Source organism: Ixodes scapularis, unplaced genomic scaffold (assembly GCF_016920785.2).
Source record: "Ixodes scapularis isolate PalLabHiFi unplaced genomic scaffold, ASM1692078v2 PGA_scaffold12__126_contigs__length_90152505, whole genome shotgun sequence".
Classification (NCBI taxonomy): domain Eukaryota; kingdom Metazoa; phylum Arthropoda; class Arachnida; order Ixodida; family Ixodidae; genus Ixodes; species Ixodes scapularis.
Genome location: NW_024609838.1, coordinates 5,051,997 through 5,196,175, shown reverse-complemented (window position 1 = coordinate 5,196,175; position 144,179 = coordinate 5,051,997). Strand labels below are relative to the sequence as shown.

Sequence of the window (144,179 nt, the reverse complement as noted above, 5' to 3'; positions counted from 1 at the left end):
CGGTTAAAGAGAGACCCTGAAAAGAAACGATACGCCAGATTCGAAACCAGCGCGGGCCTTAGAAAGACTGGAAAGGTTGCGCCATCTACCAGACAACCGGCTTGCCGGTGGTCTGGTTGCCGCCGTCGCTCATAGATGGCGGTAGCTGTTCAGAGTGTCGTGTCATCATTTGTTTGCTGACAGACACGATACTGGAAAAAATAGCCCTTAACAGCTCCGCTGTAAAAAAATTAAAAAAAGCGTTCACTGGTAATAATGGAGAGTTCTTAGAATAGAACAGTGATTATATTTCGAGCGCCGCTATAAGCGACTTGTACTAGTGCAAAAGGAAACTGGCGTGCCGTTGTTTTCGAGCCATCGGTACAAGGCGGGCCCGGGTGCTGACTACGAGCTGATATCCCCGAAGGATGTGCAACGACATTTGAACACTTCCGGCTTCAAACGCACTTGCATGGGATTGCTGGGACCGCTTCGCGGTGCGTACCTTCTGAGCGCAGTTTCACTAACAATTAGTTTCATTAGCTTCTAACCGTGATGTCGTACGGTGGCCGAGTCTTTTAATGGGTACCTCCGGTACATTTGTTTTCAATTTTAGGGTTACGATGATTTTTAGTGAAGGAAGTGTCCTTACACTACTAGGTGACAGTTTTTTTTCAATGTCTTGTGTAGTTTTGTAGATCTCCTATCCTCAAATTTTGTTTCGCGGATCTGCGGCGCAACCAAAACTACCGGCTCGAGCATGATGGCAGCCCTTGTGATCAGCTTCATGGCCATCGTGTGACGCACAGTTAGTGTCGCAATAAAAAAAAAAAAAAAAAAAAAAAAAGTATGATTGGCTTAGTCATAAGAGCAGTTCGGATCAGTCAGGTAAGATGCTACTGCTGTTTTACTGCTTTGCTTCGTCGATATCAAGCATCTAGAGTAAATATTGATACACATCCATAAAGTTGCCGGCCGAAAAGCAAGCTTGCCACGATGAATGCAGGCTCAGAACGAGCCACCACTTAACTTCTAATGACTATTACAATCTTGGTGGTGTGCAATTGCACGCTGCAGAAGCGTTATGGAAGCTACTCGTAAGCTCGTGCAGAGCAGGAACAGACTAAACTATGACCGCCAGTCAATGCCACCTTCGGAACCAGGGCGCACTTGCGTGAGCAGGGAGTCAATAATTTTCGCGCACGATCGCCGAAGAATACTTACACACTACGACCGCTAAAACATAACAGAACAAACAGAAATCGTCCACTGGGGCGGCTGAAAACGCATTAGAAAAACACGTAAACAAAAGTGACAACACGAACAAGAATCCTGCTTGAATACGAAAATGATACCAGGACGCAAGATTGCTCGACAAACCGCCAACCCGCTGAGAATCTGGTGGTATAGTATTTTGACTATCGGTTTTAGGGTGGATCGCGGTTTCTCGTTGGTGTAATATTTTGGGCAGTGCTCGTACCCCGTCTCCGTAAATCGATATCAGTAAATCACTTGGTTCGTCTTTTGACCGAAGTTACCCTTTAACACGCTGCACCTTAACACGCGGAAAGAATATGCACTGGCGCGCGGTAAGTCACAAAGGTGCAATGGTTGCTAGCTCTCTGATGTGCTTTTATTGTCGCAACAATTAATGCACCAACACGACCGGTAGCCTAATGTGACTGGCGTGGCATGAGCGACTTCATATTGAAAGCAAGTACTCAAAAAAAAAAAAAAAAATGTGTCGGTGTTTTTGGATTTGACTAACCATTTTCAAAGACATTCTGACAAAAAAAATTATCACGTACGCTTTTTTTATAATGATAATATTGACATCTAAAATCGCGTTACCGTTCTATGGTTCCTTTTTCTTCTTTTGCGTACAGATGTTCCAACGTAACTCGGTACAAACATGTAGCTCTGGGCAGGGTTTGGATCTCACTTTACTGCCCACAGTTTATTACTATATGTTGTCTTCAGCACGCGTTGGTGCTCGATTATATAAAATATAGATCTCTTGAGACCAAACACAGATCTAGGCAGAAAACAGACTGTTACAAATCTGTAGAGCGAGCTCTCTACCTTCAATAACACTTGGGCGCACATGCGGTTAAACAAATCGGAAGTCAACAAACACGTGCCAAAGTCGGTATGGGGACCTCACGCCGCCGGTACGCGTATACTCAAACCGCAGGCGCTCCAGGGAGGCGGAGCCAAAGAGAAAGCAAAAACAAACGAGTCAAACGATGCCAATTGGTTCACATTACTATGACATCATTGGATGTTTCATTTAACGGCTGCAAGCCTCTCTTATTAATTGCAAAATAGCTGTAATTTTCACTGGCGCGGGTGCAATAACGATTGAAATGGTTCGTAATGCTTTTAAGTAAGAATAGAAGTGGTTGCACTTCCATAATTTTTTATATGTTTACAGCACAGACGAAACGGGCGCTCTCGGGCGCGCGCAATAAAAACATAGGTCGGCATATTGAGCCGACCTCACTCGCAATCACGATCACCGTCAGTTTCCCTCACCAAAACTCACAAACACTCACAATTACGATTTGCTCAATACATGGTCGCCCCAGACACTCACCATCACGATTCAACGCGAAGCTAAAACTCACTCCCACTCACAATCACAATTTATCCGTGACATTATATTTTGTTGTGTATATACTGTTCAGTTTCCGTAAAGTGAGCGTTCATGAGGTTTGTTATTTGTGTGTTCCTTAAATGACTTGTTTTTTTTCTTTTTATGTTAATTATAATCTGTATTCTTGTTTTTTTTTTTTTTGCATTCAGTACGCATTTTTTTATCCTTATATACTTGACTTTTATTGTTGCATTTGTGTTACCTGTAACGGGCTCAGCGTACTCCGGTATCTACGGTCAAATAGGCTTCCCAGCCACTTGCGCTTGGACCCACCATTCGCTTTTGCTGTCGCAGTTCCGCACTTCCAAGACGTCGAAGTCATGGTCCTCGGGCACGTCGTGCACGCTATGAACGGGAACTTTTGTCTTGCAGCGTGTCGCGAAGTGATTTTTTGTTTTGCATTTGTAGCACTCTTTGCCGTGTGCGGGACACTTCTTCGGGTCGTGCTTAGTGTTACACCGCCCACATTTTCCCAGCATACTCGCACAGAAAGCAGTACAACTTTGTAAGGCGGCAGAAATAGCAGCCAAGCACGTCGCAACCGGCGACACCTCATCGCAACGCCCGAAGTCTTCGTCCCTGACCCTCAGCCCGACGACAACGACACACCCATGTTGACCTCGCCCCAGCCATCTAGGAACCTCCCGGGCACATCTGGCTCACAAAGCCCACCCACAGCAATTGGTGCAGCCCCCAGTCGCTCCACAGGTCATTGGCGTCCCGGCACCAACGTGAGCCTCGACACGGATGCGACGTCTTCCTTAGCGACTTCGCTACGATGCCAATTTCAATCAACTCTCCTATACTCATATTCACCTTATGATGTACCGCAGGAAAGCCTACAAGCGCGAGCTCCTTGCTCTGGGGCACATCTCAGCGGCACAATCTATAAAAAAAAAAAAGAGCAGCCGCCAACGCTCTGAGCTCGCGCTTCTAGCCCTCGCTGCGGTACAACACAAGGTGAAACGAAGTATAGTGGGTGCTGTTTGTTAATTTTGTTTGTTTGTTTTTCGACTTCGCTCATGTGTATTAAAGAAAAAAAGAAAAAAGAAGGTGTAAAGGGAGCGTGCTCCACCAGTGAAGCAAGCTCGTGCCGGGCAAGCTCGTGCCCGGGCAGATCGCAGAGGCGTCGTAATAAAAGGCTAGCCCTAGTTGACCTCCCGCTGTGCGAACCTTATTCTCTCGCTGATACATGGTGTTCTGCAAAAGTTTTTATTATGTTGTATTATTTTGTTAGATGGAGAGCATTTCAATGTTAGTTTTCATGTGTGGCCTGTAAGAAATCGGTGCCACGTCAGGCTTTTTTAGCCTTTTGCACTGAAGAATAAAAATAAAAGGTAATCACTAACACTCACTATCACGATTAAACACGAAACCAAAACTCACTCACCTTCATGATTACGGTTATCACGCTCACAGTTCATCAAAGTCATTACGGTTATCATGCTCATAGTTCATCAATCACGCTCACATATCATCATACTCACAAGTCATCACACTCACAGCCAGGGGCGGATGCAGGTATTTCAAGAGAAGAAGGGGGGCAGCGTGTCATATGTCTGATACCCCCCCCCCCCCCCCCCCCTCACCCCCTCGTTTCACCGCCCTGAATTTTTAAACAAGCAGAATTCAAAAAGGGGACCCGCCACTGCTCACATGTCATCACTGTCATCACGCTCACAGCTCATCAAGGATAATAATAACGCACGCTCGTGAGTTCTTGGAGCTCACACTCACACTCATGAATTCTCAGAACTCATGCTCGCATTTACTCTCATGACTTCTCAAGACTCACACGTACACTCGTGGGTTCTCAGTACTTACACTTACACTCATGAGCTTTCAGAACTCACGCTCACACTTCCCCTCACACTCATGAGTCCTCCAAAATCACGTCCAAACTCAGAATTTTTCGAGACTCGTGGGCTCATCCTCATATCTGGGGATAAGTGCGAGTGTGCGTGAGTGATCGCACTCATGGCTGAGGAATGCCGAGGCAAATACCATTGACTAACAATACTGGAAACTCGAGCCAAAATACATGGGGTTGTCGGGAGACACAGAAGTGCTGCCATCTCTCGGTGTGGGATGGTAAACTATGAGCTCGAAATTAAAAAGATAACTGTCGTTCACTTCACTATTCTTTCTCTTCACACTATCAGGAATTGTGAATATATGGCGAGTCGGTGTTCCGATTTCAATTGAGCAAGAGCTGATACACTGTATTTCTAATAATGAGGTGAGCTTCATATTAGCAGTAAGTATTTAGATTGTATGGACCTATGTATTACACCTGGTACAAATGAGCTACTGGCAATTAGTCACTTTCTAGTAAATTGACTATTTATGGACCACTTTAAAAGCAAAGGTTGTTACGAGCTGTGGTGACTGGCTCTTTGCAGTTAGAAATAAAGCACAGTAATACAAATATGTAATTGCTCCATAGGTCATTATTTTAAATTTTATGAGATTCACTTCCAATGAGGCTGGAAATGCTACACGACGTAGTAATTACAGCCAGTAAATGCTACACTGGCTGTTTAATGGAGAGCCAGTATTTACAAGGAAGTAGAAATAGTGTCCGATTCAGTATGACCTGCCGTTTTGGGGGCCTGCTTTGTTTCTAATGACAGCAATGACTGTTGGATTGTACTTTCGAGTTATTTGGACGAGTATAAACTAGATTGCCTTCCAATGGCTATTAATGGCTCTGGGCCAATATCCTGAGCTATTTTGGGGCATATTAGCGGCGAGATGTTTTGGTGGCGCCCTCCTACGGTTCCCCCTTGTGACGTCATTACCTTGCGAACAACAAGTTCGATGGTGTTTGTAAATAGCATGCTGGAAGCCTGAAATCATTGCGCTCTCAAAGCAACACTGCCAACACCGTCGAAATTAAAGTTCTTTCATTCCTCTTATGTCCGTCGATGGTATACCCTTTCCGACGTCATAGGCAGCTTTTGGGCCAATCGTGGACGGCCGACCACAGCGACGCTTTCGGTCGCGCACGTCGCCAATAGACCAAGCAGCTGTTTACTAGGTAGTTCCACTTGTGATAGACTTTAATGACCATTACTGACCATTTCGTGATATTCGTGAGGTTAGGTCTCTGATTGTATTTGGATGACTATTATTTGCTATTTGGTTTGATTTCCTAATTATATGGCGGATTTCGGTTCCAAACGATTTTAATGACTGTCAATGACTTTGTCACTATTCTGGGTTATTTGATTGCGTGCGGACTCAGTTAGCTTTCAATGGCCAATTTTGGCTCTTTGATCTAAATTTGATTTGGCAGATATGGTAGTTCAAATGACTTCTAGTTACTTTTAAGCACTATTGGTCACTATTTTGAGTTCTTTGATGGTGTGAAGACTAAGTTGGCTTCCAATGGCTAATATTGGCTTTTTGATATTTCTGAATTATATGGCAGGGTTGGGGGTCCAAATAACATCGTGTCTATGCATGACTATTAGTTACTATTTGGAGCTATTTGATTGTGGGGGACTGTTGGCTTCCAATGGCTATACAGTCATATTTGTTAAATATATGGCAGATTGAGGGCTTCAAATGTCTTCTAGTGACGATTAATGACTATTAGTCAGTATTTCACATTATTTGATTATGTGTGGACTAGTTAGCTTCCAGTGGCTATTATTGGCTGGATGATAATATTTTTTGATTATATGACATGTTTGGGTCAAATGACTTCTCGTGACTATTCATGACAATTAGTCATTTTTAGTGTGTGTAAACTGAGTTGGCTTCTAATGGCTATAATTGGCTATTTGATCGTATTTCAGTATCATATGGCAGATTCAGGGTCCAAATGACTTCTTGGGGCTATCAATGGCTATTAGTCACTATTTCAACTTATTTGATTATGTTGAGTTGGCTTCATATGGCTATTATTGGCTATATGATCATTTTTATAAATTATATGGCAGATTTGGGGTCCAAATGATTTCTAGTGACTGTCCATGATTATCAGTTCTTATTTTGTGTTATTTGATTGTGGGAAGACTGAGTTGGCTTCATATGGCTATCATTGGCTATATGATTATATTGATAAATTATATGGCAGATTCGGAGTTCAAATGACTTCCACTGACTATTAACCACAATTGGTCACAATTTTGAGTTGATTGATTGTGTGCGGGCTGTGTTGGCTTCTAATGGCTATTATTGGCTATCTGATCCTATTTCAGAATTATATGGCAGATTCAGGATCCGAATGACTTCTTGTGGCTATCAATGGCTATTAGTCACTATTACAATTTATTTGATTATGAGCAGACTGAGTTGGCTTCCAATGGCTACTATTGGCTATACATTTATATTTATAATCATATGGCAGATTTGGGGTCCAAATGACTTCTAGTGATTGTCAATGACTCTCAGTTCCTATTTCGAGTTATTTGATTGTGAGAAGACTGAGTTGGCTTCATATGGCTATTATTGGCTATATGATCATATTTATATATTATATGGCAGATTTTGAGTTGAAATGACCTCTACTGACTATTAATGACACTTGGTCACACTTTTGAGTTATTTATTTGTGTGCGGGCTGAGTTGGCTTTCAATGGCTACTATTGACTATACAATCACATTTTTAATTTATATGGCAGATTCGGGGTCCAAATGACTTCTAGTGAATATCAATGGCTATTAGTCACTATTTCCACTTACCTGATTGTATGCAGACTGAATTGGCTTCATATGGCTATTATTGGCTATATGATCATGTTTATAAATTATATGGCACATTTGGGGTCCAAATGACTTTCAGGACTATCAATCAGTCACTATTTCGACATTTGATTTTATGCAGGCTAAGTTGGCTTCCAATGGCTACTATTGGCTATACTTTCATATTTATAATTATATGGCAGATTCGGGGTCCAAATGACTTCTAGTGACTGTCCATAATTATCAGTCACCATTTCGAGTTATTTGATTGTGTGAAGACTGAGTTGGCTTCATATGGCTATTATTGGATATATGATCATATCGATCAATTATATGGCAGATTTGGAGTTCAAATGACTTCTACTGACTATTCATGACAATTGGTCACACTTTTGAGTTATTTGATTGTGTGCGGGCTGAGTTGGCTTCCAATGGCTACTATTGGCTATTTGATCCTATTTCAGTATTATATGGCAGATTCAGGGTCCAAATGACTTCTTGGGCTATCAATGGCTATTAGTCACTATTTCAACTTATTTGATTATGTGCAGACAGTTGGCTTCATATGGCTATTATTGGCTATATGATCATTTTTATAAATTATATGGCAGATTTGGGGTCCAAATGATTTCTAGTGACTGTCCATGATTATCAGTTCTTATTTCGAGTTATTTGATTGTATCAAGACTGAGTTGGCTTCATATGGCTATTATTGACTATATGATTATATTTATAAATTATATGGCAGATTCGGAGTTCAAATGACTTATACTGACTATTAATGACTATTGGTCACAATTTTGAGTTATTTAATTGTGTGTGGGCTGAGTTGGCTTCCAATGGCTATTATTGGCTATACAATAAATTTTTTTATTTATATGGCAGATTCGTGGTTCAAATAACTTCTAGTGACTATCATTGGCTATTAGTCACTATTTCGACTTAACTGATTGTGTGCAGACTGAGTTGGCCTAATATGGCTATTATTGGCTATATGATTATGTTTATAAATTATAAGGTGGGCTTGGGGTCCAATGACTTGTAGTGACTATCCATCACTAGGAGTCACTAATTCGACTTATTTGCTTTTATGCAGGCTCAGTTGGCTTCCAGTGGCTACTATTGGCTATACAATCATATTTTCTTATTTATATGGCAGATTCGGGGTCCAAATGACTTCTAGATACTTTCAATGGCTATTAGTCACTATTTCGACTTACCTGATTGTGTGCAGACTGGTTTGGCTTTACATGGCTATATTGGCCATATTGTCATATTTATAAATTATATGGCGGATTTGGGGTCCAAATGACTTCTAGTGGCTATCAATGATGATCAGTCACTATTTCGACTTATTTGATTTTTTGCAGGCTGAGTTGGCTTCCAATGACTATTATTGGCTATATGCATCTGCTATTGACCTGGTTGGCTCGAATTGCCAAAAAATCGCTATTAGTGCTTATTGGTTGCAATATTCTGCTACGCTATACTTATGAATGAAAATGGCTTCAAGTGGCTATTGTTAGCAATTGCATATCATCTTAACAATATCACCTTAAATCGCTTCAGAATGAACATTAGTGACATTTAGTGACATGGTATTCATGATGTTTTGAATATGAATGGATTCGCCTACTATTATTGGCTATGGGCAGTTCTTGGCCAAATCGGCTTAAAATGGCTATATATGTCTATCAGTGACTTTTATTGGCAATTTATGCAATTGGAGTGTGTATAGATTTGAATGACTTCAACTGGATAGTATTGGCTATAGGCATCTGTTCTTGACTTGGTTGGCTTGGATTGGCTACTATATGCTATAATCATCTGTTCCTGACTTGGGTGGCCTGAATTGGCTACAAATGGCTTAAAGTGACTAGTAGTTATAATTAGCAGCTATTTCTTTGTCTACAAACTGAAATGGCTTCATGTGGCTAGTTTTGGCTATTACTATCTATTTTTTACCAGAATGACTTCAAATGGCTATGAATGGCTATTCGTGAATATCTATTGAATGGCTATGAATGGCTATTCATGAATATCCACAATTATACTTGCTATAGCCATTGCTCGCCCATTGAAGCCAATCTGGTTAAAAAGGAATGATAATAGACAACGACAGCTACTAAAAGCAAGTCCGGTTAGTAAACACTAAAATTGCTCATAACTATCAAGACTAGCCACTAATAGCCATTTGTAGGTATTTTAAGCCAGTTCGATAAAGAATAAATGCTTATAGTCAATAATAGCCACTTGAAGCCAGTTTCGTCCATAAACAGTGAAATACCAAAGAATTGTCAATTATACTTACTAATAGACATGCAAGCCATTTGAGGCAAATCTGGCCAGAAACAGATGCTAATAGCCAACAATAGCCAATAAAAGCCAGTCCAGTTAGTAAACATGAAACCTGCTTATAAATATCAACACTAGTCACTACTAGCCATTTGTAGCAATTTTAAGCCAATCTAAATGCTTATAGCCAGTAATAGCCGCTTGTAGCCAGTTTCATTCAAAAACACTGAAATAGCACATAATTGTCAATTGTACTCACTAATAGCCATTGCAAGCCATCTGAGGCAAATCTGGCCAGAAATGGATGCTAATAGCCAACAATAGCCACTAAAAGCCATTCCAGTTAGTAAACCTAAAACCTGCTTATAAATATCAACACGTCACTACTAGCCATTTGTAGCAATTTTAAGCCAATCTAAATGCTAGTAGCCAGTAATAGCCACTTGTAGCCAATTTCATCCAAAACCACTGAAATAGCACATAATTGTCAATTATACTCACTAATAGCCATTGCAAGCCATCTGAGGCAAATCTGGCCAGAAATGGATGCTAATAGCCAACAATAGCCACTAAAAGCCATTCCAGTTAGTAAACCTAAAACCTGCTTATATATATGAACAATAGTCACTACTAGCCATTTGTAGCAATTTTAAGCCAATCTAAATGCTTATAGCCAGTAATAGCCACTTGTAGCCAGTTTCATTCAAAAACACTGAAATAGCACATAATTGTCAATTATACTCACTAATAGCCATTGCAAGCCATCTGAGGCAAATCTGGCCAGAAATGGATGCTAATAGCCAACACCAGCCACTAAAAGCCATTCCAGTTAGTAAACATAAAACGTGCTTATAAATATGAACAATAGTCACTACTAGCCATTTGTGGCAATTTTAAGCCAATCTAAATGCTTATAGCCAGTAATAGCCACTTGTAGCCAGTTTCACCCAAAACCACTGAAATAGCACATAATTGTCAATTATACTCACTAATAGCCATTGCAAGCCATCTGAGGCAAATCTGGCCAGAAATGGATGCTAATAGCCAACAATAGCCACTAAAAGCCATTCCAGTTAGTAAACATAAAACCCGCTGATAAATATCAACACCAGTCACTACTGGCCATTTGTAGCAATTTTAAGCCAATTTAAATGCATATAGCCAGTAATAGCCACTTGTAGCCAGTTTCATTCAAAAATACTGAAATAGCACATAATTGTCAATTATACTCACTAATAGCCATTGCTAGCCATTTCAAGCCAATCTGGTCAGAAATATATGCTGATAGCCAACAATAGCCCCTTAGAGTCATTCCAGTTAGTAAACACTAAAACACCCATAAATATCAACATTAGTCACTAATAGCCACTTGTAGCCATTTCAATCAAATTTATCTAAAATTTGATGCATAAGCCAATAATAGCCGCTTGAAGCCATACTCATTTTTAAGTACTGAAATAGCACGTAATTGTTTAATGATCTCATCAATATCCATCAGCAGCCATTTCAATTCAATCTGGTCAAAAATAATCACAAATAGCCCAGATTATCCACTTCAAGCCCATTCCATCTCGTAAATATAAAAAAATAGCTCAAGCAATAGTTATCTACTAATAGCAGTTTGTAGCCATTTGCAGCCAATCTATTCAAAAATAGGTGCTTATAGCCAATAATAGCATAGCCACTTGAAGCCATTCTCATTCGTAAACACTCAGACAGCAGATAATTGCTATTATACTGACTAACAGCCATTAGTAGCCATTTAGCCAATCTGGTCAGAAATGTATTCTAATCGCCAACAATAGCTACCTGAAGTCATTCCAGTTTATAAACAGAAATAGCTCAGTTTTCATTACTCATTAATATTTGTAGCCCATATCTATCAAATATATATAAAAGTGGAGGCTGATAGCCAATAATAGCCAGTTGAAACCATGTGCATCCACCAACGCCAAAATGGGTAATTGTCAATTATCTCATCAATAGCTATTGGCAGCCATTTAAGGTCAATCTGGTCAAAGAAGATGCTAATAGCTAACAAAAGTTACTTAAAGCCGTTCATAACAGTAAGCACACAAAAAAATCACATAATTATCAATTCTAGTCACTTGGAGTCATTTCAAGTCGGTCTCATAAAAAATGTATGCCTATTGCCAATTATGGTCACTTGGAGCCAAGGGCATCTAATAAGACATGTTTCGGTAGGAATAAAACAAATAAATCAACAAGCTCAGAAAAGGTTAATAATTATTTAGATTGTACAAAATCGCTATACAAATCCTGACTGGTCTATACAACACACTGCATTTTGACATCAAAATACCAAGAGGTCCAATATCAAGAGCTTATGCTGCCTATGCTCCGTCGAAAAATGGGAATATTTCATAGACTATCAATTTCTCTAGTGAGTCAGACCCACTTGATTCATTTCCGGGGAAAGTGGCGAGTTGTCCACTCCACACCGCCAGGATCGCTTTCTACTTCCGTCTCCCATTTTAGCCCGGAGTTTCCTGTATTATTCTCAACGGTATTTGGCCGAGGTATGACCCAGGTCAAATTTCATGCCCTCCGTGCGCAGTCGCGCAGTCGCCGTTTCCCAGAACCGTTTCGATACACCACGAGTACTTAGAACACGCACCCACATCGGGGCTTCTCGTCGCGTAAGCGAGCATTTTATTCCTCGTCCTCTTCCTTTTATTATCACGTGTCTGTTTGCGCAACGTGCCCTTTGAGCGTGTGTAGTAACTGCATCGCGAAGTCGGTACCTGCCTCGCACGGCTGGCGCCATCAAGTCGCGCCGCACGGGAAGCCGGGCAGGCTTCCCGAGCATCGAATTCCCGGCAAGCAACGTTAATAACCGAGACAAATGAAGATACAGTATAACACGCTGTGAATACAAACAAGCCTGCGTCTGCGCATGCCCGGTGCCGACAAACAGCGCCACAGTAGTAGCGTGGTGTCTGAGAATTGAGTTAGTCCTATAACTGCGGTATGTAAAGACTCCGCACTGAGCGCATCTTTGGAGCGCTTTGGAGCCAGCGCATCATCGGAGTTGGGTGTTTACAGTCTTTGTCAAACGTTTACAGCCCACCGCACATGCGACGGCGCTGCTATTGTCGGCGCTCGTTATAGCGTCCTTTGATTACAGAGTGGCCCGAACCAGGTCGGTCGGGGCCACTGGGTCTCTGGTCCGCGTTCGCAATGCACCGACGAGCGGCTCTGACGTCACGGTGGCGCAGCATTCGTCACGGCGCATGCGCAATGCACCCACCAGGTGTGTGCTAAAAACGCTGAAACTGTTTGTCACAAGTGAATAGACCGATGTCACCAAGCGAACTGCGCAGGCGCGCGTATTCCGGAAGTGGTGCCGCCGCCATGCTACTTGTAGTCATCCCTTCCCGGCTACATACGGCTGCGCGTACGTACAACATCATAGATTATCATTTGGCACGCCCCGGTATCACCTTGATTCTCTTGCATGTTTTTACTTCATAAGATTGTGTTGTTTGTGATGCCTTACTTTCCTCAGCAAGTGCAGAAAAGCAGTTTCAGTCGTCTTATCGCTTTAGAATCGCTTTGTCGTCTGCTTCGTGGTCGTCTGCTTCTTCGTCTTCGTGAACGCCTGAGCCCACTGCCGTTTACGGGTTAATCCCACTGCGGCCGCAAAAAAAAAACAAAAAAAACAACGGCGTCACTACTCGAGCATTCCGACTCCTCGGACGTCTCAATTACCTTGCAAACAAGTGAACATCTAGTGCAATAGCAAAGAACAAGAAAATTCGAGGGACCATCGGCTCGGTGTTGCACCACGGAACAGCATCAAATGAAATGAAAAACTGAAATTGGTGGTGCTCAGTCTTGTGCATAACGTTTAATCAGCCATCAAGTAAGAGGAGCTAAATAGACTTTCTCGGTCAGCAATAGTTTTCTAAAAGTTGTTTAATTCTGGTTGACAGCCTGTGCGACAGAGTACAGATGAGCAGCGGGAGAAGCCTGCACACAAAGAACTGATCTACAGAAAGGACATGGCTGACGCGCCGTAATAATTGGCATCTATCAAAAAGAAGCAACCATGCCAGATACCTGAAAGCTTGGGGGGGAGATGATTTTTCGTGCACAGTTTCTATTCAGTTTTATTTTGTTTGCGCAAGATTCGAACGCTAACAGTCGCCCGACGGGGGAAGCTTTTTTCTGCGGTCTCGACTGGTGCTCGTGCAGAATGAATCAGTAACACCAGCCTAATAGACCACCACAAAATGGATGAGGTTCGTTTGTTACATTTTTGGCGGTAAGTACAAGTAGCACTTCTAAATTGCATTATGTAATCTTTTCGCGTTAGTATGAAAAAAAAAAAAAAATGAAGGCTGCTTCCTAAAAAAAGTTGTTTTTTTATCAAGTGGTGCATATCGAGAATCGCTGCTCTTTTTTAGTGATTGTCCTAATCTTTTGAAGCACAGTTGTGCTTGAAACATTTCGTCGCAATAACAGTTATAACCACCAAAATACACCGAGTAAGAAGTGTATTAAAAACAGCCTCCGCAAAGCAGTGCGGAGGTCCTATTTAGATAGACCAACGAATAGGCCGCTACGGAGCAAATGGTCAAAGAGATTCCAGCTTACGGAACTCTTCGGCACGCTCTATGTCTCGTGCCCTGTAATCTTACATATTTTAGCTGACGTGGAATAATTGGATATAAATTATGAAGCAAATCGCAAAACAAATAGTAAAACGCTATTTTTCCTGCCGCTCTGTCCGGCTCTGTCGACCTTTCTTTGCCATGCTTCTTTCTTGCGGGAAAACATAATATCCGAGGCCTTTTTGCCTGGTGCTGTTATTATAGCTCCGTGGCATACAACATGTGAAGCCACCGATGGAAAACCATGAGCCAACACCTGGCTAAAAGTCTCGTGCTAACCCGAAAACTTCCAAACGCCGGGCGTACAACGCGCGCCGACGCGGCCGGAAAACTGGGGAGAACTACAGGTACCAGGATGCACCGCGGCAGCGGTGGCGTCGCGCAACTCCTCGTGAGATCGGTCTATTGGTCTATACGCACTTTGAGGAGGAACCGATGAGTTTGGAACACAGTGTCCCTCGTCATCATCATTATCATCATTCAGGAGGAAACGAGAGCGTAGATCGTCTGCGAGCGAAGGAGGTTTCCGCCATTAAATTTCGAACGCCTTTATGGTATTAGTAGTATTAGTTTTGGTTTTTGAATCGTGGGCTCTCAACGCTCGCTGGCGTGCGAGGGTACTCTCAGAGCCCTCGCACCCAGTGAGCACTGACGACGGCAGCGCCGACATATGGGAGCGCAGGGAGCGTGTCTGCTCATTTTAAGCGCGCGGTGTGCTCTAAAGTTATGACGAACGCTGTAGTACACCTGATGTCGCTTCCGAATCATCCACAAACAAAATCTGGAGTGAAATGTGAGGTGGAACGGCCTTCTGGCCGCCTTTGTATCTCCCTCCAGCCGCCAGGGGGACCAGCATCGGCTGCGCGGAAACCGGGCATTCTCTTGCTTCTGTCTGCAGTGTCGGCGAAGGGTGCACGTAAGTGTTACGAATGGGCGCGTTCAGTAGCGCCTCCCTTGCCTCCGAACGGAGTGCCTCGAGTCGGAGTCATCGGAGCGCCTACTGAACGGCAAAAAAACCCGCGGCTCCAAACCTGCTTCTACGCAACTTCCGCTTCCTCCCCTGTGCCAGACGGTCTCCGAATAAACTGGAAGCAGACGATAGCGAGCACGATCGCTTTTATTTGACGCCGGTATTGAAGTCTTGACGAGGTCGTTGAAGAAAAAGCGGGTGATTGTACACATCAGCGCTGCTGTTCGAAGCGATGCAACGCGATCGAGCCCATCGAGCCCTTCGCTTGGCGGTGCAAAGGCAGCTACTGTTATAAAAGCCGACAAAAAACGTCGTCAGCACACGCGAAATACAGAACTCGGCGAATCTACCCCGCCGGTTGCGATACCTTTATACGGCCATACGTTTGTTCTGCCCTTCGTAACGAACTTCCTATAAAATGTATTCGTATACACACGGAAAGGAAATGTATTCGCATACACAAGTATACGCTCGGCGATCAAGGTTTTGTCGGCCGAAGCGAGCGTCAGCCAACGTGCACCCCGATTTAGCTACGCAAACACAACATCAATCGGGAGCATGCTCTGCGTGAGTGTCCGACCAGCTACCGAATTCGCGTTCATACCCTGCTTTGCTCTGTTCAGCGCGGACAGGACTATCGTCGATAATCACCGAGTTTCCGTGCAATGGCGATCAAGACACGGCGTCAAATGAACGTTTACGTTGTTTATTAGCATATTCAAACCAAACAAAATACGGTCCAATGCATTTTCCGAAAGAGCCTTACCTCAAAAAGATATTCGAACGCGTTGTTTGTCTTAACTTGAGCACTTTTCATTAACAAAAGCGAGGAAACCGCGCACCCGCGACAGAACCGAAGCAGCTTATCCCGCCATATTGTTTGTTTTTTCCTCTTTTAGCGCCGGAAATCGTCACCAGTCAGGAAATTACGTCATTTTAGCTCCTTTGACTCTACGTGCACCGTCTCCGGACTCGGTGCTTCGGAGCTTGACACCGAAGCCCCGGAGTTACGTGCACCGGAAGTGACTTTTGGCCGTCCAGTGGAAGGAGTCAGTGACTCCTTGACTCCGGGGCCGCTACTGAACGCGCCCAATTGGTGCTTGACACGTTGCTACATTGTGCCCGAGTACCCTTTCCGTTTCTCCCTCAATTTTTGACGCTCGGCTTGCTGGGTGTGGGCTCAAAAAATGAGACTCGTTCCCACTTAAAGGGGTAGTGAAACGAAATTTTAGCGCCGATCTTGTTGGATAAATATGGGCTAGGGACAGGCACCACCTCGGAAATATAAATATTGCGCTGTAAAACACAGGAGAACTAATTTTAAACATAATTAAACGATTTCAAATTCTCATCTGGTGGATGGGGGGAAGTTCTCGTGACATCACTTGTGCCAAAATAGCAGCGCCGTTCTGCGGCAATACGGCGTGCCGGCAGAATTCGCCTAGGCCTGAACGCGTTTGCAAAGCCTTGGCGGAGAAAGCCAAAGCGCAGTTGGCCACAGTGAGCTCGTTCTCGTTGCGGCTCTTTGCACGACACGGCCCGAGCATGCTTCTGGCACGGCCGGTATTAGTTGCTGCGAGTCGCGAGCTGCAAGCCGACGTTAAAAAGGATATGTTTGAACTACGAGGGTGTCAGCAAGAGCCACGCAAATGCCAAATACCTGTTCACACTCGGAGCGGACACGCGCGTTTGATCGAAGTGCTGGATTCGCTCTGTTAGACCGCGTTTCGGTAAGCGCTTCTGGACCGATCTTTTACGATTGCAACTCGATACTGACATGACACTCGGCAAAGAAAGGTTAGACCGACATCGCGTAGCTCCCACGAACTGCTATAGCTCGACACTGACGTAGCGTCGAGTCAAAATAAAAATGGCATACTAATAACAGAGTGTACATACCGAATTGCCAAGGTAATCCGTATGGCGTTTATTTGAGCTCTATATCACACAAAACAAGGAGATAGAATCAATGAGAGTCCCTTTTCGACGACAGCGTTCGTCACCGCTGTCTCGGAAGACAAGGAGATCGAGATGACAAGGGGAAAATATTGACCTCTGAAATTTAGTTCAGGGATCAAACTACTCATCCGGTAAGGGTCCACAAGGGTCGCGCGGGCATATTCCATTCAGCAGGCCAGCCGGTCATGGACAGACGGTCTTGGCGAGGGACCGCCGGAGCAACGGTGCGCCGAGTCGATGTTGCTGCTAGGCCTACTATATTCTGCCGAGCTCGCTCGGTCGGCAGAATCGTGGCTGTTGTAGCTCTTCTCGTGTGTTTGTGGATCCTGCGTTCTTGGTCGTCGTGGTCTGTTTTAAGTACTCCTTCCTTTTTTCTTGCTGGTTGAAGTCGGGACGCACGAGAAGAGCACGAAGAAAAATAAATGTCCGTTGGTGGCCGATACCAAGTAACTGAGCGACGCTGTCGGCCTTGTTGATTTGATCGTAAAAAGTGCGTAAGACAGCTTCGGAGCTGTCGTAGGATTCTGTCGTAACCTGCGCAAAGGTTACGACAATTTCGTTTCGAGAGCACGGGTTTTCTCTCAAATTTGTCGTACGCACTTTTTTCGTCGTGAATTCGCTTTGAGAATCCGGCCTCAGAGCTGGTTTTGTCAGTGCTGCCGTGGTTGCCGACTTGCCGTGGTCCCGTGGTGCAGCGTGCGTGCAGCCCTTGCACATCTCAAACGGCCACGTTGTCACAGGTCGTAAATCGTCGACGCGCCACCAAGTGGCAACGCTCGTAACCACAACATTCACGCCGTAGCCTTTCCCGACCGGCACAAGTGACGTCACGAATGCGCCCAATATCCCAAGACGCATCGCGCTCTCCGATGGCCGATTTTTGAGCGCGCGCCCAATCGGGCCCATCAGGGTGAAAAATATAGCCATCCGTTCAAAATACAAACGCGCGATTATGATTTATGAATATGATTGATCATATTGAACCTATTTCTGACCATAATAGGTGTATTTCAAGTTTCGCTTCAGTATCCCTTTAAGAGGGGCGAGAACAGAAGTTCATTTCATTTAAAGTTGCTCTGAGGAGGTTTCTGAGATCTCCTAAATATGGCGATACCTCGCTCTGTTGGTTCTAAGCATCCTGGAAATCCCTAAATCATAACAATCCGTGGCCGATTTCCCTATTAAAAAATACATCAAAGATCGCAACACACTGGGGTCATCTACAGCGATGGGAGGAGCATGTTCCGAAACCAGGACCGCTGCCAGCCAATAGCGAGCCAAGGATCCTCGCACTTCCGGTGGAACCGCGGAGTGATATCTCAAATCCCAGCGAGCGCGCGCTCGAGAGCTGACGATCGGACACGTCACTGCCGCAAAAAACACACAAAAACAACAACAACGACATAGTGCGTTGTTTTTTAGACGAATATTGGCAGTATTATGTTCGCTCTCCATGAAAAATCAGCATTTTTCGACTACTCTTATTTGCTTTTATCATTTACAAAAGCATACCCATTTTGTAATAACAGCGTTTGCAATCTCAACCAAATGCCGTGTTTTCATCGGTTTCATGTCGTCCTCGCTACCGGAACAATGCTCCTTACATCGCCGTAGATGACCTTGGCGTGTTTTATCTTCCATTGTTTGTTTTTAATAGGCAAATCAGCCGCATATCGTTATGATTTATGGATTTCTAGGATGCTTAGAGCCCGCAGAGAGCTTTCGGCACATGCAGCACATCTCAAAAACCTCCCGAGGACACTTTTAAATAGAGTTATAGAACGGTGCCTCGAACGCGTCTTCGACAGTTGTGTGTAGCTTCCAATGAGGGAGTTTTCGTGTAATCGTTTCTTTCGTCCCGCAACGCTCTCCGCAAACCTCTACGATATCCGGAACTGTGCAGTCAAGGCCATCCATGCGCATGCACACTAGAGGCGATTTCGTTGCCGAAAGCGTAGCCGAATAGGGAAAAAGCTGTACGAAAATTCCCTATTGTCCCCATGCAACGAAAGTGGTTTCGAAGAAGCAACAAATGACGTCACAGAGGCCGACGGACTTCTTTTTAGGACGCGTTAAACACACCAATCGGACACGCGTTCCAGGCATTAGGGTTACAGTAGTCAGGGAAGGCGGCGCCGGACATGGCCTATTGTGTTCAAGGCTCTTGTTTTCTGATTCCTTCTTCGGCGTTCTTATCGGCTAATGTCCTGCGTAACCATAGTAGCGACTATCAAAAAGGCGTTATACATTATCGTACAATTGAAGCTATACGAATGAATTCACGCATATAACCGAATAGCTGATAATGAAATCAATAAATAATTAGCAAACTGCTAATAAGCAGAACCTCGTATTTTTGCGAACTTGCGCTTCAAGCACAATGCATTGTTATAAAGCTAAAATTTACCATTGAATTGACTTAATTATTTCTACAACAAAGTAGTTCGATTGTTAAAGCTGCAGATTGGGTGAGTTGGTAAGGCATAATTACGAACCAGCGCACAGGTAGACAATTACTCAAAAATCCAAACACAAAAAAAACTTACACAGCGCTCAACTATCACCTCATCTGAATTTAGCCAAACTTCCCTTTCCAACAAACAAACAACAAACAAATGTTGCCATCTGAAGTCGATAGAGGTGCCTCTGAAGGAGAGGACTTACTTGTTAGATACAAACTGTCGTTCTCGACTCAATGTCTATCAAGAAGGTAGTGCTTAAAGAAGAACTCGCGCTCTCTTATACCAACTGATGAAGAAGGTGCGTTTGAGGTCTTGCAAATAGAAACGTATAGTGCTAAGGCAATAGAAGCGATTGAGTCAGTCTCCAACTCCCGCAAAGAGGTCGGCTTAAGCAAGATCAGAGAGAGGGAAGACAATATTGTCAATTTGCCTAATTAAAAAAAAAATTAAAAGGTGTGCTCCTTTATTGATTGCAACAAAAATTTAAACCTTGAATTTGCGGGCTTATAACTCCGATTCCCTCAGACCCTGTTTGCTTCTCCGTCTTCGCATTTGTCTTTATTGTGCTTTCACTATTTTTCAACAATATTTAAGGGGCAGTCTATTCGTTTCCCCTTTCCTGTGAAAAAGAGTAGACTGGACAGACTGGGTGGTGTTCAAGTGACCGCCTGCGTGAGCACAACAACAACATTGCCAATGCCAACTCTGGTCACTTAGGCGTTCACTGTAGGGATTGTGGCTGTTCTTCGCGACTGGACAACAGTGCTCTGTTAGGCCAGAGTAAAAACCAGCTCACCCGAAAAATTATAGAAGCGGAGAACATTTTACGACGGGATACCCAATGCGTTAACACTCCGTCCTTAACCTTATCGGGAAAAAAACAACAAAAAACTGCATTATTCAGACAGAATGTATTCGACAGTAGGCCAGGTTATCCCCTGGGCCCGTTTGCTCGAAGCACTAACCGCGGCTAAAGTTAGCCGCAGTACCTAGGAGAGGGATTTTGAGATCACGTGACTGGCTCGGTAGGGATGCGGGGAAAGATGGCGGTGCCCCAGTGAGTGAGCGCCGCTCGCTTTGGAACTAATATGTCGTTGTGGTTGCAATATCGGGCGCGTTAGTCAGCAACGAATGGTGCAGGAGGCTTTCGCTTTGCCTTACCTCACTTAAGCCGCAAGGCATGGGCAATGACATTGCCACATTTTTTAGATAGTGTTTCGATTCTGGGCACTCCTAAGCCTAAATGAACGCGCTAATTGTCGGCATAGCAACGTCTTTGGAAAGCGGATTGTTGATAGCACACAAAAGCAGACGGCGTCCCAAGAGACGTTTTTTCTAAATTATCCAAGCACTGAGGTGCATGCTACGACTGTAGTTGCACGCGTCGCACGTGCTGGCGTCTGCAGTAGTAACCGTTCTAAAGCAAAAAGTATAAAATAAATTTTGCCTCGCACGCGCGTTCGTTAAAGCCTTATTATGAATTTTTACTTCAAATCTTTTATAAGGGGAAGGCCAGCGCGCGTGAACCGTAGAATTAAACGTCCAGCGTTCGCCTCGCGATGCTTGGATAATTTAGAAAAAAGTCTGTCGGGACGCTGTCTGCTTTTGTGTGCTATCAACAATCCGCTTTCCAAAGACGTTGCCATGCCGACAATTTTCGCGTTCATTTAGGCTTAGGAATGCCCAGGATCGAAACACTATCTAAAAAATGCGGCGATGTCATTGCCCATGCTTTGCGGTTTAAGTGGGGTAAGGAAAAGCGAAAGCCTCCTGCATTATTCGTTGATGACTAACGCGCCCGATATTGCAGCTACAACGACATATTAGTTTCAAAGCGACCGGCGCTCACTCACTGGGGCACCGCCATGTCTCCCCGCATCCCTACCGAGGCAGTCACGTGATCTCAAATTCCCTCTCCTAGGTACTGCGGCTAACTTTAGCCGCGGTTAGCGCTTCGAGCAAACGGGCCCTGGTTTCTTTTTATATTTGTGAGATCATTGTTGTAATTAATTTTTGTAACTCTTGGACTTTTTTCAACTCAACGATTATTTATACCAAGAGTGTATTGACAGTAGGCCAGAATATTGTTAAGCTTTCGTCCGTCGCGTAGGCAGTCTGCGCTCCGCGCTGGGAACGACCACTCTAGTCGGTGTCCAGTGCATAACCAAGTTTATTCCCACGAGCCCCAAAGATACATCCCGCACTTGGGGGCGTCACAACAAAAGGGTGTTATCGCTTGATAACAACAAGTAACATCTGGGCCCGTTTGCTCGAAGCTGGTTAAAGGGATACTGAAGCAAAGATTTTAGTGCCCTCAATAAGTGGCGCACGTTCTTTCCACGAGCCAGCAGCCGCCGGTGTGCGCGAGCACACGCAACGAAAATGACGTCAAAGACCTCCATTCGCGCTTAAGAAGACAGTGAAATGCATGGGCTTGGGGCCAAAGGAGAATAAAGTCAGGCTTTTCAACTCCACAAGTGGAAGCTACGTCCTTGTTACACCAATTAATCGCTTACCTTTTACACCAGACACTACTGTGTAGATGAAAAACTTGTCTTTATTCTCCTTTGGCCCGAAGCCCATACATCTCACTGTCATCTTAAACGCAAATGGAGGTCTCTGACGTCATATTGGTTGTTTGTGCTCGCGCACAAAGGCGGCAGCTGGCTCGTGGAAAGAACGTGCGCCACTTATTGTGGACACTAAATTCCTTGGTTCAGTATCCCTTTAACTAACCGCGGTTAACCGGATCTCCCTACGATGGGGAATTTCGGGTCACGTGACCGGCAGAGTAAGGACGGCGGGGAAACATGGCGGTGCCCCGGTGAGTGAGCGCCGCTCGCTTTGGAACTAATGCGTCGTGGTAGCTGCAGTAGCGGGCGCGTTAGTCAGCAATCAATGGTGCAGGAGGTTTTCGCGTTGCCTTACCTCACTTAAAACGCAAAACATGAGCAATGACCTCGCCGCATTTTTTAGTTACACGCGCTGCACCTGCTGGCGTCTGCAGTAATAACTGTTCTGAAGCAAAAAGCCTAAAACAAATTTTGCCGTGCACGCGCGTTCGTCAAAGATTTATTATGAATATTTACTTCAAATCTTTTATAAGGGGAAGGCTAGCGCACGCGGATCGTCAAATTACACTTCCAGCGTTCTTCTCGATGTTCGGGTAATTTACTAATAGGTGAATTTTCAGTAGAGCCGAATTACAGGCTTTTCAATTTATGACGTTATTACAGTTGTTACATGCTGGCTAACCATGCTGCCGGTGTACCACCCGCCTTTCACTGCTCACCTCTTTCTCATCGTTTCTAGGACTAAACTTTGTCGTCCTCTTTCGAACTGGGAAGGAAATTTCAACGAGGCTTTTTTTCACTTCATACAGCCAAATATTTAGAAAATTTCCAAACAAGGGTTAATTTCGTTTTACCTTGCCGACTATTTGTACCACGAGCAATAAAACTTGTTTCTTAAGCTCAAATGTATGCCGCGCTGCGTCGCGAAAATCAGGCAGCGCGAATTTTTTGGGTTCCCCCATTTTGGGAACCTCTCCACGGAAGCCACTTATATTCGCTACAGCCAGTAGGTGACACCAGCTACCACCTTATAATGAAACGCGGAGCTATCGCTCATCCAGCCCTCGTCAAACTTGGCTAGGTACGCTGATCTCAATGACAATTGCTGGATCGCGCTTGCCGCTCCCGCAAGTGAAGCCACCGGGCGTCACTCGCTTGGGATACGATTTGCCGTTTTTGCTAGCCTTTGCTGCGGTTTTCCAGCGTGCTGACGACACGTTTTCTACTCGTTCGTCGTCATTCGCCGAAGAAGTTTTTTGAAAACTCTGTGTATTGTTGAGACTTTCCGTTGTGAACACGTGGAAAATTTTACGAAAGTGCAGTGTCGCAGGAAAAAGGCACAACGCGTCGAAAGGAAGGGCTGGCGGCGTGTTCAAAGCATCCTTGGCACGCCGAAGTGCCGTGTCTCCGTGCCTTCGCGCGCTTGGATACCGACCAAGAACCGATGCCGTGTGAATGTGTTTAGCGAGTGCAATGTGCGTGAAGCCGTATCAAAAGGTACAACTCGTCGAAAACGTGTCGCCGGTGTCGCGGCGTGATCAAAGCTTCCTTGGCACGCCGAGTGATGCATCTTTGTGCCTTCGGGGTCCATATCACAAGAGCGAATGACATTTTAGCGAACGGCGACGTTTGAGCGAATGGTCGTTTTAGCGAATAACGGGGGCGCGCGTTAACCCATCCGTCGCGCTGCGCTTTACGCCGCTTCGCGGCGACAGTCTTCGGCAACTCATTACAAAAATATGAACTCACTTGGCCCACCCGAAAACGCCGCTTCGCGGCGTCCGACTATTCGCTAAAGTGTCGTTCGATGAAACGTGGGCGTTCGCTAAAACGTCATTCGATCAAGTGAGTGCCTCCCGTGCCTTCGCACGCTTGGATACCGGTCAAGAATTGACGCCGCGCCAAAGTTCTGAACGTGTGTCGCGCGTAGATGCCTTTAGATCATTTATATATATCGGCCACGGAGTTCTGGATCGTCCAGCTGTTCCGGTGAGTTGCTATCAATAAAAGGGGGAGATCTGTACGTATTCTTATGTACTATATTAACCATGGCTATGTCCCAAATCTACTCTAATAGATTCCGTGGGAGCACGAATAGGGCAACGTTGTACGTGGAGCCAGGGGGGTTTTCGAAAGCAAAACTACAAGACGGCGAGAATGAAAATCTTTGAAGCGCGGCCGATATGGTCGTGTGCAATCTGTTGACCAATTACAATTAGGCGAGTCGCGTAGGTTGATAATAAGCCAGCACTGATCAGTGATGAGGAGCTGTTGTGCACGGTATTGTGTAAATCGTCTAAGGACGAAAAAAAGACGTACCTTCTCCCCATCTCCCGTCGCTAGTGGACGCTGGATTAAGCTCGTTCCTAAACCGCGAGGGGAAAAGACGCTGATCCAGAGGCACGAACAGCTTCACGCACATTGCACTCGCTGAACACATACACACGGCGTCGGTTCTTGGTCGGTATCCAAGCGTGCGAAGGCACAGAGACACGGCACTTCGGCGTGCCAAGGATGCTTTGAACACGCCGCCAGCCCTTCCTTTCGACGCGTTGTGCCTTTTTCCTGCGACACTGCACTTTCGTAAAATTTTCCACGTGTTCACAACGGAAAGTCTCAACAATACACAGAGTCTTCAAAAAACTTCTTCGGCGAATGACGACGAACGAGTAGAAAACGTGTCGTCAGCACGCTGGAAAACCGCAGCAAAGGCTAGCAAAAACGGCAAATCGTATCCCAAGCGAGTAAAGCCCGGTGGCTTCACTTGCGCTGCAGCGAACAAGCGGGGAAGCGCGATCCAGCAATTGTCATAGAGATCAGTGGCTAGGTACTTGTAGGTAGCTAGCAGGGAAGGGCGGTTAACTTTTAACCGCGGTTGAAGTTAACCGGCTTCGAGCAAACGGGCCCTGGATAAGTAACATTGACGGATTTCACCGGAATAATGACGCTGCAACAAATATCACCTGGTTTATATATTTTCGCGATTGTTTTTTGTAATAATTTTTGTAATTTTGGTAATTCTCGAACCTTGCATTGTTATTATTATTCTCCTTTCTTTTTCTTTTCTTTGTCTTCGATTTTATTTTTTCTAATCTTCTTTCTTTTTCTTTGTATTCTACAATTCCTCCCTTTGCCTTGTCTTTTACTTTTCCTTTCCTTTGGTTTTTGGGCTGGCGTCCTACCGCTTGGGGTCGAAGACGTTTTGACTAAATACAATTGAGGTGATCGTTCAGCGCCGTGTGTGTGTATTTTTTGTGTGTTTAGATTTTAACTGTCCCCGTGTGCGCTGGTTTGTAATTAGTTCGATCGGTTATTTCATGGTTGGACAATTTATTTCGCTACAAGGTTAAGAGATGAAAAAATAAAGTTTAGTGAGGGATTGAAATTGTTCTACTTTGCACGAGCTCTCTAATCGGGATGATGTATACGTTAAAGTGGGAATGGCGTATTCGAAATTGGGATCGGTGTTATTATAACTTCTGAATGCAGGAAAAAAAATGGTTGGGGGGGGGGGGGGGGGGGGGGGGGGGGGCTTATTTAACGCCCTCTTTCCTGGTAAACGTTTATTGGCTAATATTAGTTAGACGTACATACAAATCAAGCTGCGACATCGATTCAAGGCTTGAGGCTAGGCGCAACATTTGTATCGTGGTCACTACTGCCAATACATCGTACAAAATACAGTCTGCTGTCAATTTCTTAGGCGTGTTTCTTCCCTGCATAACAGTCCTGTCCCATTGATCACGCGTAAACTGCCTTCAGACATGTTCGAAGCGTACTCGAAGCAAGCATATGCTTCCGCAAATGCTTGAGGCGTGTGCCCCAGATGATTCTGTCATGGTGCCTTCCGCGAACAGTGCTGCCAACCTTAGGGATTTTCCCCTAGAGATAGGGATTTTCGTTACCGTTTAGGGGCAAAAGGAAATTTGTTCATATCTAGGGATTGATCTTTAATGGGTTTCAGAGGGTTTTAGAGACACGTTCCTTCCCTTTTTTCTCCTTGTGCCGGCCGAGCGCTGTGGGAAAAATGGCTTTTTGTATATTGTCCGTGCCGGCAAAGCAACAAAGTTTACGTATGTAAAACGGTGTTAACGAAGCAAATTTGATCTTTAAATGACCTACCAACTGCAGGAATCTATTCTTAAGTTACCCCATAAGAATAATCTCAATTATGACTCAAATTAACATATCTTCTGATAATCTAGGTAACTCTAGGGAATGATCTTGTAAAGTTTGGGGAAGAAACAACTGCGGAGGTTGACAACACTGGCCGCGAAGGCCGTGTCTTTTTGCAGAATGTACGAACAGTGTGACCTCGGCAAGTAAACGCGGAGAGACAACAAAGACACGCGGCATGGTTTGTGTGTAAAAGCGCACATTTGGAAGAAATGTACGCCAACTGGACCCACGCATCACTTATATTGAGATTAGGCATTATTTGGCGCTGGTGGCTTCGGAAGTTGTTTGGAATTCGGTTGAAAGCAGGAAGCTATGCGTGGTACCTGGTTAACTAAACCGTATCAAAATATCGTATACCAGGTAGAGAAAACACAGTAAACGTTCATACGACTTTCAACAGGGGAGGGGAAAGAAAGAAAGGGATATGCCGTCACCATCTTTAACGTGCTATTTGTTATCTATTCATGCGATATTATTTAAACACTGCGTTCTAAAAAATCCCAAAATATCTGGTCGTAAAATAACTTTTAGGGGCCCTTCGGAGTGTATATATTCTGCACCCTAAAATGTTATTCTAAGTACCTCCTAAAATATTCTTTGTGAAAAAAAAAAAAAAAACAACCTCATAGGTTTTTTTTTTTAATCTCCTTTTTTGTGTGTGTGGCGAAAGAGTTACTAGTTGCCTTTCTAGAGCGCCAGGGGGCGATAGTGCTCAAAGCGAAACCGTTCTTCACGAGCTCCAAGTGTTCTTGGGGGCGTCGAAGACTCCTTTCAAGAACTGATCTTTTTTAGTCTGGTATTTTCTTGCTCCCCGTTGCAGGGTATATTGCAAGAACCCCTGCCTCACGTCAAACGATCCTGTTTACGGCACCGAACGCTATGCCCTGGTACTGTACAAATATTTACATTCTTTTGCGTGTAACAATAGTGTCCTAAGACAAAAAGAAACAACACTGAAATGAATTTCTTTTTATATTTTGCATTAGTCTTGTGGGATTTTTCAAGTAAAAGAAAAATAAGTAACTAAAATCATGATGTCTTAACCTTTCCCTTTTGGAAAGGTTTGTAAACCGAGAAAATATATTCAGGAGTGATTCCGTAGCCGCTGCATGTTTTCGCGCATCAGGAATTGGCATTGGGATTTTGAAATCCCACATCAAGATACCAGAGCACCGACGATTTCAGGAATCCTATACTAACCGAAGAGGCGTCTGCAAATTACGGGGTTACGGCCTGGAGGGATTTTAAGGCCTATTTTTTCCCCAGTCCCACGTCCGTTGCGAGTCAAACGTTGTCCAACATTCGGCGAGAAAGTCGGCGAGATAGCACACTTTTTCGCCGAGCTTCTAACGTAGGGCCTTAAAAGGACTCTTCTCGAGTACGGGGGGTGTATGGGGAGACCAAGTCGTCTGCTTCCTGCGCAGGGATTGCGGTGTCGTCAGAACGATGCCGAGCTCTGATTGGCTTTGACTGAAAGGATGGTGGTTAAACCTTAATGCTAGATGCTTTGCAGTCTACCCACTATTTGTTTCAATCAGCCAATAAGCGCTCAGCGTTCTGACATCATCGCCACCCCTGTGCAAGAAGCAGACGAACTCGCGCTCCGCGTAGGCGGACAGCTACGATCGCGTGTCCTGCCTTTTGGTGGCACAGAGAAGGTGACGCGATCACGTGGACATCTTTCCGCAGTCATCTTCAGTGTGCAGGAGCGCCCTCCACGACTTTCGCATCTCTTCGTGGAACTCTTCGGCACGGACTGTCACCCTCATCTTTGATTCGGGGGAGAGGAACTACTTTGTCGGGTTACTCCGCTATGGCGTCCACTCCCAAAGGTGCAGCAGCTCTACCGTATCTTATTCCCATATACCTTTGCTAGATCTTTCCTGAGCATGTCAGAGCGAGTGAACCTTACCGTCTTGACTTTTAGGGAATCGCTTTGAAACTCGGATTCCTTGAGCACCGTTCCGATATTCTTCGTAGATCGTTTCCGCTGTCCCGCAACTTTCTCCGCAACCCGCTACGCTACCCGGAACTCTACAGCCAAGGCCATAGTGACGCGCAGGCGCAGTAGCGGCTTCTTCGTAGCGGAGGGCTTAGCGGAGGGGGACACGCGGTCTACGAAAACTCCCTATTATTGCGAAATGGCGTGCCGCAAATTCGTTCTCGCTTCGATTACAAAAGAATTGCGATTCTGCTCGAAAAAAAAAAAAAAAATATAGGAAGGGGTTGGAAATATATGTCTGCTGGCGTGTGCTGCGCCATGTAAAGTTTCTGCCATGTTTGCGAAACTAGTTTCCAAATATTCAAGAAGTTCTAAATATCGCTATACGCGTGATGCATCAGACACAACTTGTCGTCGTGCAGCATGAGTTAAGGAGGCAGAAGGGATAATTTATAAGCCTTTTGATGGTGAGTTAGCGTTTGAATTGCGTAATCGTGCACTAAGAGTATAATAAAAACACAAAAAAAGCACTAAAAACATGATCTCGAACAAGATTCGAACCCAGAACTTCAGCAAGTTTGCATCAAAAAGCCACTCGTTCGACCTGAACCTTACTCGCCTCAAAATTAAACAACAAAAGTCGATTCATTTTGTTGAACAGTGAACAAAATGCCCAGACCACGGCCGCTCTATCCCTTAAAGATTCCCTTCCTCTCCCGGTTCCGCAAGGAAGGGAGAGGGGGTTGACAGCCGGCGTCCGCTCTAACTTCATCACAGCATGTTCGTCTGTTTTGTTCGCCTTACATACAGCGCGTGTAGCCGCAGAAGTTTCAGTTATGCGGTCAGATACCTTACTATCAAAATAGATACCACTTCGCTCAGATATTGAGGTGGGCTAGCTGGATATGCATGATATAAAAATTAAATAGCGCAAAGGTTAGACAAAGGACAAGGCACAGAACATGTAGACAGGACAAGCTCTAACTCACAAGTGACGTTTTCTCTTCTTTTCTATTAAAGCGCCAGTTGTGAGTTGGCGCTTGTCCTGTCTACGTGTTCTGTCCCTTGTCCTTTGTCTAACCTTTTCGCTATTTAATTTTTATACTCCGCTTATTTGCATCATAAACAGCGTTCCTACAGCACCAGATCCTCCCCTATCGGCAGCCTCCCCCCCCCCCCCCTTTCCCCTTTCAAAATCGAGGCGCCCCATCGCGGCGAAATACCACGCAGTGCACTCTGGGAACTCGTTGGCCACTCAGTTTCGGTTTCGTTTGAGCAGCTTCATTTCATGCCACCACGTCGTGACCGAATGCGCTGCTTGCTTTTTCGATTGTCTGACTTTTCACGAATGTACAATACACTCATTCTCGAGCGATACAAAACGAACCCTGGGGCACTTTCCTTGGTTCCCGAAACACCGGATATTGTGCGTGCGTATGCAAACGTACTAAGACGTGGCTTAGTCACCTCACCCCACGAGTGCATGTTTGAGCTCAATTTCAATAATCCCGTCTAGCAACAATAAACTACAACTGAAATTTGGTCACCTTGAGCCCTACACGTATTTTGTTTGCCAAACGTCCGCTTCTTGTTACTTCACTGGGCGAAAAGCAAGCCGCATCCTCACAGGAGTCTCAAAGTTGAGCCCAGCGTTGGCGCATGAACTTTTAAGGAAACACAATAAATTCCACCTCACTACTGCACAAAAGTTACTATGATGTTTTCCTCGTGTCATCACATATCTCACACCCAAAGTTTATGCTGATAGAAGATCAAATTTTCGCCAACGCCGAGATCGGCTTGCTACGACAGATGCCCTAACAAGTGTCCCTATACTCCTTGCTAAGCCTTTTTGGACAAGCTTTTACTGACGCCCAAGATCTGTGTCTGAACGGTGTTTCTGAAATTATCTCGGAAGACTCAGTCAGAAAGAAAGCAAACACATAACACATATTATGGCCATTAGCAACCGTCAACTGAGCTTTGAATAATTTCGTTCGTTTGGCGCACCGCTTAGGGGTTCACGCCCGTCCGGCGCACTTGCGGCGAATGGTGCTACATTCTTCACACAAATGCTCGACTTTTTTTTTTCTTAAAACTGTTTGTATGTGCGAATGTGCCTATATGATTGCAGGATAACTTTATGCACATACGCGATGTTGAATATTCGTGGAATGCAAGCGGGTGGGGAATTCACTTCTTGCAGTGCTACGGAGCAGTACAGATAAGGGATAAGAAGTGTGTTCGCTTTGAGCTTTTCAATGGCGCCTCCGAGTTTTACCTCGCATACTCAGGCGTATTAAGAAAAACAGTAATTTCAAAAAGTCATATTTCGTCTATGGACGCACGAAACAAACAAACTTCCTGACCAGCAACACTAATGTAAAGGTGCGAGCTCGATGTATGCGTACTTATTGGTTGCTAAAGCTTGTTGATTCGTACACAAGCAAGATCCCCGAGCTTCGCAGCGTCGAGATTCCCAGCACTGGCTAGTTCACATATCTCGATTGGAACGCTAACAGAAAGGCTCAAGTACAAAAATACAGCAAGCTTGTATCAAGACAAGCTATACGTCTCAGGTTTGTGCTGAAGCTTCGAGGTCTTGTCATTTAGGTTAGTTTAGAAACCACAAATGACGCTCTCGGGACCAGAAAACATGAGATAACGGCCGTTAATAGTTCACGCTCTGTGTATAATCTCTTGTCGACGTGTCGATCGAAACCGAAACCATATCACCCTCCTCCCTGGCCAACTAGTTCCCAGAGTGCAACGCGCGCCGTGTTGCATGCAGGGCTTTATGGTAGTAGAGGGGAAAATCCCGAGGTCGCACGCGTCCAAACATTCTAACTACGCAGAAGCTGTCGGCTCCATGGCCATTGTATTTTGATATGATGTGATCTTTGAAGTGGGACTACCGATAGAGGCGCACCGGTATTCCCAATTTGGCGGCAACCCATAGTACAATTACTCCTAACTCTCTTTGTAATTAAATCAAATTGTCCTCAAATATGTTTTTTTGTGTGTTTGCTTCCAGTTGGTATAGCTCATCGAGCTTTTTCCACTTTAGTTCACCGCGTGTTAAAGGTGAGTAAACAAACTCATATTTTCCTTTATCCTGTATCTACACAGCGCGTGTTTCTCGAAACGGGAACCAGATCGTTCCCTGCAAAAAATACGCATCCCGCAGAAACAGGGTTGCCAGAGGGTCAATTAAGAAAAATTATTAACGCCTAGTAGAATTAGATATAATTTTACCAAAAAACTTACACAGAAGGGCAGAACACGGAGAGCCCGTGTTCTGTCGTTTATCTGTTACTCTTTCGAAAAATTGTATTCAATGCCAACGCGCTCTCTACTAGACAGCCCCCCCCCCCATAATGGCTTATAATAAACAAACTAAAAAACCTCCAAACTTCTTTGAGACACCCCTCCCCCCTTTCCTCCATTTCCCTTTCTCTCCACGAACCCCACCTAAAGCTTTGCAGTCTCGTTTGAGTCTCTCGCAGTCTTGTCGTTCATAATTACTCTGATTCAAGCCTTTTTATTGTTGGTTTCTGACAAGATTCGGTGGACCTAATACACTGGCGTTTACTACAATAACGTATACTCGACTTTTTTTTTTTTTTTTTTTTTTTTTTTTTTTTTAGAAGAACGTGTTTTGCTTTTGGAGGAGGCAAGGCGTAAATATGGAAGCAGAAGTGCGTCATATGAAGACAAAAATTATTTTTGACGGTTCCTCGTGCCAGGTGTTTGCATTCCTATCAAATCTTACTCTAAGTATCTTAATTTTTTTTATTTTTTCTAGTTTCTTTAATTGGATTCGTAAAATGTGCGCCGCCGAACACCCTGTTTCCATCACAAATGTAGCGCTAGCGCTTCGAAAAAGATGTCAAAGTTTCAAAGCTAGCTGTCTCCTTACTCAAGAGTTGTAACTTAGTTATTTCCGTCTCGGTGCCTGCTCCCGATCGCCCAATAATTTTGCGCAGAGAGGGTGCTCGACGTGACGTCTCTCCATCGGAATTACATCTACGACGGGGACACAACGCACACCCTGGAGTGTCACGGACCGCCCGAGCACGCCATCAGCTTCGACTACTCGATCAAGGAGGTCCAATTACGGAACGTCAACACGTCGCCGAGTCCTGTCCAGGGTACGCGCGGTTTCTCACGCATTTAACCGCCTCCCGAAGGCACCACATATAGCCACTGCTATATGTGGTGCCTGTAGGACGTCTTCGTTTGGTGTGTTTAGCGTCCCGTTCTGCACCATACATCAAAAGTGGTCCCGAAAGTGGCAACAAATGACGTCACAGAAGCCGAAGTGTCACGCTGTTGTATATGTCGCGATCCTGGCGGTTGGTCGTAGAAACGCTGACGAGAAGGCTGCGAGTGGCGCCACCGAACGCGAATGTCGCTGTCGTCACGGCGTCCCAACTTCTGGCTGCTGAAGCTTCCATGGACTGCCACACTGGACAGCGACCTGAAGCATAACAGGCGTCTGCCACATAGACCGGGGCAGTTGGGACGCCGCCAGGGTCGCGACTGGCGGCAGCGTGACACTTCTATGACGTCAATCAATCAATCAATCAATCAATCAATCCTTTATTTCACATCAGAAACTGATGTAGGCTGCAGGGGCAAAAAGTCAAAAGTTTGACTTGACAAGGCCTCTGCAGCCTTACAATTGGCACACGGCGACATACTACACATGAAGTAATAACATTAAGTTTTCAGCTTTTAACATTAAGCAAATAAACAAATAAATAAATAAAAAAAGAACCAGAAGAACAGCATAAGTTAAACACGCTGTTAAAGATAACAAAAAAATCATATACATATATATATATATATATACATACACATACACATATACATATGTATATACATACATATATATACACGCATACATACACACATACATACATACGCATCATACACACGCGCATATACACACATATATATAAGGCACATAGCATATTTAGGTACATGACAGGACTAAAAATAATAATCGTACTACCTCAAGGATAACTGAAACATACAGAACACACGACCTCACAATACAAGCGAAATTTTAATACAAGAAAAAATTTCTAATTGTACTAAGATTCAGTCTCTCGATATTTGTTAAATTATGCTTCTGAAGTTTATTTAGAATAAATGGAAGATTATACCTTAGCATTTGGAAACCGTAATTTGTGCGATTTGTTGGTATTTTCCAATGCTCCCCCTCACGAACGTCATATACCCGGATATTTGGTGTTAGGTTTGAAATATGTCTAAGGAAAGACTCGTTAGAACGGAGGGCTGATCTATATCGTGTTAGTAGAGTATACTCATATAAGTTAGGGACAGTTATTAGACGTAGTTCTTTAAATAATGGGGGTGTATGTGTATCGAAAGGAACATTGAGTATTGTGCGAACAGCCTTTTTTTTAAGAAGGTGTAATTTGTTAGCATTTGACAGAGATGTGGTACACCACACTAAATTACAGTAGTTCAGATGGGGTAAAAAAAGGGCCCTGTATATAAGCATTTTTATGTGACGAGGCAATAAATTTCTGAATTGACATAATTTCCCAAGCACTCTTGATAGTTTTTTTAACAACATTATTAACGTGATAATCCCAAGACATCTGTTCATTAAAATACACTCCGAGCGTTTTGACGTTCGGCACCATTTCTATGACAGAGGGGCCCAAGATGATATTAAAAGAAAAAGAAACATGTCTATTCTTGGGTTTGAAAAGGACAGCCTTGCTTTTGGTCGTGTTAATTATTAGTGAGTTAACTTCACTCCAATCATACAGCTTCGCTAGTGAGGCATTCGTTTCTTTAACAAGGTCTTCTATCTCTGTACCTGAAAAAAATAGACTGGTATCATCGGCATAAATGATGAAGGATGGGGCTTTGCTGATATTAACAATATCGTTTATGTATAGATTAAATAACAAAGGTCCTAAAATGCTACCTTGTGGTACTCCAGCTTTAATGGGTAGGACAGAAGAACTCTGTCCATTTATTACGACATATTGCTGGCGAAATTTAAAGTATGATTGTAAAAGGTTTAAAGGTACACCGCGAATTCCATAGCATTCGAGCTTTTTTATTAGGGTAGTATGGTCAATACGGTCGAACGCCTTTGAAAAATCAATAAAGACGCCTAAAGTTAACTTTTTTTCTTCAAACGACTTTAAAATTAACTCCTTCTGCTCTAGCAAAGCGAACTCCGTTGATCGACCTCTGCGAAAGTCGTACTGCGAGTCAGAAATTAATGAAAATTTAGTGCAGAAACTCGTCACTCTATTGTGAATAATCTTTTCAAGACATTTCAAAAACACAGGTAGTATTGATATTGGCCTATAATTCGAAAATTCATTTTTGTTCCCTCCTTTAAACAAAACAATGACTTTTGCAGTTTGCATCTTTTCAGGAAAAATACCACTGGACAACGAGAAGTTCATAATGTGTGTTAATACAGGTAATAGAACGTCCAAAACGTGCTTAATTGGTTTTACCTGCAAATCGTCTATATCACAGGAGTTGCTATTTTTAAGAGATGACATAATTAAAGTTATCTCATTTTGATCAGTTGGAAAGAAAACTGCGCTGTGTTCGTTTCTAGGCTTCATATACGTCATTGATGAAGGTATATGTATGCTACTAACAAGGTTAGTTAAATAACAATTGAAAGCTTCAGCGAGAGCTTTTCCTTGCAATGTTACCCCATCTCGTTGTATTACGTGTATAGCTGGTTTAGAGGGACACCGTTTTAATACTTCATTTAGCCGTTTCCATACCACATCTGTTCTATCCATGCATGACTCGTTGAATAAATTATTAAGGTAGGTTTGTTTTGCCCGACGTAGAGCATTGTTCAATGTATTTCTAAATTGCCAGGCGGAAATCGAGGAACCACACTTTGGGACGCGGTAAACACACCATTCGGAGGCGCGTTCCAGGCAATAATAATTACACCATACCACCGCTGATAGATCATGCAAATAACGGTCTGCAGACTCTTTCTAAGGCGGGTGTCTTTCTTGCATTATGGTGGCCTTGTCACATTGGTCATGAAGAAGCTGCGCGCGGACATGTTCTAAGCATATGCATATACCGGGTGTTCATTTTTAATTCGAACAGATTTATTTTAAAAAATCCGTAAAAGATGCACTGATACGGTTTGTGCAGGTGGGTTATACGGCCAGGGGGACATATTATAGGGGGCTTATCGTAACGATCAGTTGGGTAATTAATTAAAATTGGATAATTAACTTTTTAATTAATGAAAATAGATATTCCAATTAGAAACTTACACAGCGTCACCGAAAACCACTAAATCAGTCATTTTCAGAAAGACTTTGAGCGCGTGAGAAGCGTAGTAGTGCACTAACGTTACCACTCGTGGAGCAGGTACAAGGCTGGGGCTAGATAAGAGACGGAAAAATCTCGCGGGCGCCTTACCGCAACCGCTAGCTTTGTACCTGCTCCACGAGTGGTAACTTTAGTGCACTACTACGCTTCTCACGCGCTCAAAGTCTTTCTGAAAATGACTGACAGAGTGCTTTTCGATGACGCTGAGCAAGTTTCTAGTAGGAACCATATGTCTATTTTCATTAATTAAAAAGTTAATTATCGAATTTTAGTTCATTAGCCAACTGATCGTTACGATTAGCCCCCTGGCCGTATAACTCACCTCCACAAGCAGCATAAATGTAACTTTCACGGCTTTTTTTAAATAAATCTGTTCGAATTAAAAATGAACACCCGCTATATATATATATATATATAATGGGAAAGAGTGAAGATTGACATGTGCAGCCGTGGTAATATTGTGAACGAAGAGGGGAGAATGTGATTATTGAATTTATTGCATCAAAGGAATAGGCGAAGGTTGCGGGTTCAATCCCCGCTCCTGGCCCAATTTTTCGCCAGCTCTCTTTTTCTTTCCCTTTCCTTAACTTTGATGCAATAAATTCAATAATCACCTTCTCCCATGTTCGTTCACTATATATATATATTGCCGCCCGCAGGGTCGATAAAGAAACGCTCGGTCACGGACTTCTAGAGGATTCGCGTTCATTCTCGCACCAGACGTAACTTTCCTCCTGCTTTCTTGTTCTCGAAAGTGCCAGTTCATCCTCGCCCCCGAGCGCGCGACGCTCGAACTTTCTTTGTCGAACTTTCGAGATAGTGACGCACGGTAGATGAGCAGCTGCCCGCGACCTTGTCGAGTCAGTCTCGCTAGCGCTCTGTAGTGCCGCCGAATCGCCGCCCGCTTTTCTGCTGCTTCGACGCTCTTTCGTTACTTATTTTTGTTTGGGACAAGTTCGCCAATTAAACCTTTGTCCTTCAGTTCACTGTTCGACTTCTCGTCACCTTCATTCGTGACAATATATATATATATATATATATATATATATATATATATATATATATATATATATATATATATATATATATATATATATATATATATATATATATATATAATGGGATTGAGTGAAGATTGACAAGTGCAGCCGTAGTAATATAGAGAGCGAAGAGGGGAGAAGGTGATTATTGAATTTATTGCATTAAAGTTAGGGAAAGGGAAAGAGAAAGAGAGCTGGTGAAAAATTGGGCCAGGAGCGGGGATTGAACCCGCAACCTTCGCCTGACCGGGGCGACGCCTTAACCGATTAGACCATCCTGGCCACTGGTTTCGGCGGACTCAATTTCTGACCAGCTCTCTGTGTACTGTTTAGTTCCGAATTCGCTTAACTGGGTAGACGACAACCGTTGCTGATTTAAGGCCCGCGCTATTTCCGACATGCGGCAGTGACGTGGCACGTCATCTCAGCTTGCAAATGTCGGAAAGGGCCCGTCTTCCAGGATATCTAGGGAACCGCTCCTCCCCATAGGGAGGAGCGGTTCCCTTTCCCTTTCCCTAACTTTCCCTTTCCCTAACTTTAATGCAATAAATTCAATAATCACCTTCTCCCCTCTTCGCTCTCTCTCTATATATATATATATATATATTCCCACGTGCTTCAAGCGTGCTTCAAGCGTGTCCGTAGGTGATTCTATAATCATGTCTGCGCAGCCCACATGGCGTTTTTAGCACGGTGTTCGAGACTACAGGTAAAGTATTCCTGGAGGCCATAAAATGCGTTTGCTCCAGGATCAGTGCTATGAGTTGCACGGTTTTCAGCGGCAGTTAGCAAAAGAACAGAAATGTGTTTAATATATTGTGTATCCCCTCAACCGAAAACTTGATTTCGTGGTCTGCCTTTGAGAGTCGAAAAATGAGTATGCTTCTTAACAACGGTAGGTAATGAAAAAAGAAAATAATGTCTTTTGTTGTTGTTGTTGTTGTTTTGTTTTTTATGCAGGTCACTATGCCGTCTCATTTCCGAAGGAGGAGTATCCTCACGCTCGAACCAACGTGTTCTGGTGTCAGGTCCAGAACAGCCCACTCTCGACCGTGGCCTCCTCAGCCATGTTCTTCGACGCCTATAAATGTGAGATTCATTATTCCTCTCTTTTTGAACTTGGAATGTGAAGAAGTAGTGTAGCAATATATATATATATATATATATATATATATATATATATATATATATATATATATATATATATATATATATATATATATATATATATATATATATATATATATATATATATATATATATATATATATATATATATCATGGCGGGGCTAAAGCGAAAAGGCATACTATTTTAACCTCCTTCACTCGGGTTAGTTTACCGCTCCCATCGCAGCTCGGTCACGTCACTGTGACCTGAACGCTTTAACTCCTCCTAAGGAGGCACCCCAACCTCACCGTGTGGGCCTCTTCGCTCCGACGATGAATTGTAGGAACTTCCAGACTATAGTCTGTGACAGGTTAAAGGGACACTGGCAGGGTATTTATGCTCGCCGAGGTTTTTATTTGTACGTGACATATGAGAGCCCCGCAAACCCAAAACGCAACTTGCGGCTCGAAATTCGTTATCTTTCCTCCCGAAAACCGCCGATCGAGATTTGGCCGGTTTGAGCCGCGCTGACTCTCGTCTTCCTGGTCACGTGCCGTTTTCTATGGTTTAGACACAACCACCAAAGATAATCCAAATTTTGGGTCATGGAAAAAGCACACTCAGTATTAAAAATAGATTAATGTTATGATACCTATTTTTTGTGGCTTCCAAAAAGTTGCAACTGCGTTGATTGAAAAAAAAAAAAAAAAAAAAAAAAAAGCTCGTGGTACACCTAAGCACTTCTTATGAGTTGTGAATGCAAAAGCATGCAAGCCGCTCGTCCGCTCCCTTTTTCGTCTGCTGCGTACTTTTCGTCGCCGGTGACCGCGCGTGCTCCCCTGGGCACGCTGACCTTAGACGCTATGTGTTAACGGCGCGCTGATGAACACGCAGCGCCATCGGGTGAGCGGTCGTGGAAACTGACGAGCGCAGCGGCCAATGGGAGCCCCGTCGAAGCGCGCCAGTCAATGGAACCGAAGGCGATCGCAAAAACTAGGTGCCGTTTTCGCGCTTCAAACTGATGACGTCAGCTCGCTCCATGGGATAGTTAATGCCTTTACATTAAAAAAGTTACGGAGACAACCGGAAGCGCACTGTGCACCGTCTACGTAATTCTCAACATGGCGTCGTGTCGCGGGAGTCGCGGGCTGGACGGCTGAACGAAGCGGACTAAGCGATGGCGGCGGACGGCGGGCGTGGGACCTCTACTTCAGAACTGTTGTTCGCGGTACCGGCGAATCTGTCTAGCTTCGAAAGAGAAAGCGTTTACCGATCAAAACAGTTAGGATTTATTCCGTACGACACGCTCGACCACCGAGCTGGTTCGCACGAAGACGTCGCCGAGTCGTCGGTCTTCTGACCGAAGACATCGCTGGACTGTAGACCTTTGCGAAAATCGACTTCTGCGTGCTGCCATCTTTGTTCTACTGGGCTGTGGAAGGCCTCCTGAGCATGCGCTGTTGCTCTGCTCTGCGGTATATCAGACGCTGCGCGTGCGTCTACAGCTGACTGACTCAACATTTTTCGCCCGGGAGACAAGCGATGCAAAGGTCTGTAAGTCAGATTTATAGAGGCTTTGAGGCCTCTTGCCGGCAAGGGCTTACGCTAAAAAACCTCCATTCCTCTTCATCTTATGAAAAGAAGGAAGAAAAATATTGGGGATAAACAATCGTTTGTTTATCGTAATCCAAAAGTATTTTAATCAGTGCACTGAAGTTATTTCTTACGAGTACATTGGCACACAGCTTCAATCACGGTGATTGGAACAAATGTTGAGGATAGAGTGCCTCAATGCCCTTCTGTTTAGGGTAATGCCATTTTTCGTAAGTGCGTGCCCGATGCCGACAGCATGCACTCTCAAAAAAAAAACAAAAAAAAGACAAAAAAAAAAAAAAGACACGAAGAAATAGCCTGTAACAATACGCCGCCGTAGCATCCTCAATGCCAAGAGCTCGTGCAGGGAGACGCAAGTCTACGCGCCCCGGAAAAAGAAAAGTGTCGGGAACAAAATGTTTAGATGTCATTAACCCAAACACGCATGAAGGCAACCTAGGGTAGTTGTGACGTGACCGCGCGCCCACGGGGCTAGAAATATATTAATGCTTTTAAGCAAAAGAAGAAAGACCGTAAAATCACGAACTGACCTTTGTTACGATATGTGCAAGGACATATCAAACATATGTCCTTGGACATATCGTAACAAAAATCACGAACTGACTTTTGTTACGATATGTGCAAGGACAGCCCGGCCGTCCTTGCACATATCGTAACAAAACAGAAAGGCCTCAGCCGAGGTCCCGTCGGTGTTATTGAGCTTGAACTTTATCGTGCGCGTTTCTTTTGACGAGCGTGAAAATCTGAGGCCGGGATACTTATGCGCGATAGACTGTTTTGGATTTATATTGGCGCGTGTGTGGCGGTGTTCACAACGCAGGCGGCTCACACGCGGAGGTTCGGGGGTCGAATTCCGCTCGGTTCGGTTAATTTTGTAAAATATTTTTTTATTCTAATATTTTGGAAAGTTTTAGCTTAGACTCGTCTGTCATCATGCGTCCTGGTTCAGAACCTTGCTTGACATACCCACTGATCTCTTTACTATAGGGGGGGCTCGATGGCGCATAGCTGCTCTCTAAGCCTGGCGCAGGTGAAGCTTTCCAATGAAGGCGCCTCAGGGGAACGGCTACAAGGAAGCCAAGACAGCACAAAGCACTCTGTTGCTGTCTTGTCTTCCTTGTCCCCGTTTTTCTGAGGTGCTTTCATCTGAAGGAACATTAAAGGGACACTCAAGCGGTTTTTGGACAAGCTACTTTTTGCTGCGATGGTGTTAAGGAAGTGTCAGTGAATGAGTATCTTCAGTTTTAGAAGGCAGAAACGCCTATTAATCACGCAGGAATAAAATACGTGCGGACTCTTTTCTGTACTTGCGAGGACCAATGAAATTATCGTATGTTTGAAAATTTTGGCGGTCTTTTTAAAGTTTCGCTAAAAAAACAATTTTCAGTTCATTTAAATATGTTGTGCATGATAATTTCACCAGACGTAAAATATTTCTAGTTTAGAATACGCGATAGCGCAATTATCGTTTCACAAACAAGGGACTACGTTTTCTCCTTGCCTTCCTCCGCGGGGGGTGAATTTCCCGTTCCCCAGGGATGCGCGGAAGCGCACGTATCTCCGCGCGTTGCAGGCCGGTCGTGCCGGTCGCGGGCCGGCCGGCTCCTTCTATCCGCAAACGTGGCGTCGGTGGTGATCGTCGGAATGGACGGCCTGGTGAAAGCTCATCGTTTTGCGTAAAAGCGCTATCCTTGACCGTGAATTTTCGCCGTGTTTCGCTATGATAACCCAGCACGTACTAGAAGGGAAGATCTACCTACTCGTGCGGCGATGTCGTGGCGGCACTCTCAAGACGGCAGAAACGCCCGTGTCGTCGTGTTCGTTTACTTCGACTACAGTGGTGTTTTCTAAGCATTTGTGTCCTCGAACATCGCCCGGATTTCTTATTTGGCGCATTTCATGCGTGTACTCAAGTTCAAGGTATTACTGGCGCGTACCGTATAAAGGATGCGAATTTTCACGCGTTTTCATCACCGGAGAAAAGTGATTAGTGTTAGCAATCCTGAACGCTCGCAACGTCTATCTGATCACGAAATCATATTTCTACGTTGCTATATCGCTGCTAAGATTACATTGTCTTTTATAACCGTAGCAAAGGCGTGTGGCGATATTTGTACTATTGCAATGTCGTGTATTAGAGTCGTGATCGTCCAAGACGGCGCTGCATTTTTTTATTTTATTTTTTTCATTCGCTGTACCCTGCAAGCCTATCAAAAAAAAAAAAAATAATAAAGCTTTAGACTAGAAAACTGTCTGTCTATATTCTGTTACGGCATTCAGTAGCAGTGTGTCTCCTTTTTTAGAGGGGCCGCTGACACTGCTGACGGCGGCGTACAGAAGCGGTCGCCGTGCTGACGACCCGCTGCGCTTGTTGTAGTGGTTACAGGTGTGTGTATGCGCGGCGCAGTGCGGTCGTTCCGGTCGCTCCGGTTGCAACGGACACAGTCGTAGGTACGCGCTCGTTGCACATGTCTGAACCAGCCTTCCCCCCGTTCTCCCGAGGCGAAAGTCAACGTGGCGACATCGTTTCATATCACGTACCAGAGGTAACGCTGCGATGTCAAACGTTGGTTTGGTTACGACTTGCCCCAACCGCAAATCGAAGAACGCCCGAAAAGGTCTGCGTTTCGTCGTCCTCGGAACCCGAACATGACTCCGAAGCGCTGCTATCGTCCACATCGCACGTCGGAGTGGCGTCATAGGAAATCATCAGCAGGTCGGCTGTCCGCCGAAGAACTTCAACCTCTTAGGCCCGCTTCAGACAGAGCAATTTCGCCCAGCAACTTGACGTCGCAACACCAGCAACACGGGCCGCCCGCGTTCACACGCAGCAACCGAATTGCTCCCACTTGCCGTCATCATCATGAAATTTGATTTTTCTTTCACTATTTAGACGCCCAGCTATGCGCTAAAAACGCGTTCTTACATCTTTAAACGGCGTTGAGAATACTAATTCATTTTTCTGAAACTGTTCATTTCTAAAAACACTCCATTTCAAACCAAACTAAGTCTTTAGCTGTCATCATCACCACCACAGGGGTGTCACGTGAAAATATTGCGTCTCTGATTGGCTGCGGCCGCTTGAACCGTCTTCGAATTGCTCCGAGTTGCTCGCTTGTTCGAGCCGGACCCGATCTCAGCAATTCGCGTCGATCTAGAGGAAGCTAGGGAACAACCCGCCAGCAACCTCAAAATTGCTGAAAAAGTTGCCCCGTCTGAAGGTCCTCGAGCGTAGAGAACTCCGCCATGATCGAAGCCATAGATCGAAGCTCGAATGACAAAGAGGTTCGGCCGATGCGGCTACCTCGGGATCACTGCGCGACGGAACGTCGTCCAACGCCATTGGCCCGAGATTCTTTTGATAAGCGTGCGACGACCAATGAGAGTGGTTTCGTTTTCGGATGGATCCGAGGTTTGGCGGCCTTCAATTACATTTTTATTAAAGAAATAATCACCGTATGACTATACTTTTTGTTTTTTAGGGATACTTAGGGTGTCTAAATTCAGCTGTCATCATCAAAACACGAACTCAAAAACCACTTGAGTGCCCCTTTAACTAACTAGCCCATTAGCCATTTTGTTCCAGGTGAAGCCACCGGAAGTTCAATGCTTGACCCGGAAGTCGGGCGTTCGTTGGTCTTTCTTGTGCATTCGGTAGATGTTGTGGTTCATGTTTTCTAGTGTCTTTGACTGGGTTTTAATATGCCCGTCTCGAATTAAAACCCGATAATGATGCATTTGAACGTGAGACATGTGCACACTCGATCATCTAGAATTTCGAAATTTTCACATCCAATGGCTTTCCAGGAGACTTCTCGGGTCTGCATGCGCTGTTATTATGCAACAAGCAGGCTCTTTCCAAATAAGAAGGAAAATTTCAGCGCCCTGGACGCTGCTCAAACCTGCACTCGGAAGAGCGCTTGAACAGCCTGTCTACCGCTCACTTCCGGGACCAAGCCGCTTGCTTCCGGTGGCTTCATGCCTATTTGCTCAAAGCACCATCCAGCCCCCTAGTGGGGATCAGCTGATGTACCTCGCGTATAAAACGGCGGTAACGCACTGCTTCTGGACAGTCACCTTCCGTCGCCCGCACAAGATGCTGGTACCGGATTTCTCTAAGAAGGCACAAGTTCGCCTCATTAAACGTTTATCTTCAGTTGTATATTCATCTGCTTGCTCTTGTTCGTGACACTATATATTATGTAAATATCTTATTGAAATAATCTATTGCACGAATAATAAATGTTTGTCACGTGCTGTCGAAGTCCTCCTTCTGTGGTTCACTGTGGAACCATAGAAGGAGGACTACACGAAACAATTGAAATTCATCAAAGTTCTTTGATGAATTTCAATTGTTTCGTGTAGTTTTGTAGGAGGCACGACTGCGAGCACGTGGAGGGGCTCGTTTCACGTTAAAGTTTCCATGCAAAAGCAGGATCTTGAAGTACTGCGCTCTCGCGCATGTGCCTGGGATGACACGCCCTTTGTGAGTGACCATTGTTGCATCCGCTCAACTTAAACTCCACCCTAAAAGAAAACATACACCCCTCCCCCCCCAAAAAAAAAACACACACACACACACACAGTAATTTGATGATTAAGCCTTCGTCACATCCAGCACCCCATGATGGGCATTGCGTTAGTTTCGGCTATAGTGTCACCCAATGTTTTGAAGGTTTTGACGTTCTTCTAATAGTCGAGTTCCTGGAACGCGTCTCCGACTGGTGTCGTTAGCGTCCCCTTCCGCGCATGCATCGAAAAGTGGCCCTAAACTGGCGACACATGACGTCTCAAAAGCCAGTGTGTCGTACAGTCGGAATTCGTGATCCTGGCGGTTAGGCTTAGAAGTTCTGGCAAAAAGTAGGAGTGAACGGCAGCGTCGTCGACATCGCAACTCCTGTCTGCCCAAGCTTCAGTGTACTCTCAAGTTGTAGAGCTACCTGCAGCAGAACAGACGTCTGGTGCCACCTTCCCTTCCGCTGCTGTGTACCACCGCCAGGATCGCGACCGGCAAGAGCGTGACACTTTTATGACGTCATCGGACAGAAACCGAAGGACCACCTTTTTTAACGACGCGCTAAACACGCCAGTCGCAGACGCGTTCGAGGCACCATACCCTTGTACAGCCTCATTTTTTTTATTATTTTTTTTTTCCAGATTTTAGTAAGCCCGTTATCTTTGAAAAAGTAGTAAAGCACGCCTTTTGTTCTGTCTTCACTTGGTATACATCGCAGCGGTACCGTTCCTGCCTCGAAACTACACTGTCTCCGCGAGTCCCGGAGACAAACTTACGATCGCCGTGACGTCCCTCCGCGAAGGCCGTCTCGCGTCCTGGACCAAGGTCGACTCAGTCGGCAAAGCAACAGTACAGCTTTCGACTCTTGGCCCGGTGATGAAAATCCCAAGTGCTCGCCTGCAGCACGGCGGTATATACGTGGCTAACGGTCCGTACACGAGATCACCCGGAAAGAACAGGGCCATCATCAGGGTCATAGTAAGAGGTGAGACCCGAACAATCTATGAGCCGCAGTCATCAGTGCTCACGCATCATACAAAACACATCGTGATCGCTGCGCACATAATGCCAGAATTACCTGCGCGCACACGTGAAGCATGTTCAAAGCATACTAAAGACAGTTTTTGTATGACCATTGTGACACGACTGTCACACAAGGAACAAACACTCCTCGAGCAGTGTCTGCAGTGTGTAATTTGTACGATGTAATAACATTGTGAACCCGGCTATTAATATTGTTTGCCCTTTTGCCGCATCAAGCATGCTATACTTGTCTGTGAATACATTAGGCAATGTAATTTGAGCTTCGCACATAACCAAACCGCGAAATAACGGAATTTGCGATATAACGAAATTCGCAATATAACAAAGCCTTCGATTCCTCAGTACTATATTGTTATAGATGATATAGGCGTATACAGCAGTTTAGTGGCATGCAGCAGCAATAGTCTCGACTTGCGCCGGTTAATAGAAATTAGCTGAAGGACGTCATCTGATAGAGTTCGACACTAAGCGCATTGGGTTGCGGGCCCTGCGTGGGGCATTGTGCTCATCAGGTAGCAATCGACGGTGACTGTTTTTATATTGTTCCAGGCAACATTTTTTTGAGTTGATTTTGAACAAGCAAGATTTAGTTTTATTGCAATGTGTTTTACTGATCACCATCACGATTTATATTTTTTTTGCCTAAGTTTTGCTTTTTAATTACCAAATACAGATGCCTCTCCTTTGTGCCCGTGGCTGTAAGCCACGGGCACAAAGGCCGTAGCTGTAAGCACAAACCAGAGGCCAGATTCATAAAAAAACCTCTTAGCTACGACAACTTAGCTACGAAGTTCGTAAAGTTACGATCATCGTAAGATGAGACGAGAACGGTATTCACAAACGCGTTCTTAAGTGAGAGGAGGAAAGTTACGACCTCTTACGGAGAAACGATGACTTCCGGTGCTGTTGCTATGGCAACGGCGTCTTCGGCAAAACGAACAACCAATTAGAGAGCTAGGCATAGTTCGGAACACGTGGATTTTTAATAACAAACACAGGCTAACCACTCGTTGACAGACAGCTCCGTGTATGTACTGTCCTGTCTGTGTGTAAATCTGTAGTGTTCAAGCTGATTCTCATAAACACGGGCGACCTTTCCACCACCGCTTGTCTGGGGTTCGTGTCCGTGCAGTGGTATATCGACGCTAACAGGATTTAAACGCTTCGTTGACTGCTACAAACTCGATCGCTACGAAGTCAACACAACTGTCATCGTTGGTAAAAGCCCCGTGCCAGTCGTTTGCAAAGCGACGTAGAAGGAAACAAACCGCCGCGGCGTTTTTCGCAGGCTCGGAAATGCAGGAGTGAGCCGACGTTAAAAAAGATACGTTTGAACTACGAGAGTGTCAGCAAGAGCCACGCAAATACCTGTTCACACTCGGAGCGGACGCGTGCGTTTGATCGAAGTGCTGGATTCAGACTGCGTTTCGGTAAGCGCTTCGGGACCGATCTTCTACGATTGCAACTCGATACTGACGTGACAGTCGGCAAAGAAAGGTTGGACCGGCATCGCGTAGCTCCCACAAACTGATACAGCTCGACAGTTAAAAATGGCATACTAATAACAAAGTGTACATACCGTGTTGCGAAGGTAATCCATACGGCGTTTATTTGAGCTCTATATCACACAAAACAAGGAGATAGAATCGAGGAGTCCCTTTTCGACGACAGCGTTCGTCACCGCTGCCTCGGAAAACAAGGTGATTGAGATGATAAGGGGAATCGGTTGACCTCTGAAATTTAGTTTAGCTATCAAACTATTCATACGGGGAGGGTCCACAAGGGTCGCGCGGGCATATTCCATTCAGCAAGCCAGCCGGTCGTGGGCAGACGGTCTTGGCCAAGGACCGTCTGAGCAATGCTGCGCCGGAACGGGTCGGAGTGCCTGCTAGGCCTATATATTCTGCCGAGCTCGCTTGGTCGGTGGGATCGTCGCGTTTGTTGCCTTTTCCGGGTGTCTGGATCCAGCGTTCATGTTCGTCGTGGTCGGTTTCAAGTACTTCTTCATTTCTTTCTTGCTGCTTGAAGTCGGGACGCGCAAGAAGAGCAGGTAGAAAAATAAATGTCCGTTGGGTCGTCGCGACCGAGCAACCGAGCGACGTTGTCGGCCATGTTAATTTGATCGTAGCTAGAAAGTGCGTAAGACAGCTTCGGAGCTGTCGTAGGATTTTGTCGTAACGGTCGTAACCTGCGCAAAACTTACGACAATTTCGTTTCGAGAATACGGATTTTCTCTCAAATTTGTCGTACGCATTTTTTTCGTCGTAAGTTCGCTTTGAGAATCTGGCCTCACGTTCTGCACATATCTCCTCGTTTCGTATAGCCACTCGTTTGCATCGAACATTCTGAAAAGCCTGTGTGGGGAAAAGTATGTGCACGGACTCAACTACCCCAATATCCCTTAAGATGCCCTACTCCCTGAAGGATAACCCACCTTTATTTTTAACATGATTTGCTAATTGTTTTTATTAAAGATCGAAATATAGCTGTTTTCTAGTAATTGCAGTGCCCTGGCCAATGGTGAGCTCGGCCGAAACTATGTTACCTATAGCGGCAGACGAGCGAACATTGCTCAGTGGGGAAGGAAAGCTGCCTATGCTCCATTGCCCCTCAGTGTGAAAACAAGTTTTTGGCAAATGACAAAACACAACGATTGCATTTTATTTCTTTTTTCTTGATTGCACACCGAAAGTTAGCCCATTCCTCATTTTCACCCAATTTGCTCTCGCTTTTAGGTGGGCTATCTCTCGGTGCATATGTGTAACGTTCGTCTTTGCCCCCGCAGTCTGCCGTGCCGGACTGTATGGTCCAAGCTGCAACTTTCGATGTCCTTCGTGCCAGAACGGCGGTGTGTGCCACGACATTACGGGGGACTGCATCTGTCCTCCGGGATTCAAGGGACAACTTTGCGAGCAGCGTAAGTATTTTGTAGAGTGACTAACAGCCTAAAGCCGGGGTCACACTGCTTATACATCATACAAAAGACAGTCTGCGTACGGATTCGAACGCGAGTCACCGCGAGACCCGTACTTCGAATGCCACATGGCAATGAGTTCAAGAAGAAAGCTTGGCACGCGGCGTTCGAACCACGGATATTGTGGTCCCTTGTGTTTGCATACTGTCTTCTGTATGCTCACAGTATGGGCAGTGTGATCCCGGCTTAAGAAACGCATCTGGGGTGTGACCTATGCTGATCACTCTTATTTCTTCATGATTTGATGCTTGTTTCTTCGTGATTTCACGCTAATTTCTTCATAATTTCACTTTTATTTTTTCATAATTTCACTTTTATTTTTTCATATTTTCACGCTTATTTCTTTGCGATTTCACGCTTATTTCTTCGTGATTTCACGCTTATTTCTTCATGATTTCACGCCTACTTCTTTATAATTTCACGCTTATGTCTTCACGATTTCACGCCTATTTGTTTATGATTTCGCGCTTATTTCTTCATTATTTCACGCTTATTTCCTCGCGATTTCACAGTTGTGTTCTCTATCATTTAACGTTAAGTTCTTCATAATTTCACGCTTATTTCGCCACGATTTCACGCTTAATTTTTACAATTTTACGCATATTTTTTTGTGATTTCACGCTTATTTCTTTGTGATTTCGCACTTATTTGTTTATGATCTCACGCTTATTTCTTCATAATTTCACGCTTATTTCTTCACGATTTCACGCGTATTGCTTTATTATTTCACGTTTATTTCCTCGCGATTTTACAGTTGTTTTTTTGATGATTTCACGTTTATTTCTTCAATATTTTACGCTTATTCTTCACGATTTCACGCTTATTTTTTAATATTTCACGCTTAGTTCTTTATTATTTTACGCGTACTACCTGGCGATCTCACAGCTGTTTTCTTTATGATTTTACCCTTAATTCCTTATGACTTCACTCTTATTTCTTCGTGATTTCACGCTTATTTTTTTATTATTTCACCCTTATTCCTCGCGATTTCAGTTGTTTTCTTCATGATTTTACCCTTATTTTTTATGACTTGAAGCCTATTTCTTCATGATTTTGCGCTTATTTCTTTTTGGCTTAACGCTCATTTGCACACGATTTCACGCCTATTTGTTCAAGGTTCGTTCTTAGGCGTTCTTATCGGCCAATTGCACAGTCTCAGTGCTTCGTGGACCGCGGAACCTACACAGAAGGCAATCGCCAGACACCGTCTGAGGCGTGTGTCTTCCTTGTATGGCGGGACGCTGTCGCATTGGCCGGATAAAAACTGTCTGCGGACATGTTGGAAGCATATACATATGCGTGAAGCTAACCCGCTTAATTCGAACACGCCTGAGGCGTGTCCGCAGATGGTTCTGCAATCGTGTCTGCGGCGGAAACCGCGTCTTCTGTACCACGCATGCGCAGTTGTGGGATTGCGGCTCAGTGACAATAGGAACCTTTAATAGTCAACGGATAGACAGTCGATGACGGGTTATCTCTGCGTCGTGCGTAGAGTGCGGAGACGACTACTTTGGACAAGACTGCAGCAAGAGGTGCTCCGACACTAACCCCGACCGTTCGGTGAAGTCCTGCCGCGGGATCCTCATGTGCCGACCCGATCCCTACGGGTGCTCTTGCGGGACTGGCTTCACCGGATTCTTCTGCAACGAGAGTAAGTGCTTATACTCGCATATTCAATCTCAAAAATACCTCACGGTGTGGGCATTCATATATCGGTGGCCAATTGTACTATGTAAATCGGCTCGCCAGAGACAAAACGATATATCTGTATATATAGAATTATTTGCACTAGCAGACATTTTTTGTCACAACTATTTGTATTATTATTGTTAATTGTTTTTGACACATCCGTAAAGCTTCACGGTTCTAAAGGTGGGAGCGAATTGCGTATTGCGAAGTGCGGCAGTTGGCAGCTAAAGGCTTTTGCAAAAATCGCCTTCTGCGCGCTGCCATTTTTGTCTTCTGGGCTGTGGAACGCCTTTTGAGCATGCGCCATTTGTCTGCTGTGCGGTATATCAGACGCTGCGCATGCGTACACGACTCAGTGACTCAGCATTTTTGGCCCGGGCGATAAGTGCTGAGAAAGGTCTATAATCCGTTTCCTTTTTTTTTAAAAAAGTCCGAGCGTATCTATAATGCTATTATACGGTGAAGCGAATCAAACAGCGCCAAATGTGAATCGCATGGCACTCGTCGTCTTTGTTCGTCTGCTATCACCGGCTAAACCAATCACGCATAGAAAAAACTTCCAACTTTCAAGCGGAGTTGGTAGCTTCTGTTCTCGGCGGTGGCTTTCCAGGCGAGCGATCTGCACTTCTTTCGCAAGAGAATCGGAAGCGCTCGGCGCAGCGGAATTTGAGGCGATAGCGGCTTCGCGGCGGTTGCGGAACCATTCGCGCTGCTGAGCGCATCGCCGCTGGTTCGCTCCCGCTCTTCTTCCTTCGAAGAAAGGTTGCCGCCATTTATGAGCGACGGCAGCGACCAGTTGTCTGGGTACCGAGGCTGGAAAGGTTGCCGCGATCAAGCCGACAATCGGCAAACACAACTCTGGACAGTTACCTCCATCTATGAGGGACGGCTGCAACCTGTTGTCTTGTTGCCGCCGTCCCTCATAGATTGCGGTAGCTGTCCAGAGCTCGGTGTCATCGATTCTAATCCGGCGGACATAATCCTGGGGAAACTAGCCCTTAACAACTCCGCTGTAAAAAAAAAAAAAAAAAAGCGCAGGATCGAGGCGGATTTATTATGCGTGATCCATAGGCCTCGATTATTCTAAGCGACGATGGCGTAGTCCGTACATTGCAGGGTACTCGTTCGTTTAATGGCGACGTCGGCCGGGTGCACAATGAAACACGCGCGTGTTTCACGCAGCGTGCCCGGCTCACCACTACGGAGCAGACTGCAAGCAAAGTCGCCTGTCCTTCTGCAAGACGGAGTCCAGCTGCGACATCCACACCGGCACCTGCGCCAAGGACCGAGGGGTCTGTCTCGAGGGCTGGAAGAACTCACCTTTCTGCGATATCAGTAAGTCGGAATGTATAGATCATTGCTCACGATCAATGACGCAAGACTCTCTCTCGGTGGTGTCGTTTCAGCACGAGACGTGCTTTATGGGGCGAATAGGATCGTCACGAACAACCTCCTGAAGGACTGACGTCAAAAGGCCCGTAGTGCCCACGGGGACGCCATCAAGTGACGTAACATCATGACGTCACGTGATCGCCTGACGTCATAATGTCACATGTCGTGCCCTGTATCTGGCGACATAATCGAGCGTGTTTAATTTTTTTGTTGTTCTTCTTTTACAGTATTTAAGCTAAGATTTACAACCAGCTCTTACGCATTGGGGCTTGAGGTCAGCTTGAGCTCCTCCTTAATATTGTAACCCTAGGAATGGCGATATCTCAAACGTTTTAATATTTAGCGTTATTCGCTTCGAAACCGATTTTTTTTTTTTTTTACCGAGATAATGACTTTAACGGTATCCGCGAATACGTGGAGACGAGAATGCGGGGACTAACAGAGGCCATTTTCTAATGATAAACACTAGATGAAATCGCTCGTAGTACGCAGGGAGCCCGCGGGTTTAGTCGCCACCCCGGCCTTTCGCGATCTGAATGAGCATATCATATCGGTGGACAGCCGTGTATCCCTACAGCGTGGCGCACGTTAACTATAGACACCAGGCCAGCACTATAGAGTGCTACTGCACTGGCTATAGGACGGAGGCACCGGACGCCCACTGCTGCCGCCTAACTTCCCCCTGTGCATAAACAAACGCGCAACGCAGTTACAATTGCTTTCAACGTTTCATTCAAACATTGGAACCTTACTTATCGTAGAACCCGGTAGTTTCTTTGCAACGCATAATTTATGGACGCAAAAGCACGGTTCACTTTCCTTTCTTTTTCGAGCGGCCTATACCCGTTCAGGTAAAAAAATAATTGAAACTTCTATCAAATAATTCTCCACACAACTGCAGAGAGAAGTCATATTTTATTTGTGTTGCATATGACCGTACCAATGCATGTCATGGCTTTTTTTGTCTGTTCCTCGAAGCCACAGGGACACTGCTAAGTTCTAAAGGCTTCTCCGTGGGTTACTCTGTGATCGTGTTTGCTGAAACACCGTGTCCCTTGTATGACGTAGGGGCAGATGAACTGACACTCGAGATTCTCGCCAAAACACTCAAGTCAAGTGCAGGAGCAGGGTACTTATGCGGGATTGTTGAGCGTGCTTCGAGAAATTAATTGGTCAATTCTACGAGACAATTTCGAGCCATATCATTTGGATTGAACCTCTCAAACCATAACGACAATTTAGAGTAATTGTGTGGGCAACTGTTACCGCGACCCAAGAAAATACGATAACTTAATAGAGTGCCGAATACCTAAAGGCATTCGGCATTGTCTTTTGCCGCATATCAAGGGTGAATTGTAAGGGCAACAATTCTGATCGTTTCCGGGTGACGTGCAACCACTGGAGTCACTTATTTTCCCACATTTTGTCTCCCCAAAAAGGTTACCCTCTGCTGCGAACGAAACCCAGCGTGACAGAAGTTAAGGACACATCAGCCATCGTGAGCTTCAATCCCTGGAATGCATCGCAACATTACGGCGAGGGAACAGCGACCGACTACTGGATTCAGTACCGGGTGCGTGCATGTTGAACTGACTCCCACTGTAGATTAGGGGCGGGCTTATGGGTCAGACTTGAGGGGTGGGAATTTCACCCGAAAAGAGGGGGCGGGGGGACGGACCTGCGGCCCTATGTTGCGCTGTTTGGATTCCCACGGCGACTAGGGAGAAGGAAGTGACGTCAACAATGAAGCAAATGCAGATTGGATGTTTCTTCTGCGGAAATTCGTCATCAGCGACTCTCACCCATCAACATCCAATCTGCGTTTGCTGCGTTGTTGACGTCACTTCCTTCTCCCTAGTCGCCGTGAGAGTCGAAAAAAACGCAACATAGGGCCCCTGCGCAAACACACCGAAGCTCACAGCGGGTGGCGCGAAAGCTCGCTCCGCAGAGCCGAGGGATCAGGTCTAATCCCCACCCCTGCCCGTTTCGATCTGAATGAGCATCGTACCACCGACATGCGCTCGTGTATCGTGCGTAGCGCACGTTAAAGACACCAGGCTTGCAGCGTTACTGTATGCGCTAAATTGATTATGTACAGATAAAGCGAGTGTCGCCGTAGCTCAAAGGCCCATCAACACACTCTTTAACCTTTCTCCGCATCTCCAATCGGTTTCCTTCTTATTCATGCAGAAGCTGAACGAGTCCTGGCACAAGATTGTCGTGGCAGCCTTGCCCAAGTCTGCCCCGTACTCCAGGACCCTGAGAAGTCTGCGCAGTGGCGAGACCTACGAAGTCCGGGTGCTGGTCATTGACACGGACAAGAAGTTTCGTCAAAGAGGAGCTCTGACCACGGAGTTTAGAACCCTTTGCGGAAGCAAGTGATATTTTTCTCACTTTCTTTTTTGTTAACTTAACTTGACTACTATAGGTCTGTAGCTCTCAAGTGTTGAGCAGCGCCCCTTGCGATGAAAATCGAATATTTTTAGGTCATGTTGCAATGGGGCGTTCTTGCGACAGATCCCTATTGTAGCAGGCTGGATCGCGGATCGGGAGCCCAACGGTGGCACCACCAGCGGCCATTGCTTGTGACACCAGGTAATGCGAAGGGCAAGTCGTCTGCTTGTTGCGCAGGAGTCGTTGTGACGTCAGAAAGACACCGAGCTCTGATTGGATATCATGAAAAGGATATAAGGTAGACCTCAATGATTATTGCCTTAAGGTCAACCCACTATTTTTTTTTCAATCAGCCAATAAAAGTTTGTCGTTTTGACATATCGCAACCCCTGTGCAAGTAGCAGACGAACTTGCGCTCGCAATAGGAAAGAGCGCGTTCCTCCGCGGTCATGCTCTTCATACATCTGACAAAAGACAGTCTGGAGAGACTGTCCAAGGCGCTTTTCTTCCTTGTACGATGTTTCTGTCAGATTGGTCGGACAAACGCTGTCTGCACACATGTTGTAGCATGGCCATGCATGAATGAAACATGATTCGAACATGTTTGAGACGTGTCGGAACATAATTCCGTCAACATGTCCGCAGCCAACACCGTGTTTGTTTTTTCTTTATCTTTTAATGATGTATGGGGAGTATGCCTGCAGCTGAAAGGGAGCGCGCCTCGCTCGCAAACTCACTACTCCCCGTCAATTTCTCGACATATATTGAGCTGGCTTCCGGACGCCTGCAGGGGCCCTCGAGTGATGTCAATTAGCGCTTCGCACTTTTACGACATGCTGCCGGCACGCTGGTGGTGCGAGCTGTTCGCTCCACTAACAGCTATCAAGGACGCGGGTCATGGCGATCTTTTCTTTTTCTTAATACTCGGGAAGCGTCTGGGAATTGCGACCGCTGGTGCAAGTGGATGCACTCAACCTTGTTTTAAAAACTGCGTCGGCGGAAAGACCTCGCTTCGAGTGTTGTAGATCTTTGGCCGAGAAAAAACTTAAGTAGGTGTACATCATCGTCGCCGGGTGTTAGATGCCAGGATGCTTTTCAATCGGTAAGTGTCTCTCACCCCTCCTCCCCCCCTCCTTCCCTCCCCTCTCTGTCTTTGTTTTCTTTCTCTCTTCCTTGTTACTTAAAGATTTTTTTTTTTTTTTTACAAATTTTGTTAGTGCGGTTGCTTGAACGCGTCTCCAACTGGTATGTTTACCACGTCCGAAAATGCAGTCCCTCCATCTTCGCCCGATGACGCTATTGATGTGTCCCATTAGAGAGCCTAGATTGTAGAGAGCGTCCAACTCAAGCCACGGGGAGCGTTTGCAATTTAATGGCGGACCCCTCCTGCGCCGATCGATCGCAAGTGCGCATGCGCTGCGTTTCCGCGTGGCGAGGAGGAAAGCAGACGGAAAGGCTGAGGCGCTCGCAGACAATCCACGCTTTCGGCACCTTCCTCGCGGGTCGTGTTGCAAACGCGGCCCATAAAGCGCGGGACCACGATCGGGCACTTGGAAACTCTCTGTAATACAGGATCTCTATGTCGCACTCTTTGCTTGCCGCGATCCTGGCGGCGTAACAGCAGCGGTGGTGGACCTGGCAGACGCCTGTTCTGCTACAGGTTCCATTCCAGCTTCACGAACCATGGAAGCTTCGGCACCTGGGAGTTGGGATACCGCGACGACAGAGACGCTCGCGTTCCCCTGTGCTTTTCGCCGGCGTTTTTACGACCAACCGCCAGGATCGCGACGTCCGACAACGTGACGCCTGCTTGTGTGACGTCATTTGATGCCACTTTGGAACCACTTTCGATGTCTGGACGGGACAGGAAAGTTAAAACACACCGTTCCAAGACACGTTCCTGGTACCGTAACGGAGGTATGCGAACTGCAAGTTCGTCTGCTTCTTGCTCAGGGTTGCGATGGTGGCCGAACACCGGGTTCTTATTGGCTGATTGAAAAAAAAAAAAAAAATAGTGGGTAGACCTCGAGGCATTCAGCATTTAGGTCTACCCACCATCTTTCATTCTAAGCCAATCAGAGCTCGGCGTCGTTCTGACGTCACCGCAAATCCTGCACAGGAAGCAGACGACTTGCTCTCCGTATAGGGTGGCTGCAGAGAAGTACCTTTGCTCATAGCAGCTGTGGGCCCTACGTACGCGCAGAAACCCGTTTTTCGAAAAGCAAAGCATCTGTTTCTTGCTGGATGAATGAATACGACTGAAGTCTCCGAATCGGACGGTCGCTTGCGCCCTCTGGACGGTGTCTTTCATTTCCCTGTGGTGTAGCAGCGCCACCGTTTTTGTGGGCCGTCAGAATCTTGAGTGGGTGTATGGCGAAGACGGAGTGACAGACGACAGAGAATGCTCTGCATTGTTTCATCGAAGGCCGTTCCAGCCTTTTGGAAACCTTACTCGAAGACTCGAACTGCAGTTTTGCGTCATCGTCTTAACATATATTGCTTTGTGAAAGAAGTCTGGAATTCGTTGTCTACCCGTTAAATTGGTCAGGCTTATGCATGCTATTTGAAAGTCTTTTTGTACAACTTCCGCAAATACCATATTGACAAGATCTGCAACATGTGGGGTGTGCTTCGACAGACGTAAAGGGCTCGCGTGAACTGAGGACGTAACTATGACTAGACCTATTGAACAACAACTACAAGGACGCGTCCTCCACCTTCTGTCCTTGCGCTCTTTACCCATGTGGTTTTTCGTAACGCGTACCGTGTCTCTTTTTGCATCGTCATTTTTTTTTAGTTTAAGTTTTATGTAAAAAAAGCGAAAGTGGATTCTTGCGTGCGCACCCAGATTCCTTCTAACTGACCTGCTTCGATTCCAGAACCCACGTCTCCGCCAAAGAACGTCAAGGTCGACAACTCCAGCACTCACAGCGTGATAATAACGTGGCAGGTGAGTATTTTAGCCCCGGCGCAACTTTGTCGCTAACATTAAATACATTTAAGTATGAAGTTGAGTGATCAAGTGAGCTCCTCCGTTTTATTCTAATGTTTCGAGTGCATGCCACACAATGGGCTCCCCGTGACCAGAAGTGGCATTCGTATCTTTAACTCTCCAAGCCCTCCGGGTAGCATTTTTGAAGAAAAAAAGTACGAGCTGCAGCGACGGATAGTTTGACGTGTATACGTGAAATATTTTGTTATTGCCTCGATGATTTTGTTTTAGAGGCTCACTATAGCACCCTATTAAATAAATGTAGACTACACGTATGTTTCTTAAGGCCCGCTTCAGACAGAGCAATTTCGCCCAGCAACTTGACGTCGCAACACCAGCAACACCGGCCGCCCGCGTTCACACGCAGCAACCGAATTGCTCCGACTTGCCATTATCATCATTAAATTTGATTCTTTTTTCACTATTTAGACGCCCAGCTACGCGCTAAAAACGCGTTCTTATATCTTTGAACGGTGTTGAGAATACTAACTAATTTTTCTGAAACTGTTTATTTCCAAAAACGATCCATTCCAAACCAGAACTAAGTCTTCAGCTGTCATCATCACCACCACAGGGGTGTCACGTGAAAATATAGCCTCTCTGATTGGCTGCAGCCGCTTCAACCGTCTTCGAATTGCTCCGAGTTGCTCGCCTGTTCGAGCCGGACCCGATCTCAGCAATTCGCGTCGATCTAGGGAAAGCTAGGGAACAACCCGCCAGCAACCTCAAAATTGCTGGAAAAGTTGCCCCGTCCGAAGAACGCGCCCGCAAACAACCTTTACAATGGTTCGTTCGAAATCCGTGAGATGGCGGCCTTGTCGCTGTAAACAGCAGGCAACAACCGTTTCTAAGAAGCTGACGGGGCAGAGGAAGTCATTTTGAAGGATGACATGTGTTTACTTTTGTAGCGTGAGCTACACTGGCCGAGGTTGAGCAGTTTCGCGCGGCTCTCATAATGAGCCGCGCTTATTATTCAAGGCGTGCTCATTATGCGGAGCGCGTGGTAGCGGCGGCGGAGCTCCGGGTAATGAGCACGGCGCACGGCGCCGCGCTCATTTCGTAATCATAATGAGCACGGCTCATTATGAGAGCCACGCGAAGCCGCCGCCGCGCGCTCCGCCGCCGCCGCGCTCGCCTCGCCCGCCTCGCCGGTCTGCTCATTCCAGATGAGTGACGTCATAGCCGCGGCAGACGCGCTGGTGCCGCCGCGTGCCTAGCTGTGTGCCTCCGTTGCGCAGTAGCCAAGTCTGACGCTGCACCAGAGCGGCGTGATAGCGCCTCTCATTTTGTGCGCATAAGCTCACGCTACGTATATCCTCACATAGCCGAGCTAAGCTTCTGCATTTTCGTTTCTGAACAGTCAGCATTACGATCTGTCTGCAGAGGAAGCTTGGCGTACGGGACAAAGTTGCAAGAACGATGCGACCAAAAAACAAGGTCTTTCTTTGGACACTGGGCGCTTAAAGCGTATCTGATACATCGTGCTTAGTGTCGCATTTCAGTGTGTTTATAGAAACACTTTCTCGTTTTTGTATTTTTTTTAATATGCCAACCCTTTTTTATGCATTGCCCTGATAAGATCTGCATGTTCTCTGCAAAAAAAAAAAAAAAAGATGTAGATTCCCGGGCGTTTACTAGAGTGTAACCAGCATCCTCAAAGTGACGTTTTTTTGTTTTTGATTTTTTAGCTTTACATAGGCCATAAACTTGTTCATTCTCAATCATTTTCAAAAATAGGGCGTGAAAGTAGGAATATAAGAAAGGGGCTGCCCAAAAGACACCTTGGATAAACGGATGGGTGGGTGCTGATTGCTGTACTCTTTGTATTGGGTGGTAGCTTGCTCCACCTACCCCGCTTATACCCCTAACCCTAAAATTTTGTCCCAATGACCGTCTCTTATTAAACCATCTACCCTACCAGTTGTGTGTGTAGTTTCACACTTCTCTACATTGTAAAGTTCATAAGGTGTATGCAATATACGGTAGAACATCGTTTTCAAACTCGCTGTGCCCGTCATCACGCGCTCCCAGAACCCTGGCCGGGAGACGTGGCTCTGCTGGAGCGCCAACGTCACCCTGGAAGTGAACGGGACCCTGGTGTCCTTCAACCTGACCGAGTCCGGGGTGAACCCCACCGACCGATTCGTCGTGCACACGCGTCCCTTCACGCGAGTCACCGTGCGTCTACGCCTGGACACTCCGGACGGTGCTTCGAGCCAGTGGACGGGGCCGCGGACGGTCACGTCCGCCGAGGATGGTACGTCTTTTCTGAGAGCGAGGCTACGCTGTCCTTCGGGGAGGTGAAGAGAAACTGAAGACGGGGAGGCGACAAGAACGCGCGGTTGTTCGCTTTGATTGGAGGGAGACAGCGGGTAGGGACAAAGGCAGCTTTGCCTTTACGTCTACCCCCTCTTATCCGTTCAATCAGAGGCTGGGCGCTCTGGCAGTACCGTAGATGCCCTAGTGTCTTCCTCTCCTTCAGTTGCTCTTCGTATATTGAACGTTACTAGAAAAACTCGATTGGGAAACTCGGCCCTGGAGTGGTGGATCTTTCGCGTTCAGAGGAACCGAGTCACTGCGAGCCAGATTCGATGACAGCGCTGCACCTTTGCCCTCAGTCCGTTCTGTTAGTTCGTTCGTAGTCTGTTGGCTAGCTGTCGGCACATAACCTGTTCTGAGACAAGAAGGGAGGGGGGGGGGGGGCCTTCAGCAAAGATTCACTTCAAAAACGCGGGTAAGATTTCTTTTTTTTTTTTTTTTCACAGTTTTAGTGCGCGTTTTGCAATAGCATAGTTCGCGAGGAAGCCGCACCGTAGCGCTACTGTACTTTTTTTTTCCGTTCCGGTAGTTTGGGTGTGTTTATTTCCCGTATTGGCCGCAGCGGCAGAAACGGCTGCAGTATAAAATCTCGTTGAGCTCAGTGCTGAAGTATGGGTTGAAGCCAGTTATTCAAAGCAGGTTCCTGTGGCATTGTAATAAAATATATATAAAAAAAAAACAGGGCAAGAAAGAGGACAATGACGATATACGAGCGCTTTCTCTTTATTTATCCACTGTTTATTTTTATTTGCGCTTTTTATTTTATCATGAAGCATTGCCAACTAGCCCAGCTTTCCAACCTGGCGCTTCTGTGGCAGTTTCCCAACTGAGTTGTTCCAGCAACCTTCGATGTATGCAGTGTTCGGTTTGACGTCGAAAGCCGCCATGACATTAGGGAATTGTAGTAGACCGTTTTTCTCCTCCGCTACGGTATCCGTGAAGAAAACGACGCAGCTGCGCATGCGCGCCGCCAGCCTTCTCTGCATAGTTCAAGGTCTTGTGGCGGATTACGGAGCGCTATCCGGGTGCTTAGCGGGCTGCGGAAACGGTCTACTACAATTCCCCATTGATAATGGAGAGTTTTAGGGAACCGCTTCTGCCCATCCCATACGGTATGCGATGGGGGCCTTCCGGAACGAACTGCGCATGTGCGAGCCTTCCTCGGTAGCGCATGCGCAGTAAATACCGGAGGGACCATCGTATACCGTATAGGAAGTGCAATAACGGTTTCCTAAAACTCTCTCACACCTCATACAAAAGACCGAATGCAGCCAATGACTGAGGCGTCGTCCTCCCTTGAATGGCGGTCCTTTCACAGTGGCCACGCAAAACACTGTCTGTAGACATGCTATACGTATGTCTAAGGCCTGTCCACAGCTTCTTCTGCCATCATGCTGCAGCGAACACAGCGTCTCTCGTACGACGGTTTGAGCGGTGCGACTCTGGCTTTAAAGGCACAGACACATGCGTTGGGTTGCAAACGAGCGCCCCGAATCCGGTTGTTAGGCCTCAGGCTTTTGAGTTGGCTCAAACCGGTCTGCTACTCGGAATTGCTTTCGGATTAGAACTTATTATACGAGACCAAGTACCATATCGCTTATGAGACCGTAAACAGGCTAGTGAAGAAGTGGTGTCACGGCCATAATGGAATACTAACTGCTACTGCAAGTTTCTACCTTTTTACTATGTATTTTTTTTTCTAAGGCTTTACCATAGAATTGGAAGTCTACCCAACCTGACGTCAAACCGCCAGCGCCTATTGGCGAAGCTGGACGCGGAGTCGTTCGTTCCGAAAGTCCTGACGGTGACGTAGGCGGCGCGGTCGACCCGAGTCGACGAGTGAATTCTAGTCATAGCGACTAGGAGTGACGTGAAATAGATATCTTAACACATTTCCTTCCCTCTCACTTTATCGCAAAGTAGGGTCTCCAATGCTGGAACATTGCTTGGAACATTGCTCGTTTCTAGGCAAGCAGATTATAATTATCGAGCGATATTCGTGTAAAGGCTGTATTTCTTATATTAACTGCCAGTTTAAGAAACCCTGAGGCTTAATGTTATATAATAATTCACCTTGCTCGTTGATTCGTACTTCGGTCCTTTCATCGGATGACGCTACAATCTCATCGACAACAGTGCGATAACAAAATACTCGGGACCCTGCATTTGTTAAATTGTCGATGACTATATGTTGGTTCTTGTTGTTGTTTTCTTCTCCGGGCAGCCCCCAGTGAAGTCCGGCAACTTCAAATGACGAAGAGCTTCGCGCGGCAGGCGAGCTTCGCGTGGCTACCACCGGCCAACGCCAACAGTCGCATCCGTTACTACGTGGTCATCTACAAACCGCTACGCCTGTCCCTCCCCTGCAGTCCCATCGAACAAACCGAAACCAGGCTGATCGTGCCCGCGTCGTCGCAGCGCGTCAGCCTCGAAAAGCTTCACCCGTACACCCTGCATCGGATCTTTATTTACGCGATCACCGTCAAACCTGGACCGAACGTGACGGCGACTTTCACCACGGAGCAAGCCGGTAAGTGAGCGTGCCCCCCCCCCCGCCCCGCTGCCCCGCTGCCACCACGACGGCGCTTTTTGGAATTTCAAAGACTGTAGCTCTCGAGTTTGGGCGGCGCACCCTGGCGAGCGAAATCGAACACTTCTCGAGCGTGTTTCTCTTGTGCGTCATAGCACTCTCGCACATTGCTCGCGGGCACCAAGATGACAAAATTTCATCGGTGGATACAAATTTCCCAAAAATAGCGAGAACAAAAAAAAAAAAAAAAGGTTCGAGGTACACTTTAGCACTTCTTATGAGTTGTGAATGCGAAAGCATGTACATCATTTTTGCTCTACGCGTGTTGGCGCGCTGACTGGCGCTGACCTGGCACTGACGAGAGTTCCCTACGCGAGCCAGAGTTGCGCGTCTGTTTTTCACGTGCCGCCGCGCCGCTATTCGCCGAGTTCCGATCATATGAGGAGCCGTATCAAGCGCCGCGCAGGAGAGTACACGCTGCGCGCGCCCCGGCGTACATTCCCCTGCTTTTGAGCGTGCCATGCGCGAGGAGGTTATAAGTACTAGGTGGGGGCACGTTGCAATATTGGTGAAGCCTAGTCATAAAAAGTTTAAACGATTTTGTGCCCAGCGTGACCGCAGATTTCTCTGGCGATTGGTGTGCGTGACATGTCACGTGCGAGATGGATGGTTGTTTGTAAAGGACTCCATGCAGGCTTGCGCGCGCTCCGTCCGGTAGGTTTTATCAGATCGAAGGCTAGACTGTGGTGTGTTCTAGTACCCCATAGCAAGACGATGGCTAGCTACGGTCACGTGTTGTGGTCACGTTGGCATGGTAAGTGAGGAGTGAAAGGAGGAAAATGAGAAAGAGGCGAGGCGTCAAGGGAGCATGGCTTGTGGAGGCTACGCGGCCGACGTCATGCCCTCTCCTACCCTTCTATCCTCCTTGCGCCTTTCGGCTCGAACGCGCGGCGCCGCTATTCGCCTTATTCAGTCACGTGAGGAGTGGGATCAACATGTCGTGCAAGAAAGACGGCGCCACGGGGATGAACGCGCGACTCTAGTTCCCGTAGGGAGCCTGCACAGGAACTCTAGCACTGACTAGAGTAACTGTATATGCTCCGCTTGCGGAGCAGAGTACCGCAATGGTGCCATTCTGGAGCCAAGCACTGCGGGAAGCCAAGGTCGGTTTTTGCAGGGGACACGAACGCGCAGATGCGAGGCGGCGTGCTGTGGCGTGCTGCGGCGCGCTACGTAAGGAAAATAGTGCGGCTGACGAGAACGCCGTCCCCTCGCTTTCGGACGAGAGCTCGCCGACTCGCCGAGATGGCCGGATGTGCCGATCGCGTATCACTCCGCGAGAGCCGCAGACGCGAGCTACGCGATCGTCGGCCGTGCCGTCTGCTTCCCATACCTTGGAAACGGATGTCCTAAAACATCGCTCGCGTTATAAAAAAAACAGGATTGTATTGTACCCAGTTGACGCACATAATGTTCAATGACTCATTGAGCTTTCGGTTCGGTCGAGTTTAGTCTGGGATCTATATCTTGCGAACTCAAAGCGGAAAATATGTTCCCCCGAAACTCGGCGCTCTGGAAGGCCGCTTTCCCTCACGAAGGTCGGATCCAGTTCTGCGCACGTGACCACTCCTCCGCCAATACGGAGATGGCGGCGAAAGGAAAAGGAACGCGATACTCTGGCTCGGCAAGCAGAGCCTATACAGTTACTCTAGCACTGACGGACGCGCAGCGCCATGAGGTGGCCGGTCGTTGAAACTGACGCCCACCGTCAGTTTCAACAACCGGCCACCCCATGGCGCTGAGACTCCAGTGAATGAAGGACTAACAGCACTATTAAGGAACATTTACAAAGATAACAAGGTGATTATAACATGGGAAGGAAAGGCGACAGGGAAAATAGAGATAAGACGAGGCCTTAGGCAGGGGTGCCCGTTATCGCCTTTGCTGTTTATGTTGTATCTGAGAGGATTGGAGGATAGACTAGAGAAGAGTGGGCTTGGGTTCAACCTTTCTTACAGTAAGCTAGGCCAAAAAATTCAGCAATCCTTACCGGGATTGATGTATGCGGATGATATTGTACTAATGGCTAACAACAGGACAGAGTTGCAGGAATTAATGAGCATCTGTGGTAGGGAAGGAGAGGAATTAGGTTTAGAATTCAGTAGCGAAAAATCGGCAGTCATGATTTTTAACGAGGGTGAAGTTGAGAGGCTGAAGATACAGAATATTACAGTTGAGAGAGCTAGTAAATACAAGTATCTAGGAGTATGGATATGTGATGGTGCAGAATATCTCAGAGACCATGAAAAGTATATAATAGGTAAGGGCAACAGAAATGCAGCTGTAATGAAAAATAGAGCACTTTGGAATTACAACAGGTATGAGGTGGTGAGAGAGATTTGGAAAGGGGTCATGGTGCCTAGCTTGACTTTTGGAAACGCAGTGCTATGCATGAAATCCGAAGTGCATGCGAGACTAGAAATAAAACAGCGCGGAGTAGGTAGACTGGCTTTGGGGGCACATTGCAAAACGCCAAACCAGGGAGTACAAGGAGACATGGGATGGGCATCATTTGAGAGCAGGGAAGCGGTGAGCAAGGTAGAATTTGAGGATAGGTTGAGGCAAATGGACGGGGAGCAATGGGCACGAAAGGTTTTCAGCTATTTATACATGAGGAGTGTAGACACAAAGTGGAGACAGCGCACTAGGAAATTAAGAGGAAAGTTTTTGGGCTATAGCGAAGATACGGAAGAGCAAGTCTCAGTTAAGAAGAAAGTTAAGGCCACAGAAAGAGATTGGTGGCTAGAGGGAATGCAGACAAAGACGGCTCTGGAAAGCTATAGATTAAACAAAAGAGTTATTGCCAAAGAAAGCATTTATGAAAATTCTAGGGGAAGCTCATTGCTGTTTGAGGCAAGAACGGGTGTTCTGCGAACCAGAACATACAGAGTGAAGTACCAGGAAATTGATACAGTGTGCACTGCTTGTGGAGAGGAGGACGAGACGGCTGAGCACTTGATACTCTACTGTAAAGGGCTTCACCCTATGCCTACCGAAGACAACATAGATTTAATAAAGTCATTGGGTTTTAGAGACAGCGAAGGGAGAGTGGATTTCAAGACTGTAGAGATTACCAAGCAAAGATTAAGTGAATGGTGGCAGAAATCGAGAGAAAACTAGGTATTTTCTTATCCACTGATGGCAAGGGGGTTTCATAGCCTCACTTTCTTTGCACTGCGGAGTGGATATAGATTTCACATTTAAATATTCTAAGCTTAAATGGTAAAACAAAATGGCTAGGTGGCGTAAGCTACCGCCCGATCCAAAGGGCTCAGCCGTATTCATCCATCCATCCATTCATCGTAGCCTGGACGACGCGCGCTAGCGAATGGGATCGAAGTGGTGTAAAATGTGTCGTGGCTAACCGGCCAATGGGAGCTGGCTGACTTGGAGAAGGGTGTAAGAGCCGTTTGGCGTGGTTTCAATGCTGATGACGTCGGCTCGCTCCATGAGACAGTTAATGCGTTTGCATTAATAGCAGGCAAGGAAAATCCTTTTGATGAGACGCTGAAAGCACGGGCTGCATTTTTTTGTTGTTTATTTACACATTGTATAGTTCTTTTATATTCTTTGTTACCGCGCGTAGACACAGGCTGACACACACTGGAAAACGACCCCGACTTGCGCGTAATGAAACACTGCAGCGCCACTGTGTCCTTAATACAAGCATTACGTGATCGCGGCTTAAGGACGCGCTCGCGCCCCCTGGCCGAGAGCAACGAGCCTATTGGAAAGAAGAACTTTGCCGCCCCCTAGCAGCTAAGTTCCGAATCAAATCGGTGAGGACTACAACAGCAGGAAGCGTTTGTTTGTGTTTCCGGCGCAGCGCTTGGCTCACGTGGCCGAACGCAACGAGCGCGTTCTGGAGGCATGGGTGTTCGAAAGAGACGCCCTGACATTTGAGAGAGAGAAAGAGAAGTAGGCGTTTATTAAAACAGTGCTGTCATCCAGCGCCTGAAGCTGGTTTGCTGCAGTGTGTAATGAATGGAATAACAAAAAATAAAAGGGAGTAGAGAAAGGTAAGAAAAATATTATATAAAGGAAGTATAAGAGAATATAGAAAATGATACAAGGGAAAATTTTAAAATAAATGTAGATGTGAGTGTTTCAATGGCCAAGCGTCATTTACCACTTCAGTTTACTTTAGAACCCTATAGCCTATGCTGTAAGCGAGTATTCTTCAGACACTTCAGGAGAGCTTCTGTGGCCTTATAACCGTCAGAAGATGTCATCCATGAGGGACCAAACACGATGTCGATGTCTATTTGTTCTTCCTCTTTGATGCTGAGGTGTTTCTTCATTAACTTTTTTATGGACGCCGCCGCACGATGCACATTCAGGAGACTGAGCTTTTCCGATTTTGTTAAGGTAGCTGTTGGTGTACGCAACTTTAAGCCGCAAGCGGTGTAGCACAGTCTCCGTTGGTCTTGGTAAGCCTCGTGGAGCCCGGAACTGTAGCTTAGGATCAATATTGTAAAGATATCTGTAGTGGTATTGAAGGTTTTCCCAAAGAGACAATGTTATTTCTTGGCCGATTTTTCTGATCATGCTATTTGCATCTGGCCTCGAGAATGTTTGAACCTCGTGAGTGAGTATATAGCATATCATTTATGATATGCCAACAATGGAGATTCTAATTGGAGGTAATACCGGGTAAACATACATAATAATCGTGTATTCGTCCCATTCAGGATATGCGTCCTCGATGAGAAATCAATGGGTGCTAGTTTCTATCATGCGCTAGGAACAAAGATTAACAATAACGTCAGAAACCTCTTCAGTCACGAAAAACTCATTCTAATGTGAAAGTATTTCGTTGCTAAAGTTGTAACCAGTTACAACATTATTCAAACACTGCTCTCAAACAGTTACATTGCAGCCCTGTTTCATTTATTTATTTATTTATTTTTTGCCGATTGGTTGTCTATGCTATTATCTGTTTTCCCCATTGACTGTCCATGGCTTCCATGATGAGCAAAAGTCCGTGTATATCGGCCGCTGCATACGCGAATAGCGCACCCTCGTTGCCGCAGTTCCCGAGGGCGCCCCGACAAGCCTCCAACACGCAACGGTGACCGGACTGGAGAATGTGGTCTACTGGGGGAAGGTGCCCTGCGACCTCGCCAACGGCGTCGTGAGCCGCTACTACCTGGAACTGGACAGCGCCGACCCGTGGGAGAGCGAGCTGCGGAACCTGACGACGACGGACATGATACTCGGCTTCAGCGACCTGCTGCCCTACACGCGCTACAGGGCCAGGGTGTACGCGGAGAACGCCGCGGGTCGCTCCAGGGTCGCCGCCGAGCTCAACTTCACCACGCTGCCGACCGGTGAGACCCCCTTTTTTCCCTCTAAATGACTAGGAAGTTCCGAGCCACAGCCAAACTACTCACGCTTCGCACAAGAAGACGCGGGGTTTTGTACGATGTATATTAGCGGCGCGACCTCGGGCAGAGTGCTGCAGGCGCCAGTGGTTGGAAACGTGATCCGTCGTTTTTCCTCCCTCAGCTCCCCCGGCTCCGAGCAACCTGACGGCGTACCAGCTGTCCCAGACGAACGTGTCTCTGTCCTGGCAGCCTCCGTACCCGCCCTACGGTGTCCTGGACCGCTACCAGGTCAAGTTCTGGACGAGCGACACCCGCCTCGAGCCTTCCCTGCTCGACATCGACACGTTCCGCTGCTCCCGCGGGAACTCGAACAGGCACTGCTTCACGGTGCCCAACCTGCTGCCCGTCAGACTTTACCATTTCTCGGTGAGCGGAGACGGTCTGCCCAGTTTGCTGCGTTTCACTCGAACGGCGAGGCTCCCACGAGGGGGTGTCTCTTCGGTTATTTATTTATTCTTGGATCGAGAGTCATATAAGATATACGGCGTCACATTAACTTTTGATTTTTGAAAGCGTGAAGCCAAATTGTATCACGTGACCTCGTGACCAGGTCACTCGATGTCACCGTGTCAGGTGACGTCATCTCGACACTTGTGTCGGGAGCATTGACTTTTATCCAGGTGAGTGCTTGTCTGGATGAATAGGCCTAATCATTTTTGTTTATTTGTACGTGTCGATACCCTGAGGTCCTTCTGAATTACTAAGAGGTGGGAAAGAAATTTAAATTGCACGGTGCATGTCTAGACGGCAAAAACTAATATAAATTACGGCACGGAAGAATATAGAATATCTATAGCGGTAGTTTCGAGCAAATTATCTTTCCGGAATGGGGCGACGGAGCCGGGGAGGCGCGGTTCCGATCCAAGGAACGTTCTGCGCATGACCGACACAAGAGGAGGAATCTGTTTAGCGTTACATATTGGTATCAAGACGGAACGAAATTTGGTAGGGTCGTTTGAATTGGCGTTGGCTCAGTAAAGGCTGGACTCTACAAAGAGAATTGGCTGAGAACAAGCGACGAATTTCGCCCCATAACGAAGCTGAGACCAGAAGAAGAAAAAAAAAATGAAGGGCCACACATGGTGTCTCAAAACACAGCTTATATTTGTGTCTGGTTTGACTAATGGTAAATTACGTGTGTGCTGCTACGACCTTTCAAATCAAGTTTGTCAAAGTAGGCATGCGTTCTGTTCCATCATTAAACACGGGGGTGGTTAAGAACAGGATACATTTCAAGGGTAGATGATGTCGATTTATACCCTACTGTGTTGTGGGTTATTGGAAAAAGAACAGCTTTAAAGATCATCAAAGTTTTGAATATATCTTAGTATTGCAAAGTCACATTATCATCTGCCGAGAAAAGATACCCCTTGGGCTCCAATATAAATTAAGATAAGAAAAGAGCAATCCGTTCATCACGCTATCTACTTCGTCCTTAGATCTACACCTCTGGTTTCCGTATATTGAATGCAATTATTGGGAAGTACTTTAAAGGGGTACTCCGGCGTTTTCATCATGCTCCTTGCTGATTTCTTAGAAAATTTGCTAAGCACGCCAACAAGCATCGCTGAAATAGTATCCGTAATAATAGGTAAAAAAATCTTTTTTTTTAATCAAGTTATTGAAATTAAAATTTTGTCCCTGACCGTGTTTTTGAAACTGAAAGCCTCTACTTACAACAATAAAGAAGTGACCCCAGCGGCAGGCAAGGGTTCACTCTTTGGACTGTAGAATTTGTTCCCGACTAATTCCAAGCAGTTTCATGGTGGTAGGTGAATGCTTTGGAAGCTCGCTCCAGTACCTGCGCACCAGCACGAAACAAATGCTTGGCATTATATATTTATGAACTGCCTGCTTGACTGGCAAGCCGGCCTCTTACTGGCGTCACTGCTCTGAAAAGGGCAGGTATCTTTGAATGTTTGTTTTTGCGTTATTTTCATTTGCCGATATCACATCATTTGTTCTGAATTTCGCGATAATAAACAACATACCGGAAAGGGTGAAGGCCGGGGATTCGGAAATTATAGTTAGTTGGGGCAACTAAAAAAATTGCTGGAGTACCCCTTGAAGTACATTGTACTTAAAGTATTACTTCAAGCAGATTTAGAAAACATATTTCTTACTTGAAGTACATTGTCTGAGTAAGTACATGTAATTTGCTTAAAGTATTTTTTTTAGTCCGCTACTTTCCGAGGAAAGTGCAACTCCTAACTTCAAAGTACGTTCCCCAAATTTGAAAACAGAAACAAAACAATAAATATTTGTGAAATTGCGCTATCGCCTTTCGAGGAGTCATCTGGTCATTTATTTGAGTGAAGTAAAGGCGGCTACAAGACCTATACAAATAAATGCCTTATAAGTTTCCTGCGTATAGTTCTTCAGCGAGGGTAAAACAACTACTCTGTGGCCACTTGACAATCCAATCTTCTCTGCCATTTCTAAAAATAGCTAGTGCACCACCGATTACCCCTGGGGAAATGCGTATCAGTTAAAAAAAACAAGACAAAAACTGTATAGGGGAATGAAAGGGCGTCATGAAATATTGTGTTAAAAAGTACTTATACTTTTATTTGAAAGTATGTTGTATTTATAGTGCTTCACTTGAAGTATACATTGTGCTCAGTGTACTTACTACTTTACTTGAAGTACATATTGTCTCATTTACTTTGTACGTTACCTCAAATACTTTTAGATGTATTTTACCCTGCTGAATGCTTGTCGTAAAAGCTTTATGTCCATTTAGGTGAGGGCATTCAACAAGGGCACAACACATGGCCCTTACTCGGTCGAGCTGGAGGAGGAGACCAGGGAGAGGGGTAAGACTCCGTCCTTTCCTCGATTTTTGCGAGAGTATACTTTCCCTTTACACCTTTATCGGCTCGAAAAACGAAAGTGGGATGAGCCACGTACGGCTTTTTCCATTTCCAAGAGGCAATATGTCATCAGCGTATCACGCGTGCCGCAAAATGTTGAAATTAACATAACAGGCGCTAGGTCGGTGACGGGTTAAGAATTCACCGGACAATCCGTCTTCAGCGTGAGCTTTTGTTCTTTCATTAAGTTCCGTCGTGCGCGTAACCAAAACTCGGTGGAAGGCGACGAGCGCGTGGTAAAGGCAGAGCAGCCTTTCATCGTCTATAGCTGTTCATGATCGTGAGCACAAAAAATAAGCAAGTGGTGATAATTGTGATGACAATGAGAATAATAACACCAATAGTACCGATGGCATGAGAAAAGCAGGACGGGGCTTATCATGTTCCTCCTTCTTGCTTTATGATTGGTTATTCGGTGTCCTTTTTGGCTGATGCTGCGATCTGATTGGCTGCGAAGCCATAATGAGGTGCAGGGGATTCGACATGCCCTGCCTTTGTTTAGAGTGACCATACGGCGAGCAACTGTTCCAAAACGCATCTTCGGCCTTTCGGAACGCAAGGAGGAGCAGGCCAATCAAAGAGCAACACAGAGAACGCCCAGGGAACGCTCGATGACGAAGCAGCCAGTGCGCGCCGTCATTGGTTGATGTTGGGGGCAAACAAAAGAACGTGGGCGCCTTCGGGGGGTGGGGAGGGGAGGGAGGGAGGGGGAGGGGGGTAAACGAACGCATGAGGTGCGCGGGGAGCGGACAAACTTGCGCGCCATATAGCCGTTTGCAAGTACTGCCTCTGGGTGCCGCCATCTTTCTGTTGGTTTGGGAAGATCACCTTACAGGCACGCAGGCAGGCATTATTGAGGCGAACCCACGGTTTCCAGACTGACGCCCAAGCAAAGCGTTTTTTTTTTGTTTTTTTTATGCACGGTGGCCAGACTAGCTCTTGGAGCGCGGCTGCAGCTTGCAAACGTCTATGGCGCTCTCTTTCGAACCAGGAGCCGTCATTGCGATATTCTCTTCAAGCATTGATTGGCTTTTCACGCTATCCGTGTAGTGCCGGATGCACCCGCCAGCGTCCACGGAACGGACAGGGCGGAAGACAGTCTCAGGATTCAGTGGGACGAGCCTCTGCGGAAGAACGGATACTTAAAGTCCTACAGGGTAAGTTTTTGTGATTTGGTCTGCCGTGAACTGTGACGTGCTCATTGGCGTGTTGTCTCCACCCCTCGTTTGAACAATTTGACTCATCGGTCACCGAATCCTCGGCCACGCCTCCCGTCTTCACGGTATGCACAATGACACGATTACCTGCGGACGCGCTTCAAGCATGCTCTAAGCACGTTTGTTTTATACATATTGTGGGCAACCTGGCGATTCCAAGCGGTTGGCCCAGGCTGCCCCTCCGACAATCATAAGTGGTCATCTTGACCACGCGGGGGCCAAGGGCAACTGGCCACGCGAGCGGCGCTCCGCCGCTGATAAAAGGCCGTCGCAGTGGATGCGCGGGGGCTGTTGGGATCGCGGCGCAGGCGATAGCGGTCATTAAATGTTTACGTGTTGTTGAACCGGTGTGCTGTGTCATTCTCCGAGACGGGTAGCAGCAAGGGAAATCCCACAATATGGATGCTCGGAACAAGTGCGCGGACCGTTTTCGTGGGACCGATGTGACGGGGCCGCAATACAAGGAAGACACACGCTTCAGGCGATGTCTACAGACTTTCGTTTGTATGATGTATTCGCAGTGTTTGATCGTGGCTTTCAAAGGAAGCTGGAGCGCTTTCCGAGAAATCTGAGTTTAGGAGCGGACTTCTATAGGTTCTTGTCCCGTGAATTCAGTTCTCGCACTTATCTTGGGAAGAAGTAAACGTAAACCGCATTGATTTTGAAAAACACCGCAGCGATTGCCGCCGAACATGTGGCGATCCTCTCTGCTGCCTGTTATTTGTCCGGAGCGTCGTGATGCCATGGTCGGCATCCCCGAGCCAGCTTAGTGGAGAGCGAAAGTCATCTGAACCCGTTAATGACGTCACTTTCACTAGTTTTTCCTCTCCGCTCTCCCGCTTTCCTGCCGTCGGCGCGCCGCAACAGGCGGGTCTACGTCGAAATTTCAATCGACTATTATGACGCTCCTAATAAGATTGAAAGTGAATTTAAGACATATCTTTTATGGTGCCTACATGGCAACGTTTACTGCTTGTTCAAATTCAAGGACCTCTTCAGCTTCCCTTTTGAGACGCTAAAATGAAACGTGGGTTTCTAATGTTTGGATTCATAATGTATAATTACTTTATTCTCCAGGCGAAACGACGGAGCAGAATCATGTTCAAAAATTAAAAACGGATTTCTGATTTCAGTTTTTTTTTTTTGTGACCCTTCAACTTTTTTTTTTGCCACGTCTACGTGTACAGTCGTCTTTAGTAATTGTAAGACCGACGAGTGTCAAGACGATTACTCGCACAACAACAATTATACACCCACAAGTGTTGCGGGTACTCCCCAAGATAGACAGGAATACGGTTTTCTGACGACAAGAGCATCTGCCCATGCGCTGTACCACACACAGCTAACGCCATCAACTTGACATAGTGTCAGTGATGTATGTGCTATTTGATTTGTGTTGATGAAAGAAAAATGAAGGTTGTGGCATCCTTAGTGTATGCCTATTTTACTACAGGTAAGATGTGCTCATGTTTTATGCGTACAAAAGGAAGTACAGTCTCCACCCATACTAAAGACCCACTCGAAGTAAAGTCCCTAGATAGGAGCTTCCTACAAGCGCCGACTGTGTGACGGTGCAGGTTTTAGGAATGGCGGCGCACATCAGAGGTTTAAACTGAATGCCGCCATTTTGTTCCAGCTGAATGTGCTTCGTCGTTTGCATTGGTTGTCGGTACTCATAAAAGAAGTGTTGAGGGACTTTAACTCGGAGCACCCTGCCGAGGCGGTGGCTGAAGGGGAGGGGTGCGCGTTTTGTTGATTGTTCCATATCGGCCCAAGGCAAGCGACTCTCGACAACGCAGCCGAACTGAATCGGCGAGCACTGACGAAGCGCCTTCCCTTCCGTCGGGGTCACGGTAAAAGAAAGGAAAAGGTCCTGAAGAAGGCCAGCCAAGGCGGCAAGCGTTTCCTCGTGCTTCGCTCAACTCCTGGCCTGGGCACTGTTGGTTAAAGGGCCATCGCGCAAAGGCAGTTACGCGCCTCGCGGCCTTGTAAGCGTGTTCGCGAATGAGGACGGTTGATTGAGTTGTTCTTACAGGTCCCCCGATGCCCATTAAAAAACCTCTGAGACGCCAAAAAACATTTTTTTTTTCATGTTAGGCGCTGAAATGGCATGTCAGGACATTACAAAAATATTGTTTCACTATAGAGCTGCATAGTTTTTGTTTATAAAAAAATAGAAATACGAGGCCCAATTCAAAGTTCCCGCCAGTGCACTGTGACGTAACAGTGTACCGCAAGGTGTCGGGGCCCTACACATGTCGCGCCATCTCCCGGCGTGCGCCAAAAATACGAGCGAACCTTCGTCGCAATGATTGCTTCATGGCAAGGCGCTGTCGTCCAGGCATCTCTCTTTTCCACCATGTTGGAAGCGGGTCTTTTACATTGATGGTGACTGCAGCGCCTTGATTCGTGCGATGGCCATCTTATATTGGGTCAAGCATCCTCGTTTTCTTTTGTTCTTTTCGTTCTCCTTTGTCCAGGTGAATGTATCTCTAGCACATTCGTTCAGTAGTTCGGTCAGCGCCGCCGCTCGCCCCAGGACGGTGGATCTCCAGGACGTCACCATGAGAGAGTACTACCTGCGCGACCTCTACCCGGGAAGTACCTACAGGGTCTGCGTGCAAGCCAGCACAAGCGCCGGTTTTGGTGATGCAGTCTGCGACAGCATCACCACTAGGGCCGCAGGTGAGGCTCGCCTCCGAGCTTGTGACGTGCCCTCGACAGAGCGAGCACGTTCGTCTGCATACCCTTGCCAACTCCCGTTCACGCGTACTATACGGTGAGAAACTGAGGGAGAGGAGGAAAATATAGAGCACGTGGACGTCAGAGTGCTGGGTAGATTCGAAAGGTGTCTGCCTTTGCCTCTACTCACCGTGTCAACCAATCGGGGTGAACAAGGCCGTCGTCTGCTCTTCGCGCAGTGCCTCGCGTTCGAACGCCGGAGGCCTGCGTTCGGCATTTGGTGCGTTCATACTGTGAGTAGAGACGAAGACAGCTTACCCACTAACCTTCCAATCAGAGCTCGGCGCGCTGACGTCCCAACAAACTCCCATCTCCCTCTCTCTCCCTCTGTTTTTGTTCAAATACTTCCACATCTGCGAATTATTTTCAAGTAAAGCTCTTAGTAGGAAAAAAGGTTAAATTATTCGTTGGAGATTTGTGTGCTACGAATGGTTAACTATAATATTGTATTTTTTTTCTCTCCTTTAGCAGTCGATGAACTACTCTCTAGCAACGAATTTCCAGAAACATTTACTCCAGGTCCGAGTTCCTTACGGGGGAGCGGTGCTTACTGCACAAAAGGACGACAAAAAAGGAGACTAATGTTGATCCTTTCAATTTTCCTTGTGCCCTTCTTTTTTGTGTTTTCTTTTCCTTATGTTGACGAACGTATATATTCATGCTCAACTCATTTTTGCGGGTGATAAAATTGGTTTTCGAGTATTTCAATGTATGCACGAGTGTATACTTGCATCTATACTCGTGCATGCACTTGCGAGTATATACTTCATTTTTGAACGCATCTATAATCGCGTGTTCTCCTTTTTTATAAATGAAAAGTTAGTTTTCTAAAGCTACTACCATACTTGTTGTTAATTTGCCTGGACATTAAATGGCCTTTTACAGCTGAAAATATTAGGTACCAGTAATGGATCGTTCAGCCACGATTGTTCCACAATTTCTTCGCAGCTCCCGTGGTGCGAACGGAACCAAGGGTGAACGGCATCGTGAACAACACCGTCAACGTAGCCCTCGATCCAGTCGACTTCGCGAAGGGTCCCATCACGTAAGCTGACTGTCAGAAGAGAGAGTTTTAGTGGGTTCCCGTTACTTTGATACCTCCGATAACGACAGGATGAATGTGCAAAGGCGGCGGCGTAGTATCAGGTATCGTTATCGGGGACAACGGAGCGATATACTAAAACGTAACTTGACTCCTAACTGCAGAAGGACGATTTGATCAGTGGATCACGACTGCTAATGTGTGGCCTTTAATGTGCATCACTGAGCAATGGCGAAATAAAAATAAAAAAGAAAGCTCGGGCTTTTGGCTATTTCCTCAGTGCCAAGTGTGTTCGTTGCCTTACCTTTATCTGCTGAATATGAGCACGAGAAAATGATATCACGACTTCTTCTCGCCGCGGTCTGGCTGGCGTCCCTCAAAATCTTGTAATGCCTATAAACTTCGAGCTTTTTCACATTGACAAACAAGCATGATGCGCATTTGAGGACGGAAGTTTCAAGAACATTAAAAGAACAAGTGAGGGTGATATTTGCGAGGCTAATAATTCTCACTGCCGCTTTTGGGGGGGAATGCTTTTCTTTTAAAGGTAGCATGGTAAACACGTGATACTCAAAAGCGAGGCGCGAAATCGATACGCAAAAAGTGTTACGACCGACAGAACAAGTGTCACCGTCGCATCAGGACTCCCTCAAGTGTGGCGCCAAATTCCCATTGGCCGGTGTAAGCGATCACGTGACGCTAGCGAGAACCAATGGCGTTCTCGTGTGAGGTCGCGGTAATAATCTTGTTGCATAAACGACTGCACCTAGATTTACTGACCCGAAAACCTACGGGCCTGCAGCTGGATGGATGGATGGATGAATACGGCTGAGCCCTTTGGATCGGGCGGTAGCTTACGCCACCTAGCCATTTTGTTTTACCATTTAAGCTTAGAATATTTAAATGTGAAATCTATATTCACTCCGCAGTGCAAATAAAGTGAGGCTATGAAGCCATCAGTGAATAAGAAAATACCTAGTTTTCTCTTGATTTCTGCCACCATTCACTTAATCTTTGCTTGGTAATCTCTACAGTCTTGAAATCCACTCTCCCTTCGCTGTCTCTAAAACCCAATGACTTTATTAAATCTATGCTGTCTTCGGTAGGCATAGGGTGAAGCCCTTTACAGTAGAGTATCAAGTGCTCAGCCGTCTCGTCCTCCTCTCCACAAGCAGTGCACACTGTATCAATTTCCTGGTACTTCACTCTGTATGTTCTGGTTCGCAGAACACCCGTCCTCGCCTCAAACAGCAATGAGCTTCCCCTAGAATTGTCATAAATGCTTTCTTTGGCAATAACTCTTTTGTTTAATCTATAGCTTTCCAGCGCCGTCTTTGTCTGCATTCCCTCTAGCCACCGATCTCTTTCTGTGGCTTTAACTTTCTTCTTAACTGAGACTTGCTCTTCCGTATCTTCGCTATAGCCCAAAAACTTTCCTCTTAATTTCCTAGTGCGCTGTCTCCACTTTGTGTCCACACTCCTCGTGTATAAATAGCTGAAAACCTTTCGTGCCCATTGCTCCCCGTCCATTTGCCTCAACCTATCCTCAAATTCTACCTTGCTCACCGCTTCCCTGCTCTCAAATGATGCCCATCCCATGTCTCCTTGTACTCCCTGGTTTGGCGTTTTGCAATGTGCCCCCAAAGCCAGTCTACCTACTCCGCGCTGTTTTATTTCTAGTCTCGCATGCACTTCGGATTTCATGCATAGCACTGCGTTTCCAAAAGTCAAGCCAGGCACCATGACCCCTTTCCAAATCTCTCTCACCACCTCGTACCTGTTGTAATTCCAAAGTGCTCTATTTTTCATTACAGCTGCATTTCTGTTGCCCTTACCTATTATATACTTTTCATGGTCTCTGAGATATTCTGCACCATCACATATCCATACTCCTAGATACTTGTATTTACTAGCTCTCTCAACTGTAATATTCTGTATCTTCAGCCTCTCAACTTCATCCTCGTTAAAAATCATGACTGCCGATTTTTCGCTACTGAATTCTAAACCTAATTCCTCTCCTTTCCTACCACAGATGCTCATTAATTCCTGCAACTCTGTCCTGTTGTTAGCCATTAGTACAATATCATCCGCATACATCAATCCCGGTAAGGATTGCTGAATGTTTTGGCCTAGCTTACTGTAAGAAAGGTTGAATCCAAGCCCACTCTTCTCTAGTCTATCCTCCAATCCTCTCAGATACAACATAAACAGCAAAGGCGATAACGGGCACCCCTGCCTAAGGCCTCGTCTTATCTCTATTTTCCCTGTCGCCTTTCCTTCCCATGTTATAATCACCTTGTTATCTTTGTAAATGTTCCTTAATAGTGCTGTTAGTCCTTCATCTAGGTTTAAGTTCTCCATTATGTCCCACAGGTTTCTTTGGTTCACATTGTCATAGGCACCCTTGATATCCACAAATGCCAGCCAGAGCTGTCTGTTTTCTTTTTGCGCTATTTCTATACACTGTGTTAGAGAAAATAAATTGTCCTCCAACCTTCTTTGTTTTCGAAACCCGTTCTGTAACTCGCCCAGTATGCCCTCGCAATCTACCCATTCCTCCAGTCTGTTCTTTATAATCTGCATTACCAACCTGTAAATAACCGGTGTCACGGTTATAGGACGATAATTCCTAATATCAGACTTATCTCCCTTTCCCTTATATATCATACTCATCCTACTAAGTCTCCATTCATCTGGAATATTTCCTTTTGTTATCATGGTACTCACTACCTCCCTTAGTTTTGCCTTAGATTTAGGACCCAAATTCTTCACCAGCTTGATAGGGATACCATCTGTGCCTGTCGACGTGCCACTAGGGACTCTTCGTTCCGCCTTTTCCCATTCTCTTTGTCCAAAATCCGCGATGTCACAAACTGGACTGCTACTTCCTTCGGTTCTCCTATCTTCCACATGTACCCGTTCCCGAAATTTCTCCTCCATCACTGCTCCTATATATTGTATCGCATCATCTCCCTCTAATTGATGTCCCTGATGCGAGAGTATGAACCTCTGTCTAGCTTGCGTTGTTTCACCGAGTGAGTTCAAGTGCTCCCAAAACTTCTTGGCAGCGTTTCTATCTTTCTTACTTACATTACTCATCCATTCCTCACCCTTTCTCTGAATTTTCGCATTGATCAAACTGGATGCCTCTCGGCGACATGTTATAAAATTGTCCCATTTTCTTTTTACTTCCGTTTCGGACTCCCCACTACGCTTGGAATACCTGTGTTCTCTAGAGGCTTCCTGACGTTTTTGTATCGCTTGCTTCACTTCTTTGTCCCACCAACTTTGTGGTCTATGTCCTTGCTTCCCCTTTCGTTTACTCTTAACTTTGTCTAGTTCTAGAGCAAAAAGCCTAGTTAGGCTCTCATAGGTCCAATCTGTATACCGTTGCCTTGAAACTGCTGCCTCTATTCTTTCAACAACTATTTCCAACTCTTTGTCGCTGCAGAAAGTTTGCTTTGAATTATGTTGTCTAGTTTCAGCATTTACTTCTCTGGCAAAATTCAGCTTAATACGTTTGTGATCACTACCAAGACTTTTGGAACCTTCTTCATCTATTTTCATTACTTGTAACTTACCATATATTTTGTGTGACATGAGTACGTAATCTATAGTTGAATGCAGATTGCCAGTTTCCCAAGTTATGTGCCCGTCACACTTCTGACTGGTATTACATAAACTAAGTCATGCGTTTGGGCAGCGCCCTCTTGCGGGCGAAATTAATATTTCTTGGTCGCGTTTCGGTTGCGCGTCAATAGGCTTTCTCACGTTGCTCGCGGATGCTAAGCTGGCAGAATTTTATTGGTGGATAAAAATTTAAGGGGGGGAAGGGGGGGGGGGGGAAGATAACAAGAACGAGAAAGCTACAAGGAAATCATTCTTATTAATGTGAGAGGATAGCGCGAGCTGCATTTTAGAGCGCAGCTCTTAGACGTCCGTTTCCAAGTTGAGCGGCGTCAGCGTAAACGCGCGCGTTACATTATGGGACGTCACGGTTTCCCCGCTAAATTTAGCAAAGAAATTTAGTTGTTGTTCAGGTCACGTGACGTCAATTTTCCTACTAAATTTAGCGGGAAAATTTTCCCCGCTAACTTTTGCGGAGAAACTTAACCCGCTAAATTTATCGGGAAAAGTTCCGCGCTAAATTTAGCAGTAATATTTCCCAGCTAAATTTAGGGGGAAAATTTCCCCTCCAATTTTAGCAGGGAAATTCACGTGACGTAATATGGTCACGTGACCACGTCACGTGACCGTGAGCAGGGAAGGAGGAGGGTAGGGTACGGAGGAGGAGGAGGGGCATACCCTCCCCTCCTCCTCCTCGAGAGCTGTGCTCTAATTTTGCATTACAGAGATTTTTGGACGTATTTCTTTATTTCTCTTCTTCTTTTTATATAAGCTTGTTTTGTTCTTTCAGTCGCTCCGTTACCGCGCGTGAGCAGATGCTGACACACGCTTGCAGTGATGTGATTGCTGCACCAATTGCGCCCAACTGCGCCAAGGGGCTAACCCTGCTACACCCTGCTACATTTCGCCGAAATATGGGTAATCTGCGCCAAGCCTGCGCCAAAGGTCCAATTTCGGTCGCCTTTCAAAACCGAAACTAAACTGAGTACTGTAATTGAGCATCCGTGAGCTAGGTGGCGCAAGCGGCCGCTCGACATAAAGTATGCTGCATCAATCGTCCATCCGGGCTCGCATGGTTTTTCCCGCCGTTTCTCATTTCGCGCTCTCGTGGGTCTCGTCTCGCATCCTTTTAAACATTTTGTAACGATAGATGCAAGCGTGTGCGGACGCCCCGACGCTAGCTTGCTAGCTTGAGTTACCAGCCATGCCGTCATGTTGTAAAATGAAACCACGTCTTTGCGCGGTGGGAGTTACTTTGTGATCTGAAGCAATAGCTTCTGAAAGAAACGGCCGTGACAAAACTATTTTTGGTCCCTGCTTACCAGTCACCGTGGTTGCATGACGTCGGGCGTTCCCGCATTGCTGCAGATATGGCGCGTCCTAAACTGAAACGTAAGGGCCGCTGCAAGGTAATCAGCAATCCTGTCCTTGTTCAAATGAAACGCTACTACTAAAATTTCTCTTTAACTCAAAGACTGCTCTGTAATCAATGCAAAGACTGCATTGATTACCTAGATTTCTCTCGGTGGGCTTTCTTTTGAGAGGAACACCGGTACGTGAAAAGTCTGTCGCTTATGAAAGTTTAAGACACGCTAGCTAAAGCAAAAAAGGCAATGTCTGCATGCTGAACCCGCACAGCGCGCTTGTTTATCTTGAGTTCAGTTGTTGCACAAAGCGCTCCAAGAACTTTTTGATCCTGACTCGCGATGTCTTGCATCGATGCGCTCAGGTTCCTTTTTTGTGTGTGATTAGCTTGTGCCTCGCCTACTGGCCTGGCAAGCACGCGCCGCTGGACTTTTTTTTTGTCGTATGCTGGGCCGTTACATTTTGCAAACAATTTTGGGGACCAGATGGCGACGGAGCGGAGTGGCAGGGTTTCGTTTTCGATCGAACTGCGGTCTCCGTTCGCACAACGAAGCGCGTGCAACCGCAAGCTGCCGAAGTTGCCCTCACGTGCATGCGAACATGATTGCACGACAGAGGCACCAGCCGGGACGCTTGCAATCCATTGCTTTACATTTGCTTGCTTTTGACGAAAATCTGGCATATCGGGAACCAGTAAAAGGGTGGGAGACGTTTTGGAATTGCTCGGCAACGCCTACAGCACTGCACACTTGTCGGATGTCTCAGCGTCTCTTTGGAGACATTGAAAGTGGACATTCATTACTTGCCGAAAGCTAAGCGAGGCTTGCAGCAGCCTTGCAGAAAGTTTCAAAAAGCGAAAGGAAATCGCCCGCCAGTCGTACTGCACCTTTTTCATGTGTACAGTTTTGTATTGCAGTTACGTGTTTCATCAGTCGGATACTGCTTCAGTTTATTATATTATATAAGTATTGAACTTTATGTTTTCATATATTTACTACTAAGCTGGTCATTTTCAAATAAATTTAATATGTGCAGTTTGGTTCTTATTTATCAATAGCGGGTACATATATATGTATCATTTAACTGAAGCATTGCAAAATATGTCGTGTCATTGGCATTTCAGTTACATGGTGAAAGACTCCCAGGTGGTCTAACTTGACCATAATTTGTTTATTGCGGCGAGCAAAGTGCCCTTCCTTTGTTCAGCCCTTAAACCAAATATTTTTATTTTTCTAAGAATATCTGCCCCCAAAAGCCACTTTTGCTGCTCCAAGACACTATTTTGGCTGCTCCAAAAGGTGCTCCGAAACGGCTTAGGCTAATCACATCACTGCGCTTGCAAACGATCGTGGCTCGTGCATGGTCGCACGCTGCGGTGGCGTTGTGTGCCCGATGCAGGCATTACATGGTCGCGTCTCACGGGCGTGCTCTCGCCCTCTGGCCGAAAGAAACCGGCATATTCTCGTATGACGACTTTGTCAGACATCTTGATTTTAAATATATAAATATTTTTGATTCCAGGGCATATTATCTTCTTGTGGTACGAGGCACGCACGACGTGGACGGACCCGTGGTTCCGGTCAACTTCAGCGACGCCCAAAAGATGCAGCTAGCTTACTACACGGCGGCCATGTTCACTCCGGACGAGGTCAAGCAGCTGTCGTCCGACTTCGTGGTGGGCGCGGGCAACGTCGTCGGCGGCTTCGAGAACCCGCCGCTGAGCGACGCGACGCCGTACCGCATCGGCCTCCTCGTGGCGAGCAGCTTCTCTGATGTAAGACGATAGCCGACAAAGTAGACAATGAGCGAAAACTCTGCCCCCCCCCCCCCCCCCCCCCCTTTCCCGGTCACAAAAGCACACTATTCAAATGCATCACCTCGGCCGTAATCTTTAAAGCCTCAGTCACATTGCTATTACATCATACGAAAGACAGTCTAGGTGGCACAAGCTACCGCCCTTTACAAAGGGTACAGCCATTCACATCCATACATCCGGTCTGAGGTCACTGTCTGAGGCGTTTCTCTTCCTTGTATGACGGTCACACTAGCGATACAAACACTGTCTGTAGGCGTCTTCGAAAAATTTTTCTGCAGTGAACGGCGTGCCTTTTGAATGATGGATGAACAGTGTGACTGGGGCTTAATAATATCGCTGATTGTGCTTATAGATTTTCTTTATTTATACACTTACATTCTCTGTGTCAAAGGCAGATTTGCACCTGTTTTTTTGCTTACTCTCGTACCCAGCCACCTGGTAGACATATCCGGTATGGCCGACGGAGAAAGCATAAAACAAAATCTTCAAATAGAAAAAAAAAAAAAAAAGTAGATGTGAGGCATAACGGGAATGGGTGACGGTTACGCTTACATCCCGAATGTATTGTATTGACGTGGCGACGGAAAAAAGAAATGTTTTCGCCTGTACTACATGTGTGATGACACTCAAGATGGCGGCTCGCTTATGGAAAAAGTTTACGCACGGTGTCGTTCTACAAATCACGACATTGTGTGCATGTCGACGCTTCCAGCTGATGTGACCAACCACACAGCGTCAAAAGTTTACCATCATTGTGTTCGCTCGTGTTTCTTTACATGTTCTATCATCCCTGAACCAATCGTAAACAGAAAAAAAGAGCCCAGTGATTTGCGCTTTAACGCTGCTTGATTGTTCGCCTTAGCTCGTAGCGTCAGGTGCGTCTGGACTCTAGCTGAAACGAAGTATAGCGTGTTAGTAAGATGTTTTATAATCCTGGCGGGAGGTAAGAGTAGAATGAACAGGAAGATATAAGCCGCATTTTCAAAATATTGCACGCCGACCCTGCGATACGCACGGGCGGCGACAGTCTTGATGATAAGATACGCTCTTGTACCTGTTTCCAGGAAGTCCGCTACGGATACCGACTGTCTGAGCCTGTTGTGGGTGAGTTGACGCTCAAATAGGCTAAGCCAACGTACCTCCTACACTTCGTTCGCCCCCCAATCAGTCTTACGGAAAGCGCTACAAGTAACGCAATTTCTGCATGGTGTATTACGACAAAAATCGGGGACGAAAACGGAGGCAGAACTGGACAGGACGCGTCGCGATTTTCCGTTGAATTGTCTATGTGGATGAAATACTTTTAAAAATATGAGAACCGGCACACCTAGCAGAACACAAACATATGGTCTACAAACACACGCCCCTCAAATACTGGCGTTATTGGTTCCTCAAAAAGTAAAATTCTTTATCGGACAATGACAAAAAAGGTGCGCTTACACAAGAAGTGTGGTGGTGGGACTTAATCAAGAAGGCTTCGTGAATTTCTCTGGCCGTTTTCGTTTTCTAATTGCCCGTGACACAGGTCTCAGCAAAGACGGGGCTGCACTTCTCAGAGTTATCCCTAAATGAAATATTGGCTGCTGCTAATAAAAACGACACGTTTGAAGTAACGGGAAAAATAATGCGTAACTTTCAAGCTTGGGTGACGCGTTTCTTCTGGATCCAGACCTGATGCATTTTGAGCCCCTTGTGCATCCTATCGACCGACACACTGTTTACAGACAAGCCCGCGTTTGCCCACACTGGGTGTAGGCAATGCGCGTGCGCCGAAACCGAATTCTCCCGAGGCGAGGCATGTGCGCATGCGCAGTGCCGACAGCAGCGCCACCGCGGCAGCGTCACGTAACAGAGTTGAGTTGGTCTACTCTATAGTCACGTTTGTTTGTATTCCTTTTATTCGAGACACTGACAGGTATTGATTTTGATGACAGTGAGGTGGGTTTAACGCCGAACGGGGAACATCTTGGAAAGAAACAGTGGCAAAAAAGCTTGAACCAGAGTAAAGTCACCTGAAACCAACAAGCCTAACATGTCACATTGTTGCCCGACGGGGCCATGCCACCGTTTCAAGCACTGCGACATAACATCGACAAAAAAAAAAAGAAAACACCTTGCAGAATGCTTAGGAGACGTAGTGAAACATATAAGCTATTTACGAATTTCAAGTCACAAAAAATAATCAGATCAGTGGGCAGAAAATATATTTATACGTCGTTACAGAAATTGGAGAAAAAAAAAAGACAACGTCTGTAAGACATAAAACATATTATGATAAACTGGCAAGAATGCAGAACAAAACATAAGTACCAACAACCTAAAGACAGGAAGAAAGCCTTATTACAACACACGTCGAAAAATTCTCGCTTAATTAGCGCACGAAAGGGCTCGCGTCATACCGAAATTACTATCCTTAATATGTAGTCCGTCGTTCAGAAAATTCGTAACATCTCTTATAATAAACAATTTTTAAAAAAAGGTCTTCGCATTGTTTTTACTTGTAGATAGCCCGCACCGCGTAAGATTTCAACTATTGGAGATTCATAGTTAGCGGACCATAGTCCGAAAAACACAGTATCTTTCCTCACGTGCATCCCCAACTTTCGTAGACATCATCCCCTCCGCGCATGCATTAAAATGAGAATTTTAACTGAACAACAACAAACATCGCAGTGTTACCTGGGAATATTTCACATGAGAATCATAAAATATCAGTAAGCAGTAATTAAAGTTCTGAGCGCTTGTAAATTTTATTCCACGGCTGTACAATTTTTTTTATTTTTTTAGTCTTGTGCGAATAGTGGATTTTGAGTTCGAAGCAAATTCGAAGCGAATAGTGGTTTTGGCCGAATATTTTCGAATCGAATATCGAATAGTTTTTCCACGCCTTTCACTACCACAATATAATGCTTAGACAAAACCCCAGTGAAACTTGTGAAGGTTGTTCCACCTGTTCATTTATAAGCCAAGTTTAATCTATCAAATATTTATGAACTGTGACCTCAGAAGGTCTGATGTCTTGGGATGGTAAGTAAACAACAAGTTTGACATAAAATGAATCCAATGGAAATGGATAAACTATACCCAATTGAGTGAATTTACAAATCTTAAATATTTTTTCTTTAATTTCGAGTTAAAAAAGAATGACTCACGCATGATGAACGCAGGTTGTAAGGGCATCTCTGCCCAACATATACTCTTGCAAAACAGTCAGTTTAATTTTAAAACTTTTACTACAATGTAGATACTGTAAAACTCTTAATGTTCACGAGCCCTTAATTTTCGCGAATATCGCGAATTGAAAAATTCGCGAAACTTAAAGGCATGCGAAAATTTTGGTCTTCAAGAATTTCAATGCAGGTATTTGGAATTCGCGAACTTTAGTGGCCGCAATATGTCCTCTGTGACCGATTCGCGAAAAATAGGTGCCCCGAAAATAAAGGGTTTTACAGCATACACATTTACAAAGTTTCCATTTATTTTCATATACAGCCGGCACGCGTGCACCATCCCGCTTTGAATGTATGGTTTTCATCCAAGCACGCAACTGCTTATATTCATACTTTTCCAAATGTTTATCGCGGCGGGTTATTCCGTTGAGTGCGCTTCTTACCGAGCACCGACGTAATGCGGAGAAGCAACACCCGCGGAGCTTGCTTTCGCGGGTTTTGCTTCTCCGCAGTACACCGCGGCTCAGAAAGAAGCGCACTCAACGGGACTAACCCACCGCAGAGCCGTATATGTAGAGAGTTTGGTCAATGGGAGGCGCGGGCAGAGCCAGGGCGTGCGGCAGAGTCGGAAAGAGGGCTTGGCATGCTCTCTTGACCAACCAGAAGCCGAAAAGAATCCCCTAGCGGTGGTAGCAAGAAACAGTTCTGAGCCGATCGATCATCGAAGGTCTATGTTCGTATATGGTTTTAATAAGTGCGTAAGAGTGAAGTGTAGTAACTCTTTGTGGTTGAAAATAGGGTGCACGTGTTGTTTTCATCATGATCATGCAGAAAGATGTAAGAAACGAATGCGCCGCTCAACTCTGTTTTGCGCGGACAGAGTGTGACCGCTCTGACGGCAGATTCCCGGCACTCCGCGTTTGGCGTACGAATTATGTCGATCGTTCCGCTAGTCGCATTCTTCCACCATCATTTTGGATGAGCGTGATTGAAACATCACGTGTACCATATTTTCAGCCATCAAGAGTTACTGCAATGCTGTTATCAGGTTTGTTTCTCGCAACCACCACCAGGGTATTATTTCCGGCTTCTGGTTGGTCACATTCGAATTTCTGAAGACGCCCTGGAACACGCCCAGCCCGCTTTCGGCCAATGACGCCTCCTCATTTGTCTCCTACACTTCCCAACGAATGGCCAAACTCTCTACATATACGGCTCTGACCCACCGCAATGAACACTTCGAAAAAGGCGAATAGTGGAGTTCTTCTCAAAGCGAATATCGAATAGTGTATTATTGGGAACTACTATTCGAAATTTCGAATATTCGCACAACCCTAATTTTTTTTATTTAATTTTACAGGCCACTTTTAAAGAATGATAAATGTCTGCTTTTCTTGACGAAAGATCATAATGTCCCCAAGGACTGTAAGTGCCTGGGTATTATACAACGCGAATCAATTATAATTTGATATTTCCTTGAAAACATTTAATTCCACGGAATGTCCCAGTAAGTTCTCCATAATGAGCTCCCGCCCTTGTATAATGCCCGACGGGCCCTCATGGAAAATAAATGATGATGATGAGGATAGACGTTTTCCTGTTATTGTCCTTGTCAATCACATGGGATCTGTATCTGGTATGCGGCACGAAAAAATAATAAAACATTTCAGCCTGGATTATGCGAGAAAATATAGGTGAGGCAAAACAAGAATGTGTGGCAATCGCACATTTTTTTGTAAACACCTTCCAGCGGCGAGGAGAGATCAAAACAATGTTTTACCGCGTACCAAAAGTGACGACATTCAAGATGGCTGCACCCTTGTTTTCAAGAGGTGTATCTGCCAGTTGCGGAGAAAGAGAGGGGTAAGTTGATCAAAGGGAAGCTGTTGATTGAACCGGTGGGCGCGTAGCTTCCACAGCACTGTCAGCTTAGAGGTGACCGTAGCATAAAGAGCAAGACTGTTGTGCTGAAGTTTCTGCGTCTCCTACAGGAAGCCAAAGCGAGGCACAAATGAATCACGAGTGCTGCGTCATCATCCGGCTGGGAGTCGTGTTCTTGCTGAATGAACACTATACTTTGCTTCAGACGCAGCCGATGATACGAGCTAATGGGTCTAATCAAGCAGTGTCAAAAGCACAAGTCACTAGGCCTTTTTGCTGTTTATGATTTCTTCAGCGATGATAGAACAAGTGTACATGAAGAACATCATCATGGTGCATTTTTGACGCTGTCTGGTCGGTCCATCAGCTCGTAGAGTCGGCTGCGTCTTGACTTAGGCGGCACAAAACGTCTTTAACTGAACACTGGCACAGTTCTCTTGTGAATAGCGTTGCCTACCTGTAAGTGACACAGAAAATTCAGCACTGCAGCCATGCAATCAGGAAGTGCTGGCTACGCGACCTGCCGCAAAGTGGGTTTGACACAGTTAAGCCCGTCCCTTCTCGGTCGACAAGACAGGCTCAGTCGGCAATACAGGCGGGACAGCCGGCATTGGCGTCATCCTGGTGGCGTGCCTGGTGCTTCTGGTGCTGGTGTTTGTGACCACTGCTTTGACCTACTGCTGCCTCAAGTGAGTGCCGAGTCACTTTTGTTGTGCCCTGAAAACCCGGAACGCAAGTTCGTCTGCTTCCAGCACAGGGATTGCGATGATGTCAGAATGCCAAGCTCTCATTGGCTGATCAAAGAAAGAATTGGGGGTAGATTTTAAGGCATCTACCATTGAGGTCTACCCACTACCCTTTCAATCAAAGCTAGGCGTCGTTCTGACATCACCGAAACTCCTGCGCAAGGGGCGGACAAGTTGCTCTCCGCATAGGGTATAGAGTAACCGGACCAACAGGACCCCTTGTCGCGTTTTGCAGGAAGCGTTCTGGGGCGATCTACAGGTCCAACTCGCAGACGGAGATGAGCCTCAAGGATCGTCTGTCACGGCTGTCGAAACGTCTGTATCCTATATACACCTTCCCAGCTCTTAGCGTCGAGACGAAAAATTTTGAATCCCTCGGCTTTTGAAGCATGCGTTGCATCTTCCACAGTCGAGTGTGAACACATCTGTGGAGTGCCTCTTCAGCATTCCGCTGAAGAAGCCAATCACACATGCCCAGAAGGTGTTCCCCCAATACCACCTAGAAAACAATGTCTACGCGTGACGTCAGTTCTAGTTGATCCCCGACGCGCCACCTAGCGGCAAACAATCTAGGTTCAACGAGAGATTCTGCAAACCGACACACGCGTCCGTTTTGGCGTCGCCGTATGCCAGCGTTGCACTCGTGGTGAAACACCGCAAAACGCGTTGTCGACGACGCTGCCGCAAGCTAAGTAGCGCAAGCTGCAGCCCAATTCAAAGGCTTCATTCAGCCTTATCCATCCACCCAGTGATGACGTTTGGGGAAGAAAGCCGTAACCTTGCTTTTTAAGTAATATTGGTTCCACAGCCAAGTAGACAGAAGATGGCAGCACTCAAAAGGCGGTTATTGAACATGGTCTTTGAATCACTTAAAATTCAAAGAAATATCTTGAAAATCCGCTACGTCGCGGTGCCTCCGCTTTGGACACGCTGATGAAAAGGTGCGCAAAATGACCACGTCGCACTTCTGTGCATCATGGTGGATGGAATTTCGGGCGCTCTTTTTGCAATCAACTTCAAAATCGGATTACAGAAAAAAAAAGAAATCACGAAAATTTAAATTGATTTAGCCTATAATCAGAAATGCCCTCAACAATGCCATTACAACATAACTAGAAAAAAAAACATATTTGAAAAAAAAAAAAAATATTTAACGTGTTGTGGCTAATCTTGCCGCGACGGTTAGTTTCTCATATCCGCCGAGCTTGATAAATACATGGTGAAGATTTGGTATTGCGTAACTCTGCAGGGATCGGTTTTAGGTCCACTTTTGTTTTTATTCTACATCAGTGATATAGGCCCTGACATCGTTTTTAATCTTAGGTTATACGCAGACGACTGTTGCTTTATGTAGTACTGTAAATACCCAGGAAGACGCCACTGCTCTACAGGTCGATATTAATAAAATAATCTCTTGGTGCCGCAAACGAAGAATGACACTTAATGTTGCTAAACGCAGTTGTATCCGCTTTAGTAATAAGCGGCTTAACATACATACGGAATTTTATTTAGATACTGAACAGATTGCTCTGGTCACAGATGTGAAATATTTGGGTGTTTTCTTTTCATCTAGTCTAACGTGGAATAGTCATGTTGAAATTGTAACTAGGAAATCCGGTCGTGTACTTAATCTTATCAAAATAAATTTCAGAAACGCTCATAGGGACGTTAAAGAACTCATAGACATGTCAAATGTATGCTGCAGTGATATAGAATCCTGACACTAAAACACTAATTATTAAACTACAGGAGAGGCCAGGCTCTTTAAATCGACCGCAAAATTCGGTTTCTTAACCTATCGCGCTATGACTTTGTGCAGCGTTGCCCACAGATGGTGCATTTTTTTTTTTGCAAAATTTGAAAAAGAGCGAACTTAACTGAGGAAAAAGTAAAGAAAAAAAAAAGGCTTAGCTCCTATGGAAACGCAGCGAAGCCACCGGTCTTCAAACAACACGGCGCCGTTTCACATGGGAGACAAGAGATGGCGCAAGCGGTCGCGACGCCAACTGCCGCCAATGAACAAGCATACGATGCCGAGAGCCGACGTCTTTAGCAGGCAAGGAACTGCAGTTCCTTGTTGTTACCGCACCTGTTCTTGTTTCTGCGACTGTCGCCGCCTGCAGAACGCGCGCCGGTTTTGAGTCGAAAATATCGTCTGCTAAAAAGGCCTGCTCTCGGCGCCGTATGCTCGTTTGTTGGTGGCATTTGTTGCGCCATCTCTTGTTTCCCTTGCGAAACGGCGCCGTGTTGTTTGAAGACCGGTGGCGTCGCTGCGTTTCCATAGGAGCTAAGCCTTTTTCTTTATTTACTTTTTTCTCAGGTAAATTCGCTTTTTGCAAATTTTACAAAAAAAAAAATGCACCGTCTGTGGGCAACGCCGCACAAAGTCGTAGCGTGATAGGTTAAGAAACCGAATTTCGCGGTCGATTTAAAGAGCCTGGCCTCTCTTTGAATCACCCTGTAAAAGCGATTCAGAATCGAGCTGCTCGCTTTGTCACAAACTCTTATTATATTAGTGCCAGCGTTACTGCGTTAAAATAACCTGGTACAGTATAGACCACTTACAACGTAACCGCTTATAGTGCAGGACCGGGTATAACGCGGTTTTTTTAAACCACCGGTTCTCCTCCCATAGAACTCCATGTATTTACATACCGCTTAAAATGCAGGCGCGCGAAGGGAAATACCGGCTACAGTGCGGTTTTTGGCACAGCCCGCCGACCGCGCCGACGACCGGAGCAGCGGGCACGCTTCCCTGTGCGACACCAGATAACGGCGCTGACGGCGCGGGGCGAGGATGTTGCTCGAAGAAGTGGGGAGAAGGGAAGAGAGAGGCTTCAGTCGCCGTAGCGACAGAGGGACGCACGCACGTGTCGTTCACGTGCGTGCGTCCCTCCGCTGCGTTGGAAACAAAGAAACAAACAACCGCACCGACAGACCAATCGCAGATCGAGGAGAAGTGTTCGCGCGCGTTGCGTACCGGTCGCGGGCCGGCTGCTTCTCCGCAAACATGGTGTCGGTTGTGATCGTCGTCGTAGACGGAGTTCATCTCATCGTTCTGCGTAAAAGCGCTATCCTTGACTGAATTTTCGTTGTGTGTCGCTATGATAACCCAGCACGTACTAGAAGGGAAGATCCACCTACTCGTGCAGCGATGTCGTGGCGGCGCTCTCAAGACGGCAGAAACGCCCGTGTCGTCGTGTTTGTTTACTTCCACTACAGTGGTGATTTCTAAGCATTTGTGACCTCAAACATCGCCCGGATTTCTTATTTGGCGCATTTCATGCGTGTGCTAAGGTTCAAGGTATTACTGGCGCGTACAGTATGAAGGATGCGAATTTTCACGCGTTTTCATCTCCGGAGAAAAGTGATTAAAGTTAGCAATCCTGAACGCTCGCAACGTCCGTCCGCAACCCGCGACGCCGTTAAAAGGCTGCGCCAGGCAAAAGCCGCTAATTTCTTTCAAAATGTGTGACACACTTGAGACATAACTGTACTAGTCTGGTGAAATAAAGACTTTCCTCAAACTAAGCTTTATTTTTCATCTAACATAAAATAAAATCTTTTACAAAGGTAAGTTGTCTCATGGCATGTATTTTGGCCTGAAAAATTGATGTTTTGGTTATAACGCGGTACCGCTTATAGTGCGGATTTTCGCGACTCCCGCGACATACGTTATATGCGGTCTACACTGTATGGGACTCTCTCGAATTACGTCGTAGATTATTGAGACGTGTTCGTTTCTAAATCAAATATCACACAAAAGGGTTGGTATCGATAAAAATGAATATTTAAATCCACCTACCTTCATATCCCGTACACTAGACCACTCAAGAAAGATACGCGAAATAACATGCCGCGCATCAGTTTTTAAATCATCCTCCTTTCCCCGCACAATTAATCAATGCAAGAGACTTCCGAGCGCCGTGTCATAGCTTGACATATACTGACAAAGCCTGGCAGATGGCCACGAGAAGCGGCCGCCAAAATGAAAAAGGTGGAGTGGCAGAACACGGATGAGAGTAGAGCCACGTGACTGGCGCCTCGCTGCGGCGAGACGCCGAAACACACCTCTCCCGAACGAACAAGTGTATTTCGGGTTTTCGCCGCTGCAAAAGCTGTGCGCTGAATATCAGGCACCCCGAGGAATGCTCTCTGCTACCAGATCCTCGCTCTCCAAATCTGTGACCGGGCACACTATGGCTCCGTCGTCGAACTGCCAGGCCGTGGTTACTACGCCCGTTGAAAACTGTGAAGGTGCTCTGAAGCAGTATTTTTATGAAAGCGTGCTATGATGGTTTTCTAAGTAGGTTATGCTTTTATTTTTCATGTCTTTGTATAGTAAAAAAATAGTGAAGTGATAATTGATTTCTTTTTGAGTACCATGTCTCGATGATGCAATGTTAGGGAATGTTTTTGTTGCCTACTTTGTGTCCTTCGCTATTTCTATATGTTAATGTGTAACCCCCCCCCCCCCCCCCCCCCCCCTACGAGGATGCCCCATGGGCGAACTGCAGGTAATAAATAAATACAATAAATAAATAAACTCACCCCTTTCGCCAAGAAAATTTCTTCGAATTAAGAGATCAAATATATATTACTTATTGCTGTTTTTTTGTGTTTTTGTTATCTTGTTTATGCTTCTGCCCTTTTCTTAAAAGGGGGGGGGGGGTGGGGGAGGGGAGGAACAGTAGAGGACATAATAAACTGTCAGTGTTTGTTTTCCCTCTTGCTTCTTCTTCAGTGGACGACAACAGCCTTTCGGAGTCCCGCATGACCCTGAACATGGGCAACGGCGATTACTTGGAAATGACGGCGGTCCCGAACAGGGGACTTCCCTCGAAGCCGGTGCCCGTCAAGGAGCTTCAGGAGCACGTCATCCACGCACAGGCACAGGACACGCTCAAGGACGAATACGCGGTAACGCATACCTCGCAACAAAGATTTCCTCTCTCATTTCTGTAGTCTTCAACGTAGTGGGCTAATTTTTACAACAAGATGTGTCGTTATGAACGCACAACAGTCGCAGACAACAGAGTCTACAAAAGGTTCCAGAGTTCGGTCGTGAAACAAAGAAAACAAAAAATCGTCTAAATAAGCTGATGAAAGGAGTGCAGTGAAACGTTTCATAAATATGTCTTTAGGTGATGCATTTACCGGACACGCATCTTCTGAGCGTAGGTTTTCAAAGGAAAAAAAAATTCAGAAAAGAGAAATCTTGGTAGCTCCTATACAACAGGAGAAAAAGAAAACAAGCCGCCAGCTTGTTGCTGCTACTCAGATATAGTATTACACACACTCGGACGTGCTGAATATACTTTGGGGGTATTCATTCCTAATAAGTGTCCGAGGTTTTGTTCCATGTGGTGTCGTATATGTGCAGCAGCATCAACCCGGCGCTTTGCTTCTTTTTTCGTCTTGCACATAGCAAATGACATGTCCTTATTTTCTAGCACTGTTTACAAGAAACCTACTTTTTGCACCGCGTTCATTAGCATGTTTATACATTTTTTTATTTTTCAACCCAATGGAACTTTGGACCTCTCTGGTGAACCTGTCGACTAATTCGGCTTGATTAGAAACGGCATCTGCAGGACGTTAGAGGAACTATGCTTTGTCTGTTTGAGGAATCACTTGTGTGACTCCTCAAGGAGCTGATAATCAGGAGGGCGATGTGGTTTAGGCCAAATGTTTTTCTCCGTAACGTCTTGCGTTCAGGACTTGTGTTTTCTTTTGTTTCGATTCCCACACTTAGACATTGCCAAGGGGACAGCTTCGTCCCTGGGACACTGCCAAGAAACAGGAAAATAAATCCAAGAATCGATACGAAAATATTCTTCCGTGTAAGAATAAATTTCTTCTTTTTCTCTGTTATCTTTTATTGTCTTGCTGGGATGCACATTTTCTTGTGAATTACAGATGACCATTCGCGGGTGATCTTGTCGAAGCTCCCCGATGTCGACCACAGCGATTACATCAATGCTAACTACGTGCCGGTCAGTCCGATTCTTTTGGCCCTTTGACCCGATGTTTGAGCAAGTTATATTTAAAACATAATTTTTAGGTGTCGCACTGGCTTCTGTCCGGTATATGCCACTTTATACTTACGAGATGGAGTAGCATAGTAATTTTGAATTGTGTTTATTTTGTTTCACATTGCAGGGATATAACTGTTCACGTAAATACATCGCAACTCAAGGTTAGTACAATAAATATTTTTTATCAGACATGCATCTTACAAAAAACAACACGAGTTTGTGTTTACACTTGGCACGCTTCAAGAAAAACTATGCATGGTTGTCGGGCAACGGTCGGGTATACAAGTGTATACCGGGATCGTGTTCCTTTTGTTTGTGTCTGGTTGTACACAGAAATCTAGCGGCAGAGCGAAGGAACTATTTCTTCCCTGTGACAAACGCTCATATTGACCCTTTAAGGACCTAAATCGTCTACGGTTCCCGATTTCTGGAGGATGGTTTGGGAAGAAGGTTGCTGCAAGGTTGTGATGCTTAGCAGCCTCAAGGAACAGGAAAAGGCGAGCATTAAGTTTGTTCATTGCGATTCCGAAAGTTTTCGCGACGGATTTTCTTACGACCGTATACCCGAATTAGCGCGACGGTCACTTTCAGACGAAATGCGAGAAGTACTGGCCGGACGCCAGCCAGAAGTACGGCAAGTACACGGTGACCCTGATGAAGACGGACATACAGGTGGATTTCATCGTGCGGGAGTTCCAACTCGCTCTGGTCAGTACCGTTTAATGAAACGCGTCTTCACCTTCTGAACACGTACCTGACCGTGCAGTTCCACCTAAAGGTGCCTGTCATGGATTGAATGCCCAAGCGCTACTGTTTGTTGCACATCGGCAGAGTAGATTTGTTGACTGGGCGCTTAGCATGAACACGCTGTCGAATCGTAACGGCGTTCTTAATATAATTTTTACGGACAAAGATACGGACGCCACCAAGGGTACACATGTGTTTCCGCTCCTGTCTCATATTCGCCGAGGCCTTTCGGTACACGCATTTGTTTTTTGTGTGAATTTGGTCGGATACAAGTTAACAATGTGCCATATAAACATCATCACGTACCAGCGACAGCATCGATTCACTTTCGCGGACCAACCAAGGAAGGCAGTAGCTGTGGGGAGTCATGTGACATCAGCGCGACGTATAAATGGGCAATATCTTCGGTAGCAAACTCGTTGTGCAATGCGGAGGGACAGTGGCTAGCGGTAATTATGTCGTGGAAGGACCTTCTGGCACATTTTTAACTTGCATTTCTGACTATAGTGACGTTGTCGCTCATGCTAAATAATCATGTTGTGGAAGGATAATTATCTAAGTCCTTGTGTTTCGAACTCTCCCTTCCTATCTCGCAGGAGGACGAGTGTCGAACCGTGGTCCAGTTCCACTTCACAACGTGGCCGGACGACGGCGTGCCTCTTTACCCGGACGCCCTGCTGCCGTTTCTGAGAAGGATCTGGGACTTCGAGCCCTGCGATGACCATCCCATCGTGGTTCACTGCAGGTCAGGCTTTTTACTGCACGTCTCAAAAATTGTAAAGTGTCAAGATTTAACATGTTTGGTGCCTTCTAGTACAACACTCCTTAAGGTCTGCCTTTACAAATAAATTATGAATGTTCTTATTCCTTTTTGTGTGTGTCTGTGTGTGTGGACAGTGGAGGCATCGGTAGGACAGGTACTTTGATCCTGATAGACAGCATGCTGGCGCAAGCTGAAGCTGAAGGCGAAGTAAACCTTATCGGCCAGCTTCACCATATGCGCCAGAACAGGATCAACCTCGTGGAATCGCTGGTAAGTTCGCCCTTTACAGCAGGATGCTTGGCGTGTATTAGTCAGTTCACCGTGTGCGTGTATACTGTAAATCTTACCGCCAACCTTTCATCCGTAAATGGTCTATGCGCTCACAAATATTTGGTAACGGACCGGCTTTGGTCGTGCAGGAGCAGTACGTGTTTGCGTACATGGCTCTGGTGGAGATCCTCTGTTTCAAGAGCCACAAGCTCGCGGTCAAAGACTTTGTCAGCTCGTACCACAAGCTCAAGTCCAAAGCCCCGGGTTCGAAGAAAAGCATCCTTGACCTGGAGATGGAGGTGGGCCTCACACCTCCTGGTTCAATAGCGACCAGATATCTTCAGAGATCTGTCCGACTCTTTATTTCGCTATGATGCGGACGTATTCTTAGAATGGCCGCCCTCTGAAGACGTTATCCTCGCTTGCTCCATGCCGTCAGTTCCAACCAAGGAAGCGCCATCAGAGGTTATTAATGCAAAGCTGCCCAACATGAATTCAAATGTTCTTTATTTACAATTCCTAAGTAAACTCCTAGATAAACGTAGCTCCGCGCCGGCGGTCCTGCTCCGCCGTGGTCAAAGCGCGCAACTATGAAGTGCGCAGCCGTGCATTATTCGCATGACGGAGGTGAACCCAAGAATCGAAGCTTGTTCTTGCAATGTAATTGTAACAGTGCTGCGCTTCATTTTGTCTGCTCGCACCACTCTTCCTTCTGTGCTACGCAAGGGAAGCGAGGTGGTACAGTTGTACGCGTTGGCCACCGGGAGCGGGACCGCTGACGCGGAGATGAGCTTCGATGGCAAACTCAAACTTAAAGACGCGTTCAAATTCAAAAGTAGTAAACTAGGCCAGTTGGAAATAATTAAACATGGTTGATGAAAATCAACTTAAAAAAAAAAGAGGACAGAGGAAAAAACAAACAGAACAGGACGGCCCGTCAGCCTCGTCCTATCGTGTTGGTTCCTTCCTTCATCCCCATTTTTTGAAGCTGAATTTTATGAAGCATGTTTTCAAAGTTAGTGTTTTTTTTCTGGAACGTAGCGAAATGATTTTCGTGCCTTATATTTTGGTAATGTGGACTGATCTAGTGAGTTTCTATTATGACATCAAACTTTCTAATTCGTACAATACATTTTAAGTTACTAAATAAAAACTTAATTGATCAAAACAAATTAAGATTTTAATTATAGCGGAAGGTATTTTTAATATGCCTTTTGGCATAGACCAATATGATTTCACCTTTTCTCTATGCGATGCATACTTTTCGCAGGAACGATATGGCCAGTGTTCTTTGAAACACGAATTTTGATTGGGCTAGTTGCTTCATACTTGTCCTTATTAAAATAGCGCAAACTGGACAATGACCTCGAAACACCCTCAATATTTTACAAAAAAAAAAAAAAAACAACACCAAACAATAAAATTTTGTTTAAAGCATATAGATTTTTAAGATCGTATGATCCTTTTTAAGATCCTTTACCGCATCTCCGAAGGAACTGGCCAGAGCATGCTTTGCTTTGGGCGACCAAGACTACAAGAGAGCCACGGATCCCAGGAACGCGTCTAAAAACCGATCTCCAAACATCCTTGCCGGTACGTAACCAGGTAATACTGGTGCCTCGACGTCAGTTAGCGCATCCTTGCAGTGTGGGGAAATAATTTTACCCACGCTACGACGCCATCTTGGTTCAAATGTAGACGGAATATGCGTGTGGTACGTGCGGTTGGAAGTGTAGCGCGTCTATCTTTCACCGTGGGCAGGGCTGTGTGCAGAAAAGTCTTTCTGGTCTTACCACTGATCTCATAGAGATGAGTGGGTCTGGCTGATCTCAACAGCAGTCGTCCGAGCACTAGCATGACCGGCTGTTCTGTACTGCTGTGTGCCGCTTCGTCACCAAAGGGAGTCCGATGCTTCCGCTTTCCCCAAGAAAAGGCGGGAAGAAGGAAATGGGGAAATGGGAGGCCTGCGTCAAGCGCGACCGCTGGAAGGTAAGTCACACTTAGAGGATCTGTGAGGTAATCGTTAAAAAAACACGACCACTTTATTACGATATAAGACAGTATTCAGAAATTGTCTTAGCAGTTCCGATAGCTAGCTCCTTTATCGGAGTTGCTCCACTCAAAATCAGCTCTCGCTTTGTCTCACCGGTTGGATCGAGCGATCAATCGGAGTTGTGACATAAGAAATTGATTTTCTAAAGCACCCCATCCCGAGTTTCAATTAGTGATAGACCGAATCTGCCGAACTTCAGATTCCACAATGTTCGGCACATGCCGAACGTTTGAAGGAAATTTTGGCAAAGACTGGGCGAAAATTCGGCATATGTCCACGCACGCGGGAGAACGCAGCGGGGCCATGGATTGCAAAATGACGCCGTGCAGTCGTGCGGTTATCGTCGTACAGTGTAATACAACCAGCGGTTACGGCGAGCAGTGGAGTAGGCAACACGGTATCTGTGCGTTTGTGAGCGTTTGCAAGTGTGGTTCTCCACAGTAGTTTCTGCCTCAAGATCAAAAGATCGACCAGTAATTTACACTGTCCACTGCGCAAGTGACAAATGATGCGGTACATTCTGGATAACGTGATTTTCATTTGCCATTTTGAGTGATGCAACGAGGTAGTGGAAACATTGACTGACAATTACTTCAATGCACTCCTCGCAATTGTAACCCTGTTTTTGGCTCACAAGTAGTTTGTGTGGCGATTTTCATGTATCTGCATAAAACTAAACGCAGAACTATCATGCTTGACGTTGCACCATTCGACATTCCATTCCTAACTCTTCCCATCTTCCTAAACGCCTGTGTGTGCCCTAACACCAGAAACCGGCATCTAAAAGGTTAAAAACGAGGCATTTCGTATATAAGACGCACACTTTCATGTGAAGCTGTCGTCAAGCGACTCAGATGGAAAAAAAAAAACATGCATATTTACAATAATATTGTTATCTCTTCTGGTGAAGGCTCGGCAATCGTTGCATTTGTTTTCGCGCACAAAAAGGTGACTCCCAAAGAAAGTAAGAATAGAGTGTTATAGCATTTCTTTTAACAATGTACACACACATCCAGGCTTGCGCAGATGAGGCCTCAAAACCGAAACTCTTGTAGCGTGATTCGTGACTGCTCCGCTACTACCCAACCTCGTTGTCACGCCGCTTCTGCAAGCAGTCACTAAAAATGCCAGTAAACACACAAAAACGACACCGATGCAATTATCTTGTAGAATATCACCATATTTAGTAATAACTGTGTCATTACGCATTACATGTTGCATTTAAGTTAAGAAAAAATAACATACAACCGTTTTTCGCCTGAAAATACAGACTAAATATCAACATTAAGTTTGATAACAATGTATTTTTGCCGAATCTTTTCCGAATTTTTAGAACAGTTCGGCAAAAGTTTGGCTTTGTCGAATTTTTTATTCGGCAAAAGTTCGGCCCGTCACTAGTTTTAATGGTAATACCTATATCGATACCCCTTTTGTGTCGTTAGGACATATTCACTAATTAGCGCTCCCCAATTAAAATAGGTTAAGATGGTAGCTCTTCAGCGTGAGAAATTCTCGCTCATGCACAACTTTGTAATAACTTTTTGTGATTAATTTACCATCCAAAGAGCCTGAAACAATCTGATAAGCGCGGAATATTGCCGCGTGCGCATACACCAAGTTGTTGTAGTTCAGTGACTGCATGCTATCCTCGCCTTTCGATCAATAGCCTTGATTCGCGACTGGCCACCGACTTTTTCTTTTTTAGTTGGATTCTTCTTGTGTGTGTGTGAAAATAATCGTTGATGGCTATTTTCCAGCATGGTCAATAATATGTTTCCGAGACGACACACGCAAATGCAACATCGCGACACATCTCAGTAGTCCGCGTGTGATATATTTCATGGTCATGTCACACAGCTCGACGTGTGTAACGAAATGGCATAACCTTGTCCCTGTTTGATAAGTACTTACATCGCTCCCTTCGTGCAAGGTCGAAAAATTAAATAAAATAAAGCGTATTTTAAGGTAGCGTAAAAAATATATTAATTTTGATGTGAAATAAACTATGCAAATGTTTTCTTCAATTTCTGTTTACTCTCACGTCAATGCCTTTGAGTCTGCAGATAAATAACAATCTCATTTCTTGTTTATTTCAGCGCCACCTAATAGAAGACCAGTACGAGATGAACGGACAACATGGGCGGCGACTTCTCAAGCGGACAACTGTACCTACGTTGTTTGATTTCAGACGCAAGTGTTTCTACATCTGTCTCACTCGTTCGCATGCAATTTTATTTTGTGTTTAGATCTGTGCTGAGTGTCTCTCCCTTCCCTGTGCAGCGTAGCCGTAGCGAAGAAAGCCCCCCACACCGTGAGCTCCTCCGGTTGATCGTGGAGGTGCCGCAACTGCAGGCCCTTTGTGAATTTCTGCGGCTGGAGCCTCGGACCAAGAAGACTCTGGCACGGAGGACACTCAGGCAAACTGTGCACGACCACCTAGACGATACAGTTGCTATCGTGGTTGATATCGTGACACTGCATACAAGTGTACTAGGGAAAACTTTCCAAGACACAAAAAGGAAAAACTGTGAGTTGAAAGAAAGCCTGTCAGCTGCAAAGAAGAAGTTAAAGAGAGCTTTAAGAAAAACAAGGCAGATAGAAACAAAACTTTGCACGTTGGCCAGAAATTTGACATTTCTAGAGGAGGACCAAAATCATGTTTTGGAAAAACTGAATAGAAGAGGCTATACTTGGAATGCTGACACAATACGGAAGGGACTACAGCTCAAGTTTTACTGTGGCTCCACGGGGTTTGACCTTCAACCTGAGCAGGGCAAGCCCCTTCCGACGAGAAGGACGCTTTGCAGGAGACTACAACACCTGTCATTTCAGCCCGGTGTGCTGACTGAAATATTGCGTGTGATGGAAACGAAAGTAGCTGCGATGTCAGACATTGAAAAGGATTGTATAAGAATATTCTACTGCAAGCAGTCTTTTTTTTGATGAAATGGAAATTCGAAAAGGCGTTGTGTTGGACCGTGGCAATGACACTTTGCTTGGCGGAACGACGCTGCCCAAGAGTGACCATCGTGCAAACCATGCTCTCGTTTTTATGGTGGGAGGTATCAACTCGCGCTGGAAGCACGTCACAGCGTACCTCTACACCGGCGCATATATCAACGGAAATAGCTGAAGAAGTTTGTTTTAAGCAAGCTGTGTGCAGATATTTCACTGCATCTGCTCTGTGTGACGTGTGACATAGGCAGTTCTAACCGTGCCCCATGGAGGTCCCTGAACCTTTCCAGTTCCCGCGGTTCTGTGACTGTATACAGTGTGTTGTATCCCTGTGATGATGGTAAGCCATCGTTCTTCATGGCATATCCCGCACATATGCTGAAAAATCTAAGAGGGCACCTCGTATGGAAACGATCTGATACATCTAAATGACGAGGTAGTCTCCAAGTTCAATTTACCAAGCAGTGAGGTCTCAATAGAGCATGTGGAGATGGTTCTAAAGTTGGAAACTGAGCAGCTGCATGTGGCACCGAGAACAAACTGTCAGTTGAGACCGAACCAACTGCCTGGTTTTTCGAACTGGTGTTTAAATGGTGCACCCTAATGACTTCTCGCCATCCTGTCGTTGTTTTGAGTTTTGTGAATAGAGAAAGTATGAGGAGGCCATTTCAACTGTGAAGCTCAGTATTTCTGTTTCTGAGAGCTTGTGGATCGGAGTGAAAAAAGTATGGAAGCCATGCCAGGCAGGGGTGCTAATGTCGACAACTGTAGTGTTGCAATTGCACGGTGATCTTTTGAAATAGTGTAGGTGCAATTTTGTGCTGACAGGACGGTTAGCCCAAGACTGTGTCGAGAACCTGTTTTCATTTGTTAGGATGATTTTTCCAGTGCCAAAATGCATATGACGTGAAAAATTAACTCAAAATTGCGACAGTGAGCCCCATCAAAGTCCAAAAAAAAAAAATTCAGGCTACGACATTGACGACAGCACCCATCTGGTAGATTTCCTCTCCGCAGAAATCAAAGAAGTGCAGCAGGAAGTTGAAGAGCCTATAGGAGATGATAAGATTATAAAAATGGAACCACTCTTTAGAGCCGAGTCCGGCATTGTTGCTCATTTGGCCACGTTTTTGGTTAAACCTGTTCTCTCTGCTGTGCAGCCGTGCCGTGTCTGCACACAAATGCTCACTGCAGAAGAGGCTTCCGAGGAGCACACTCTTGTGCTTATGAAAAAGATATGTTCAAGGTGGAAAACATCTCGCTTACGTCAGCCTGGAGGTCGTCCAACTTAATTTCTTGTCGTGAGGGAGTATTTAAAGCGTTTTCAAAAAAAGAGGACATTTGCCTTTTAAAGAGTCCAATGAAAACTGTGAGACGAATTATGGAGCAATCTGTTCCTGTTCCTCCTGTTGAGTGCAGCGAACACCCAGATCTAACGTGCAAGTTGTACGAGCGTTTTGTCGTAATGCGCCTGCCCATTTACTTGCATTGGCTAAGTCAGCCGGAGGGGTCGGATGATGGTTATGGTAGCAAAATGGTCGCCGATTCGAACCTGCAGTGAGATGCAGCTTTTCGCTTTTGCAGGAATAAATCTTGTTGTATATGGAGTGGATGTATTAGTGTCTTTTTTTTTCTGTAGTATGGCATGGGCTAGTAAACGCATTTAGTGTAATAAATTTCTGAAGAAGTGCAAAATATACAAACAGCTCTGCGATAAGTGTCTCCTAATGGTAGAGCAGCTGCTCCATGTAAGAACCCGTCGCAAAGTCGCTAAAATTTATAAAGTTACCATTATGTGCTACCTCATATCAAATAGTATGCATACGGGTTGCCACTTTAAAGTGCTGCGCTCGCTTTAGCAGGAAAGAAGTGTGGCAATGAAAACAAAAGACGTGAGAACCCAAAGCCCGTGCGCTCGCTTGTCCTAATGTTTGCGTCGCGTCCACTCATTTTTTTTTTTATTTATATGAGTAAAAGGTCTCTCTCAGACGCGCGTCTGAGTTGCAAAATACAACGCAAAATGGAAGTTGCACGAAGTAGGCGTACGCAAGCGCATCCTAGGCTAGAAGTAGCCCACCCGAAATAGCGCATCGGCACGCGATTGAACCGAGATGGCGGCGCCGACGGAGATGTTTCCATTCTGGACGGAGGCTCGTTTATCGAGTCACCCTAGGTAATACGAGTCTTGATTGTGAACTCTTTTGGTGGACTTACCCTCCTGGGGCCCTGGCTAAATAAAGATGACAGCTTCACTTTGCTGAAAACCTGAAGGAATCGTCGTGGGTACAGTGTCGGGTCAATATGAGTTTATTTAGTGGGTCAGGGGACCAAACAACGCAGTGATATCAACGGCCTATTTGTTTCCAAGCAGTCTGTTTACGGTCGGGGCAACATGAGAGGGGAAGACGTTTTCGTCTATTATCGGCACTCTGTTATAATAAATGAGATAATAACTGCCGTCAAATTTGTTTCTATGAGCTCCACACGTGTTCCGAAAAAGGCAAAACGTACATTTTGCTTTTCTTCTTCTTCTTTTATAGCATATTAATTTGATTGCGACGATTGCAAGTTTTTTTTACGAGGCTGCGCATCGCAGCAAGAAAACGAAAATCTTTATAATCTGGAGTCTTCGACAATATTTACTTGTTACACCGATAATTTACGTACTGATGTGTTTTAGTAACTCACCATCTTGGAAAAGACACTATGAGGCTATAGGAGCTTGTAATGTTTTTTTCTGGCTTTTTGCTTTTTGAAAAAAAAAAAAAAAATTTTTTTTTTCAGCTTGCTAATTTACACACACAAGTTTGGTTTGTAAAGAATATTAGGCGCGCATAAGATGTTTCTACTCCTTTTTTTAAAATTTACCAGCCTAATTTGTCCACAAAAGTGTGTGTCCCTACTCTAGAAGCGTTAAAAAATCGTGACGCAATGACGAATAGCCTTTTCTTTTTTTATTTCCGCGATACACTCTCACCTTGTAAATGCCTTTGCACGCCGTCAAACGTTCACTTGCAGCGGACACGCGGAGACCACTTCTGCGCCCCACAGCGGACGGAAGCCAGACGGACTACATCAACGCCGTTTACGTCGACGTGAGTGACCTCTATACACGTAGATATCAGGTTATACATGCTGCGTTTCGTGATCACGTGGATTATGAGACATCTGGCTCGTCGAGGGTTTCTTCCCTTAAGTGGGTCCTAAACATATCTTCATTATTGAGCGAAAAAAACAAACAAACTAAAAACACAAAGTGAACAGCAGAAATCGCTCTTGAGAAGAAGTGTTAACCCGGAGGAGCCATAAAACTTCTGAACACTTCGTTTCCCTTCCAGTCGGAGCGGCAACCACGCACAATCCGAGCAGAGTAATAAAGGAACGTCATAAGCTCGCAACGTCATGGAGTTCGTCATGATTCTCCACGCGTTATATAATCAACTAAACATACCGAGCGCAAGGAATGCTCAGTGACTTGATCATTCTATCAAGTACACTCGCGTATGCTCTTAAGTGGAACACTTTCCTTCAGAGTATTTGTCAATCGCCTAAGTTTCAAATATTGGCCATCTATATGTTTGATACAACGTTGAAAAAAACGATAATTTATTTCACAGTGGCCTCGATTATGCCAACAATGTCACAGGTCACGTCACCGTTCAAACTTCCGTAACGGCAATTTTGTGCCTTCACAAAGCTAGAAGGGGGCTGGAATGGTGCTGCTGTCGGCCTACAAATGATACTCCGCTCTTCAGGCTAAACTGTGGCATCACTATCGCCCGTTTGGCGAAGAGAGTGATAGTCACAGCTTTCCCTTCTAGACAACCATATCCAGTTCATGCCATGACGCTTGCTCCGCACAACTCGTGTCGAGCATCACTGCTTTGCATCGGTGTTCGCGCTTCAAGCTTCCCCGCTTTGCACCGGCGTGCTCGGAGAAACGACTCGAGCGCGGGAGCATCTCGGTTGGCCCGAACGAACCGGTCATTTTGCTCCTTAGTAGAGGCCCTTTTCGGATAACCTCATATCGATGCGAAACTGACGCATCCTCGACCCGCTGCATTTTCGGATTGCCCGCTCACACAGGGTGTGCCACCGCCGAGGGTATGGGCGAAAAGGCTCGGAGACGGACGTCGTGCTTGAGTTTGTTCCGAGGGTTTCTCTTTAGCGAGTCACAATTTCTGAAAAATCTACGGTTGACTGGCTGTCATTGTGTCGTCGTCGGATGCACAAATAACTGTAATAAGCGTAAGAACAACTGAGGAAAGTGCGATGAGCACAAGAAGCTGCAGCACGAGTGTGGCTGCAGTGTTTTTGAGCTTCATCTGTTGCCTAATTATCCCGATTTATGAAGTGAATCGATTGCGAGAGTGAATCGCGAGGGCCTTGTATCTGACTCGTCAACGCATTTCTGCTCATAACTCGTCTAAGTGAAGCGAACCGATTTCAAACCGGTGCCGGCGCTACGATTAGGTCATTAGTGCAAGCTATTACTCCAGGGCGTGTGAACTGTATGAAAGCGTCTGCGTGCCACCACCCAAGATGCCACTATCAAATGCTAAGAGAGCTTACTTGCATAGACTACATTCAACTGCTCATACACTCCTTTGTTGTGGAAACTCGATCAAAACATTTCGCCGTCTTCGCCCTCGTTCTTTCGAGGAGGCAAGGTGATGGCCTGTCATTAACCAGCTCGATTCAAGCGGCCAAGTTCTAGCCAAGTTATTCTAGGCCATCTTAGCCGAGTCTAAGTTCCCCCCTACCCACACCGTTGCCTATCCAGACGACTGGGCTGCCATAATCAGCCAGTATTTCAAGTCTTAAGCCGCTAGAAAGCGTCGTCGGCGCCGCAATTCTCAAGCTGGGGGCTCAATTTGCAAAGAAAAACGTCTATATGTCTACCCCTAACAAAAGCAACAAAAAATGTCGATACATATAAAAGAAAAAACTTATTGCTAGTGTAATACAGACTTGTTTTATTGTCCCATACAAGAAAAATGACACACAGAAAATTCATATATTTCTTTGGATTAAAAAATTGTTTTATTACTTACTTTTATCCGAAGCGTGTTTTCGCGAATTCCCAAGAGAGTCCACGAACCCTCATTTAAAAACCACTGCTTCAGATCTTTCTGAGCTCGTGATTGGCTCATTTCTTAATTGTTACGCTCTTACATAAGAATATTTTTAATTTCCAGATTTCTGCCAAAGTGGGCGTTCGGTAAATATAAACCGCCTTTGACTTACAAATAAAAACTTGCGCAAGAAATAATCTTTTCGGTTTAGGTAAAAAATAAGCTTTGATTAGGAGTAAATAATCTGGTCGAGCTGTGCACACTTTCTTTACCGCGTCTCATCAGCAGCTCGTGATTGGTATGGCGCAACACTCGGCGTGGCCTTGCAGGGCTTCAAGAGGAGAAAGGCCTACCTGGTGACACAGATGCCACTTCCGGAAACAGTGGGCGACTTCTGGCAGATGGTGGCTGCGAGCGGCGCCAAGACCCTCGTCACCCTGGGCCCACTGGAAGACGAGGTCAGATGAAAAAAAAAAAAAAGAAAAAAATTCCTTGCTGCTACCCTTCTACACTCTCCACTCGACCCCCCTAAATCCACGGTCGAACTGCTCCTAAATCGTACAAAAGACACCCTGTTGGCTGCAGACGCGAAGACACAAAAACCAGCAGAGCGGCCTCAAGCCTGCTCGAAGCATATATAGGGTGTCCCAAGTCAGCAAGCTCGATATAAAAATGGACCGTAAAAATCGACGCCTGGAGGTAGCAATGTAAACTTTCCGCCGAAGGTGTATTTCACAGGTCGTTCTTTTCTAGTAAAATTAGAAAGCGCAGCTTCCTTTCTGTAAAAAAATAGGGTCAAGAAACTTGCCAGGGTTAACGGCGGGCGGCGACGCAAACGACCAGGTTGAATTGCGGTGTGTGTTTGGCGCCTGTATCGATAGATGGCGTCGGGAGCAGCGTCAATAAATACATACCCCCTTCAACCTTACAATGTACCTCAATGACGCTACGTGACACCGGAGCCAAATCGTAGTTAACAACGCGCCACGTGACCTCCTGATTGGGCGGAGCGAGGCGCAACGTTTGAAGTCACGTGGCACGCGTGGAGCGCTGGATTGGTTAACGCGTGATTCGTAGCCTCCTCCTTCGCTGGACATCATCGAATGGGATATAGAGAAAGGGTTGGTTGTGGAAGTGGGCTTTCCCTCAACGATGGTGTCTTCGTGGGAGTGCACGCTTTACAGGGGCTGAAGTGTCGCTCTTCGGGGGCTTGCAAAGTTTGGGTCTGGGATGCAGCATTTTTAAGCCTTTCGGAAGAAGCGTGGAATTTGCAACTTTTCTTGGAATGGTATCGAAATTTTACAGTTGCGTTTGATGTAATTGATGTGAAAAAGAAGCAAAAAAATCTATTTTTTTTTTTATTTTCTACGCATTTAATATGTTGTGACATGTATGCGAACTTTGTTTTAACCCAAACATAAAATTATGAAGTTATTTGTTTCGATTATAAATTAAAAGTTCTTTTAAATACTCTATAGGTGTTTCTTCAAAGCAGCTTGGGCCCGTCAGCAACTTATGTCATGCCCAAAACGCTTTATGCGTCCTAAACTTGTTATATTTAACGAATACAAACTTTTTCGTCACACGAAATATTCCAATAAAGGAGCTGTGCAACATTTTCAGTGGTTTGCTTAAATAATTTGGGAATTGGTGTCTCGATCTTCCTGAAGTAAAGAACAAATAACCGCTTTTGCCTGCATGTCCTAGTTTTTATTTTAAAAATGGACAAAGATTGAGGTTTTCGGTACCTCTCAACTCCTTGACCATCTTCCGAGTCACGTGTGATGTGACGTCAATAGGGCTGGCGCGGGGTTCCGGTGAAACTCTCTCTCTCTAGAGCCACCAGTGAGCAGCGAGGACTCGTGCACTCGTGACCGCGTGACCACGTGCTGGCGGGCGCAGCGCGAACATTACGGTGAAAGGAGAAAAGTCTCATCCGGGTCCGGCCATACCCGTCCGGCCCTGTCCCCCTCCATCTCCGGCCTCTGGCGGCTGTTCGCGGTAGCAGATAGAGCTGACGGTTTTGTTGACCTCGGATAGATGGCGCCACTAAAACTCCGTATAATAAAAGTTTTGTCGATGATACCAGGTTTTTTAAGCATTCATATTCATGCTGGAACGACAAGATTTATACAAGAATTACCTTTTATCGAGCAAGTATTTGCACAACTTTCCCTCTTTTTACAAGTCCCCCATTGACGTCATGCCGCGTGGTTCTCACGGCCGCCGCTCACGGCTGCAGCTCGGGAAATATTCTAACTTTTGCCTCGCGATTACGCGGCAGAAACGCAACATTTCGAAGGAAGGAGTCGTGTTTTTCTGTCCTTTGTGACAAGATATACAATGTCAATAGTCGAAGAGGCAAATTCTTCCAACGTTAAAATCGTTGCACAGCTCCTTTAACTTCGTTCAGCAATGTTGCTGGAGCTTACATCGATATACGACTCCGAGCTTCTACGATAGTCAAGCTCATTCAACATTTACTTGCCATGGTAACTCGCAGTTGCGCCTAAAAGGAAGACTCCTCAAGGGAGTAAAACATAGTCAAGCGCTACATTTGTTTTTGTTAAAATTTTTTTTCCAGAAAACTGCAATGATTAAGAAACCAAGCGGTCCACCGAATTCATTGTTCAGTGCGATTAATAATCCAGGGAAATGGTGTTAATAAACCGTTTGTACTATTCCTCCTGTAGTATATATATTTCGCATGAGCATACAGTTTTATCTGATGACTTCCTTTATTATATAGCGTAAACATTTAACTATGTTTAAAATGAACCCTGAGCAAAATTATGTTAGCTTCACCGGGCTCTCGCTTACAGACATGTCCAATGTTCTGGCCCGAGGTCGAAGGAAGTGTCCAGGAGTACCAGAAGGTCAGCGTGGAACTTGCCGGATCTCAAGACCTCAAGAGCCTCATCGTGAGGACACTCAAGGTTGCAGAGACTGGGGTCAGTACTTTCCAGAAACTGAAACCGAAGCGTTAAATTTTGTTTGCACAAAGCTTCTGATTACCCGTTTTCACTAAATACAACAGATCTTAAAAAATACCAAACACTTCCCTTGAAAAAAAAATGAAGACAAAATACCGCCTGGCTTAATTATTTTGTCAAGCTATTGAGTGAAGGTGCGATACAACATGATAGGATTTCTGAACGAGCAGCAATTTTTATCGAAATTTGACTGGGATGTTTTCCCACAAAATTTAGCGGGTAAATTGCGATTTCACGTCACGTAACACTGTGACATCATATGACACAATTACGTCAGGTGACGTGATACCATGATGTCAAGTGAAACTGACCTCGTGCGACACCTTAGCGTCAACTGACATTGTGACGTTATGCGGTGAGACCAACGCGAGCAAGAAAGGTCTCCCACACAAAGCCATTGCTTTGAAAGCGTTCTGGAAACAGTTACTGCCCATGATGGCCACACCGAGTGAAGACGCTAATATAAACGTTGAAAACCTTGTGTCACAACATCCCTTGTTGTAGTGATAGCTTTTTTGTCAATTGTTCAGGGCCCCTCTTGGATTACTACCTTCGTTTTCGCATAAGGAAGGTCTTCAGCTGCACGGGACAACACCACCTCTTGCTCCGGAATCCCGGGGGAGAGTTTTACTTCTCGCAGACTGGGAGTCTCTCACTCTTCAGTTCTCTCTGGTCTGTGGTCTCTTGCAGGTTAAGAATAGCAGGACAATGTCCTCCCACAAAGCTCTCAGCTCTTTCCATATTAGCAGAGCGAACGCTATAGAGAGGAGGCGAGTGGACTGGAGGAAACTACCAATCACTGCGGTTAGAGAGCTTCATGGGAGGGACTTTTTATTTTAAATCTGCAGCACACTATAGGCCATTTGCGTTTATTCGGGCCACTTCTAAGTTTGAAGTCGTCAACATTGAGACGAGCAGCCATAGACCATTTTTCTTTCGTAAAAATAAAAAAAAAAAACGGCAAGAACAGGATAGTTTCTCAACACGAACCGAAGAAACCTCGCTCGAATAAAAGAAGCGCTCGCTCACCGGGCGTCTCGAGTCTCTTGCATCTTATTATCGCTTTGCAGCCGATCAGTGTGCGGCATTAGTCGATGAGGACGTCGAAGAGCCAGTCACAAAGCGAGAAGCGTGATCATCATCGTCGCATGGTGCCTGGAACACGTGTCCAGTCGGTGTGTTTACTGCGTAAAAAAAAAAAATTTTTTTTGTTTGATGACGTTATTGAAGTGTCACGCTGTCGCCGGTGGCGACCCTGGCGGTGTCTCAGCAACGGTGGTGGATGTGGAAGGTTCCTGTTCTGCTGTTGGCCGCCCTCCGGCTCGACTGCCCGCGGAATTTTCGGCAGCCAGCAGTCGGGACGCCTGCAGGCTGCAACGTGAGCGACTACTCGCGTTTGCTCGTGCTTTTCTGCCGGAATTTCTACGTCCAAACATCGGGACAGCGACATTCGACAGCGTGACTCTGCGGCTTTTGTGACGCCATTTGTTGCCACTTGGGAACCTTTTTCGACGTGTGGGCGGAGTAGGACGCGAGACACACGAGTCGAAGACGCGGTCCAGGCATCGTACTATATACTATCTGCACAGTTATAGATTACTTCGGCCCTTTTCGTATATGTGCGGTTTTATTTACGTTAGGAATTGTTTCCTGGTCCAGACCACGCCACGGGTGCTGAAGCAGTTCCACCTGGACACCTGGACGCAGTCCAGCACAGTTCCCTTCTCCTGCGACCTCGTCCTCAAAGCCCTGCAGCACGTGGATCACTGGCAGTCACGCACCGACTCCAAGACGGTCATCGTTCAGTGTCGGTGGGTATTCAGGGGGCACGGTCACGGGGTGGTCGCGTTTGTAGACCGGCACAAGAGTTAATCGAGCTCCGAAGGATCGGCGGCTTAAATTCGAAGCAAGAGTCATCCATGCAAAACAGGCGCTAGCCTGCGTTTGTTGACACCAGGTGTCAGCACACGCGCTCGGACCGAAGCTGAAACGAAGTATAGAGAGAACCTAGATTGTGGACCACAAACCATAGGGAGCGTTTGCTATTTAATGCCGGACGCCTCCGGGGCAGACTGGTTGCCACGGCGTCGCGTTGTCCCCTTGCGTGGAAAAAAGTGCTATTTTTATGCTAAAAAATTGTTCGCGGAAACTTTATTTTGTGTTATGCATGTCCGATTCAGAAACTTAAAAATATTTTCGAGAGTTTGGTGTCCCTTTAGAGGGAGGCTCTTCCTTACACCTTAGAGGTAACGTAATATTATTGAAAAGATCAGCGCTGATATTTGCGTGTTCTTGGAGCCTTTTTTTACTCGGATGAAGGTCATGTGAAATAATGACCTGCGGGCCCTTTAACGGTTTTTTTTGGGGGATTGTTGATGATTAATTGCTTTAGTATTATTCCCAGGACAACAATAATAAAATCAATCCAAATTTTACAGAACATCTCCACGGGTGATGAGTTTAAAATATCTATATACATTAAGAAACGCTGTTCTCACTACAAAAACCCCCAAAACAAAATCTGAGTAAGCTAGACAAGAGGAGAGTGCGTTGTATTTAAGGCAACACTTGACGCATGAGACTTTATATTACATCAAGTATTTATGTTTATCTTGATAACGATGTCAGAGGTTTTTATGCGCTAAAAAGAAATCAAAATTAGACTTGCTGTAAAACCTAATATGGTTAAAGTTTTCTTTATTATGTTGTTTGGGGGGGGGGTGGGGGAAGGGCCTACACTACGACTATCTGTAATATTAATACAATTGACATATTTCAATAAATAGTTTTTCAAACTCTAATATAACTTGTTGCATATGATCCAATTTCAAACGCGCGAACGACTATGGCAATTCAAAGTTGTCAAATTATATTGAGTGGTTCCAATTGCAGAATTCTTAATTAACGAGTTACAAAATAAAAATAGTTTAAAACATTCTATCTAGCTTGAGAAATTCTAGTAAAATGACATTAATTGAGGGTAAACCATATGATGATATCAAAGTCGCCACTTTTGGCCATCAGAAAAACTTACAAACTCGCCGCCAATCCTGCCGTACCAAATGCGCCGAAATACTAAAAAAAAAAAAAAAAATTTTGTTGTTGGTGTTGTTTTCATTACAAAGCTACTCGGAACCTTTCTTTTCTTTCATTTTTACGCGCCGTGTTTTTACCAATCTCAGCCTTTCGAGTTCGAAGGAGCTTCCACCCGCTTGCACGTCTGCTCGCTGCAGCATATTTCGTTGTCGTTGGAAAACCGGTGAATGAGTAGCATGTTTTAGTCTTGCATATACGAGCGAACGCAAGAACTTTTTGTTTCAGTTATCATTACGTGTTTCAAATTGCGCGTGCGCAGAGCCCAAAATTTTGGTCTTGGATTGGCGCATGGCAACGGTGCGCATGTGCAACACGCGACTCTAACGCGACCGCACAGCACTTGTGTTTGTTTCTATATGCAATATCAAAACTCCCTAGTAAGGTAGAGTCAGATGCTGGCTGCAGCACTTCATCGGATCAGCGAGGAGTGTTGTTTGCAATCAGAAGTGAGCGTTCGCGAGCCACGATCGTGAACAGTTCTAACGTTCTGGCTGCGCAGGAGAGCGGAGGGACCCTCACTAGAGCGCTCTGCGTTTTTGCCGCTGGAGGGCGAGCAACGAGCTGGAGGGACGACAGTTTAAGTCGCGAATGGTAGACACGGCCTCTCGACTCGCGACCAGCGGGGACCACCGAATGGAAATGTAACCAGAGTGTAACAATCTTTAATAAAACAATTAAAAAAAAGAGAAAAGCTTTAGGCCGCGGTTACATTTCTTGTACATCATAAAAACGTCTGTTTGTAGACATGTTGCAAGCATGTATGCAACAAACATATGCTTCGACCATGCACTAGGGCGTGTCCTCGGGTAATTCTACCCTCCTGTGTGCAGCGAACACCGCGTCTCTTTTGTACGGTGTGTGACCCTTCCTACTCGTAACTGCGCTAGTAATGCGAGAGCATTAACTGTCAAATGGAGCGAGCTGACGTCATCAGTTTGAAGCGCTAAAACGGCACCTAGTGTCTCCGATCCCAAAGGAGCGAAAGTAAAGCTGATGGATTTCGCCTCCAGTTCCATTGGCTGGCGCGCGTCGACGAGGCTCCCATTCGGACGCTGCCCTCGTCACTTTCGAGGACCGCTCACCCCATGGCGCTGCGCGTCCATCAGCGCGCGTCCATGGCTAGGTGGCGTAAGCTACCGCCCGATCCAAAGGGCTCAGCCGTATTCATCTATCCATCCATCGCGCCGTTAACACGTAGCGTCCAAGGTCAGCGTGCCCAGGGGAGCACGCGCGGTCACCGGCGACGAAAAGTACTCAGCAGACGAAAAAGGGAGCGGACGAGCGTCTTGCATGCTTTCGCATTCACAACTCATAAGAAGTGCTCAGGTGTACCTCGAGCTTTTCACTAAGGACGGCGCAAGGGCAAAATGCTCGCCTATCCGAGTACGACGATGTTGAATGGTTTTTGGCTTTACCAAAAAAACGCTCGGTGCATGGTCTGTGTGTGTTTCAGGGACGGATGCAGGGCGTCCGGGCTCTTCTGCGCATCGGCCATTGACTGTGAGCAGCTTAAGCTCGAGCAGGAGCTGGACGTGTTTCGCACAGTGCGAACAATCCGAGCCAGTCGGCCGCAGTTCATCGTGGACTCGGTAAGTTCTGCGGCACTCGTCGTTCCCATGAAAATTTGAGTTCTGGTCACACTCCTTACACATCATTTAAAAAAAAAAAAGCTCTCTACAGACACTGTCTGTCACAAAATGTAAAATATTAAACCCCAATAAGAAAAAAAAAAAAAAAAAACGAGATTAAAACGAGCATTTATTTTAAAACAAAACTGTAACGCGAAAGTACTAAGTTCGACCGGTGACCAGTGATCGGGCCACGCCGGGTGTGAAGTCAAAATCTGGGGAAAAAACGTAGAAATAGAAAGAAAATTCGTAATGAAAAATTAAACTACCAACGGAACGTTGACGAGCGTTCGGCACAAAGCACACCGACAAACTCGAGACCAAAACACAGCTAACCAACACGCCACTCACCAAAAAATGGACACTGGATCTCCAATCCAACCGGAAGTAAGAGAAGCCGTATACCATTATACGGGTTCACTTGCTTCCGGTTGAATTCGAGATCCAGTGTCCATTTTCTGGCGAGCGGCGTGTTGGTTCGCTGTGTTTTGGTTTCGAGTTTCCTTTGTGTGCGGAAGGGCCTTCCGCACACAAAGGGGCAGTGACACCCCAAAGGTCGTATTTTTCGTTCTTGTTTACTACGACGCAAGTTGTAGTCATACACACGCAAAAAAATACCATGTTAAAAAAAATATTAAAAAATTTCGCGCGTGTGCGCACCTTTTTATTTTTGGCGTTTTTCGCTCTCTCCTCTCACCTCCTCTCTTCTTTTTATTTGTGACGTTAAAAATTATGAAATTTTGAAGCTTTCTAGGCGACACTTATATAATATTTAATAACGGTATTTGTATAACATGTTTTCTTAATGCAATTACAATGGTATTACGGCCCTTCTTTTTGAAATACCGAAAATCGAAGTCCGGAGTGATGTCGCCTCCTGGCTTTTTATCCTCCCTCGAAAAACATGGCGGCGCATGCGGCGCCTGGGACATGTAGAATTGAAGATGACCGGTGAGTCGTAGAATCGGACGAAGTTCTCTTTTTTTTTTTACGTGCCCGACGACCTCTCAGGCTTCGAAAAAAAATCGTCAAATGGTTAAAACAACTGGGTTTGGTGTCTGTGTTTTGCAGTTTCGGTTGGCTCCACCGGGGCAGCTCTTCACGCAGAACCGACGTGACGTGGTCCGTCGGTCACACGTCGCTCTCAAAAGTTCACTGTGCGTTCTCTTCGACCTGACACCATTAAAAAAAAATTGAGATCGCTGAAAGAGCCCTTAAAGAACTTCAAACTTGGGAGTAAAGCGTCGTCTGCTCACAGCGATAGGCGGCAGGCACGGAGCAGGTTCGCATTTTTATGCTGCGTTCGAAAATGAGCGACGAATAGATATTATATGGAAGAAGCTTAACTCATTTCTGCGGCGTGGCCCTTTCGAGTCTACAGCCATGAAGCTTAACATTGGGGGGGGGGGGGGGGGGGGGGGAGGAGGAGGAGAAGAGAGAGAGAGAGAGAGAGAGAGAGAGAGAGAGAGAGAGGAGGAGACAAGAGGTGGTTTGGCGTTGGCTCAAATATTTAATGACTATTTCGTAAACATTGTAAAGAATGGTAACGCTGTCGATGAATTTCCATTTGTGAGAGGTGTCTCTGACACACTTTTTCTTGCCCGCACCGACGCGGAGGAAGTGGCATCAGTTTTTATGAACCTTGGAAATAGCAAAAGTACTGACATAGATGGTGTTCAAATGAAACCTCTGAAACATGTAATTAAATCAATTGCTCCTTTTTTCGCACATATCTTTTAATGTGGCACTGCAAAATGGCCATTTTCCTAAAAAAATGCAAGTTGCAAAGGTTACGGTTATTTTCAAGTCTGGGGATAAAACCCACCTGTGTAATTATAGACCTGTTTCTGTGCTCCCAGTGTTTTCAAAGGGGTTAGAGAAAATATTACATGCCAGATTATACACCTTCTGCGAAAAACACTCTATCCTAACATCTTGCCAGTTTGGTTTTAGGAAGGGGCATTCGACGGAACTCGCGCTATTAAAAAAGAAGGAACTAATTTTAAACAACATCGAAAGAAAACTGATTACCTTGGGGGTCTTTATTGATTTTTCAAAGGCTTTCGACTCTCTAAATCATAAAACTCGGCTTCAAAAATTAAATACATACAGGGTGCGAGGAGTAGCCTAAACAATGATCGAAAGGTTCTTTTTTTTTTTTTTTTTTTTAATACCGGCATTAGTGTGTCGTGATCGACAGTCAGCGCTCTAGCTAAAAAAAAAAACTGACATCAGGGGTGCCGCTGGGGAGCATCCTTGGAGCCCTTCTGTTTAACTTATACATCAATGAAATAATAAATATAGACGACAGTTAGATTTTATCATTTATGCAGATGACACCAGTTTATTCTTTTCGGGGAAAGTGGTCCACCAGGTTTTATGTGCGGCAAATAGCGTTTTGCTGAAGATAAGTGACTGGACAATCTAGAACTCTTTAGTAATTAATACAGATAAGACGAAAGCAATACTTTTTGGATCCAAAAATACAGTGTTTTTATCTACTCAAGAGCTCTCTCTCCAAGGACAAAATATTGGCTTTGTACAAAATGTGAAGGTTCTTGGTGTGATATTTAATGAGTACATGAGCTGGGACGCCGAAGTACAATGCATAGCTGGCAGACTTTCAAAAGTTGTGGGCATTATTTATAAATCCCGTCATAGTATATTACTTCTTTCGGTATTAATTCTTCTTTATAACTCCCTCTTTTACTCTTACTATAACTACTGCCTTCTTGTTTGGGGTAGCACAACGGCTACAAATATGCATCATTTCCATGTTCTCCAGAAGAAAATAATTTGAATTCTGTGCAATGCGGAGTTCAACGCTCACACATTACAACTTTTCAAAAACCTTCATATAGTGCCAATTACAGAGCATTATAATTATAAACTTCTTCTAAGATATCAAACGTCTGTGAGGCAAAATCAACTTGTTTTTCTATCAATCGCGAATACGAAGCGGAGAGTGCCTGCATATGCAGGCCGTTGTGTTGACACATAGTCAACGCCTCGCTCGAGAACAGGCTACGGCCTCCAGATGTTGCAGTATTCGTTGCCTAATGTTATAAACAAAACACATAAACTGGGCACGGATTGGATGAGTTTGAGCAGAAAGGATATTCGTTCATTGTTTCTCTAGTGTTATTTGTGCCTATTCTTGATGGGGACCTCCGACCTTTAAGAAATGTTCGTGATGTACGTCAATTTTTTTTTTATGTTGTGTGTTTTGATCCTATGTAAACCTTGTTCTGCGGGTCACTAGTACGTAAAATAGTTTTCTCTCGTTGCTGGAGGGGAGGAGAAACTCTGTCAAGCGACAAGTGTCTGCTTTTTTTTCTTCCTCCCCCTCTCCCCTGGAGAGAAAAAATAAAGTTGAAGTTGAAGAGCATTTGATCGCTGGACGCGAATGAACACGACACTTTGGGTCGGGACGGTTGGGAGGTGTGAAAGAAACTCAAGTGGCAGGAAGACAGTTCAAAGTTTTAATGAAGTTATCCACGTTGTAAGAACTGCCATGATCAAGCCTGTAGTGACCTATACAAGCAGGTCGCGAACAAGCCTTTTGGGGCATGTCACGCGACTCATTAGGGTCTACATTATTTTTATAGTATTATTTTACGATGTCACTATATCCAGCAATAGCTGCTAAGAATGCAGAAGCAATACTGTAAACAACTTAATTTTCGCGAGGACCTAATTTTCGAGAATTTCTCGAATAGCCTACCGTTCGTGAAAAATAGGTCCCGCGAACAATTGCAGTGAAATGTGAACACATTGGAATCTACACTGAGATCCCCTTGCGTCGCACAAATTAGAACCCGCGAATTATTCCAAAACTTCGGGCGGTAGCTTACGCCACCTAGCCATATACCTTATTCATTGTTAGCGCCATCTCTCGGCGGCTGCGTGAACTAACAGAGGCTCGACGCTAACTCCGAGGCCTCTCCGCCGTCCCCAGCGCCCGGTCGCAGTACGAAACCCACACTCCCCGCGTAAAATTCATTTTTTTTTTAATTTTTAGTATATGGACGGTGTCAGTTGCTGGAGAATTACTCACGAATAAATTAGGCAAAAGTTTGTAAGAAATTCTTTTTTTTTTTCTTTTTTTTTAAATTGAAAGCGGGGCCATCTCACGCACTTGTTTCAGAATCGTACTCTTAACTTGCCTGACAAGCGAATTATGCACGTTCGCACAAGGGAAATTTCTGTGATATATTTAGCAGGGCCATCAGACCCTGTGTGCTAGTTTGTTTTAATTTGGCATTGGCGGCTGCGTTTCTGAAGGGTGCAAGCCAGTGCACCTTGAACATTTGTGAGCAGACCAGAATTAATGTTCTACGATGAAGCGTTCAACATTTAATTTTGGTTAATAAAAATAAACGCAAAATAAAATTTATCTTATAAGTTTATTCACTTCCTTAGGGAGATCATCGAATGGTAGCTCAAAACATCATTATAAGGAGTCCGTGTGATGCAGCACGAGTTTACGATAGTAGCGTTTTTTTATCTTCCAGGTAAAAAGAAAAAAAAAAAAGAAAACGCTGAAGATTTACAATACCCACGCAAGCGTATGTCAGGCAAACACGCGTAAAAGAAAATGCCCGGCGGGTCTTCGTAATACAAAAATGCGTAATATAATGTAAAAAAAAAAAAACTATTCTTCGGAAAGCCGAACCATTTTCCTTTAATAATAATATTAATACTAACAAATAAATTCAGTACTACTTGCACATCCATACTCTTTGGCCCCTTTATAGAAAATGGATTATTAAAATAAATGTGCTCCTCCTGCTAGGTGGGTCACTAGGTCAGCGCGCTTTTCAATTTCATACTTACTCGCTACAGAATAGGATCAGTGCTCGTGAAATATGCCACGCCAAAGTGTCCATCGAGTCAATATGTTTAATATTGGACATTCTATGGACATTTCCTCTCGATGTCTCGTTTTGACCTAGGTGGTCATTTTGACTCCAAGGAAATTTTGACCCGTTAGACAGTTTACCTCGTTGACTCATTTTTTTAAAGAGTAGTGCTGACACCGACTTGTATGCATATAAAATATATAGGCACACGTGTTCTTGCAAAATGGCCATATGTGACCGTTTGCACAAATCTGGGTGACTTTTTAATTTTGTGACAAACCATACTTCCCTGTGCCGAACGTTTAGGAGAAAACAGTTTTTCGAATCGTAAAATAAAACAAACATTACCGCCCGCTCAACCTACGCTAAAAAGTGTCCAGTGGTTTGAACAAGATGCCTCATGTTCAAAGAAAAGTGCTAAAGTTTTTAAAAGGTGTGAGCGATATTTAGAAGAAAAACACAATGTAGATGACAAATAAAGGCGCGTTCGCGGGCTTCGGAAACGGCAAAAAAGGAAATGAGAGGAATTTCAGTCAGGTGTAAGAATATATCTGCAGGTCCCTCTTTAAGTCAAGATCGGTGAGCGCAGTTCGCCTTTTTATAATTATAATAAATGCGTTTCCCCAACCAATCACGTCGCTCACGGCAGAAATGCAGCCGGGAACAAGTGTTTGCCAACGCAAATAAAAAAGAAAGTAAAAAAAAAAGTCTTAGCTTTACGAAATAAAGTCCAGCAGAACGTTCGAAGTCTCACCCAAGCTGGGGATTTGGTGGGTGACGCCGCCTGAACATGGTCCGCCGGGGTCCAGGTGGCGCACGGACGGCGCCCCAAAAATATTGTACCGTGAAGCGATTGCTGATAAAACCACTGCCCGTTCCGAAAAAAAAACAAAAAAAAAAAACAGTCTCAAAGGAATGATGCAACATTTTTTTTTTTTGCATTTTGCGCACATACCGCTTAGAACGAATCCCTGACCTTAATTACCTATAACACGTGTTCGTTTTCCACCTCGCGCAATAGAGGTCGCAGAAGAAATCTAAGAAAAACGAGCAGCGGTCCCCCCCCCCCCCCCCCCCCCTCAACTTGCAGCCAGCACGAGTGGCCATGTCGTGATCTGAAGCTGATTATACGCCGCCATTTTGATCATGGCCACAAGATGAGGTTGGCAAAACACATGGACACGCACAGAGCTCCAGGTATTGTTATGGTTCGGCTATTGTGTCGTCATTGCAGCGATGTGACACGGGCCACTATCGCCGAATGCTTGTTGAGCTTTTGGTTATCACGAGCCCAAATCGAGTGCTTACACATTGCTTGGGTCCAATCGATGAGCCGCCTACAAATATTGTCAATAGGGGAAGGGAGTAGTGTGATCGCTTAGTTACGTCACCAAGTTTAGCGAAGCAGAGATTGAAAGAAAACGTTGTTTTCTTCTTGAAACTACGCCGAAACAAAGAAGAGTATTTTGGTCAGCGGCGTTGCATGTGAGTATACTTGCGTCCCACTATAGCGCCAGTATGCTCGCATAAAGTGAAAAACATTCGTTCGAATATCGTTGCACGGCCCCCTTAGTAAACACTAATCCGCTATGGGCCCCGAGCCAACAACCCCTCAGCCGAGGGCGAGGTCTAAGCGAGACCCTTCCTATCACAAATGCTCAAAAGTGACCCACAAGAAAAAAAAAAAAAAAAATGGACTTGGTGACGAACAAAAACACGTGCCGACACCGAAGCACTGGCAAAGCAACATACATCACAACCTGTTTGCTGGAATTCGTGACTCTGTTTGATACGTGTTTCTTGCGTGTACGAAGGTCCCGTCACACATATCGGTCATGCAATCTTTTTTCTGGAATAACCGGCCTAACAATATTGTGATCGAGACAGTTCGCAACACATTCAGATAACCAACTTTGTAGTTGCACTAATAATGTCAAATTCAATTCTTGTTTGTCTAGATGTTTTTTTTTTGTGTGTGTTTCTTTTTTTCTGCAAGTGCTTTCCAGCTTGTACACCCATTTTGTGTAATGGACGTAAGGGGATTGGTGCCTTCTTTGTATGGTGTTTGAGTTTTGTGACTGCGGTTTAAGCGTGCCTCAACCCCTGCCAGTTTCGAGGCGGACACGTTGTCGGTTGCACCGGATTCCGCCAGCGCTTGCCAAATCAAACAAATGCCATTTTAAAATAATGTCGTCTTCGCAAAAAAAAAAAAAAAAAAAAAAGACATCTGTCAAAACGTGGGGCGCACACGCTACGCGCTTTTGCCGACAGGCACCACCCGTGACGCATGCAGCGGAGCGTGTGAATCGGGCGGCAAAATGGCCAAACTGTCGTCACTCAGATGTTGTCTATGAGGAGACGGTAGAGGGGAGGGAAAGGGTGCAGAGAGGGGTAAGGGGGAAGCAAGTGCAAATATTTGCTCTACAAAGCTAATTCTGTGCGTGCTCACGCCACACGTGATTGCACAAAAAGGGCCAAACAGAACGCTAGCCTTTAAGAGTAAAGAATCTGTAGTGCCATGTTTGTTTATGCATGTGGGAAGAGCGAGCATAGTCTTCTTCTCACCAACAAATTCGCTGCAAGTGGAAAGAAAGTACACGGGAGGCTGGATTTGTGTTGTGTGACAACGATTTGCGTAGTGACCTTCTGATTCCTGATGTCTTTGCAGAACCAGTACGCCTTCTGCTACGACCTGGCGCGTGCCTTCTTGGACACCTTTGACACCTACTCGAACTTCCAGTAGAGGGCACTATTTCCTGTCGTCGATGCGACGAACTTCGAATGAAAATAAACGCTCTATGTTTCCAGTTCCTCCCTCCCTTTCATCTTACTAATGAGGGGGGGGGGGGGGGGGGGGTCAGATAATATAGAGACATTCATGATCATATGGTAAGATTGAGTGAATTTGCCGATGTACTAGCGACACACGATGAGCTGACACCACCTTGACAAATAGCAACTCGGGGAAGGGGGGGGGGGGGGGGGGGGGGGGAGTGTTCTCCCTTGACGTCAAGGGGTATCACGAGTACATTTTATATGTTTAAAATAGTATTTTCATTCTTTATTTTAATAACACGCTACGGCAGAAGTATGCGTACATTCCGTGTGCCACAATTTTCAAAAACAATCCCAGTTACAGAAAAAAAAAAGAAAGAAAGCTTTACTGCGAAGCATGTTCCCTGACGAATCTAAAGTGTCAAGACAGTGTGACTCCCTTTTTTTTTTTTTTTTTTTTTCCTTTTTGGGGTTTGGTGGCAGAGAGCTCTAGCGCACACCAGCTCGTAACACGTGGCGCGAAAGCTCACGCTCCAGAACGCAGGATTAATTTAAGTTAGGCGAACTATACTCTGTTTCACCACAACTTCGCGAACTGTGGAGGCGGTGGCCCCCGCCACCCAATAAGAGCGTCGGAGCAAATCACGTGACAACACTCCATGGTCGAGGTCGCGAGGCCTCGTTACTGCCACAGCAACAGAGCCGTCCGCGAGAAAAGTAGTTTTAGAGATCTTTTTTTTTTTCAGTAATGTCGCAGTCAGAGCCATCTGACCGTGCACTACACGATACAGAAGAAAGACAAAGACATGCTACTTTTCAACGATACTTAATACGGGTCAACCCTTTCCCGAGAACAACATGGCTCTTGGTTATCTCATGAACTGTTCCCGAAAAGCTCACTACTCTAGCGGACGGCACTGGTGCGCCAGAGAATGTTCAGCCGAAGTTGATTGGTTTCGAAGCAGACGACTCTTGGCCTAGCAGACGACAGCCGGTAGTCCGGGCCTCGCATTTGGCGCAGTGTCACGTGCCTCGCTCCGACACGCTTATTGGGTCGCGGGAGCTGTTGCTTCCACAGTTCGCCAAGTTGTCGTTTAAGGGAGTATAGTCTGAATCCGTCCATGTTAACAACATTCTGTGTCAGAATATCGTCAACGCAGTGTCACGTGCGCCAAATGCGCCCCGCCACTCAACTCGACTGTCTGCGTCGCCGTCCGCCATTGACCCTGGCAAGCTTTTTGGCCTTTTTTTATATAGAAAGGGAACTACGCTTTGTAATTTTACAGAATGAATTCGACCTGTGGAATACACCTTTGACGAAAAGTTTAGATTGCTTCGTGCAGGCGCCGATTTGTACGGCCCATTTGAGATCGAGCCTTGTTATTTCAGACACCCTATACATGGTTCCGAAAATGCAGTTGAAGGTTGAGCCGGGGACACACTGCTTAATAATACAAAATACGGTCTGCATACAGATTCGAATGGAGCCACCGCGAGATTCGTGCTTCGAATGCCTCATGGCCACGAGTTCCAGGAGAAACTTGGCTCACGGCATTCGAACCAGGGATATTGCGGTGACTCGTCTTTGCACACTGTGTTTCGTATAGGGTGTAGGAACAGTGGAACCCCGGCTTAAGCGTTTAAAACTGAAATTGATAAGAAGTGTTTTCATTATTGAATGTCGTGGTATTTTTCCAGTGGTTTACCTCATCTTATCATGTATACGCTAGTACTTTGCTTCGGTGTCTGAGCGCCTTTCCTCTCCCACTTTTTTATTGCTGTGCCTAAATGAAATGACACAAGGTTATCACTTATCGGTCTGTCCTTTGTTCATTTTCATGTTTATAAATTATGCGCCTGCTTGAAGTGGGTTTTACAAAATAAAAAATAAAATAAATATTAAAATCTTTTTTTTTTTTTTTGAGCGGATCTTTTGGACAGTGTCACGGACTCACAAGATATGTCATAACAGCGATCATCTTTCCAGCAATGCGAAGTGTCTCTTGAAGGATGATCGCTTATTTTAGAAATACGATAGAACAAAATACGATAAAAGGACTTTCACCGTAATTCTGGCACGAAGAGTTCTTTGTACAAAGGTAAGCAAGACGGCTTAAAAAATACCATCCGGGTGCCTTTTTTTGTGTCTTTATTCATGCTTGACTTTCTGATGTAAAATGAATGCGCGGATTGAGTGTCGGATGCGGTTCCGAATTTTGCGGATGCGGTCAGTCAGACCCAGGGTGTAAGATAGACAGGTGGGGAAACGGCACATAGAAACCTACCGCAGCGCCGTGACCGGATTGTGTACTCGTCTGCTTGCGGGTACCCCCGATTTGCGACAGATGGCGCTGCGGCGAGAGGAAAAAAATCGGAATCGAATTTGCATGGAAATTTATGGGAGAGTGCCCAAAATAAACCGAGAGCACGGCAGTCCTCAATTGAAAATCCACGAGGAACCATCTCCGTCAGTTAAGCCGGTCGCCAAAGGTCGCCCACCCGGAGTGAGAGTTCGCGGTGCTCCGCATAGATGGCGCCACAGAACAAGAGAAAACCGAGAAGGACACAATCCGGTCGCTCATTTGGCTATCGTTTCCCCACTTGCAGTATCTTACACCCTGGTCAGGTACCCATGTCTGACTGATGGTGCCTGTTTGGTTTCTTCTTCCCTTGTCGTTCTTTCTGTTCAAGTAATAAAAACTTCAAATGCCAGTGAGCGTTTGTCCGGTTTTAATTTTACCTCTGCTCGGTCAGTATTTTTTTTTTGCGCTGCTTTTATGTTTTTATTAAAGAACTGAACGCATCAAATATTTACTTCGGTTGTCTCCACTTTGGCGACTGTTCTTTGCGTGGAGACTTTGTCGAAACAATTCGGTGTTTTAGAGAAGCAATCCTGTTTAATTATAATTACGGTCCTGGGCCTTAGGGTTTTTCGTGTTTTTTTTTTTTTTTTTCGAGATCGGGGTGTTTTTTGGGTGTTTATTTTTTCACACAAATTCCGCGTTTTTTTTTTGTGTCAATTTTCGGGGTCAGAAAAACAATCGGCGTTTATCGGGACATATGTTTGAGAAAATAAGACACGGGAATGGGATTTCCTAACCTCCAGAGAAAATCGGCTGTGATCTGAATACTCCAAGGACGTATTTGTGACGCGATGACGTAATAGAATGAAATGGTTCCGGAGGAGGAAACAGCCTCACGGAGAGTTCAGGGGGGTTCTATTTAGGGCTACCATAAGACGAAACTCTAAACACAAATTTTCATCCCGCGTAGTTTTGGTTTTTTCTAGTCGAGGTCAGCTCCAATTCGGGGTTTTTGGTTTGCACCGATTTTGATCGCACCATCTCGGGGGTTAGTTTTCGGGGTTTATTGGTATTTAAAGAAAACACCCGACCCTAATTAAAAATAGGGTTTCGCATTTTCCGCTTTTTTCCCCTTCATATACGGGGTTGTTTTATCGGGGTTCGTTGTTCTTTTCCTTATCGGTATTTATTTTCAGTGCCAGGTAACGAATCGGTGTCCATCGGGGCTAATGTATAAATTAACTGCCTGCATCTATAAAGTGGTGACACCAAATCCTCCGCCTCCTTCTTTATGTTATTTCTAGAGCGCAGCTCTTAGGCGCCCGTTTCCGGCTTGAGCGGCGTCGCCGTCGCCGTCGGCGTAACCGCGAGTAACCCTCGTAACCCTCGTGAGGGTTACAAGGGTTACTCACGAGGGTTACCCTCACGAGGATCAGGAGGGCTACGAGGGTTAGTTACTCTCAAAAGGGTTACCCTCACGAGGGTCCCGAGGGTTATGAGTTACCCTCACGAGGGTTATGAGAGTTACCTCACGAAAGTCTCGAGAGTTACCCTCACGAGGGTCACGAGAGTTACCCTCACGAGGGTCACGATGGTTACCCAGGTCACGTGACCCCGTTGACGTCATCGCCACTGATGACGTCACCGGCATCCGCATCGTCATCATCACTGATGACGTCATCAGTGACGTCACTGGTGACGTCACCGATATCATCATCGTCATCATCACTGATGACGTCATCAGTCACGTCGCTGATGACGTCATCGGCATCGTCACGTGACCCACGTGACACCCCACGGTCACGTGACCCTCCTCCTCAAGAGCTGCGCTCTAATTCGGCGTTACAGGGAGTTGTAAACGGCTTTCATTTTTTCTTCCGGTTCATTGAACTTACGCCCCTTACTCAAATACTTGAAAAACGTCATCCCGGTACCGAGAACAGGATTCAAAGGACATAGTTCCCCCCCCCCCCCCTCCCCCCCCAAAAAAACAAAAAAAAAGAAAAGAAAAGGACCCTCAAGGTCACACATCTAAAAATTACATGCATATTCCTGAGGGGAATTTTTTCATGACATTTTTCTTTTTTTTTATTTCATGTTCGTGCAACGCTTGTCTGCCACTGCTTGATTACATCCTCCGAGCACGTATCATACACGAGGTCTGCGTCAGTGTTCGGCGTGAACTCGGCCCGGCTCGTATTGGATACGAGTGTTACGTCAACGTTCGGCGAGGACTCAATCCAATCACGCACTTCGTGCCCAAGCAATTGCGACCGCCGCTGGGCAATGAGGTTTGGTTCGACAGGTGGCGCCATCTTATGAGGGATTTTTGTGACTTGAAAACGTCGGAGGTCGCAATCGTTGGACCCGATCTCGTGCTCGAAAGTCTGAGTGCCCGGCCGAACTCTAACGCAGAGCTTGCGTCCAATCGTTCGATGGTTAGGCCTTCCCAAAGTTGCCCATTTGGGCCACCAGCCTCGCTGATTAGCAGCCAATCGACGAGGCGCCTCCTGTTTACTGCCCGGGAGGCCATGTATCTTGATGGGCTTCTGAAAAGAGTGTTACGATTGAAGAAAGGAGACCAAAATGTTGTCATTTTTTTTATTTGCTAAATAATATTTTTTTTTATTTGCAGTTTTTTTTTTAATTGTGAAATTTTTATGGAAAGCTGGCTGCTGTGCGCGACAGCTTTGTTCCTAAGGCACTTTTAGAGAAAGATTCGCTTTTGTTCAGTGACCCACATTATGAAAGATCCCTTGGCCGACGAAATTTATGCGGCGGTGCTAACCACACTTTGGTCGGAGGCACTTTATTTTTAGGGTGAATAGAACGAACGCATATTTATATCCCGACTCCAAGCAAGTGGGCCAGGCCAAGGCGAATCCGACACAGCCGCTTGAAACTGCGCTTCGTCGAATGGGTCTTTAATAATGTCGGAGACTGTGAATCGTTGCACTCTACCGTCGAACGAGACCCGTACTGGAGGCATCGGACGCCTGAGCTGGGCGAGTCGTCGCCGGAATTCATCGGTCACTTCGGCTGGTTTCACAGGATGACGATGTTATACCCGAACAGATTTACTAAGATTCGAGCACCCGTTATGTTCGAATTTATCGTAGAATGTCTAAAAAGAGACAGTCTCACTTTTTTTTTCTTTTTCACCCCGGGTGTGTGCCACATGGAGATTTTGAAACACGCTCGATGTAGAGTCAATGTTGCACGATAGTTTGCCGATGGATAGTATTTGTTGTCATAAAGCTCTTTGTCATAAAGTTCCACAGCTTTTTAGCATAGTACATGATGGACCTCGCTGCCTTCTACAGCGACTGGTTTTCGTTTTTGACACTGAACGTGCTTCGAAAAAGAGCGTTTTCTTTCGTCTAAATAAATGGATCGACTGATTGACGTTTCCCTATGAATATGAGTTCTGCAAACGGGGCTTTGTGCCATACGGTCCAAGTGTGACACATGTGGATGGTAAAATTCGTCGCTAAATAATTATTTTTGTGTGACAATTTTTAGGATTTGTTTTGCGTCTGTAAGATGATAATATCGATATTAACAAAAAATGAATGGGGTTCTATCCAACTACTGAAGCATGGGCTGTGTTTGAGTTGTTCTTAATTGCGATCAAAGTCCTTGTTTAAAAAGATTGAAACTAAAAAAAAAAATAAAGAAAAAAATAGGCGGATGCATGGTAGCTTTGCTTTATCGGCGGAGCAGTTCTTGACTTCATCTGTGCACCCCCGTCCGAAGAACCGCACAAATAAACGCGACTCGGCACTTTCACTATCTTTCAGCGCCCCAAGTTTGGAAAGTCGTTTTCTCCGACACGCACGCGTTTCTATTTACAGCGGAACGTATTCGACCCCCTTCGAGCATATCGTGGCCAACGATCCACAATAGGTAGGAACCCCTTCAGCGTGAAGTTGGCTAAAGTGATATCTGCTTGGTCGTGTGACGCTATTCGATCACGTGGCACATTCTGAAGGCTCGTCGAAACCTTCACCACTCCGTTTTGCGCTTGTTTGGTCCGTTCCCGTCCAAGTTGTTCGCACGCATGCAGTTCACAGGCAGCTAGAGATCACAGTTCTGGCGTTGTCCGGCCATCTGGATGTTCTGGACGAAGCCAGCCCGAGGCTAGTTCCTGAAGATCTTGACGTTCTGGTACGAGTCTGCGGGACTCGTGAGCGTGGATGCCGTGTTGGCACGGCTGGCGTCGCTCTCGGTCGGGCTGCTCCGAGACCACGTCTGCACCGACGAGCCGCTGGAAATGTCCCTCACGGCCGTTGTGAGTCCAACTTTGGTCATCAGCTTCTTTCGGACCTGTAACCGAGGGAGGACAAAGCGCTGTCGGGTCTCTTTGCACGGTTTCGGCGTGGCGATGTCACGGTGGACCTATTTCACACGAGGACACCAAGCGGTTGAAATCTCGGCGGCGAAAGGTGATCAACATGGCGCCCTGGCGAGATTTCGAGACGGAAGTGCGTCACGTGAAACCGCCCTACACTGAAAAGAGTTCATTCAGCGCCTTAAGGTCGGTCAAGGGCTGTCTTAACAAGCTACGCCAAATGCCCTCCACAAAAAAAAAGTGCGTTTTTTTTTAGAAGCGTGATGGTTGCCGAATTCGCGTCTGTTTTCAGTAAAAACATCAACCTCTGGCAAAACAATAAAAACTTTCAGCCTTTCCACTCTGGTGAAGAAGGAAGACCAGCGGAGCTGTACAATGGAAAGTAATGGCCGGCCGCAAGTCGGCAAGCCAGAGTGAAAAGGCTGCCGCCCATCTGTGAGCGACGGCGGCAACCAGATGCGTGGCTTGCCGCCGTAGCTCATAGATGGCGGTAGGTGTCCAGAGTTCGGTGTAGGGAGGCTGTAGTGAGGGTGGGCGCAACTCAAAACCTGGAGAGCGTTTGCAATTTAATGGCGGCGCCTGAGGGAGAGGATTCGAGAAAGGATATGCGCCAGTGTGGCCTGCACGAGAGCAGGCGCCCGCTCTGTTGCAACTCTGTTGCTCCATGCGCCTTTCCTCCTCTCGCCTCCCATTGCAAGCAACGAGCGCCTCGGCGCAGCCTCTCTCGCTTCCTTCTCGCTCCGAGAATTGCAAACGTCGAGCGGGGAAAGCAAAGTTGCCAGACAAGCAGCAACGTCCAAGATGGCGGAATTTACCATTTTTCGCGTTAAAAAAATACTTAACCTATCGCAACAAAACTGGTGGCTATGGAAAAGTAATCATTTATACCTTGTGTAAATTATTCAAGCACCTTAATGGGCTTTTATGACCCGAGTTAGAAAAGAAAACGACCCTTTGCCCCATAGACTCCCAGCAAAATTTAGCAATTAAATGGCGTCCATGTCCCGTGATCGCCGATCTAGCAGTTGCACCCACCCTCACTTGAGCCTCCCTAGTTCGGTGTAGGGAGGCTGTAGTGAGGGTGGGGTGGGCGCAACTCAAAACCTGGAGAGCGTTAGCAATTTAATGGCGGCGCCTGAGGGAGAGGATTCGAGAAAGGATATGCGCCAGTGTTGCCTGCACGAGAGAAGGCGCCCGCTCTGTTGCAACTCTGTTGCTCCATGCGCCTTTCCTCCTCTCGCCTCCCATTGCAAGCAACGAGCGCCTTGGCGCAGCCTCTCTCGCTTCCTTCTCGCTCCGAGAATTGCAAACGTCGAGCGGAGAAAGCAAAGTTGCCAGACAAGCAGCAACGTCCAAGACGGCGGAATTTACCATTTTTCGCGTTAAAAAAATACTTAACCTGTTACGACGCCGCAAGAACGTGACGATAGCGGCTGGTAATCAACGTTTATTCGTGCGCAGCTTGCGCTTTATATGGTAGACAGGCAAGGGGAAGGCGAGAGGGAAAGGGAGAGAGAAGGTGGAAGATAAGATGACAAGCGCCACTGTGCTTGTGGCGGCGTAGCCGATCTGCAACAGTCTTCTCCCTCCTAGGGGGAAAACCGCACTGGGGCTCTCCTGGTTCGAGTCGGTCGCTGCAGGCCTGGCGCTGCCTCCGGCGGCGGGAGACGTGACGGACTGGAAGCACTTTCCGGTGGACTCTCGGGAAGCCGGGGCTTGACTTGATCGAGGTGTCTGTGAAGGACGTCTCCCTCGTTGCCGTCGGCGGTGACCATGCGTGCGCCGTCCGTGGACTGTACTCTAGCTGGTGTCCACAGTTCACCTCTTCCAAAATTTCGCACCCATACTGGTTCCCCTGTGTGAACAGGATTGTTGGTATAAGTGTCGTTCCGATCGTTGACTCGTGATGGTGGGGGTACGACCGCATTATCTAGCCTTGAGCGCAGCTCGTATCCCATTAGCAGCATGGCCGGGGTCTTGCCACCTGCGGAAGGTGTCCGACGGTACTGATGCAGCACCCTTGCTAGACGAGTCTGCAGCGACCCTTGCTTGTTTTTTTTAAGTCCCTGTTTCACTGTACGGACGGCGCGCTCCGCCAGCCCATTAGACTGGGGGTGGTAAGGTGCCGTACGAAGGTGAACGATGTTATTGAGCCGCAGAAACTTTCCAAACTCTTCACATGTAAACTGTGGGCCATTGTCAGATACAATGGTTTCTGGCAACCCGAAGGTGCTAAATACCGTTCGCAACGCCTCAACCGTAGAAACCCCATTGGCACTTTTTATGGGCACCGCCTCAATCCACTTCGTGTGTGAATCTACCACAACTAACAACATAAAACCATCCACTGGTCCCGCAAAATCGATGTGCAATCTGGACCAGCGTCGCCCCGTCTCCGGCCACGGAACAGGTGTTTGTCTAGGTGGCATCGGTGCGGCCTGCACACAAATATGGCACGTCTTTACGAGTCGCTCAATATCTTGGTCAATGCACGGGTACCACAGCATTGAGCGAGCTAGCGTCTTCATGGAGCCCATTCCCTGATGCGTATCATGCAGTAGTCGTAGCATTGCTGGTCTGGCAACCTGCGGCACAACCACGCGATGGCCCCAATACAAAAGCCCATGGCTAACAGTCATCTCGTCTCTCCTGTCAAAGTAGGGTTTTAAATGGCTGTCCTCTAGTGCTAGACGAGAGGGCCAGCCTTCCTGTACCCACTTCCGCACCTTTGCGAAACCATCATCTTCCGCCGTCAAAACGGCCAACTGCTTAGCCGACAAGGCGCCATCGTTGAGGCTTTCAGTGAGGAGAACATACTCACAGCCATCCTCGTCTTCCGCCGATTCAGGGGGTGCTGATCCAGACGCTGGAAGCCGGCTGAGTGCGTCGGCCGGAATATTGGCTTTGCCGTCCTTGTGCTGGATGACGTAGTTGTAGGCCCCCAGCAGCAGAGCCCACCGTTGGATCCGCCCCGCGGCCATCGCCGGTACGGCCTTATCAGGATGAAACAACCCCAACAAGGGTTTATGGTCAGTCGCGAGCGTGAAACATCTTCCCAAGAGGTATGTTCGGAATTTCGACACACCGAACACCAAAGCGAGGGCCTCCCGCTCTAACTGTGAATAATTCCGCTCGGCGGCTGTGAGTGTGCGAGAGCGGAACCCTATGGGGCGCAGGACCTTCTGGCCAACATCGTGAGACAGTACGGCGCCAATGCCCAATGGTGACGCGTCACACTCAAGAATTAACGGCTTGTCTGGGCCAAAATGCGCCAAGAAGTCAGCTTTTTTGAGTTGGGTCTTCGCCTCGCTAAACGCGCGTTGCTGTCTGGGTCCCCATTCCCACTTTGCCTCCGCGCGGAGAAGCTCGTACAACGGCGCCATGATCGAGGACGCGTTCTTGAGGAACTTGTGGTAGTAAGTCACCAGCCCTGCAAAGGACCTTACTTCGGCTACTGTTCGGGGCGCCTTAACTTGGAGGATTGCATCTATGTTTTCTGTCTTAGGTTGCACCCCTAGATTGCTAATTCGGTGCCCCAAAAAGTCCACCTCGGTCTGTCGAAACTTGGACTTCCCTGGATGCACCCGTACCCCCGACTCACGAAATCTTTGCAATACTTTCCTAAGTAGGGTGCAGTCATTACGTTTCTCAGCGATAATGACGTCATCCAGATAGACCTGGACTCCCGATAGGCCTTGAAGAATCGACTCCATACGCCGCTGGAACAACGCTGGTGCTGACGCGATGCCGAATGGCAGACGAGTAAAACAGAATAGCCCTTTCTGCGTATTCACGGTCGTGAGTAGCATAGATGCCTTATCTAACGGGAGCTGATTGTACGCATCGCGTAAGTCGATCGTAGTAAAAACTTCGCCTCCGTTCAGCGTTGCAAGAATATCTTCCACTCGCGGAAGCGGATACTGTTCAGTCCGACATGCTTGATTAACCGTGATCTTGAAATCTCCGCAAAGGCGTATGCTACCATTACGCTTTACTACCGGCACAACAGGCGCTGCCCAATCGGAATGGGGAATTGGGATAATAACGCCCGTTTCCACTAACCGGTCAATTTCTGCCTCTACCTTTGAGCGTAAGGCGTACGGCACTTGACGTGCTTTACAAAACTTCGGAGCTGCGTCCGCTCGAGGCTGAAGGTGGACTGGCGGCCCCTGAATGAGGCCCAGCCCTGGCTCGAACACTTCCGCGAATTCGTCTAGCAACCCCTTGAGATTGACCTTGTCCCCGAAACTGGAGGCCGAAGGCTCACCTTCTGTTGCTACGCTGAGTACCGGCATCTCCAGCAGGTCGAATGCGTGTATGAGGTCGCGTCCACACAGGTTGGGGCCGGAGCAGCCCAGGACAGTCAGTGTTCCTTCCCTGGCTTGGTCTCCCAAGGCCACCTTGAGCTTCAGCTGCCCGCGCACTGGTAGTTTTCCGAGGAAACAAGTCAACTTCAGAGGAGAATCCTGGAGGCTCGGCCACGCAGCTTTGTGCCGCATGTAGGTAGGCCACGTGATGACCGACACCGGAGACCCCGTATCGAGTTGCATGTTGACAGGCACGCCCCCCCAGTCGAAGGTACCCGCAATAGGCTGAGTGGTCTCGATGTGCCCGACGTGTTCCATTGACGCCCCCAACATGAACAGGCCCTCCTAGGGGGCCTCAACGATGGCGCCTTGTCGGCTAAGCAGTTGGCCGTTTTGACGGCGGAAGATGATGGTTTCGCAAAGGTGCGGAAGTGGGTACAGGAAGGCTGGCCCTCTGTTCTGGTATCCCACTCTTGTTCATCCCGCGGGGCCAGTGCATTGACGTGCTGTGGGGTTGGCCTTGTTGACGCGGTGACTGGTCTGTCGGCGCGACGGAAACAAGCCTTGGCGATATGACCTCGTTGGCGGCAGTTGTAGCATTGCGCTGACCGAAAACGGCACGCGTCTGGCTGGTGTCCCCCTTTGCCACACCTGGAACACGGCGACTCAGTCTCCCGCCATTTCTGCCTTGCCGTCCTGCTTCCCACGGCGTGCACGCCCCCATCCTCTGTCGTGGCGCGTTGCATTTCCTTTACATTTTCTTCCGCCATTTCTGCTGCTACGGCGACTTCCTCGGCTTCGGTTCTCGTCAAGAACGGCTTAGCCAAAAGTTGCCGACGCACCGTTGAATTTTGGAGGCCGCAGACTATCCGATCCTTCAGCATCCGGTCCAATGTGTCCCCGAAGTTGCACGTGTCTGCTATTTGTCGGATGGCCACAACGAAGTCTCTTACCGGTTCCCCCGGCAGCTGGTTGCGGGAGAAGAACTTATACGACTGGGCCGTTTCGTTCAGTTTTGGCGAGAAATGTTGCTGCAGAAGGCTGACCACTTCGCTGTACGGAAGCTCATTTACCTTTGCTGGAGCACAGCGTCCGCTGATGACGTCCACGGTGTTGGTACTCAGCGCTGCAACGAGTAAGGCGCGTTTCTTCTTCCCGTCTGTCACCCCGTTGCCTTCGAAGAACGCCTCCAGACGGATTTGGTAAGCGGGCCATTTGTCAACGGCCTCGTCGAACTGCGGCGGAACTGCATAGCTGACCATGTCTGCCGACAGAGCAGCGGAAGATATACTATCGCATCGTCGTCGCCACTGTTACGACGCCACAAGAACGTGACGATAGCGGCTGGTAATCAACGTTTATTCGTGCGCAGCTTGCGCTTTATATGGTAGACAGGCAAGGGGAAGGCGAGAGGGAAAGGGAGAGAGAAGGTGGAAGATAAGATGACAAGCGCCACTGTGCTTGTGGCGGCGTAGCCGATCTGCAACATAACCTATCGCAACAAAACTGGTGGCTATGGAAAAGTAATCATTTATACCTTGTGTAAATTATTCAAGCACCTTAATGGGCTCTTATGACCCGAGTTAGGAAAGAAAACGACCCTTTGCCCCATAGACTCCCAGCAAAATTTAGCAATTAAATGGCGTCCATGTCCCGTGATCGCCGATCTAGCAGTTGCACCCACCCTCACTTGAGCCTCCCTAGTTCGGTGTCTTCATTTCTTTGCGAGGGACACGCCGTGCCAACGCGGATTGGAATTGGAGGGAAACCTCCACTTCCGGTACATCAAACGCTGCGACTGCAGAAAAAATTCCGTCCTGTTTGGAGGGTCCTTTAAACAGCTTGGAAGCCTTTACTTGGTCCTCGGTGCTGATCCTGAGGGTGATGACGAAGACGCCGAGCATGATGCTGGACACGGAGAAGCAGACGAAGAGACCCCTGGTCTTGTGCTGCTCGGCGGCGGCGCCCGTGGCCCAGGAGAGCGTGGTGCTCGCAAGCAGGATCAGCGAGGCCCACTTGGACGCCAGTTGGGTCCTGCGTTGTTCGGGGTGTTCACGGTGGGCGAAACCGTGGAGGCACAGTACGGGACACAGTAAGCAAGAACCATAGATCGCTGCGCGCTTTTGCCGCCTTCCTGGTCGGAGCTGATATACCATTACGTTTAGGACCCTTGGTTTTCGGGTAAAACCCGATTTTCCCCTATATTTGCAACCTAAGCATGTATTTCTTTTTTTTTTTTTTGAAAATCGGGTTAAATTTGATTTTCCTCCTAATTCGCAAGAAACGTTCCACCATTTTCACGTTTTCGTGTTTTTTTGTTTTTTTTTCTGCGTTGTAGAGATTACGGAGAACTTGGTTAAAAGTGCGCATGGCAGAAGCAACGCAAAATATATTCAAACGAGACTTTGTAAGGATTTTGTTTTTCGCGATGGCAATTTTGATAAGAGAGCGCTACCCCAGAGTCTATAGACCACCGAATGCCGCGCCGACGCTGCTGTGCGTTGAAATCGGAAGCTTTGATGTTGAGAAAAACCTTCCCTCAGTTAAGGTATGTCTGAAGACGTTAGAGGTATACTACTGAGACAAAAATGCTGCGCATGCAAACGATTACAAATGTATATATATATATATATATATATATATATATATATATATATATATATATATATATATATATATTGTTGAGAATACAATTAACGTGGTATAAGAAGTCATTCTTATACCACGTTTTAATTCGATTATCTGCACAATAATGATTTCTTTTTGTAAATAAAACATTCCCCGTTCTTAAACCAATTACTAATCAGGAAAACCCGATTTTCGTAATAGTATCTAAAAACAGATTTCTCTCCTTTGCGAGCCTGGAAAATAACACCAAATTTTTACCCCCCCCCCCCCCCCCCCCCCATTTTTGAAAACTAAAATCCTAAAACTAAGGGCCCTACGGTGTAACACGTAATCTGACGGTGCGGTAGAAGCTACTTGCTCGCTGGACCACTCATAGCTCTATATCTTGTCACGTAATTACCCTCCAACCCTTACCCGGGCGCGGAGAGCGGGGTCAGCTGCTGAACGGGAGGCGGTTGGTTGATCGGGCGAGCTCGTAGCTTTTACCTCCCTGTCAGCTTAGGGGTGAACAGAAAGTCTGGTTTCCACACTTGCGTGTCGGTCACTGCGATCGAAGGTGGTGTGATCTTTGTAACCGCTTAATATACTGTCACGCTGGCGCCATCCATCGGCTAGAACACTTCTGGCGAAAATTTTGCATTTGATTGCATTATAATCAGAACACTTCTGGCCTGCATACATTTTTTTTTTTTACTTTTTATGTCGGCCTTTTTTGGAACTTCGAAGAAGAAAGATGTGAAACAACAACGTCCCTACACGAAAAGCCACAAGGTCTTGAAGGCCGATGGTGGGTGACATCCGACGTCTGACTATGTTGAAATCTGTAATATTCTCCTTGGAGAAGGCAGACATCAGCAAGAAGCCCCTCTAGCTATTCCCTTTTCATAATAGGGTCAAGCCGCAACGCAGCCGCCCCCCCCCCCCCCCCCCCCCCCCACCTTCCCAACACACTAATGTGGTTTTAATAAACGTTTTTCCGTCCATCCCTTCACATGTTGTACGCATCAATCTTCAAACGTTGGCTCGAAATAGTTCGGACAACTTTGTAAGGGACCATCACTCATAGATAGCGCGTAGATCTGATCTCGCAAACACTGCAAAATCTCCAGTCTCTGCAGTGTTATACAGGCTGGAGGTGTTCCGGGTCCAGCCGACAGATGGCGTCAGTGTGCTCGGTCGCAACTAGGGAGGCTCTAGTGAGGGTGGGCGCAACTCAAAACCTGGAGAGCGTTTGCAATTTAATGGCGGCGCCTGAGGGAGAGGATTCGAGAAAGGATATGCGCCAATGTTGCCTGCATGAGAGCAGGCGCCCGCTCTGTTGCAACTCTGTTGCTCCATGCGCCTTTCCTCCTCTCTCCTCCCATTGCAAGCAACGAACGCCTTGGCGCAGCCTCTCTCGCTTCCTTCTCGCTCCGAGAATTGCAAACGTCGAGAGAAGAAAGCAGAGTTGCCAGACAAGCAGCAACGTCCAAGATGGCAGAATTTACCATTTTTCGCGTTGAAAAAATACTTAACCTATCGCAACAAAACTGATGGCTATGGAAAAGTGATCATTTATACCTTGTGTAAATTATTCAAGCACCTTAATGGGCGTCTATAACCTGAGTTAGGAAAGAAAACGACCCTTTGCCCCATAGACTCCCAGCAAAATTTAGCAATTAAATGTCGTCCATGTCCCGTGATCCCCGATCTAGGAGTTGCACCCACCCTCACTTGAGCCTCCCTAGTCACAACGCAATCGGTCACAGTCAAACGCAAATATGTGAGCCAGCCTCAAGAAATTGCTGGAATCTTCTCCTCCGATTGACAGTACTAACTTTGGCAGTAACATTTCGAACCTGCCCGGTGCCCTGTGTTCTGAGTAAGCTGCGACAGGGCAGTTTCGCCATATAGCAATGCGGAAAGCACGTGAGGTTAACTTTCCATCCGACCCGCAACGCACCACTATACATAAAACAGACGCGTGAGAATTTATGCACCATATACTTTATATGGTCTGTGCTGGCGTCACGTCGGACGCCATTGTGGTGGTCTCTCTGCTGAGCACGTAGATTTTACGGCATATACAACTTGCACCGCTGATTTTCTACGGCAAGAACAGGCACATGAATGACCATAATGCAATTCATGCTAAGGTGCAAGCGAGCTGGACGAGAATTACGAAAATTATCCCTGGAGAAGGGAAACAAGGGGGACAAAGGACAAACACAAATCTCCAAACACAGCTAGGTGACTGGTGAGCGACCGAAAAAATCCGCCTGGTCCAAGTATCGAACCCGGGACCTCATAATGAGGTTCCGGGTTCGACATGAATGACCGATGACGAAGTTCCGTGCAAGCCAGGTAGTATACATTCCTTCAGTTGCAGTCTCCCTGATCGTGCACATCGTGCCAAAGGACGCGGAGTTTCTTTGCAGACACGATGGCAGAATCGTCTGCGGACACGTTTCGAACATGTTCGAAGCACGTTAACCTCATACATGCTACGAATCATGTCTGCAGAGAGTTCTCCGTATGACCAGTGCAACGTTACTAAAACACCCAGTTGGGAAACTCTCCCTTGAAACCTGGGCCTCTGGAGTCCACCGAGACCGAGCTAAATACGATAGCAGCGCCCCCCTTTAGCGGCGAGTTAAAACATGAAAGTTGCTTTATATGGCTACTGCAAGATGGCCCTGCGAGATGGCGCCACCGGCCCTTCCTTGACTCACTAGAACCAGTAAGTGCAGATGTGCAGTTCACGGAGTGGCCGCTGCGGGAGAAATGGCAGCGTTGCGATCGCCATGAGCTCGGTATTGGGATAAAGATCGTCGCCACCTCTTCAGAGCGGGCTCTATGGCAGTTTCCCAAATGAGTGGTTCTAACAACGTTGGACCAGTGTGATAGGGTCGTTGTACAAGGGAAAATATAGACGCCCCAGACAGTTTATGCAGACTGGATGGATGGATGGATGTTATAGGCTATCCCTTTTGTAAAGAGCGGTAGCTTGCGCCACCTAGTCTAAGTTTGTATTTTGGTGGCAGCGTGTATATATATATATATATATATGTATTATATCTACCTGGCCCTCCGGAACTCGTGGCAGGTGAGCGCCCGCCGTCGTCGGGCGGAGAAGAACACGGACGCGAGGAAGACGAGCTGGAGGGCGACGAACAGGCCGACCGGAACCGTGGTCGAGTACGAGGCCACCTGGGACAGGTCCAGCCAGCAGCTGCAGAAACGGTCCCGAAGAAAAGACGTCACCCAAGTAGGCAGCTCCGGTGTTATTGTATCGTATACTCTCCGAAAAAAAGAAGCTGCGGAGGTTTTGAAGTTCCGAAGAAATACGAAACTTTTGAATGTTGGTACTCATGCTTGTATGCTGAAGTTCTCTTTCGATTTTATTAGTATGAGAGCGACCTGATCGCCTATCAAAAGTTTATGACAGCTTCTACACCCGGCGTCTACCATTTTGTACTACGTTGTAGAGGCTGACGTGTCTTCCACACCGTCGCTGCAGCCCCGCACCGTCGTGCTAGCAAACGACATCGTCTATGTGTCTGATTTGCACACATTCTCGTGCTAAGGAGCTTTGACAGCGTCGGATTGCTGCGGAAGCTACGCCATAGCCTTGACCGCTTAGCACAGAATAGTTGGCGCCGTCTGTCGGCTACTTTAGCGAAATCGACAACACCTAGCGGCGAGAACGGAAAGCTGTGGCGGCAGGTTCGCTCGCGGCACCTGGTGGTCTAAAGACGAAGCCGTGAAAGTGTCTTTGAAAACAGTTGGTGAAAGTTGCCGCCAGACCAAAACACGCTGTTTACAAACAAATCCGCGCATGCGCATACCGAATGTGGACAACTGCGCGTACGTATCGAGCGTGCTATTTCGTCGGGCGCTACTTTATCGTGTTCTTTTTTGCCGCATGGTGTTCCCTTGCGTGCGGCTTCGTCGAATGGAGTTTCGCCTCGCGTCGTTTTCGTCGTTTTGAGGTTGGTTGTGTTTTTGCCTCGTCGTTTCGCTCATGCGCGCACGCACTGTGTCTCGCGGTGAGTTGATCTACCCGCACCGAAGGACAAACGCCGATTTGGGTTTTATTCTCACCTCTGCCAGGGGCACGAGAGGCAATACCACCTACCAGAAGACAAGCCCTGCGCATGACGCCATCATTCATGCACCCCCCCCCCCCCTCGCCCCAAGCGGCAAAAACGTCGAAGGTGAACTATGAAACGCGAGATAGGGGGCGCTGCGTGTATCCATTACATCATTACATAGTTATTTCGCTGCAGGAAGGGAAAGGCACACGCGCCTTGGCTTCTAGTCGGTGGTGGAACACAGGCCGACTACACAGACACAAGCACTTAAAAAGTCCCATGATGCTTCTTTTTTAGAGTGTACGACAACCAAACGAAGTGACGAGGCACATTCTCTAGGAACAAAACGGCGTTGTTCAGTTCACTCAACGTTACTAAAAACCCCAGTTGGGAAACTCACACTTGAAACACGGGCCGCTGGCGTCCACCGAGACCGAGCTAAACACGATAACAGCGCCACCCTTTAGAGACGAGCTGAAAGATGAAAGTTGCTTTACATAGCTACTGCGAGATGGCGCCACCGGCCCTTGCCCAACTCGACGTGCACACCTGCAGTTCCCGGAGTGGACGCCGTGGAATAAATGGCGGCGTTGCGATCGCCATTAGCTCGGTCCTCGAGTACGGATAGGAGCCACTTTTTTAAAGCAGGCTCTAAGGCAGTTTCCCAACTGAGGAGTTCTTGTAACGTTGCTTCTTTCTGCTGTGCGCCGCCATTCGTTTCCTACAAGATCTGCACCGTCACGCAGTCGGCGACAATGTCGCTACTTGTATACACGAACAACTTATCTGGGAACTTTGCCCCGGCGGCCCGCGCCCTCCGCACCCACCGGTATACACCATTTGCGCGTCGTCGTCGCCGTAATACGTCCGGAGTTTCCTCGCGGCCAGCGATCTATGCGGAAGCGTGTGTTCCAAGACTCTGGTTGAGCGCAGCAGCAGCAGCAGCTATCGACCGCCAGATTGCGCGCGAGCCTTACGCTCGGAGAACGCTCGCCCTCTCAATTATGACATGTACGACTTGGTCGATGCTTCTTTTTCTTCCTGGTTCCATCTTGTCCGGTGTCGGTCAAGGCTATACGAACGTTCGTCAAGTTCCCCGCATCGATTAGTGCCGTATCGACGTCGCCGAAAGACACTAGGCGCTGTGCTTTCAATTTCTTTTGTTTTTTTCCAGTCGCATGGCTGCCACTCGCTGTTTCTTTGTGATTCACTCGGAAGCGACTTTGTAAATGTGTATGCATGTTGTTGTTTTTCTCAAGGTCGCGGCTTTTCATGTACTGATAGTTGGCGTCTTTTTGTTTCTTTGTGCGGTCGAGTTTGTTTTTCGTTCTTTTTATTTTTTAAAGAAAAAATAGTGTAGTGGCGTTGCATCAATGTTAATGATTTCTTCAAATTAGAAAACAAAAATAGCCTACCGCTTAGAAAGCACTAATCTTTGAAGTGCGTGATAATTTAATCTGCATCCCGCAGTATCAAATATAAACTTATTCAGCTTTTGTGCCGAGTCCGTGAGAGAAAATGAAACCCGATTTTTTTTCGGCACGCATAAATAAACTGGGCATCGCAGAAAGGTGAAACTCCGTGAGAATGTTACGCTAGAGGGGGTGATACAATGGCGAGAGTTTTAAATTATGATATTAACTACATAAAAAAAAATATATATTTTTCTCTTATGAACGGACGTCGACTTTAGACTAAGATTCGTCGAACTAAGGCGTGACTTTGTGGATGTGCGGAGCATTTATTTCGGCAAAAATAATTTGTCAGTCAGGAAAAAAAAAAAAAAAAAAAAAAAAACTCGAAATAATGCTTTTTGTTGACAAGCGTTTTTGACTGAAATAACTGTCACAGGCGCCCACAATGTCTGCTGTTGGTTTGACTAGTATTAGGCTCAGGTGCACGTTGGCGCATAGGGAAAATTTTGTTTATTTGTTTCAGATTTCGATGCGAGTAACACCAGGATCTCAAACTTTCGCATTCTATTAGCACCGCTATAACATCGAATTCTTACGGTGTTTCAGATTTCTGTGATGCGTAGTTCATTTATACGGCCCAGAAAACCGGGTTTTATCTTTTTTTACATACCCTGCACACTTTTATTATATCTATAGGGTTCTGATTTTTCGGTCTTTATTTTTTGTTGCATTCGGAGGAGCTTTTAGGGCGAGTTTATTATTTTTTGTTATTACAGAAATTCGGGGTTTTTTGGTATAATTTTTATTTTTGTTTTGTTCAATTCATTGCGGGCTGCATTCCGGGACAACACAAAATAAAGCCGTAGACAAAGACTATCTTCCGTCTAAGCATGTGCATTTTTTTTATTCAAGAAAAGCAACCGATGCAAGGTTCATCAATTTTCCCCCGGATTTTGATAAAACCGCCTTGTGTGTTACTCTTCGGGGTTTATCGGCATTTACCAAAAATGCGGATCCCCGGTTAAATTTTATAGATGTATAAAAGCACGCTATACTCACACCTGCCCTCCGCGGGTGTACTTGTCTGGAAATGCCCACGCGAAAAGGCCCGTGATGATGGCTGGAACGCCTGCAGGAAAACACGTTATCAGATTATAGTCTACTTAGGCGTACAAATATGCACCCACTTTGGCCTATCACCACTGTAGTCACTGAAAAAGTGAGCACGACAGGTAGTCTCCTTTCAGCTTCAGGCCTGGCCGGCGCACGCTCGCTGCCTTCCGTGGTGCTTCGGTAGCGCATGAGCGCTCGAGGGTCTGGAGATTCCCGAAGCGTCGTCGGTAAGACAGGGAGCTGGCGGCGGGACAACCAAAACCCCCATCCCTGCTGTTTTCATTATTTCAGTGACCACGGCCCGACAATCACGGACGCTTGGCCGCCGACACGACCATACCGGCTTTTCAGCGCGAATCGGGCAAATCAAGAAGGTTTTACGTTTCTTGTATACCGTGATTTTGATATCCACAGACGGGCGAAACAAGCGTGCATCTTCGTATCGCATTCCCACGCTATGTCGGTGTTTGGAGGTAATGAAAAAATAAATTTCCCGTCTAAAAGCCAGAGTGGAAGGGCCCGAAAAGTTGCGCCATCTATGAGCGACGGCGGCAAACACAACACTCTGGACAGCTACCGCCATCTGTGAGCGACAGCGGCAACCAGAGTTTTGTGTCTACATTTCTTTGCGGGGGACACGATCCTGAGAAAACTAGCCCTTAACAGCTCCGCTGTAGAAATACGCAAGAGGGGCAATATCATTTTAAGAGATCTGTCGAGATAAACACGATTGATAAGCTTGGCAGAAGAGCGTGTTGGTTTAAGTCATGGATGAAGAAAGAATAAACAATTAAAACAGGGACAACACAACCACATCTTTGATATGAAAGATGTGGTTGTGTTGTCCCTGTTTTAATTGTTTATTCTTTCTCCATCCACGATTGATAAGTTGATTGCTTGCACATTGGCGGGGAACGCTTTCAGTAGGATGACGCTTCTAAGGTGATCTTTGCACGACTGGTTGAGAACGACCCTTTAGAAGCTTAGAAGATTTGAAAGGACCAAAATGGCGATTGCCATGGTAACAGAAACCATTCAGCCAATCATCGCCTTGCGAGGTTTTTGTCGTCTGTACGTTTGTATTTTGTTTGTGTCTCGCAAGCAGGCAGGGAAGACAATGGTGCTATTTTCTCAGGATCAGGCTATTTTAGCACAAGCAAGCTTACGTAAAATGAAAAACATTCCTACCCAGTATCGTTACATGTCCCGCTTAACCAGTCCAACCATCAAAGCGACTTGTTTTCGTTAATGGCCCATAAACGCTGGCAGCTTCATTATTCTAACACTTCTGTCTTCGTGGTTTCTTCTTCGGCCTTCTTATCAACTAACGTCGGAATCTTTGTTGAGTGTGGATTGACAATGAGTTGCTCGACTTACCACGCGCTGCGTTTGTATGTCGCGGGGCAAACCTTTCGGTGCTATATGGGCGTCTAACCACCGTGTAGCCCAAAAGAAGAGCGTTGTGATACAGTTTGATTTTAGAACTGTAGATTGTTATAGTGGGTGTGCAGGTTTAGACCACCCCTATTCCGTCTATTACGTATTTCCGGCGTACGGCCACCCCAGCGACCAACTGAAGCCTTTTACTGTAGCATCCGTGGGATTCGGCTGTTTCTCTATTACAATATGTATATAAACGTAATATGTATATGTAAAAATGAAATGGACCCCTGGTCGCCGTATTTGCCTTTCGGAAGCTAGTGTGCATGTGGAATACGTTTGTCGCATTAACCCCTTGCTGTATAACGGATGAAATCGGGATACGACATATGCGTGCCGGATTCTTCTTTGGTAACAGAGCACAGAGGGACACGAGCAGTGCGGAAAGTTCGCTTAGAAACAAAAACAAGAACAAAAACAAAACAAACAACAACAACAAGCAAGTTTGGCTAACGGACCCCAGCCGGCGCCACTGACGGATGCACTGTTGAAGGGCAGGGACTCCGGGAACATGCCGACGAGCAGCTTGGCCATGTACGCCGACTCCAGCATCAGGAACAGGAAAGTGCTCAGGAAGAAGAACTGCAGGCACACGGCCGCCACCATGCACTGCTTCTGTGCTCGAAGAGAAGATTCGGAACCTTTGATTGTCACACTAGAAAAATTTTATTAAGTACAAAACGAGAGTGTTGGTAACAATAATTAAACATGAGGAAGATACATACAAGTCTTCCTTGTCAGTCAGAGTTTTGAAAGCAAGAAAATCAAAGGAAGTGTTGCTGAGCCAGAGGTTCAATATGTCACCTTTAAGTCTTCGTTGTCCGTCCCCCATTTCTATGTATCTTCTTCATGTTTAAAAATTTTTTATTACGCGCTTTGTGGGCCCCCGGTTGAACTGCACTTATTAAGGCAATGTTGAACGTTTACTCAAAACCTTTTACTCACATTGATAGTTTGCAGCTAGGATAGAGGCTTATGATACGTTACAGCAACCTGCGCCATGATTTTTTATTTTGCGAGATACGGGTCTGGAACAAACGGTGTAGAACACTAACGACGCAGTAACCATTTTAACCGTCTCGTATAATTATTCGTACTTAAGTTTTTTCATCTCATCGAACGCTTTAGGACGCGGAACGCCGGCGTCCGACGTTTGACTCTCGCATTCGAACGCTGCATTATGTTTGCGCTTTTATAAATAAATACAAAAAAAAAAAAAGACATTTTTTAATGACCTATTTGCATTTGACGTTGACGCCATCTGCTCCGGGTTTGACCTCTTTATGGCTCCCACTCTGGGCTGATGGGTGCTTTACGTCTGCTTTACGTCGCACCGCTTATGAAGTACCTTACTGTGTACTTTACGTGGTACCACTTGTGAGCTACGGCGCGGTGCAGACGCAGTCAGGAGTACCTCGGTCAACTGCCGCTGGTCCGTCGTCGTCATGAGGACGCAGGTGTAGGCGCCCATAATGGAGAACTCGGAGAAGATCTGGGCCACCACGTCGGGGTACGCCGTGCTGATGGGGGAGAAAAAATAAAAATCGGGAGCGACCTTTTAAAGATGTCCGCGCAGCAGTGGACACGTGTTCCTGGCACCATACTACGGCTTTATATCTAGAATAAAAAATCTAAGAGGTGTTGCCGAAGTCCCTACACTGTCCCCTTTCCAGAACGCCAAACGTCACACTAGTTATGCGGACACCATTGCTAAAGTTGAGGCTTGGGCGAGGCGGTACATACTTCCGAATTAAAAACAGCGCGGAAAGACGAGGACCAGACAAGTCGGGCAAGGGCCAGTGGCGCCATCTCGCAGGGCTATCTCGCAGTAGCTATATAAAGCAACTTTCATGTTTCAACTCGTCGCTAAAGAGTGGCGCTGTTATCGTATTTAGCTCGGTCTCGGTGGACGCCAGGGGTGCAGGTTTCAAGAGTGAGTTTCCTAACTTAGTTTTTATAGATAGATAGATGGACGGTTGGTAATGGCTATACCTTTTGTAACGGGCGGCAGCTTCCGTCACCTAGCCTCACTGAGCCATGC

At 46.1% G+C, this 144,179-nt stretch overlaps 3 protein-coding genes, 1 non-coding gene and 1 pseudogene across 9 annotated transcripts in view; 2 read left to right on the top strand and 3 right to left on the bottom strand.

Moving 5' to 3' along the window:
• Positions 1-27,226: 27,226 nt before the first annotated feature.
• LOC8040523 (receptor-type tyrosine-protein phosphatase kappa) lies at positions 27,227-120,544 on the top strand. 3 transcript variants are annotated; one of them, XM_040211592.3, is made up of 40 exons: positions 27,227-27,289; positions 28,092-28,234; positions 31,379-31,428; positions 32,331-32,495; positions 37,716-37,844; positions 44,712-44,978; positions 47,823-47,954; positions 49,504-49,662; positions 50,883-51,035; positions 52,532-52,665; positions 53,283-53,466; positions 56,366-56,436; positions 58,510-58,735; positions 61,022-61,327; positions 66,421-66,717; positions 66,896-67,140; positions 69,518-69,590; positions 70,698-70,804; positions 73,345-73,549; positions 74,555-74,651; positions 81,162-81,414; positions 82,521-82,560; positions 87,085-87,196; positions 87,489-87,568; positions 91,998-92,173; positions 93,009-93,096; positions 93,173-93,249; positions 93,416-93,452; positions 93,691-93,788; positions 93,883-93,999; positions 94,635-94,783; positions 94,936-95,071; positions 95,221-95,370; positions 96,565-96,664; positions 103,098-103,174; positions 105,484-105,612; positions 107,977-108,105; positions 109,807-109,958; positions 112,697-112,832; positions 120,402-120,544. In XM_040211592.3, the coding sequence occupies exons 5-40, from the start codon at positions 37,823-37,825 to the stop codon at positions 120,474-120,476; spliced, it is 4,989 nt and encodes a 1,662-aa protein (XP_040067526.1). In that variant the 5' UTR covers positions 27,227-27,289; positions 28,092-28,234; positions 31,379-31,428; positions 32,331-32,495; positions 37,716-37,822; the 3' UTR covers positions 120,477-120,544. The 3 variants fall into 3 exon arrangements, with proteins under 3 accessions (XP_040067526.1, XP_029847088.2, XP_040357320.1); XM_029991228.4 differs by having other exon boundaries at positions 93,865-93,999; XM_040501386.2 differs by having other exon boundaries at positions 87,103-87,196; positions 120,402-120,540.
• Trnat-ggu lies at positions 36,964-37,037 on the bottom strand. Its single transcript has one exon. It is a non-coding gene; the product is annotated as a tRNA-Thr (tRNA).
• LOC115326171 lies at positions 96,671-103,091 on the top strand (annotated as a pseudogene).
• A 4,834-nt stretch (positions 120,545-125,378) lies between the features above and the next one.
• Positions 125,379-144,179, bottom strand: part of LOC115326177 — a 22,508-nt gene continuing 3,707 nt past the window's right edge. The window contains exons 6-11 of the mRNA XM_040211599.2: positions 143,553-143,658; positions 142,597-142,753; positions 140,645-140,714; positions 137,159-137,308; positions 133,326-133,503; positions 125,379-127,137 (exon numbers count right to left, since the gene is read on the bottom strand). Of these exons, the coding sequence (XP_040067533.1) occupies positions 126,952-127,137; positions 133,326-133,503; positions 137,159-137,308; positions 140,645-140,714; positions 142,597-142,753; positions 143,553-143,658 (847 nt within the window). The 3' untranslated portion in view covers positions 125,379-126,951. The remainder of the gene's footprint in view (positions 127,138-133,325; positions 133,504-137,158; positions 137,309-140,644; positions 140,715-142,596; positions 142,754-143,552; positions 143,659-144,179) is intronic.
• On the bottom strand, positions 128,558-133,011 carry LOC120840843. 4 transcript variants are annotated; one of them, XM_040211597.2, is made up of 4 exons: positions 131,925-133,011; positions 131,430-131,814; positions 129,984-130,155; positions 128,558-129,017 (listed from the first exon to the last, which is right to left on the bottom strand). In XM_040211597.2, the coding sequence occupies exons 1-3, from the start codon at positions 132,729-132,731 to the stop codon at positions 130,007-130,009; spliced, it is 1,341 nt and encodes a 446-aa protein (XP_040067531.1). In that variant the 5' UTR covers positions 132,732-133,011; the 3' UTR covers positions 128,558-129,017; positions 129,984-130,006. The 4 variants fall into 4 exon arrangements, with proteins under 4 accessions (XP_040067531.1, XP_040357326.1, XP_042145320.1 ...); XM_040501392.2 differs by lacking the exon at positions 128,558-129,017 and adding an exon at positions 129,040-129,600; XM_042289386.1 differs by lacking the exon at positions 128,558-129,017 and adding an exon at positions 129,040-129,146.

Coding starts and splice junctions, on each gene's coding strand:
- LOC8040523 (XM_029991228.4), top strand. CDS start 37,823: ATGTTCTTCGACGCCTATAAAT. Junction 70,805..73,344: donor GATACTTAAAGTCCTACAGG/GTAAGTTTTTGT, acceptor TCCTTTGTCCAG/GTGAATGTATCTCTAGCACA. Junction 108,106..109,806: donor TCAAGGTTGCAGAGACTGGG/GTCAGTACTTTC, acceptor TTCCTGGTCCAG/ACCACGCCACGGGTGCTGAA.
- LOC120840843 (XM_040211597.2), bottom strand. CDS start 132,731: ATGGTCAGCTATGCAGTTCCGCCGCAGTTCGACGAGGCCGTTGACAAA. Junction 131,815..131,924: donor AAGAGTGGGATACCAGAACA/GAGGGCCAGCCT, acceptor GAGGCCCCCTAG/GAGGGCCTGTTCATGTTGGG. Junction 130,156..131,429: donor ACTCAGCGTAGCAACAGAAG/GTGAGCCTTCGG, acceptor CATCCTGATAAG/GCCGTACCGGCGATGGCCGC.